This window comes from Sciurus vulgaris, assembly GCF_902686455.1.
Source record: "Sciurus vulgaris genome assembly, chromosome: 17".
In the NCBI taxonomy this organism is placed as follows: domain Eukaryota; kingdom Metazoa; phylum Chordata; class Mammalia; order Rodentia; family Sciuridae; genus Sciurus; species Sciurus vulgaris.
Window position 1 is genome coordinate 61543489 of NC_136478.1, and position 108015 is coordinate 61651503.

General features: G+C 47.0%; 3 protein-coding genes across 5 annotated transcripts; 1 reads left to right on the forward strand and 2 right to left on the reverse strand.

Moving 5' to 3' along the window:
• Positions 1-4202: 4202 nt before the first annotated feature.
• VRK3 (VRK serine/threonine kinase 3) lies at positions 4203-38487 on the reverse strand. 2 transcript variants are annotated; one of them, XM_079117044.1, is made up of 16 exons: positions 38342-38487; positions 34070-34132; positions 33148-33297; positions 30599-30738; positions 28527-28676; positions 27231-27425; positions 25081-25145; positions 22806-22872; positions 21429-21513; positions 21075-21180; positions 20319-20411; positions 17722-17854; positions 16403-16523; positions 10920-10978; positions 7716-7875; positions 4203-4555 (listed from the first exon to the last, which is right to left on the reverse strand). In XM_079117044.1, the coding sequence occupies exons 4-15, from the start codon at positions 30735-30737 to the stop codon at positions 7727-7729; spliced, it is 1362 nt and encodes a 453-aa protein (XP_078973170.1). In that variant the 5' UTR covers position 30738; positions 33148-33297; positions 34070-34132; positions 38342-38487; the 3' UTR covers positions 4203-4555; positions 7716-7726. The 2 variants fall into 2 exon arrangements, with proteins under 2 accessions (XP_078973170.1, XP_078973169.1); XM_079117043.1 differs by lacking the exon at positions 33148-33297 and having other exon boundaries at positions 38342-38480.
• Positions 38488-38583: 96 nt separating this feature from the next.
• Positions 38584-51814, forward strand: ZNF473 (zinc finger protein 473). Of its 2 annotated transcripts, none has more exons than XM_079117042.1 (6): positions 38584-38666; positions 39921-40004; positions 40734-40924; positions 44552-44678; positions 46342-46428; positions 48786-51814. In XM_079117042.1, exons 3-6 carry the CDS (start codon positions 40865-40867, stop codon positions 51176-51178), a joined length of 2667 nt encoding a protein of 888 aa, XP_078973168.1. In that variant the 5' UTR covers positions 38584-38666; positions 39921-40004; positions 40734-40864; the 3' UTR covers positions 51179-51814. The 2 variants fall into 2 exon arrangements, with proteins under 2 accessions (XP_078973168.1, XP_078973167.1); XM_079117041.1 differs by lacking the exon at positions 38584-38666 and adding an exon at positions 38939-39074.
• A 23242-nt stretch (positions 51815-75056) lies between these two features.
• IZUMO2 (IZUMO family member 2) lies at positions 75057-84599 on the reverse strand (the record flags this gene model as incomplete). The annotated part of the gene is made up of 6 exons (XM_079118711.1): positions 75057-75099; positions 76660-76786; positions 79343-79423; positions 80518-80604; positions 84117-84191; positions 84368-84599. The coding sequence occupies 6 exons, from the start codon at positions 84597-84599 to the stop codon at positions 75057-75059; spliced, it is 645 nt and encodes a 214-aa protein (XP_078974837.1).
• Positions 84600-108015: the final 23416 nt, after the last annotated feature.

A 108015-nucleotide genomic window follows, 5' to 3' on the forward strand; every position in this document is an offset into this window, starting at 1 on the left:
ATTAAAATTCGTGATGAAAAAGGAAATATCACACAGACACCATTGAAATCCATAACATAATGAGAAGTTACTTTGAAAATCTATATGCCAACAAAATAGAAAATACTGAAGACACTGAAAAATTTCTAGAGACATATGATCCTTCCAAACTGAGCCAGGAGGACATACACAATTTAAACAGATCAATATCAAGCAATGAAATAGAAGAAGCCATCAAAATCCTACCAACCAAGAAAAGCCCAGGACCAGATGGATTCTCAGCTGAGTTCTACAAGACCTTCAAAGAAGAACTCATTCCAATACTTCTCAAAGTATTCCAGGAAATAGAAATGGAGGGTACCCTACCAAACTCATTCTATGAAGCTAATATCACCCTCATACCCAAACCAGGAAAAGACACATCAAGGAAAGAAAATTTTAGACCAATATCCTTGATGAATATAGACACAAAGATCCTTAACAAAATACTGGCAAACTGTATCCAAAAACATTTTAAGAAGATAGTGCACCACGATCAAGTGGGGTTCATCCCGGGAATGCAAGGTTGGTTCAACATCTGTAAATCAATAAATGTAATCCATCATGTCAAGAGACTTAATCATATGGTTATTTCAATTGACGCAGAAAAAGCATTCGACAAAATACAATACCCCTTCATGTTCAAAACACTAGAAAAAATAGGGAGAGTAGGAACATACTTGAACATTGTAAAGGCTATTTATGCTAAGCCCACGGCCAACATCATTCTTAATGGAGAAAAATGGAAAGCATTCCCTTTAAAAACAGGAACAAGATACGGATGCCCTCTTTCACCACTTCTTTTCAACATCATCCTTGAAATACTAGCCAGAGAAATTAGACAGACTAAAGAAATTAAAGGGGTACAAATAGGAAAAGAAGAACTCAAGCTGTCACTATTTGCTGATGATATGATTCTCCATTTAGAGGATCCAAAAAACTCTTCCAAAAAACTTCTAGATCTCATCAATGAATTCAGCAAAATAGCAGGATATAAACTCAACACACATAAATCTAAAGCATTTTTATACATAAGTGGTGAAACATGTGAAATGAGGAGTACAACTCCATTTGCAATAGCCTCAAAAAACAAAAAACAAAACAAAACAAAACAAAACAAAAAACAAAAAACTTGGGAATCAATCTAACCAAAGAGGCGAAAGATCTCTACAATGAAAACTACAAAACATTGAAGAAAGAAATTAAGACCTTAGAAGATGGAAAGATCTCCCATGTTCTTGGATAGGCAGAATTAATATTATCAAAATGGCCATACTTCCAAAGGTGCTATACAGATTTAATGCAATCCCAATTAAAATCCCTATGACATTTCTCATAGAAACAGAAAAAGCAATCATGAAATTCATCTGGAAGAATAAAAGACCAAGAATTGCCAAAGCAATCCTGGGCAGGAAGAGTAACAAAAATGGCATGGTACTGGCACCAAAATAGACAGTAGATCAATGATACAGGATAGAAGACACAGAAACATGCCCACATAAGTACAGTACCCTCATACTAGACAAAGGTGCCAAAAACTTAAAATGGAGAAAAGACAGCCTGTTCAACAAATAGTACTGGGAAAACTGGAAATTCATATGCAGTAAAATGAAACTAAACCCCTATCTCTTACCCTGTACAAAATGCAACTTGAAATTGATCAAGGATCTAGGAATTAGACCTGAGACCCTTCACCAAATAGAAGAAAATGTAGGCTCGAATCTCCATCATGTTGGCTTAGGACCAGACTTCCTTAACAAGATCCCCATAGCGCAAGAAATAAAAGCAACAATCAATAAATGGGATAGATTAAAACTAAAAAGGTTTTTCTCAGCACAGGAGACAATTAATAATGTGAAGAGAGCCTACAGAGTGGGAGAAAATCTTTTCCACACACACTTCAGACAGAGCACTCATCTTCAAAGTTTATAAAGAACTTAAAAAACTTAACACCAAAAATACAAAGAACCCAATCAATAAATGGGCTAAGGAAATGGGCAGACACATCACAGAAGACATACAGGTGATCAACAAATTATGAAAAAGTGCTCATCATCCTTAGTAATTAGGGAAATGCAAATTAAAACCACCCTAAGATTTCATCTAACTCCAATTAGAATGGCTATTATCAGGAACACAAGCAATAAGTGTTGGTGTGGATGTGGGGAAAAATGCACTCATCCATTGCTGGTGGAGTTGCAAATTGGTGCAGCCTTTCTGGAAAGCAGTATGGAGATTCCTCAGAAAGCTTGGAATGGACTCATCATTTGACCCAGCTATCCCACTCCTTGGTTTATACCCAAAGGACTTAAAATCAGCATACCTCAGTGATGCAGCCACATCAATGTTCCTAACAGCTCAATTCACAATAGCTAGATTGTGGAACCAACCTAGATGCCCTTCAATTGATGAATGGATAAATGTGTGTGGTATATATACACAATGGAATATTACTCAGCCATAAAGAATAAAAAAATTATGGCATTTGCTGGTAAATGGATGAAGTTGGAAAATATGCTAACTGAAATAGGCCAAGCCCAAAAAACCAAAGGCCAAATATTTTCTCTGGTAAGTGCATGATAATATCTAACGAGGGGGGAGGTGATGGTGGAAAGAGAAGAATGAAGGAACTTTGGATGATGTAGAGGAAAAAGGGGTGGGAGGGGGTAGGGATGGAAAAATAGTAGAATGAAACAGATAGTATTACCCTATATATATATGTGTGTGTGATTACATGAATGGTGTGAATCTACGTTGTGTACAACCATAGATATGAAAAGTTGTACCCCCCCAAAAAAAGCCAAAAAACAAAAAACAAAACACCACTACTGGGTTGGGATCATGGCTCAGTGGTAGAGCGCTTACCTAGCATGTGAGGCACTGGGTTTGATTCTCAGCACCACATGTAAATAAATAAAACAAAGTCCATTGAGAACTAAAAAAAATATTAAAAAAACAACAGCAACAAGAACACCACCACCATCATTAACTTCTGATTAACTTGAAGCCTGGGGTCCATTCTGTGTTGGGGCTGGGGGAAGAGAACCAGCTGAGCTCTGTCCCGGCCATGGCAGCATGTGAAGTGTCTCCACTCCCCTGTGCTGTGAGTTAATTAAACATCTTTTCTTCATAAAGCAATCTTTGGCACTTTGTTACAGTAGTGAAAAACTGACTAACGCAAAATACCTGGTGACTATTTGTTGATTAAAAATAGGAAGGAGTATGGAAAAGAGGAAGGGAAAGAGAATGGAAGGATGAGTCACATATGAATTAATGGATGAATGGATGAAAGGGTAGGTGGCTGGATAAATGGAAGAATGGCTGGTCGGGTGTGTATATGAAAAGCCTGTATAGATAAATGAAAGGATGATGTGTTAGTCAGCTTTTCATTGCTGAGAAAAACCTGAGGAAAAACAACTTAGGGGAAGAAAGATTTATTTGGGGTTATAGTTTCAGAGGTTTCATCCATGGTTGGCTGGGTCCATTGCTTTGGATCTGAAGGAAGGCAGAACATCATGGCAGATGGGTTTCTTACCTCATAGCAGCTGGAAAGCACACAGAGGAAGGGACCAGGGACAAGAAAATCCCCAAGTGCATACCTCCAAGGATCCATCTGCTACAGTTTTCACCAACTACCCATTTAGTTATGAATCCCTGAATTAATTAGATGAGGTCAAGCCCTCCTCCTGATCCAATCACTTTCTACAACCCCTCACCTCTGAACACTGCTGTTTAGGGAAACAAGCCTTTGACACATGGCCTTCAGGGGGCAGTTCAGGTCCAAACTGTAACAGAGGATGACTGACAGGACCGAGGGAAGGGCCTGGGTTATGGGCAGTAGTACAACACTTGACTAGCATGCCTGAGGCGCTGGGTGTGACCCCCAGGACCCCCACCCCAACACACACACACAGTGAAGGGGTGGAAAGGTGCATGGAGGGCTGAAGGTCTGGAGTGTGGGATGGAGTCTGGCTATGTTGCCAGGCTGGCCTTGAACTCTTGGGCTCAGTGACCCCCTGCCTCAGCCTTTTGAGTGGCTGGGACCATGGGCATGTGCCACCACCCTCATAAAAGTTGGAATACATGAATGGAAGACTGAATGGGTAGATGAAGGGTTGAAGGGGTGAAAGAAAGGGAAATAAAAGAGCTAAACGTTTCCACAAAGAACTTTTGCAGACACTGCATTTCCCAAAGCTCCAATAAAACGATTTATTGCAAAACTCTAGTGGTGCCAATGGTAGAAGGGTCCTACTGAGGGGCCCAGCCTGCCTGGGAGCTGCGGTCTCCTTCAGCCACAATCCCAGTGACTGAGAGACGATGTTGACAAGGCAGGATGGTTGAGAGGGGGAACTTCACAGTATCTGGAGGGAAACTCTGGTTCTCTGACACTGATCAGAACTGACGTGTCAGGTCTAAGGAAGTGGCAGGAATGCACATTCAAGGGATTTTTCTAGAAGCTTATCTGTGATTAAACAGCAGTCCTTGATTCACATCACTTCAGTTCTTTTTTTCTGTTTTGAACTGCAAGTTGAAAGTTCTGGAAAACAATAAAAATGGTTATAAGTATTTTATTCATTCAGGGAACCCCTACTTCACCCAGGTCTCTACCAGGAACTGGGGACACAGTCATGAGCAACAGGGTCATGGAGCCCTTGAGGCCTTACAACCAGGAGGACAGGGGACCCCACTCCAAATGGGATGAGGGCTGTGCAGAAAGCAGGTGACAAGAAGTGGTGGGCAGACAGTGAAGAGGAGCCTCCCGGGACAATCCCTGAAGGCTTCAGAATCCTGAGGCAATGGCCATGTGAAGATGGGCGGGGGGGGGGGGGGGGGGTGGCCTCCTGACTACAGACATGGCAGGTGCAGAGGTCCTTGGCCTGGTCTGAAACAGGAGGGAAGATGGTGTGCTGGCACACGCAGACCAGGTGCCAGAGGGTAGGGAGGTGCAGTCAACCAAGCAGGCAAGGTGAGGAGCCACCATGAAGCAGAAGTCAGATGACTCTTTGGTTACTCAAGGATCACTGGACTCCTTGGATAACATCTCCTCGTTAAGGGCAGATGAGTGGGTGGCTGCCAAGGGCCAAGCAGATCTAAAATAGCCCTGATCTTGAAGGAGCTGTTAGGTTTCAAGGTTTACCATCTCCATTTGTAGTGAAGTCAGCAATTTTTTGTGGCCTTGGCATCCATGTTGAATATGTTGGACTTTCCGTGCCATAAGTAGGCTCGGCCCCCTGACCCAGATTCCAGGTCTCCATCCAGATATCTACCTCGTGCAACTTCCTCAACTGATAAATACAATTGGAGCTTCTGTCCAAGTCAGGCCAGAGCGTTGGGGATATAGCTCAGTCAGTAGAGTGCTTGCCTTGCAAGCACAAGGCCCTGGGTTCAATCCCCAGTGCTGCAAAAAAAAAAAAAAAAAAAAAAAAAAAAAACCAAAAACAAAAAAAAAACCAAAAAAAAAAAAAAAACCAAAAAAAAACAAAAAAACAAAAACGAAAACAAAAAAACCAAAAAAACCAAAACAACAACAACAACAAAAAAACTCCTCCAGCCAAGTCAGGCCAGGAAAACAGAGATGACAGACACAGATGTGACCCCATCATCACAGGGTTCACTGCTAGCAGGTGACTAAGACAAGTGACCATACGGCAACTGCTGGAGGGAGAAGGTGAGGGAGCCAGGGGTGTCAGGTGGACCATTCTGCTTGGACACTGTGTGGGAGGAGCTGTCTGCTGGGCTGCAGGCTGGGAAGGAGCACGTGTAGTGAAGGTCCTGGTTTTGCTTCTGCAGAGTATCTGGACTGACAGCCTGCCACCTAGTGCTGAATATAAGTGCCCAAACCAGCACTTTCAAGGGCCCAGTATGCAGGCACCATGTGCTCTGCTCATGTGCCATCTCACATTTGCAGCCTTGGACGTCAGAAAAGGTGGCAGGAAAGACAAAGCACTCGCAATCCAAGTGTCACCAGAAAATGATTGTGAAAGGAGACAGTGCCACCCAGGGAGGTTTTGTTCACAATGGGCCTGGACCAGGTTTTCTCGCCACAACAGTGACATCTGGGCAGGTCCTGGGGCAGCCGAGGTGGGGCTCTGCTGTGCACTGAGGATGCTGGGTGGCATCCTGGCCTCTATACTAGATGCCAGTTGCACTGTTCCTTGTTGTGACAGCCAAAAATGTCTCCAGACACTGCCACCCCCCCCCCCCCCCCCGCCCCCGGAGGGCCTGAGTCAGACATGAACTGAGCTTTGATTCCAGAAAACTACAGGGACAGAAAGGATAGCTCCATGAGAGGGAGGGGGTTGGAGAGGCTCCTCCTCAGGACACATCCTGTACTCTCTCACCATCAGTAGTGATGTTAACTGAGTTTTTGACCTTCTAACAACTCCTGCGCAGTCTCACAGGGTACAATGGGTGTCTAGACAGCACAGCCCTGACGGACGGCAATCTCATTATTGCTATCAGAATGATAACCCATCCGCTGATTCACACACACCAGTAGCAGGTCTGGGCATACAGGTGTTCAAGGCAATAATGAAAGAGCCAGGACACCGAGCAAATGTCCGACCACTGGTTGAAAAGCCCAGCCTTCATCTACACAACAGGATACAGTTGTCCCTCAGCATCCTCCAGGATTGGTTCCAGGACCCCAAGGATATCAAAATCCTAGGATGCTCAAGTCCCTTATAGGAAATGAAACAGTGTTTGCAGATAACCTATATACATCCTCCTGTCCACTCTAAGTCACTTCTGGATTCCTAATAATTTCTTGTGCAATGTAAATGCTAGGTAGGGTTGTACTGTACTGTTTAGGGAATAATGACAGAAGTCTGTTGATGCCCAGCAGAGACGTAATTTTTCAAGTATGTTTGATCCACACTGGTTAAGTCTGTCTGTGGGTAGAGAACCCTCTGTTACCAACAGCTGACAGCAGTGACACTATGAAGACCGTGGGCACACTGTGCTGATGAGGGGTGAGTGAGAGAAACATGGGAAAGTGAAGGGAATGTGAAGGGAGTGCGGCAGCGAGGCTGGGCACAGGGCTTGAGGCCGGCCAGCTCACAGGAAAGCAGAGTACAGGTGGGTGGGCAGAGGACACAAGAAGAGGGGTGCACGGATTCCAGAAGGGACAGAAAAGGTTGGAGAGAGACGGGAACACCCTGATGCTATTTTGGAGGCCCTTGAATCCAGTCATTCCTAAAGACCCCCCACCCCCACCCTGCCCGAATCTTCTACTTACATTACCCAACAATCCACCTTTTTCTTTTGGTACCAGGGATGGAACCCTGGGACACTCAACCACTGAGCTACATCCCCAGCCCTTTTTTGCATTTTCTTTAGAGACAGGGTCGCACTGAGTTGCTTAGGGTCTCTCCAACTTGCTGAGACTGGCTTTGAACATGTGATCCTCCTGCCTCAGCCTCCCGAGCTGCTGGGATTACAGGCTGCACCACCATGCCTGGCTCAATCCACCTTTTTCTTAGAACCAAGCTCAGTCAGGTTTTAGCTACTTGCCCTTCCTCCTTCTTGGGGACTGGAAGTATGAGAGCCCCATGGAGAAATCCAGCATCTGTTGGGGAGCTGGCCCTGGCAGAGACCTGGGCTATATCTGGAATTGTCCTTAGGAGCCCTGGGCAGGGGTGGATGGGAGCAGGGAGAAGGGAAGGGATGGGAAAGTGAAGATGCCAAGCTTTCCCCACCTGGATTTCACCTAGGGCACCAGCTGGAGGTCCAAGGGGTCGTAGGGTGACACCCGGAGATCCTGTAGTGGGGCTTCGAGACTGCTCCTCAGCATAGCGTAGGGTGGCTTCTCCTCATACTTGAGGGCCATCACCACCTTCAGGTACTCCTGCAGGGTCTCTGTGGTCAAAACACCCCCCGGCACAGAAGAGGCCTGAGAGGGGCCCCAACCCAGGGCCTCTGGGCTGTGCCCAGAGGCAGCAGGGCAGGGGCACCATAGGGCCCATGGGCTGTCACCAACATGCCCATCTGCTCAGTGCTTCCTTTGTGCTGTCCCATGTGGAGGTGCCAAGAGCACTTGCATTTTTTTCAGTGCTGGGACAATGTCCAAGGTAGGCACCAGTAGAAGGTACCATGGCCACTTGAGTACCCATCAACCAGCCCCATGTCACCAAAACCCCCACCCCTTCTCCATTCTGTGTTGTTCTAAAGAGAATCCTTGCTAACAATGTCATTTTACTTGAATATAAATATTTAGTATGTATTTCTAAACTGGGTGGCAACTCTTCTGCAAAACGCCAGGCAGTGAATGTCTCTGGTCCTGTGACTCTGCTGTGGCATAGAGCAGCCACAGGCCTGAGGGAAACACAAGCAGGGTCAGCTTGTTCATGGTGGCCACAGCTGGAACTATGGGGCCATGAAATGTTCTTCTTTCTGGGTTTTTCAAACATTTACAAATGCAAAGCAATTCTTAATTCACTGGCAGCACAAAAATAGGTAATACTATGAGCAACATGATTTACTAACACTTTAAGAGAGAAAGGCTCTCTTTATTTCAACAGAAAGCAGTGCAAAACCAGGATTGTACTTTTAAAAAGTGCCAATTAGCATGACAGTAATAGTGGTGACAACAGTCCCTACTGGGCAGCGTCTCCCTCTGGCCAGGGTCTATGCTGTACTAATGAGTGGCTGAGGCGACTGCTGGAGTCCAGCACTGCACAGGGTTCTGCATCGACCGTGCTGGGCCACCTACAGGTGGGAGCTACTGTTGGCCCTATTTTAAACCCAGGGAAGCTGAGGCTCAGAGAGGGCACAGTTTTCCACTGGAGGGCCTCAGGCTGGTGTGCCCAACTCCTGGAGGATGATCCTGACCTTGATGACCCCACCCAGATGACCCTGTCCCGACACTATCTTGATCAGAAAAAAATCTCCCAATGGCAATTAACTAACCATGGGCTCACCTTTTATGAAGGGAGAACCAGAGGGAAGCACAGTTTGAGAAGCCTGATCATTACATAGACTGGGGGATTTCAAAAAATCGAAAACTGAGCCCTTACAGCACCAGAGGAGACAAATTCTCCATCTGTTTCTGCCTCCACCTTGGCAACACAGAAGCTCGTCAGGAAGGGCATTGCAAATGACAGCCACAAACACCACCAAAACCAAGCACAGACAGCTTAGATGTGCAATAACAGCGCTGGCTTTACAAATCATGGTGTAGCTGAATTGACACAGCGAAGCCGTGGAGAGAAGCAGCAGGGCGACCAAGGAGCAAGGACATGGGAGAAGAGGCCCGAGGGAAATGCACAATGCAGAAAATGTACGTCAGGTGAGCCCAGTTTTGTTCACAAAACCCAAAATTGTTTAATAAAAACAAGTTTTGCAAAATAATCTCTGTGTGTATCTATCTATGTTTGGGAAGCAGGTAGGAAAAGAACTGGCTGCTGCTGTTTGTGCAGATGGTTTGCAGAGCCTTGGCCAGAGCTGTGCCACCTGCTGAGGAAGGGCCCCCTGCCAGCCCCTCTTCTTACCTGGTGGAGACCATTTCCCCATCTCTTGAGTTTGCACTGGCCTTGTCCCTTACTTTGGTCCAGAGAAGGTGACAGAGGTGGTGTTCTGGGCCACCCACGCTCTGTGGTGCTGGCTCTTGCCCTCATTGGAAGCTGCCCCGAGACCACCATCCCTCCTAGAAGGTGCGTGATCCCACGCGGCAGAGGCGAGCCAGCTCCACAGAGGCCCTCCAGCCCTGCCAGTGCTAAGACCACACGGATCCCCTTGAACCAGCCAGCTCATAGAGCTGTCACAAGCTGCACTACAAGAATGTCCCCTGGCAAGACAAGCAGAACCTTCCAGATGAACCCAGCCCAACTGCTGTCCTGCAGCATCCTAACACATGACATAGGGCCTGTTGGGGTGCCATGGAGCAATAGGTGTCTGGCATACACACTCACCATACTACTGACATTGATGGAGATTGGGGGTTTTGTTTTTGGCTTGCAGTGCTAGGGATGGAACCGGGCCCCCCACATGCTAGGCAAGGGCTCTACCACTGAGCTAGCCCCAGCCACGGGGCTTCTATTTTTTTGTTTTTGATTTTGGTCCTGGGGATTGAACCCAAGGGTGCTTTACCACTGAGCTACATACCCAGCCCTTTTTTATTTTGTATTTTGAGATACGGTCTTACTAAGTTGCTTAGGGCCTTGCTAAATTGCTGAACTGAACTTGCAATCCTCCTGCTTTAGCCTCTCAAGTTGCTGGGATTATAGGTGTGTGCCACTGCACCCAACCAGAACTTGCTTTTAAACACAGGACTGGGGAAGGACATAGAAAGGGGCAGAAACGTTCAAATGTTTTTGTTCTTTTGGTACTGGAGAGTGAACCCAGGGGTGCTTAGCCACTGGGCCATATCCCCAGATCTTTTTATTTTTTATTTTGAGACAGGGTCTTGCTAAGTTGCTTAGGGCCATGCCAAGTTGCTGAGGCTGGCTTTGAACTTGTGATCCGCCTGCCTCAACCTCCTGATCCACTGAGATTACAGGCATGCACCACCATGCCTAACATACAAACACATTTTAAAAAAATACTGATTTATGTGTATTTTATTACAATGAAAAATACTGACAACATTCTACAAGTGCTAACATAGGAAATCTCAAAGATATACTCATCTCAAATGGGGAAAAATAATCCTGATTGGAGACCAACATGTATAATATCATTCTGTTAAGAAAATTAGTTCTATGCATTTTCTTTTTTGGTTATTGTTCATGAGTTGTTTTGAAGAATTTTGTTCTTCTACAAGGGACACATACTACATGTGCAATCTGGAAAACTCAAAAAAACCAAGGAGTTAAAGGGATATAAAAAGAGACCCAATGCAAGATGGATCCAAGCTGCCTGGCCCTGTCTGGGGCTTGCCCGTTCCCTCCCACTTCAGGACATACCTGAGGGCTTGATCCAGGAGCGACGCAGTCCCACAAGGAGCTCTGGGTTGTCAAGATACCTGCAGGGACGGAAGCGCATGTGAAAAGTCTTTTAGGGAAAGGAGAGCAACTTTGCAAAGTGAAGTGTAATACATACAGTCAATTCTTGTTACTTATGGTGGTTGTGTTCTTGAGAGTCACTATGAAAGCTGAATTAGTGAATATGGAGCCCTGGGTCCCAGGGAAAAAACACTGCATTCCTGTGGGCCTCTGGTCACATTTCCATCAACCAAGGAACACGTAACCTTGATGCTTGTTGTTTGTTTTCTGGTGCTGGAACCCAGGGCCTTGTGCATGCTGAGCACACATTCTGCCACTGAGCTACATCCCTCCCCAAACCTTGTTTTACATGTTTACATGTGCTGATGCTGGAAGACACCTTGCTTAATAAAAGGTTGAGTGATTAACCTTGAACTCATGGCCATTGGTACTCTAACTCAGGTCTGGAGGAAGTTTCTCTAACACATATATGACAGTCTGTTTGTTCTTGGGGACATCAGCCAGCACTTCAGTACTAGGCTGGGTGACTGTTTTGACAGAAATCACTTAACAGCATAAAAATGTGAAAAACATATCATGAAAGAGACAGTAAAAAGGACACTTTATGTAGTATAAGAGCTGAAACCAGGAGGCAGAATGTTGCCTGGTACCACTGTCAGCTGGGCATGTGTGTGTTGAGTGACAAGTTTTTCTCTACTCTGCATGTGCCCACAAATGACCACTGTAAGAATTGATTTTGTGGCTACAATTACATTTAGTGAGTGGGGAAATCACAATATAGAATCTTTGGATAAATGAGGATTGACTGCACATGCATACACACGCAGAGCACAGATACACATACGAACACACACGTGACCTTTCGGATCACTAGGAATAACGGAAATTCATCCAGTGCCTTTGCTCCTTCCTCAGGGCCCCTGCCCCAGTGTTTCCTCTCTGGTCTACACTGCCAGGCTGCCTCCCCAGCACACACCTAGTCACTGGGCACTGTCCCTGTCTTTGCTGACCCATGTCCACAAGTCCCCAGGCCCCATCTTCCTGCTTCCCCGTTTTCTCTGCCCCATTGCCACCTGTCCTGTGGCACAGGGCCCAGTTCAGGCCTCCTCCCTGGGCTCCAGGCAACCCCCACAGGAGCCCAGAATCCTTCTATGACCAGTGCTAACCCTGCCCTTCCCTGCTCACAGCTCTCCTGTGGCTCCCCAGTGCACTGAATTACCCCCAATCCTTACCAGGGCAGCCACACATGGCTCCTGGCCTCTGCTGCCAGGGATGGCCTTTCTCAACCCTGGCTCCAAGCCCCAGGCAGATGGCTGTTCTCCCTTCAGGATGCAGCTCAAGAGCTCGGTCTCCTAAGCCTCCCCTGATCCTCCCAGGCAGAGGAAGGTGATCCCCTCCAGATGCCTGTGTACCATGCTTACGTCACTACCACTTTATGCAGCCTTCCACATGCCATTTTTAAGGGTGGGTTCCTGTCCCAGCAGCCTCAGGACACGTGGTGAATAATGAAGTAAGTGAGCAAGTTATGGCACAAAACAGCTGTGCCGTCAGCAGGAGGCTGTAAGCTGCAGGAGCAAGCCACTGTGCTTCTGCAGAGCTTCCTGACCCTGGGCAACCATAGGAATGGGGACCAATCTGATGCTCAGCAAGGGGCTCGCACAGCCTGTGGGAATCCAAATCTATATCCTCTTTTATTAATTCATTCCCTCATGTATTTTAAAAAATGAATAAATCTGTTGGACGAATGGAAAAAGGCCACACACCCCTATAAAACGTCCTAGAGGTCAGGGTGCCAGAAATCATGCTTGTTGCAACCCAGCCCCCAATGGTCCTTGAGGCTACCACACTAAGTCGCCAAGTGGATGAGCTGGGAGTGGCGGGCATTTGGACAGCATCAACATCAGCCCTGCTACCAGATGCCCTCTGGTTGGGGGTCACAGCTGGGCTCTGGGATTAGCTTCCTATGTTGATATCATTGACATTAAAGTGACCACAATGACCTATTTTATGTACTCTACACCTGTTGGTGAGGGCAAACCTCTTATGTGAAGCATGTCACATCCACCTCAAGTATCTGGTAGGGCTGGAGATGTAGCCCAGTGGTACGGTGCTTGCCTAGTACACATGAGGCCCTGGGAATCTAACCCAGCAAAACAAAAAATAACGAAGTCTGCGGTAAGGGGGAGGGTGGAAGGGTTGTGAAATAGTGGAAAGAGTGTCCTCAGAGGATGTGGAGGGAGGATTCAACCCAGGGGAGTCAGTGTGGTTTCACGGATGGGGAGGCACCCTGAGCTGCTTCATATCTGGGTCCCTCCAGCAGAGACTGGCATGTGCATGTCCCCAGGAAAAACTGAGTGAATAAATGAGTCACCGAGTGACCAGAAGTTCAAATATGTGCTCTGTCTGCCTAGAAACTGTGCCTGGGGCAGTGCCTGCTTTCTCTGCTTCCCACTGTGTGCTCCCTCCCAGTTCGTCCTACTGGGGCCACCAGGTCAGTCTGACCTGTGTCCACTCTGAGGTGGGGCTGGCTCACACAGTCACTCATTAGTCATTCACTCCATTACTACTTCTTGCACACCACAATGCACGCTCCATTGTTGAGAGGAAGGTGTGCGCCTGCTGAAGGGGGTTGGGGCCCTCCCCCACCCTCGAGGGGAAGCCGGTGTCCACTGTGCTTGTGTGGCAGGGCTCTGAGGCGCCCTTGTGAGCGCAGTGCAGCCTGGTCCTAACCCATGCAACAGAAGCCCACACAGGAGCACTCACAGGCTTCAGGCACGTGTGTCCACTCTGTGCTTTGAATCCCAAATCCCGAGACTCAAGGTTTCCCTGGCCCCATTTCAAGGAACCTTTGTCTCACTGCCTTGGGTGGAAAACCAGCACCATATGCTGGGACTAGAAACCAGCCATAAAAGTAAGTTGCAAAACAGGGCAAGGGATTCTCATTCCTGTGGCTTTAACACAGAGATGCCTTGTAACTTGGAGCTGAAGGCCTGTCTGTCCCCCATTTCTATAGAGATGTTCAGGGCAAGTGGGTGCCAAAGTGAGATGCCTTCCTTGCCACCATTTAAAGCCTTGCTGACCCTTAAGAGAGATTCACCTTTTGCCATTGCTGTTGAGATCCACCCTGGATGTTAAGCCACACCCCAACTGTCCTGGTGAACACTCAGGGGTCTGACCCCTGACATGACATGAGCTTCATTCTTCAGCTCTTTACTGTCTGACCCCCAAGTAAGATGTGAGCTCTCTGAGGGCAGGGACTTGTCTTTCCTCAGTAACCCCAGGGCCTGGAACAGAGGCAGGCACAGCAGAGGTGTCTGATATCTGCTGAGTAAAGGAAGCAACCAGACACCCCCAACAGTTGGGATAAGCCGCCAACATTTGGCACTGAAGTGAGAGGAACTATTTCTGGGGTTGAATGGCTTGTATTTGAGTCCAAGTGCCTTTACCTAGTCGCCATGTGACCTGGTCGATGACCTGGAGTACTAAGAACACTCACCTCAGCATTGTCCTGACAGAAGAGCTGAGTGCGGAGCCCAGCACAGACAATAAATGACAAATGTCAATCATGCCTAGGTCACAGCTATGAGCAAGTCAATGTGACAGGGACAAGTACTGAGCATGTGCAAGAAGGAAACACGATCCAGTGGGAAGGGGGAACAGAGCCTGGGGGAGGATGAAATTAAAGGCTTTGTACCATTTGTGCCAATCAAACACACATCCAGCAACTTCGCACAGTGTCAGGGACAGACACATTTAGGCAAACAAATTTAGAATTCAGAAGTAGTGAAGCAGCGACATAGTTAAAGTTTAAAAATAACACAGAGTGACAGAAAGCAGAAAACAGTGGAACTGAGAGTGTACAGTAGCTCCCCTTATCAGTGTTTTTGCCCTCTGTGGTTTAATTTGTGGTCAATAAGAAGAAAGATGATTAAGAATAATAAGATATTCAGCAGGGGCAGGCCACGTCCATGTAAGTTTTATTACAGTATTGTCACAACTTGTTACAAGTTAGTGTCACCAATCCCATACAGGTGCCTAATTTATAAATTAGACTATCATAGACAATATACACACATATGGTACAGGATGTACAGCATCTGGTACCACCTGCTCTTGTAGGCGCTTACTGTAAAATGGATAAGGGGAGGTTACCACAGTATCATTTACACAAACAAAACACACAGGACAACCGTGTATCATTCAAGGACACAGACACATCTATATAAAAACTGATTTAGAAGTAGGAGTCAAAAATAGTGAACTCAGTGAGGTGCAATGACGTGGCTGAAGTTGGAAAATACTGCACTAAGTGGAGAGTCAGAAACATGTGATTCAGAGCACAGCATCACTCACGCAAATAACAGCAGGGCCACCATGCAACTGTAAGGAGCAAATACATCTAAGCAAACATATCAACAGTTGTACATTAAGGGTGTTTGAATGGCTATCCATAGTTGAGAAAAAGGAGACAGGAAACATGGAGGGGTAAAGTAAAATGAGAGCGAGGCTCAACACACACCAGGGATGCTGCACTTAGAACCAGAAAGTGTGCTCATGGAGAGCTCATCCCCTTCTTGCGGAGCACACCTTCCCAGACAGCCTCATCCTCTCCTGGGGCTTCAGTGGACATTTCCCCAAGACAGCCCCAGGTCTGTGCCTTCACTTAGATGTCACTCCTGCACTTCAGATGGGAACAGCAACTGCCTCCTGGGCACAGGTCACCCTTCCAGTCTATACCAGGCCCCGAATCCACCTTTGGACCTCAGGGCTTCCCTGTAGCCAGTTCCCCACTGTCCTCGGTACTGAACCACATACTGCAGCAGTCCCCAAAGTCCACCTTCTCACTGCCCTTGGTGTGGATCCCCCATCCCCCAGTGCAGCTCTTCCCTGCGATCTGGCTGCACACCACAGCACTTCCCCCAAGTCCGACACTTCTGCTGTCCTTGGTGCTAAATGTCTAGGTTTTGTAAGCAGAGAGGAGGCAATGACACTGGTGGCATGGACACTGGATGGCTGGTGCTGGACGCTGAGCCAGGGCCTGGGCCCACTGGCTCAGGTTGCCTGTGTATATGTGAAATTGAAAGTCATGGGGTCCTGCACATGGTGAGCATGAGGTCCTATGCTAAGTGCTATGTGTGCCTGACTCCCTGAGTCGTTCCACAGTCCTGTGACGTAGGTGCTGAATGCACAGCCTCTCCTGGAAGCACCAAGGCCTGTGGAAGGCCAGCTGCTCATCCAACACCCCACAGGGGTGGGACCAGAATTCGACCACATGTTCTCTCACCTGCTGCAATGGACAGCACAGCACGTGCCTGAGAGAGCAGACACCTTGGTTCTATGAGACACTACTGCCCCTTCCTTCCTGCCCCATTGCAACCTAAGCTCCTCCTCCACTTGGGAGGGGTACCAGGCCAGTGCTGGGTTTTGTTGAGCCCCAGACTCACTTCTGTTTCTGCTTCATGATAGCCTCAGTGTTGGGAAGACAGTTTGTCCATGGCAGGAGTCCGTAGAGCCACTTCAGCATACAGTAGCCCAGGGTCTGGAGGTCGCTACGGCGGGAGGGCCCTGGGGAGGGAGGGGAAGAGGCAGCAGCTGAGTCTGGATGTTCCACTCTCTGATGTGTCTACTCTTTCCTTCTGTCTCTTCTACTCCACCTTGAACTCCTGCTCCCCATGCAGCCAGGCACTCTGTCTCACACATCTGCCTGCTCTGCCCCCGAGTGCTCTCTCATCCACCCACCCCTTTGTCCCTCACCAGCCCACACCCGCATCACTCATGCACTCACTCAGCGGGTCCCAACACCCATGTGCCTGGCCCCATCTCACAACCTCAACACCCTGCGCTCAACAGTCTCGTGGGAAAGCAGTACAGTGTGGAGCTGCCACAAAGGACACAGGATAGGGCAGAAAGGAGCCCAGGAGTGGGTACTGAACCCATCCTTAGTAGGAAAGAGTGAAGGAGACTGAGGTTTTATTTTCTGTACACCTTCCAAATCATATAATTAGACAATTTTTTGAGAAAGCACTGAGCAAATACCAAGTGCTGAATGTGCCAACTGTGTGCTGATGCTGGAGGCAGAGGGGCCACTCCTACCCTAGGGAGCTCAGTCTGGTGGGGGGATGTGAGCAGGCACTTGGATGGTTTTGAGAAAGAAGGGCTCAGGAATCTGCGCTGGGCCATCTTCCCACTGGATAATCTCATACTTTCTCAGGGCTTCTGCTGATGACCCCTGAAATACTACAGAAGTCTGGGCCTCTGCCAAGACACCACTCCCACGCATGGAGAGCCAACTGCCTACTCAACTGCCCCTCTGGGATGACTCTAAGGAAACTCTCATCTTCAAAGTCTACATTAGACATAAAACCCCTCTGAACTCAGGGATTCCCTGGCACTTGGGATTGAACCCAGAGGCACTTTACCTCCAAGCTATGTCCCCCTTAGTGAGACAGGGTCTCACTAAGTTGCTTAGGGCCTGCTAAGTTGCTGAGGCTGGCTTTGAACTTGCGATCCTCCTGTCTCAGCTTCCTGGAGTCACTGGGACTACAGGAGTGTGCCACTGTGCCCTCTTACCTGCTGTTCTTGGTGCTGAATTCTACAACTCTCCACTGCCCAGTGCCAGGTCTGCACAGGAGCCCACAGTTCCAAGTCCCCATCAAGGTGCCCTTAAACCTCTTCTGTCTGGTCATGTGCTACCGTGGTTGTGAACCCCTAGAACTGCCCTTCTGTGAGAGCATGTTTCACGGTCCTGAGTCTGCCCTCTTACCGCATCCCTTATGTAGGTCCATGCTGATGAACTCGAGGTCCCCATCATGTGGGCTCCTGCTGCCTTCTGAGTATGCCACGTGTCTGCCACTTGGGCAGTAGCGGAAGGTGAAGCCGTAGCCCACCAGAGTCACCTGTAGACATGGGGAGAAGTCATACAAAGTGAAGATTAAGAGCACCAACTCTGGAGTCAGAGACTCTACTTGTGGGTATAATGTGAAATAGCCTATTCATCATAGATGATAGGTTAACCTCTAAACTTCTAAAACTAGACCACGTTCATAGTAAAAATGCCAAACAATTTAGAAAGGTATGGAATGAAAAGAACACAAACCAATATCCATTTCCCTGGGTCCAAAAACCCACTGCCCAAAATGAACCACTAGTAAAGAGTTTCTTAGGCATTGTGCCAAATGGTTTCTTTAAATAACCAGGTAAAGAAAAATGGGCAGGGAGGGCTCTTGCCTCTACAAGGGTACCACCCTGTACCTCCTGTTGGGTGTCCAGGTTTCAGCACTTTAGCAGTGGTCAGGTCCCTGACTTAGAGCCTGATGGTCTGGGTTCTGTCAGTTCAGCCCTTTGGTACAATTAGAAGTTATGAAACTTCTCTATGTTTTGATCCCTGCACTTGCAAAATAATGACAAAGGAGTCCCTTCCTCAAAGGGCTGCTGTAAATTCAGCTTAACTGAATTTAAAATGAAAGTAAAGTGCTTATCTGTGAAATACACAAAGTTAAAATTAACCACATCTTATTTTAATGGCTGCTTCTTATTGTACCAAATGGATAGTGGGTAACTGCTACTTTGGTCTGCGTGGGACCTATTCCCCCCACTTCTTCTGGTTACAGTTTGTGATGATCCGTTTTCTTCTGTGGTAATCTGCCTGGCCCATGGGGGTAGCTGAACACTTGGCCAAACATTATTCTGGTGTGTCTCTGTGCGTGTTTCTGCATGAGAGTAACATTTGAACTGGCAGAGGGAGCACAGGAGATTGCCCTTCTAATGCAGGTGGGCCTCATCTCATCCACTGAAGATGGGGTCAGAACAGAAGAGCTGAGTAAGAGGAGATCCCCTCCTGACTGAGTGAGCAGGCACCAGGCATTTCCTGCCTTTGGACCTGGACTGAATGAAACAGGCTCTTTGGGTCTTGAGCCTACTGGCCTTTGGACTGGAACTTCTATCATCAGCTCTCCTGGCTTGTCCACCAAAGACCTTGGGATTGCTCAGCCTCCACAATCATACAAGCCAGTTCCCTATAATAAACCTGTGTATAATGCCTGCCCCTTGTTGGATCTGCGTCCCTGAAGAGTCCTACTAAGTAATATACAGTTCTGGATTTTCCTCTGGGACTGCCCTTTCCCAACTCTCACTCTATACAGTACAGGGATCCGGATTTACCTAACCCGTTTATGCTGGGGTTGCTAAGTGCCAGCTATTTAAGTGTAATTTGCTGGTATCAATTTTGTTACTATGAGGGATCAGTCTGCCTGATAGTGAGCAATGAGGAAGCAAGAAGGGCCCAGAGATGGAAGAGCCAGCTTCCCAATGAAGGGCTTGAGTGCCTAGATCCAGTCACACCTGAAGAAAGTAAAGCCCTGATTTTTCCATCCCATGGATCAATAAATTGCACATATACATTCTTATTAGTACTTTTTAAGTCATGTTAAATTTGTTTACTGAAAAAGTAAACAATTTACTTTAAAATACTATTTAATCAGCAATCCACTGGGAGTATTATGTTTATATGTACACATATATACATGAATACATACATACATGCACATACTTAAGACATTTCCCATTTATTATTATAACCATCTTGTGCATGTTCCTTTGTGCATATATTTTTGAAAAGCCCTATGGATAAATGGCTAGGATACATTCCTGCAAGAGAAACTGATGAATCAAAACACAGAGGCATTGAAAATTGTGATTGCTATCTCCAAATTACTTTCAAAAGGCTGCCTAATTCACATTTCTAACAATTTATCAAAAATTCTCATTTCCTTACATCCTTAACAGCATTATATTATCTTCTTCTTTTTTTTTTTTTTTTTTTTTTTGGTACTAGGAATTGAACCCAGGAGTGCCTAACCACTAAGCCACATCCCCAGCCCCCCTTTTTTCTAATATTTTATTTAGAGACAGGGTCTCGCTAAGTTGCTTAGGGTCTAAGTTGCTGAGGCTGGCTTTGGACTCGTGATCCTCCTGCCTCAGCCTCTGAAACTGCTGGGATTAGGTGTGCACCACTGTGCCTGGCTATAATATTATTTTTAATTTTGTCCACTCAAAGGGTGAAAAATAGTATCTTGTTTTAGTTTGCATATCTATGATGATTAGAGAGGTTGACTGTCTTTCTGTACATTTAACTAATGTGTGGATTTCTTCTTCTAAGAACTGTTTTTCCTACTCTTTGTCTGTTTTTCCAGTAAGCAGCTTATCTCTTATTATTCCAAGGAGTATTTTTTTAATAAATGATGGACAGCAAACCTTTGTTTGCAGTTAGCAGTGTGAAACAAATGGAGAGTTGGGGACTTATGGGAACTTGATTGAGCACAGAGAACTTCGAGAGTGGAGGGGAGGGGATGAGGCTCTTACCTGGCTCAGATCTTCTGGATTCACAAAGATATTCTCGGCAGTCAGATTTCCATGAACATACTCATTTTCATGGAGAAACTCCAGTGCATCCAGCTGGGAGAAGAAGAGAGCAAGTGTTTCTATGTGTGTCAAGACTCCTGCAAAGCAGCTGATTCAGAGCCAGGTGAAGGAATCCTTGGCCTGGGGGTGGTCCCACACTAGTTGTGGGGGGCGTTAAGCTTGCCTAGTTTGCCACTGTGATAGCACATTCCAATACCTCTCTCATTCGGCTGTTTAGAAAGTTCAGAAGTAGAGCTAATGTTTGGCTTTCCATTTATTCCTTTTTCTTAGTTGAGTGCATGCTCAGGAGGGAAGGAGGAGGTGACTAATGGCCCATCTGCAGAAATACCCTGCACTCATGTACATTGAGTTCTGCTCACTCCCACTGAGAATAGCTTAAACTTAGTTAAGCAATTTATATCTTTATCTCTAGCTCCAACTTTTGCACTGGGCAGAATGACTCTTGGCTTACAAACCACCTCCACCTGTTAGCCTGATCCAGCCCTAAACTTCAGCCGTGCAGGGCTCTCCCTGCTTCGGCAGTACTCATCACACCAGTTCTAACTGCCTCCTTTGCACCTGCCCTGCTGGGGCAGTAAGTGTGCCAGCCTCCACACTGGCAGACCGGAGCAGGGCTGGATGTGTCAAGGAGTCAAGTCTGAGAAATGAGGATCTGTTGGGCCCTCCCCACACCCTGAGCAGCTTTCAGCTACATACCAGCCGGCAGGCCACCTGGAGCACACACTTCTCTGAAATCACGTGCTTTGGGTTGTCATCCAGGGCTGACTGAAGGCTCCTCCCTAGTCTGGGGAATACCAAGAACCTGGAAGATAAGTGCATCCCAAGAGGTAGAGACATGGGAGTAGAGGACTGCAGGTCACCCAGTGAAGACTGGCTGGGGCACCACCAGGCGCCAGAAGTAGGTCGGCATAAGGTTTCTGGTTGCTGGGAACTACCCTGACTTGGAAGCAGGGAAAGAAAGTAACTGGTTGACCTGTGACTCCAGCTATGGCAGGCACAAGCAGGCAGAGAAGGAAAGGGTCCCAAGAGAGTGGCAGTGAGGTGACTCACCTGTACTTGTCCTGGTGAACACCAAAACCAATGCAGGTGGGGATGGCCAGGAGGGGCACTGAGTGCAGCTTCTTCCACCTGTTCACTGCCAGAGGCAGGGCTCAGTGTTAGCTCACCTGCTCTCAGACCAGAAGTAGAGAGCCAGAGCCAGACCAGACCCTGAGCCTCCATGTCAGAGACATCTTTGGGGTGGGGGTGGGGTGAGCATGGGTGACTGATGGACGTCTGTAATCTATGTCAGCAGGTGACAAGGGTGAACATGGGCCATTTCTGAGAAGGCATACATGCGTCTGGAGTGAGAGGAAGGGCAAAGAACAACAGAGCAACCTCTGCATTCCCACATCCACCTAAGACCAGTAAAGGTCTCCAGTGGCCATGCTCTAACTCATTAGCCAGGGTCTCCGTGGGGTGCCAAAGAACCAGTGGTGTGCTGACACAAGTTTAACACCTGGATGCCGAGGGAATGTCAGTCCACAATGGTAGTTTTGTTCTGTGGTGTAAATAGCTCCCACCATAGGTGAATGCAGTGGCGCATGCCTGTAATCCCAGCAGCTCCAGAGGCTGAGGCAGGAGGATTCCAAGTTCAAAGCCAGCCTCAGCAACATAGCGAGGCCCTAAGCAACTTAGTGAGACCCTCTCTCAAAAAGAAAAACAAAACAAAACAAAACAAAAAAGGTGTGGGGCTATAGCTCAGTGGTAAAGCTCCCCTGGGTTAAATCCCTATTACAGAAACAAAAACAAAACAAAACAAAACAACAACAAAAAACATTCCCATCACAGCCAACTTCAAGCCACCAAGAGGATGTGACTGTGACCGGGGCTGTGAGCGTAGCTCAGTGGTAGAATGCTTGCCCAGCATGTGTGAGGCACTGGGTTCAATCCTCAGCACTACAGAAAAATAAATAAATAAAAATGTATTGTGTCCACCTACAACTAAAAAATAAATAAATAAATAAATAAATGGACTATGACTGAACGTGGGATGAGGTGAGGCACAGTATTTTGTGCAGTATTTTCATGACACAGGTGCAATAGATCTAAGTAACCCCAAGAGCACAGATGGTAGAACATACAGAATAATTAGGAAATGATAAGTTTGCAAGTGTGTATTATCTTTGTTTTCAATATAATTTATTTGATTTTAAGTTTACACGATTTAATTGTTAACAGTGGCTATGTGTAACAGCCAGCCTGCAGCATCCTGAAAACTTACTAATTGACTCTTGAGAGTTGGAATCAGGCAATCCCCATTTGCCCTCTGAGGCCTGAGGCCTGAGGAGGGACAGGAGACTGGCTGCGGGCTTCACACCAGCAGATGGCTAGTTGTGACAGGCTGGCATCCCTTACTCTTTCCCTGACCCACTCCCCATGGAATACCTTGCAGAGGCTTGGCAGCCCGTTGGAAGAAGTTCTGCTCATTGAACAGGCGCCCATCCTTGGCATCCTGGTGGGGACAGGAGGGCAGAGGATGTCACACTGAACTCTCTGAGACAAGGGCCCCAAATCATCACTGATACCTCAGGGTAATGCCAGCAACGACCAGATTTATCAAGTCCCTGCATCAGAACCCACTTCCCCAAGGTGTGGCATGTGAGCACATATCAGAGACTGAACAATCTCCGAGTACTCACATCTCTTCATTCTTTTATGACAGGCTCCACAAGCTTTTCTTAAGACATATGGCCTTCAGCTAAAAACTATATTCCCCAGCCTCCTTTGTAGGGAAGAATGACCATATGACCAAGTCTGACCAATGAGTTTAAAAGCAAAAGAAATGTGGATAATTTGTAGGTGAAATACTTAAAAGGCTAGGAAGTCTCTCCTGCCCCAGATTTTTAAGTAAAAAAGTAAACAAATATTATTTTGCTGAAGCCATTATTGATATATAAATATATATATACATATATATATATATACATACACACACACACACATATATATATATTTGTGTATATATATATATATATTTTTTTTTTTAAACTGGAGATTGAATCCAGGGGCATTTAACCTCTTGAGCCACATCCCCAGTCCTTTTTAATATTTTATTTAGAGATAGGGTCTCACCAAGTTGCTTAGCTACTATGTTGCTGAGGCTGGCTTTGAACTTGCGGATCCTCCTGCCTCAGTCTCCCGAGCTGCTGGGATTACAGGTGTGTGCCACTGTGCCTGGCTGGGTTTTTTAAAACAGCAGTCTAACCAAATGTTTTAACTAAACACAACTAGTGCAGCTGAGTTCTTAAGAGCACAGGGTCAAATTCAAATCGCAGCCATTCCCTCCTCCTGTTTCTCTGGCTCCTCTCACTTCTCTTTCTCTAAAGACTCTAATGTGTCCTGAGCATTGTTATGGGCACTGGGGATATAGCAGTGAACCTAGCAACTTGCATGCTGGCTGTCTCTGGTTCAGCAACTGAGTCTCCATTTATTTCCTCATCAGTTAAATGGGAACATAGTAGCCTCTCAACAAGGTTGTTGAAAGAATTCAAGGTAGGCTCTGAGTGTGACCAGGCCCTGTGCTTCCTCTCCTGAGCATGTCCCCCTCCTTGATGGGACAGTGCCCTGAGACCAGGCACTCCTCCACAGCTGGGCCTGGGTCACACATAGTCCAGCACCACACACTTCTGGGCCTAAGGAAATGCTGATCGGATGGAACAGATGTACCAGGAGAGGCTTTGCTTCTGCCACCCTTGTGAAAGTGATGACAGGAATAGCTCACAAAGACAAAGTACTCACTGTGTGCCAGGTGCCATCTGAATTGTGCAGAAAACAGTTAAAGGGGGACTCTGTGGCAATCCCATAGACTTGGGACAAGCTGAGACGCTGAGACAATTCAACTCGAATTGTTAGACAACTGTGAAATTCTGGGGTCAGGCACAAAACCAACTCTCAGCAGCACATGCAACCTGTCATCAGTGAACGAGGCTCCAGAGCCATGCTCCAAACCACTAACACAGCCTGTGTCTAGAGCTGAGAGGGGGCACCCAACCCAGTTGTCCTTGGTTTTCTGGGGTACAAGACAAATTCAGGGAAAAAAATACAAGTCACCATGATGCCAGCTAGCCAGGGTTGAGGAGGAGGCTGAGCACCCTCTTAGTGAGCACTTGCGCCGTGAAGGCCACTCACCCATGAGCCTGCTCTTGCGTTCTCAAACCTTTACTCCTTCCTTTGGGCCACCCGTGAGCACACACTTCCTGTATGCTGAGCCTTGTACTAAGCACATACTGTGGGTGATTTCACTGAAGCTTCAGAGCAGGGACACCATCTGATGGCTTCCAGCTGGACTCTAACACCCAGAACAATGCTACACGATAAATATGTGCCAGGTATGAGGCTGGCAGTAGAGGGCAGGTGGGCCACAAGATGCAGGTGTTATGGATACTGATGAGGAAAGCCAGAGCTGATAAGGGGATGTACCTGCCTGGCTCCAGGGTCAGGAAACGTCAGATATGGGGCATGCCGGAGCACAGGTCTCCTAAAAGCCTGAGATGAGGAACTGGGAACCTGCCTGTCCAGGGTCCCACTACTACTGCACCCTGGCTCCAGGCCAAACTCTCCCAGGCACAGAGTGACTCAGAGGTCTTAGAAGTTGATGGTGCATTTGCAAAGCCCCAGGCCCTCCCCTATGAGCTGCTGCTCCCACCCAGGGGCCACTCACCAATTTGAGTGAGAATCTGTTTTTCCAGGGCTTTGACCCACAGGCAAGGGTAGAAGTGGGCTCAGCTGTGAAGAAACAATGAGCAAGGTCATACCTGAGGAGAAAGTCAAGGTCATGATCTGCAACCTTCCCAGTCATGGGAAGCACTTCTGGTTCTCCGGTTCCCATAGGCAAGAGCATCCTTGTGCTCCTCACCTGCTCCTTCCTATCTTTAAAGAGCTCCTTTCCTGCTTCCTCTCTCTCTGTGAATGTCCAGCTGTGCAGGAAAGGGTTAACACTGCAGGTCTGAGAACCGAATTTTGGGAGGATGCCTGGCTCTTCCTGACTGATGAGAGGGGCTCATTTGGCCCAAAAGGTTTGTGCTCTGCGTCAGTGTGTTTACGCTGAGCACCTGCTCTTCTTCTGGCAGAGGCCATGTGACCAGCCCCTAATCACCCTGGGTCCTGAGTCTCTGACAGACTTCCCTGATGGACAAAAATTTCTAAGTTTTGTTCCAGTGTGTGGCTGGGAGAATTCAGTGCATCTTCTGCAGTGGCCCCATCCCAGGCCACATCCTGGATCAACCCATATCTAATAACCGACCAAGGGACATAAAAAATCACATAAAAAAATCAGCCATTCTGCTAACATGGAACATGCTGGTGCACCAGTTTTGCTCTGGATCCTGTTAATTCATTAATCCATGAATGGTGTGATCCACTCATGAGAGCAGAGTCCTCCTGTGACCTAATCACCTCTTAAGGGTACCACCTTATCCCACTTCTTAATTATCACTCAATGGGAATTGAATTTCTTTATTTAAAAACTTTTTTGTTTGTAGTTGTAGTTGGAGAGCATGCCTTTATTTGACTTGTTCATTTTTATGTGGTGCTGAGGATCCAACCCAGTGCCTCACATGTGCTAAGTAAGCGCTCTGCCACTGAGCAACAGTCCAGCCAGGGGATTAAATTTCAATATCAATTTTGGCAGGAATATTCAAACCATAGCAAGTGACTGCTAAAAGATACTGGATTTCCCTCCCTCCCTTCTTTTCTTTTTTGTGATACTGGGGATTGAACCCAGTGCCTCACACATGCTGGGCAAGTGCTCTATCGCTAGGCTACATCTTAGTCTTTTAAAAAAAATTTTTTTTTTTTCTCATTTGAGACAGGGTCTTGATAAATTATCCAGACTGGACTGGAACATTCAATCCTTCTAATTCAGCCTCCTGAGTAGCTGGGCTTATAGGTGGGCAATACCATGCCCAGCTGGTACTGGATTTCTTTTGGGGCAAGGGAAATGTTCTGGAATTAGAAGGTGGGGGTGGCTGCATGACACTGTAAATGTACTAAAAGACACTAAATTTTGTACTTGATGTTACATAAGTTTTATCTTAATTAAAAAAATAACAACAACAACAAAAAAGGGCATATAAAGTGCTGAAACAGGGCCTGGCATTGCGTAAGCACTCGGTATCATTAACACCAACACTGCTGCCACACTTACTTTCTTCACTGTCATAGAATGACTCTAAGTTTGAGGTTTGACACAGACAGTTTTTAAGCCCTGTCCCTTCTGGCCCACATCTGGGTAAGCTGATAAGAAAGGCTTGGTGCTGTGTCTTTGGAGCTGGCAGAAGATTCAGACCATGCCAAGCACTGGTCTGTGTGGGAAGCCTCACCCCAGCCCTACCCCCAACTGCCTCCAAGGCATTTGGGAGCTGCATGGGTGGCCTGACCTGCTCTTCCCCAAGACACCAACTAAGTAAAAAATAAACCTATCCTCTCGGTCTCAACAGGGCGCCCAGGCTGTCTCTGCAGGCTGAGCGTGACAATGACCTTATCATGTGGTCACTGGGCCTGCACTCCTAATGACAGTAGTCAGAGTCGTGGGGTAGCACACTTTTCACAGAGGCGGATGCTCTCAAGGGGCCGCAGTCCTTGCCATTCTCTGCCCCCTTCCTCACAGACTAATGCATTCACTCACACTATCTGCCTGGCCCCTACAGGTGGGTAACTTTCAGTCCTGAGTCTGAGACAAAGTTGCCTGGATGCAGGTCTGCAGCTAGGGTCATGGTTCCTTTCCCATTCTCCAAAGGGACCCCCTCCCTGGTCTGCCTGGTGTTGAAGTGGCCCATTGTGAACCAGGCCCTGGTTGATTGGACAGAGTACCTTCATACAGAATGCCCTGGTCATTTCTGGTCTGGAGGATCCCTAGCTTCCAGTGCTGCCCATTCTTGTCTGTCAGCTTCGTCCCCATAGGCAAAGCCTCAAGTGAGGTGGTCACCCGGCTTCGCTTCAGTGTCTGAGGGCTTCGCCTGGTGGACTGTGGGCTGCTTTTGGAGGTTGGGGATCTCCTCCAGGCCCCTGCAAGAGGATGGTTTCAATAAAGTCAACACAGTATCCAGGAAAGAAAAGTCAATGGGGATGAAACAACACCCATGAAAGTGTTTGCTGACCTACTGGTTCACTGGGCAAATGCTTCCTGGGACTTCCATGGGTTGGGTCCTTTGTGATGACTCGGGGGGCTCAGACAGGAGTCAGACCTGGACCCTTCCCTCAGGAGCTCCCAGTGTGGTGGGGAAGGAACTCTAACCAAGAGACAGCCATTGAGTTGAGTCTGAGAAGGGGCAGTACCAAGGGATGTTAGGGCCAGAGGACAAAGAGGCTGACTGCTGAAGGAGTCCAGGGAGGCTTCCTGGAGGAGGGGAGGTTCGAGTTGAGCCCTGTCCTGAGTATGAAGGGGGCCCAGGAAACGTCTGACAAGTTCCTGCCCTTGAAGGGACTGAGAAAAGTGGGGTGGTGCGGCTGGAGAGAGGCACTGACCTAGGGAAAGATAACCTACCCTCCTCCTCCTCCCCACCACCCTTCAAGACACACAAGGGCAAGGGGCCTCTGGGGCCTGTAGGGAGGAGCCAGGAGGTGGCTGGGGGCCAGTGCTGAGGACACAGGCCCACAGTCTTCAAGCTTCCCATGTGCTGGCACTGCTAGGCAAGCACAGAGGAGTCATGCTTGGTCCCAGCCAGAAAATGAGGCTGAAAGGGACTACAGGCTGTGGACCTGGAGTGACACAAACATGCAAATGAGGGTAGCCTAGGCATTGGGAGCACTGGACAGAGGCTGGGACGCATGCAAGGGCTGCAGCAGGTGAGGGATCTGGGCCAAGAAAACAGACTCAGCAAAGACCCAAGGCTGAAAATTCCTCGAAATCAGTCTGTGCCTGGGGCTATGGTGAGAGCCAAGGCAGGAACCAGGCCAACTGGGCAACAGCAGGGAGAGTCCGGACAGCGCTGGGTGTGGTGAGGCACCTCTAGGGCCAGGTGGCAATGGACTAAGTGGGCGCTGGAGGCTGGGGAAGATGCTGGGCGAAGGCAGGTGATGTTCCAGCTGGGGCTAAGGCAGCTTTGTCCCAAATACTGTCAGACAACCCATCTTTCCCAGCTAAAATCAGATGGGCCCGAACCTTACCTTTGGGTCTCTCAGAGGAATTCAAGGTTTCTTCAGATTCAATATTGTCACCATCTGAGAGGTGTGGTGACTGGGGAGAGGTGACAGTGCTTGACCACTTCACTTTCTTGGGAGAGATTTCAGAACTGGATTTTGGTTCTCTCCTTGAGCCTAGAGAGGCGGACAAATGCACACTGAGTTACACAGGCCCTTAGAAGGACCATCGAACCTTTCCTTTCCCTCTTCTTTTGAAACAGGGTCTTGCAGGGCTGTGGAATAACTCATAGGTGGAGCACTTGACTAGCATCCACAAAACCCTGGGTTCAATCCCCAGCACTGAAAAGAAAAACAAGGAGTATTGAAATGGGGTCTCGTTGTGTCACCTAGACTGGTTTCAAACTCCTGGGCTCAAGTGATCCTCCTGCCTCAGCCTCCTGAGTAGCTGAGACTATAGGCATATGCCAGAAGAATCTTCTCCTTTCAGGTATCACTAAGTCGGCCAGCACAATTAGTTCCTGGACTACTGGAATGGCTCCCAGCTGGTTTCCACACCTTCAGTCCATTTCCACACATAGCAGCCAGATTAGTCTTTTCAAAATGCAGACCATACCATATTACCTGCTCTGCAGAAATTCTCTGCAGCTCTCCACTACCCCGACTATTAAGACTAAATTTCTTACCCAAATCAACACAGAATTGGACCACTTCCCAACACCCTCCCTTCCCACCCTGGCCATCCCACCCTCACGAGAAGCCAGGATGCATGTCTGCCCCCAGCCTATGCTATCCTGCATCCCTCCACTCTGCCCGGCTCCCCACACTCTCTCTCTCCCCATTCCAAGCCCTCCCCTCACTTGCTGTTCACCTAGCTAATTCTTCTTCATTCCTAGGTCTCAAGTAAAACATTACTCAATTGGGTCCCCAGAAAATGTCCCCAACTTCTGAGCAACCAATTCTGTGCCAGACACAATCCTGGGTGATGTGCAAAGGAAACAATAGGTTACAAAAATCACAATCTACACAGAAAGTGCCTGTCCTGTGGAGCTTACAGATAAGAAGCAACACAAATACGTAAAATCCTGTATCTGAAAGGGTTGATACAAGGACCAAAAGGAGATCTAAATCAGGAAGGGGGACAGAAATATGGGATCTTAATTAGGGGCATCAGGGATGGTGCCTCTGAGAAGGCAGCAGCTGAGTAAAGACCTGAAGGCAACACGGGGTACACAGGCAGAGGAAGGAAGGACCACCCACCCAGAGGGAACAGCAAGTGTGAGGGTTCAGAGGCCCAGGCCTGGAGGAAGGGAGGAATGGAGGAGAGGCGAGGGAACTGACACTGTCCAAGCAGCAGCAGGAGGGTAGGATGTGAGGTCTGGGGGGGATCAGGTCCCAATCACATGGAGCCTCACACAGAAGGTGGGGAGTGAAGGAGCGACAGGATCTGGCTGGCTTCATAGGGACCCTCGAGTGCCACATGAAGAGGACCACAGCAGGGACAAGGGAAGAAGCAGAGAGCTCAGAGAAGGCTTCTGAACAACGTTGGTGAGAGGCGAGGGCGGGCGGGCAGAGCAGGTGTGAGCAAGTGGCAGAGATTGCCGTTTGACAGGGAGCGCTAACAGGCTGATGGGGGGATGCATATGGGGAGGCTCCTGGGGGGCCCCAAGTTTCTGGCCTTGGAAACAGGATCAATGGAATTACTGTTTATTGCTTCTATGGAGGGGTAGATGGGGGTAGCAGTGACATCAGGACCTCAGTTCTGGGCATTCTCAGGCTGAGGTACACATGGGACCCTGACAGATGTCAAGCAGGCAGTCTGCTCTTGAGGCTGTGGACTTCAGGAGAGGAGTGCAGGCTGGAGACAGAAATGTACAAGCTGTCAAAAGACAGATGGGATTTAAGCTGGAGGAGGCCAAGACCCTGAGGGGCTGCTGAGGGACTGCCTATAGAAAGAGCTGTCCAGGCCTGAGGCCTGAGCTTCTGCAGGGTCCAGGCAGGGTTAGAAAGGCTGACAAGTGTCTGTCCCTCTTGAAAATGCACACACGCACATACACATCTTACCCTACTGCAGGAACATGCAGATTCCTGGTTCTTACCTCGGAAGGATGACCCGAGCGGCTTGGCCAAGGTCTGGGACCCTGCATGCTCCTCGGTAGGCAAAGGTTTTCCACAATAGGGGCAGAATTTGAAAGCTGCTTCAATATTTCTGCCACAGTTTGGACAGAAAGAGATCATGCTGCAAAACAGAAAGGGATGGGACAGGGAGCCGAAAGAAAAACCTAATCCATCTACAGCTGAGAGGTGGTCGTCAGAGTCCCCACGGTGATGGGAAGAGACGTTCTGAATGTAGTCCCGAAAAACGCCACTTCTGAAATCATTTGTTACCCATTGTGCTGAGGTTTTAGTTATCTGTCCCTCCCTAATGACCCAGGGACAAAGCAGACCAAATGCAACCAAGTAGCAGACTTCACAGGAGCTGTGGATGCCCTCAGGTCGAGCAGAGTTGTGCTGGAAAACTGTTCCCATCAGAGCAGGCACACCCAGGGTCTGCAACTGGGTTTGTGAGGCTCATTTTTAAAAATAACAATTTTTTTTTTTTGGTACTGGGGATTGAACTCAGGGGCACTCTACCACTGAGCTAATCCTTAGCTCTTTTTATTTTAAAACAGGGTCATACTAAATTGCTGAGAGTCTTGCTAAATTTCTGAGGTTGGCCTCAAACTTATGATCCTCCTGCCCCAGCCTCCCAAGTTGCTAGGATTACAGGTGTATGCTGCCAAAATTTGTGTGATGCTCATTCCTTAAACCACATGATGGGGCCAGGAGGGACTGTGGATACTCCCCAAATATTTCCCAGCCAACCTTACAGCTCTGTTGGGCACACATGACTACTTCTGGCCAAACAGATGTGGATAGAAGTCATCTCCTGGCTAAAAGCATCTTCTCCATCTACCCTGCACCTGTAAGTATGGCCTTGGAGGTCACATATCCCAGGTAACACAGCAACATGAAAAAGGAGGGCTGCCTGGTCCACACTGGGATCTCGGGATTAATAAAGACCATTATGTATGAAGTTACCAAGATTTCAGGTTTTATTTGTTACTACAGCACACCCTATCCTATTCTGACTAATTTAGTGGGACAATGGTTATTCATTACATTATTTTACTTGGTGTATCACTGAAATATTTCCTGTATTTCTTGAAAATTAAAAACAAAACCATACACAGGCCTATGACAAATGAGAATATAGCAGGGTTGGAGCAATTAATAAGTGAAAATCAATAAGAATGACAGTGCAGTGGGCATTTCATTTTTTGTCTTTTTGGTACTAGGGACTGAACCAAGGGGCACTTTACCACTGAATTACATCCTTAGTCCTTTTAATTTTTATTTTGAAACAGGGTCTCACTAAGTTGCTTAGGAACTTGTTTAGTTTCTGAGGCTGGCCTCAAACATGTGATCTTCTTGCTTCAGCCTCCCAACTTGCTGGGATTACAGGTGTGCACCACCATGACAGGTAAGCAAACGGCATTTCAAATGAACATCTTTTCTTTTTCTTCATATGTATGAACTTAGCTTTTATTTTTGAAGCAAAATTCAGAACCCATGTCTCCATAGGATGACTATAATTGAACATCTTTTAAATAGAGAAAGGGAGAAAGAGAGAGGGAGCGAGGTGGGGAGGGGTGGGGGAGGGAGAAGAAGAGAGAGATGCATTTTATTTGTTCTTGTAGTCTAAGATTTAGTGTACGGTAGCAATTAAAAGTTGGAATATCAAAAAAGAAGTAAAAATAAATGTGCGATCACGATTTCACTTTATCTTGTGCTGTGGTTAGGATAAGTGCCCTCCAAAGGTCCATACGTTCAAGGCTTGATCCCCAACGTGATGCTACTGGGAAGTAGTAAAACCATTAGGAGGTGGGCCTACGGGAGGTCTTTAGGTCACTGGGAGCATGCCCTCGAAGGAGACCGGGGGATCTCAGCCTCTTCCTTTTTCTCTTTACTTCCTAGTTGATAATGTAAGTGTTTTGCTCTGCCAGGCACACTCTGCCACTGCCATCTGACACAACCTCCAGAGGCCCAAAGCAATGGGCCATTTAGCCAAGGACTAGAAGCTCTGAAACTGTGAGCTAAATAAACCTTATTGTTTGTAAGCTAATAACCTCAGGTATTTCATTACAGCTGACTAACATATCTTACAATACAAAGTTCTAATCAAATGCTTTCCCTTTACTCATTGTCAATGTTGGTCTCTGTTGCAAACAGGGAGTCCTTGAAATCAGGACTTTGGTACCAGGCTCACTGGATGTGAATTCCAGACCTGCCCAAGCTGGGTAGGTTACTTAGGCTCTCTTTATTTCAGTCTGCTTGGCTATAAAATGTCTAGTGCCAGTACCTGTCTGGCAGAAAGGTTGTTGAGGTCTAGTGAATACTGATATCAAGTGCTCAGAACAGGGCCTAGTCACTGAAAAGCTTTTCTCCTCTTCCTCCTTTTTTTTTTTTTTTTTTTTCCAGTGCTGGGCATCAAACCCAGGGACTCACACATGCTAGGCAAGTGCTCTGCCACTAAGCCACACCCCTAGCCTGAAAGCTTTTATGTTGGGGATTGCTACCGCTGAATCACACTCAGCACCTCACTTACTATCTTATTATATTCCATTTGTTAACATTTCTATTCTTCCCTTCTTTCTTTCCATACTGTAGATTCAAAGCTTCTTGGGCCTGTTTCCTTTTAGTGTTGACATACAGAATTCCAGATCTTGCTCTTGAAAACCACAGGCCATCCTAATAGCTAGTGAAAGAAATCTCAGTCAGAGAATAAAAAAGTGTTTCTCTTTCTCCAGGCTCAGAAGAGTAGAAATCATGCTCTGGCATAAAAGTACCCTTCTGTTATTTCAAACAAAAGGGTTGTGTAAGACACCTGACCTGCAGAGACTGCCGTCAAGTACCCCTTCCCTTTACAGTAAGGAGGTGTGTAATTCTGAGTGGCTGTCTTAGTGATTGGTTGCTCTGGTAGTAACATCTAAATCACATCTGTATTCTCAAAGGCATAAACACTGGGGAGCATTTCTGTTCAGTCACGGGACTCTCTGCCTCTTTCCCCTTCTTCCTTTAGGCAGTGACAAGCCTGAAGGTCAGGTGTTGGAGCTGGAGCCTCAAGATCAAAACTGGATCTGGAGAATTGTCCAAACTTTGTATGAGTGAGGAAAAAACTTGTGTTTATGTTAAGCTACTGAGATTTTGAGGTAATTTGTTACTGTGGCAAATACTAGCCTAATCTGATTAATAATACACACAGATGCCACTGGATTTCTTATGTAAACAAAAAGCGGTTTGGAAATCTATGGTGGTGTTAAGTGGCTTCATGTTAAGTGCATTTTTCCCAGGGCACTGCCCTGGGATAAAGATGGCCTTCAGGAAGGAGCAAGTGGCTAACCAGGCAAGCCCTGCCACAGGACTAATGACATTCCCAGGAAGGATCTGCTGGCTGCAACAGAGGGGAGACAGCAGGAGTGGGGTGTTGGTGAACAGGCCTCAGGGTCATATGGTTGAGGGGATGGTACCTTTATAGGCTCACAGTCTGGCTCTTGGATTCACTGGCCTGGAAACTCCATCTTGACAGTAGCCTGGAACTGAACAAAGGTGGAAACAATGACTTGGACTCGGTTCAATCAAATAAGTGAAAGATAATGTTTACTAAGCACTGGCCAAGTACCCAGTATGCACCAAGTCCATTCATTCATTCATTCAGGCAATAATGACTTACTGAGGTCTTAGTTTGTGTCAGCCTTCAGAAAGGAAACAAACACAGTCCCTGACTTCAGCAAGTTCACATTCTGGTTGGGGAAGACAAGCTAATAAACAAATAATTGTTGAATAGGTTAGGAGGAGATAGCACTAAGAAGGACAATAAAGTACCTAAGGAGAAAAAGGGTGCCAAGGGGGTTGGCAGGTCACTATTTACACAGGGTAGTAAAGGAGGGCCTCACCAGGGGGAGACATCTGAGCAGAGACCTGAGGCAAGCCATGGAGTGGGTCATGGACATCTGGGGAAGGGCCCTGCAGGCAAAGAACTTTCTGTGTGTTATCTGATTTATTCCACATCACAGCCCAAGATGTAGATTCCCAGAATCATTACCCATTCTTTCTCTTCCTTCCTGAGCTGGGGATGGAGCACGGGACACTTATATCTACCCACTTATATGCCCCCAGTCCTTTCATAGGAGTGTGGCATCTATATTTTCCAAAAACAGCTATAGCAATATTTCTAGTTCTGTGTGCCCTTCGGAAATGGTAACCCTTTCCACCAAGAAGCAGGGTTCTGAACACTTTCCTTTGGATCTGGGTGGAGCCTGTAACTGCTCCTATCAATAAGGATGGGCATAATTATGTAATGACAAGTCACCTTCAAGGCCAGTTCATGCACGTGGCTGGCTCACTTGGGATGCTCCTCTGCAGAACTGGGTTTTCATACTATGAGGCAGCCTACAGTAGTCCAGAGACCTCTTGGAGAGGCCAGATGAAGAGGAACTGAGGCTCCCACACATCAGCCAGCATCAGCCACTAGACATGCAAGGGAGCAAGTCTTCTGGGTAACTGATATTCCAGCTTTGGAGTCTTCGTGCTGAGTTCCCAGATGTCATGGAGCCAGACAAGCCAGTCCCACCTGCTTGCTCTGAAACCCTGAGTCACAGAACCCGTGGTCATGACAAATGGTTCTTTTACATCACTGCATTTTGGGATAATTTATTCCATAACTTGAACAAAGAATAAACTGAAGCACAAAGAGGCTTAACTGTTTATTTAACAACTGCTCCCATCTCATGAGTTCAACATATGCAGATTGCAATCTTCACAAATACCTTTCACAGGAAAATTACTCCTTTAAGATGATGTGGAAGCAGAGGTTCAGAGAGGGACAGTGATTTGCCCAAGACTATACGGCTCTTCAAGTGGCAGATCCAGAAATATTATTTTGTTTAATCTTCCCCCAACTTTATAAGCCAGAGATAAACCTCTCATATTTGAGACCTACAAACATGCTCAAAGGCTGTGCACCTAGAAAATGGTAGGGACAGAACTCAAATCTGGAACTCTCAAGTTCATGTTCTCAATCTGGTACAAACTTGTAAAACAAAAACAAAAACTGCACTGGGTTCTTGGGTTGCAGGTCAGAGTATTCTTGCAGACTTTAACCTGAAAGCTGATGCTGTGTGGAAGTGAGCCAGGAGAAATACTGGGTTTTTCAACCATGGACCCCTGCCTGTCCCCCACTCTTACATCCTGTCACTGGCCTTCTCTCAGTTACCATCTCTCCCTTATGCATCAGTCAGCTCCTAACTGACCCTCATCCCTACAGTCTATTCTGAAACAGCAATTAGAGGGATCCATTTAAAATCTTAGACCCTGTCCTTCCTCTGCTCAAAACCTTCAGTGGCTTCCATTTCAGACAGTAAAATTCAACATTCTTACTTAGTCCATGAGGCCCTATGTGATTGTCCATCTCCCGTTTCCTCTCTGACCTCTCCAATCTTCCCTCACTCACTCTGAGCCAGCCACACTGGCTTCTGTGCTTTTCCCCAAATCATGACAAAATCTTTCTGCCCCAGAACGTTTGCATTTGCTCTCACACCTTCCTAGAATTTCTGCCCAATTCATGCTCATGCCTTCACGTTCCCTGGGGCTTTCTTCATATGTCACCTTTCTGGATAGATTTTTGACACTACTAATAATACACTCTATTCTCTTCCCCCGCTTTATTTGTCTTCGTAGTGCCTGTCACCACCTGACATACTCCACCTTACTTAGTGCTGACTCCTCTGAATAGACCATTAAGCTTTAAGATGGAAGGGACTTTTGTTCATCACAGTACATCCAAAGCCCAGAACAGGTTCAGCACAGAATGCTTGATTGTGTTTTCTGAGTAAATAAATGATTCTTCTGCAGAAAGAAACTTGTGAGGAATGCAGGAGTTGCACTAGCACATTTTCACTCTGAAGGCAAGTCTAGAAAGCAAGCCAGAGACTCAAAACTTAAGGCCAGAATCATTCTGCTGCACGCTCTTCCAAGGTCTTTTGCTTAGACACAAAACAGTGCAGTAGTTGAGAACATGGACCACAGCTTGGGTCTGAATCCTATTTCTGCCACTTACTGTGTGGCGCTGGGGATTTCATGCATGCTAGGCAAGTGCTCAACCACTGTGTTACATCCTCAGATTTTGGGCAAGAATTTTTTAAAACTTCTGTTCCTTCATCTATAAACTAAGAATGACAGAATTTTCCTCTTGGACTTTGAAGTTTATAGTACCAACATAATGTGTTTTGCTAAACATTACTTATTCTAATGATCCCATTCCATTAATTTCCATTACATTGGCCAGGGGAACCAGGCCAATTTTCTATCCTAGGACATTTGTACCAAGTTCACTCTTCCAGGAAGGCTCTTCTCACCAGTTTCCTCTGTGGCTAGTTTGCTTTTCATTCTTCAGGTTTTAGCTCAATAATTCTTCCCCTGACCTGAGACAAACTGTGCCACATTCCCAATCCTCTTGCACCCTCCCCTTTTCCTACTTTATTTTTCTTTAGCACTTAGTGCTATCTAGCATAGGTTTGCAAATCCCTTTTTTTTTTTTAAACTTTAACCTTTATTTACTTATTTATATGTGGTGTTGAGAACCAAACCCAGTACCTCACACATTCCAGGCAAGTGCTCTACCACTGAGCCACAACCCCAGGCCTGCAATTCTGTATTCTAATCACCTGGTACCAGGTGTGTTTTCAAGTCCAGAATTGTGAAGATTTTCAATTTTTATTTTTAAGTTTCAGTGTCAGAACAAACTGCATATTAATCACCAGCAGAGCTTAGGAGCAGGTCCTCATAATAAACTTCAGGATCTGATTTGTGTAGCAAAATCTTTGAAGATGATAAATAACCACATGTCAGCTCAAATGGGGTGTTGCCAGTAAAGAGTTTCAAAGCAGAGAAAGTCTTTAGGTTTTCACAACCTTTTGGATTTTAAGGTATTGTGGCCTGTAAATATTAATAGTTTACTTCTTTACTCTGTATCTGATACCCCCAAATACCAACAGAAAGTACACTAGTTAAGGATTTTTGCTTTAGGCACCTTTATAACTCCAAGTTATAACTGTCCCAATGGGAGCAGGCACTGCATACATATATATAAGTATCTGTTGCACAGAACCTTAAACACAGTAAGCACTCAATGACTGCGGATGGAAGAAAGGGAATCTGAGGGAAATCACTGGCTCAAGGTTACATGGACAGTTCAGGACTTAAACCAAGGATCCAATCCTCAGGCCGGTCAGTTATCCTTTTAGTTATTCAACAAAATTTATTAACATCTGCTATGCGTCAACTACTGTGTTCCTCCTAGGTTCCAAGACGGCAACAAAACAAGAGGGTTAAAGGATAGACTCCACCCTAATCACGGAGGGACAGTTGCAGACAGTTGACTCGGCATCCGCCCAGTCCGCCGCAGAAAACCAGGGCTGGCACAGCTGCCAAGGCGGGGGCGTCTGTCGACCCCCACAGAAGCTCCGCCCACCTTTGCCTTAGTCACGCCCCGCCAGTGTCGAAGGGGCTTGGGACGCACTTGGCTCGGTGAGGTCCCGCAGCCTCTCCAGTTCAATCCCCCCACCCGAGGTGGTTCGGCCTCCCCAGAATGGTTGTGCTGATGTCACAGGCGCCAGAGCCAAGCTGACTCCTAAGGAAACGCTAGGAACTTCCCCCTGCTCTGCCTTCCCTCATCTCTTTACTTGAGAACAGGGGTGGGCGCCTGAGTTTCTAAGGTCAGAGCCGCCGGGACTGGAACTCACCTTCTACGTTGTCTCGAGGAAACTTCCGCTGGGGCTGGAGACGCTGCGCACGCACCCTCTTCCTGGAGGCCGGACGCCCGCGCAGGCGCGGCTGACTTCCAGACTGCCCGGGACTGTTTACCTAGGAACTCCATTTCCCAGGCGCCTTCGAGGCAGGATAGTCCTCTAACCCGGCTGGGGAGAAATTTCCTCATCTTCACTTCCACCCTCTTCGAAACGCTTCCTGGTCCCACTGCGCATGTGCCCAAGTGAAGCCAATCAAGATGAACTATGGAGCACATCTCCTCACCAAAGGTTACCTTATTTAACTCCACGTGTCTTCTTGGTAATCTCAACGGCTTTCTCCGCGTCTCTTCATAGCAACCTCTGGTTGTTTCCTGTAGAAGTAGAAAAGTTCCGGAAAGGCAGGAGGCTAAGTGATCTTATAACGGGCTCTACAAAACCCTGGTACTACCTAGTCCAGATTCTCTATCTACTTTATTTCCCAGAGTGCTCTGCGGGGACCTCTAAGGTCAAAGAAGCGTGTGGGGAGGGGAAGGCAAGTGAGGGCGCGCGCACAGCCCTCTGGGAAATAGAGTCCTGGCGCTTGGCGCGGAGGAGTCTGGGTGGAGTAGCGGGGGAGAGTCGCTGGACTCCGGAAGTTCCTGTGAAGAGGCGCGTGTGTGAGGAGTTGGGTCTTTTGCTCCTTCGGACCTGGGGAAAGTCTGTTAAGCCCGAAGACTGCAATCTCCAGGTATGGAGGTTCGTGGCCGGGGTCGCTGAGAACCCTGGAGACTCGTGGGCTCGGTTCCTCCCGAGGAGTGAGGCTGTGCTAATGGCGAAATTTCGGCAAAAAGCACGTCGCCTTGGGCGGTGGAGGTCTTGGTGGAATCTTGAACCCATAGGTCAGGCTTTTCCTAAAGTGAGACGAGTGATTCCGTTTAGTTTTTCTTGAGGAAAGAGATCGAAGGAGAAGGACAGAGTTGCCTAAAGTCGGCAGATCTGGGCTGGATCTTGAGGACGAAAGGGAGTTCTTGAGGGTGTCCCGGCATTGAACACTGATTTGAGCGCATTTTGCGCGCCAGGAGCGGTGCAGTATTCGCGCCTTTTCTTCCAATCTCCACAGCAGCACCGAGACATAGTGCAGGTCCTCAGTGTCTTCAGTTGCCTTTGATATCAGAATCATCTCGGGAATCAGGGTTTTTCGGATTTTAGAAAGATAGTACGCTGCATATTTCACAACTAGGCAACCTACCAGCGGAATCTGGGGGCAGTGCTTGAGTCAGCAAACATTTTTTGTGGGCTGGATACGGTATTTCACTGACTGGAAAGAGGACTATATGTAGTCTGTGGTAGGTTAGGATTTCCTATCAATTTCTGAATGAAGTTCAGGTTTTCAGAACTTTTGGTTTTTGGAGTTGTAGAGAAGGGACTGTGGATCTGTTGTATTCGCCCCATTTGGTACATGTGGCAGCTGAGGCTCAGGGAGAGTAAATGATCTGACCAAAGACCCACATTAAGAAGGTGGCAGGACCCCCAGACTCAGGGTGGGTACCTTGAGCTTCATTCAGAGCTGTGCTACCCACTTCTTCCCTTTCAGATCTGAGAGTGTATAGAATGGGAACAGAACTGTGATTTGGAAATTATCTCAAACTTGGATGTTGGTGAAGGCGTGGCAGTTAAGGTAAGGGAGGGATCCTGCTGCTATGAGGGCTGCGGGGTACAGGGAGCACTTCCTTCATCTAAAGGGGGAGGTTTAAATGGACTCCAGTGAACTTGGTTTGTGGGAATGCAAAACCAAATCCTAGGGTGTTTCAGAAGCTGGAAATCTTATTTTTAGGTGAAATTCACCAGTTTTCAAGTTTTGTTAGACTATGTTAAGGAATATTGACAATAAAAGTGTCTGTGAGTGTTCAGTACAGATGCAAATTTTTTTCGACTATTTTCTACCTGAGGTTGATTGGATCAGAGAAGGCGGAACTCAGACATGGAGGGTTGACTGTATGTCATCTCTGTTACTGTGGGTCATGGTTAAAAAAAAAAAAAAAAAAAAGTTGCAAATATTTTTGTTGTAGAAATAGCAACAGTTTTGGAGCCAGCTTACCTGACTCAAGTCCTAGATTTGATAATCATAAATCCCGGAAGCACAGTCCCATGGGTTCAGTTAGACACATTTGTTGTCAACAATTATTAAAAGCCTCTGCTGCACACCAGGCACTGTGCTGGTGCTAAGACAGCAGTGAGCAAAATCAAAGGTCCAAACAAAGTGATAGATTCTCATTGCTAGATCTCTCAAACATCTATATAATAAGTATTAAGAATGGTTATGAAGTTGTTTTTCAGGTTCTGAAGTGCAGTGGAAATGTGGGGCTGGGGTAGTTTAATTAAATGGAATCTTTACTTATTCCTACAGGGAGAATCACTTCAGAAGCCCCCCCACTTCTGAACATTTTGGGGGCTCATCCAGCATGGACAGGGAGTCAGCTGTAGGAGGAAGGGAGAGTTTCTCACAGCTCCCTTCCTGCAGCTCTGCCAGCTGGGAACATGGAAGGGAAGGAGGAGGAGCTTGAAAGAGGCTATTGGGACAAGGCAGCTATGGCTGAGGTGAGTTGGGGGTTATTAAGGCCCTCTGTGATCTGGCTCCTGCAGAAAAAGCCTTTTCGACTGATTGCTCTCAGCAGTGGATAGACAGTACCAATTTGAACTACATGTATCAGAAACTCCAACTGGCTTAAACTTTCAGGAGACTGTATGTGTGGATCACATAACCAGAACTGAGGCTGGTTCCATCTGCCTCAGTGATCAGGACTGTTTATTGTCCCTGCTTTCTTCACCCTACTTAGTATTGGTTTCATCCTTGATGAACTCCTTCCTTTCAGACCCACAACAGCTGCCAGGACCATGTGCTTCCCTGCCTTACTCATCCAGTGTTTGATCTGTGTCTGCTGCTTGGGAACCTTGTTCTGGGTGCTGTGTCAGCCAACCGATATGGCCCCTGTCCTTGTGAAGCTCACACTAGTGGGAGTGTGGAGGACCGTGGATTAGTTTGCTAGGGCTGCTGTAACAAAGTACCACAAATTGAGTGTTTTGAATAATGGACATTTATTGTCTTAAAGTTCTGGAAGTTGGGAGTTGAAGATAAAGGTGTTGGCAGAGTTGGTTCCTTCAAGGACTGAGAGGGAGACTCTGTTCCATGCCTGTGTCCCAGCTTCTGGTGGTTTGCAGGCCATCTTTGCATTCCTGGGCCTGTAAAAGCATCACCCAGTCCCTGCCTTTGCCTTTGCCTGGCGTTCTCCCTGTATCTTCGTATAGTCTCTTCCCTCCACATATCTGTCTCTGTGTCCTCATTTTCTGGTTTTAGGACACTGGTCATTTTGGATTAGGGCCTACCCTGATGACCTCAGCATAGTCACCTATATAAAGTTTATATTTATATAGTTCATACCAAATAAGGTTTTATTCTGAGGTATTGGGATTAGAATTTCGACCTGTCTTTTTGGAGGATCACAATTCAACCCATGATGTAAATTATTTAAGTAAATCATGTAGAATGCAGGTGACTTTAAGAACTATGGAAAAGATGATGCGGGGAAGGGAATAAGAAGTCCAGATTAGGTTTGCTGTTTTATGCAGAGGGTTTGGAGAGGGCCTCCTAGAGAAGGGACTTTTGAGCAGAGAACTGAAATCTTTGGCTTTGAGTAGGAGTGGGCAGTGGTCCAGGAAACAGCAAGGAAGCTGGTGTGGCTGGGGCAGAGAAATGGCAGGAGATGGGAGCAGGTGAGATCTGAAGGGTCGCCGGGGCCATGCCTGTACAGCCTTGCAAACCATCTTACGGACTCTGAGTGAGATGGGGTTGTTGGAAAGTTTGGAACTGAGGAAAAGGAAGATCTGCCGTGGATAAAAACAGAATCCTCCTTGGCTTTGTTCCCAGCTTCTGTTTAGAATCAGCCTATGAATATCTGCCTTAGTGCCTTGTGGCTGCTATAACAAAGCGCCGCAAACTTGGTGGCTTAAGAACAACATAAATTTATTCTCTTAACAGCTCTCGAGGTTAAAGTCCAAAACCACTCTTCAGGGACCAAAGGCAAGTTATTATCAGGGCTGGTTCCTTCTGGAGGCTCCAGGGGAGAATGCCTTGACTGCCTCTTTCAGCTTCTGGAGACGTCCGCATGCACTGGCTCCTGGCTGCATCACCGCAGTCTCTGCTTTTGTCATTGCATCACCTTCTCCCTACTGTGACTCCTTGTTTTCTTTTTATAAGGCCTCTGTGGTGACATTTAGAGCCCCTCAGATGGTCCATCTCCCCATTTGAGATCCTTAACTTCACCATAGCTGCAGAGCCCTTTGTTGTCATATGAGGCAACATGCACGGGCTGCTGGGATCGGGGTGTAGAGATCTTGGAGGCGGGGCGGGGGGGCATCATTCAGCCTGCATGGTGTCGAGGGGAGCTCAGCCTCCAGGGGTCCCAAACCAGAGTCAGCATCTGCCCTGAGAACTGCCTCTCCCACATCTCTGTCCTTTGTCAGGTGCTCAGACTGAAAACTTAGAAACATCTCAAGCTCTTTTCTCTTTGAAACCTATGATTTATCTGTCAGGAGATCTTGCCTGTACCATCTTCAAAATATTTGTAATCTCATCACTTCTCACCTGGATTATCAGATTGGTCATGCGTCAGGTGGGTGGGTGCTGCTGTACCTCCACTATCTAGCTATGTGACTTGGAACCAGTGTCTTTGATTCTCTTTTCTTCTACAACTGGGATAAATCCTGCCTCAGAGAGGAGCTGAGCAGTCCAAGGATGCACTGCACCTTGAGACTGGTTCCATTCCCAGCACACAAGGCAAGTGAACAAAGAAAAGCCTTCAGGTTGGAGGCTGGAGAGTTGGGTTGGGAAGGGTAAGCTGCAGGTGGAGACCTTCTGACGTGCTACCTTTCCCACAGCTTCCCAGTCACTTCTCTTGGGTAACTCTGATAAGGTGGGACTAGGTGCCTTTCGCTAGTGGGCCAGGAACCAGTCTCAAAGGGCCGCCCACAGCAGAGTGTAGTGGGCCAAGCCTCAAACCTAAACTAAAGAGAGTCAGTTTTCATTATTAAAACATTCCTTTGTGTGTGCATACATGTGTGCCCTTGTACACGTGTGCCCATGAACACATTGATGACGATCTGAAAGGGACACTCCAAACAGCCATGGGTTTTCACCTTGTGATGGGGTGGTTATGGCAACTTTCACTTCTTTTATCTGTACTGAGCATTTTTATTTTTATTGCAGTGCTAGGGGTTGAACCCAGGACTTGCTCAGCAAGCGTTCTACCACTGAGTCACATCCCGAGCTCTTGAATTCTTGCTTTTAAATACCTATTAATTGGGGAGTTTTAAAGTGAAGAAATCCAGCATCACTAAATGTTGAACCAGAAGACATGCAGCTTAGGTAGTTGTGTGGCCTAAAGTGGATCTGGCACTACAGCGTGGGGGCTTCCTTCTAAGGCTGCACTGACTCTGATTAGACTTCTGCTGTCCTCATCAGTTTGTAGGGAATGCAGGGGCAGAAGGGCAGCTAGATGTAGGACCTTAAGTCAGGAGCGTGGAAGAGTAGAGGGTGCAGGGGTATGGCTGTGAATTAAAAGTCTGAGAGCCATACCAGCCAAGTGCACGCATGGGCCTCATGACCCAGACACCGTAACTGTAGAACTACCATTGAGCAGTAAGACAAATCCATATGCATACTTTGAATATGTCTAAATATTTAGGAATATTAAGTTGTTACTATTAATGCTAATGTTTTCATAGGGAAAATCAGATGTCCCCTGGGTGCTGAGTCCATCGGGTTAATTACCTGCCTTTCCATGCTTGTGTGTATGTTTGATAATTTCCACAATAATACAAATTAAAATCTTGAACTAACACCAAAAGAAAAAAAAAAAGAAGAAAAGCAAAAGAAGAAAATCAGTAGACTTTTTTTTTTTTTTTTTTTTTAAATAAGAAATCAATGGATTTTAAGGTCAGGCAGATCTGAGTTTAAGTTCTGCCTTTGTGAGTGACTTGATATCCAAGACCGTTTCTTGCCTATCGTAAACGGGGCTCTCAAGTCTTCTATCTCAAGGTTCTTGTGAGGCTGAGAACAAGATGCTTATTGCCACAGTCCTGGTAAACCGAGGTTTAGGATGCCCTGAGTAGGCTGCTGGGATCCTCCTTGGCCCAGCCTCTGAGTGACTAAGTGTATTTGCATTTTAGGAATTTGTGACCCTTAAGGACGTGGCCATGGATTTCACCTTGGAGGATTGGGAGCAGCTGGGGCTAGACCAGGGGGACCTGTTCTGGGACACAGCTCTCGACAACTACCAGAACCTCTTTCTTCTCAGTGAGTGTTGTTCTGATTCTGGGGTCCCAGTCAGTGCCCTACTTGAGAATCACCTGTGCTGTCACCCATAGGTAGGAGTCCCAGCTTCTGAGCGCCTCAGTGTCAGGATGGCCCAACTCAGTCATTCTTAACTGGCTGCCTCTGCCTGCCAGCAGACATTGGCAATGTCTGTGGATATTTTTAATCCTCATGTCTGGAGAAGGGGTGCTATAGTGGGTAGAGCCCAGGGATGCTGCCACGCCTCCCACAAAGCGCAGGACAGCACCCTACAACTGAGGGTTATCCAACCTCAAGTGTTAGTGGAGTGAAGCTGAAAAGCCCTGGTCTGGCCCCTGCCTGCCTCTGCAGCTTCGTCCCTGACTTTCCTACTTGTAACTGTGGAGTGAATCCTTGAGCACACACCTTAGGGCCTTTGTGGCTGCATTCCCTCAGCCCACAGCTCACAGGGCTTCCCTTTGTTAGGCCGAGCTGTGACCTATGAGAAGGCCCTGCTCCCTCCCCTCAACTTTTTCATAGCTCTTTTATGTCCTGACTTACTCTGTCATTTGGAATGGGAAGTTTGTGGGGCCAGGATTTATAACCTGCTTTGTTCACTGGTGTCTCCCCAGTACCTACCATAAGGCTTCAGTTGACTATTTCTGAGTGAATAAACGGTGGAGTAGCAGAAACTGCTGTGTCATGAACCCAGCCCTCTGCTGGATAAGCTTTCACCCAATCTCTGGCCACCCCACAAGAGGTTGGATTGTCTCACTTTCACTAATCATTCTGAAGCTGAGGTTCACAGAAGAGAAGTTGCCTTTCCAGCCAAGTTGGGTCCCCAAGAGCACCCCCAGGTTCAGCGATTCACCAGGAGGACTCCCAGGACTCAGCCCATGGTCAGACTCATGACTGTGGTTTACTACAGTGAAAAGATGCAGAGCACAGTCAGCCAGGGGGAAGGCAAACAGGCTCGAACTTCCAGAATCCTTTTATTGGTCACATGGGATGCACTTAATTCCCCAGCAACAAGATGTGAGATGTTAGCTACCAGGGAAGCTCATCAGAGATTCGGGACCCAGGGTATTTATTGGGTATTGGCCATATGCCCCGTTTGCCTAACCCAAACTCCAGACTCACGAGGAAATCAGGTGTTTGGTTTAAACCACATTGTTTGCACAAATCATTTAGGCCTAGCGAGCCCGTCTTACCAGTTTGGGGAATGTGGGGAGCCCTTTTGAAAGCCAACTGTGCCAGCAGGCCTTTCCCAGGGGGTAGTTGGGCCTGCCGTGTCCACCCACTTCTGCACAGCAGCCTCGCAGTTTGTGAACCACAGGCCCCAGCCCTGGTGCACATCTGGCCTCTCCCAGGTCCTGGCATCCCAGCTCCCCGTCACAGTCACCTCATCTACTTATTTCCCCTTCTTTAGTTCCTCAATTTTTTTAAGAGTAATTAATTCTAAAAGATAAAAAGGATTAAAAGATTACATGTTGTAGAAACTTCTTTGATAAAATTTTGTCGCACTGGGGTAGATTTTCTTCTAACTGTAGCCAGCGTGTGCTGCAGAAGCCGCGTAGAGGAGTTCCTGCTTCGTGTAAGATAAAATTGGAGAGCTGGAAGGTTCCCACTGGACAAATGGTTGACTTTCCATGTTGTGGTTGATGGCAGTGTTGATCTGTCTCTGCAGACCCCCCAAGACCCAGCCTGACCTATCCAGATGGTGGGGAAGAGCTGGAGGCCCTGGTGAGCGGAAGCCCAGAAGCAGCCTGTCCTGGTGAGTGGAGTGAGAGGGCCTCTGGTGTACCTTCCGTCCTCAACCTCTGCTTGAAGTGACCGGCCTCCAGGTGCCTGTCCAGACATTTTGACACCTGGCCTATGGGCTTCATTCATCCTTTGGCTTCCATCCCTTCATTCTAGGGGATATGGGGATCCTCAGACAGTGCCCACTGTGACACACCTGCTGTGTATCCTTCCTGGCCTTTAGCACAGGCTGTCCTGGCACCTCTCCTGTCCTCCTTTCTTTCCTTCAAGATTCAGCAAGGGGAGGCCCTCAACTCCCTGAGTCAATCTCTGCCCACTTCCTGCCTTGTGCCTGTGAGTGGGTAGACCCCGGGTCTGCCTCTTTTTCCTCCCTTTATATAGGCCCATCCTTTCTCTCTTGCCCTGGGCTTAGCAGACGACCACATTTGGCAGTAACTCAGGCCCAGGCCTAAATGCTGCCAAGAAGATCCACTCTGCCGTCTCCCAGCCCAGGGTTCCTGTGGTTGAGCAGGTCAGTGAGAATTCCTGTGGTGTTACCCCTGGTGGAAACATCCCCAGGTGGAGAGAACAGAGGCAGGCGCCTTGCCTGGGTGTGGGTGGCTTCTCCCATTGTTACTTTATCAATGTAAGGAGGAAGACCCTAAACCAGAGACCACAGGATTCTGGGGCTCTATGCCCATCAGTCTGCATCATTACTCGTGGTTCACTGCCTGGTAGTCCTCTGCAGCCTCCTGCTGAGCACCACTGTCACATGAAGGTGACCAGTCCAGGCACATGCTCCCCCAACCTCTTGTTTCTGTCTGTCACCTTAACAGAGGATGTTTCCAAGCAAAGGCAACCAAATATATAGGTGTGTGTGTATGTCTCCAATGATAGCGATTGTGCTGCATTGTTATCACTTAGGTCTTCTTCCTGCTATAATTGCAGATTCTGCTGGATTCATCCTAGTGTTCCCAGCTCTCCACACCATGCTCAGCATTGAGAGGGCCTGGTGCACAGCTGTTGACGTGCTGCAGGCAGGGGCAGCAGTGTGCCTAAAGGCATGTGAGGAGAACAAGCCAGAAAACTGTGGGAGCAGAAGCACCACATGACAATGCATAGCAAGAGGTGGCTTTGGAAAGTTCTTGTTTGAACATTTCACTTGACAGACTTAGAGATGCTGGGCTGTCTCTGAGATATTTAATGGATGGAGAGCCATGAAATAGCAGAAGGAACAGGCTTGGAAGAATGTGATGGTGCAAGATGGGCCAGGGTGGGGGTCAGGGGCCTGTAAGTGTGGAGAAAGCAGTGCATTTCATGTTTTGTGGAGGATCCCAGGGAATGTACTGCTTGGTAATTGAGTGTGGGCCAGATAAGGGAAAATCTTGCTCTGCTGCTTGCTCAGTTGAGGAAGGGCGGCCATGGGGAGCACCTGAGCTGCCCTGCCTTTTGTCCTTGAGAATTTTCTGTGGCTGCCTGTATGTCATCCACTCACAAGCCACAATAGGGGGTGCTAAGAACTCAGGTATTGCAGGGAGAACACAGGGAGGGGCACTCACAGCAGAAGGCAGTGTGGGGTTGTCAGCAAAGTCTCAGAGGAGGGCGATACTCAAGCTAGGACACAGAACAGTTAACCTGTGAAGGGTACTTGAACACAAGGGCCCTGTAATGGCACAGAAAGTATGGTTGATTCAGGGACATGCCAGAGTTCTTTGGGGCCAGCACAGAGAATGCTGAGCTCATGTACTTGGATTTCTCTTTAGAGGCTCTGGAAGTGTTTATTGGAGTGATGTAGCCAGATTTGGTTGTCACAGGAACCCTGATAGCTGGTGTGGAAACATGGACAGAGACAGGAGGCTGGTGAGGATCTGGGGCTGGATGGGAGTTATTTATAGAAACAGGAGAGGGAGGGAGTTGACATTCCCAAGGAGATCTGGTAGAACGGGATGCCTGAGGAGGGGGGAGGCTGACTCCCAGAGCTCTGATAGGGAGGACTGGATGGGTGATCTGGGACATTCTCCAGGAGTAAGGACCCAGGATATAAAGAGCAAGATTTTAATGACTGTGCAGGACAAAGTGGAAGGGAAGAAAGAGGTGAGCCAGGAGGCTCTGGGGAACAGCATCACTGGTGTAGGTATGCATGTTATGGTTGAGATTCTCCCTCTCTGTTGAACTCCTGAAGTTTCCAGGTTCCCCTCTTTACCCTTCTGAGAATGGATTCTATTTCTTAAGTTTCCGACGGGACACTGCCTTTACCCTCTTTTCCTTTTATCCCCTTGGACAGGCTGAACCTGAGACACCTCACCCCTATTGCCTCTTGTCCATATTCTCAGCCCACAGCTCTAGTCTTTCCCCCTGGGAACCAGGAGACATTTGTATTCTTTCTTTCAGATATGACTGAGACCAAGAACACTCCTCTGCAGCAGGATTTCTTGGAGGAAGGGCTCTCCCAAGAGATTTTGGAGGCATTTTCCAAGGATGGCCTCTGGAACTCCAGCTTTGAAGCCTGTATAGGTGAGAGCTGGTTAGATAGTTTGCTAGGAGATCCAGAAAGTCTTCTGAGGACTGATGTTGCCATCAATGAGGAAAGATCCACTGAATGCAATCTCGAATTCAAGAGTGGCCTCAGTCCTAGTTCCCTCCTTTCCATAGGAGAGGACTTTGTGATGCATGATATTCCTGAAAAAAGCCTCACACCAGCCAAGTCGAAAGAATATAGGAGTGACTTTGGCTACTACTCAGACCAGAACCAGCAGGATTCTGTGCAGGAAGAGGAGAAACAGTATAAATGTAGTGAGTGTGGGGAAAGCTTCAGTCGGAGTTACCACCTTATCCAGCACTGGATCATTCACACGAAGGAGAAGCCCGCTGTGTGTCAAGAGTACGAGAGAAATTTCAGCCAGAGTTCTTACCTACTTGTACGTCCACTGACTCACACGGGATACAAATCCTATGTGTGTAAGGAGTGTGGGAAAACCTTTAGTCAGCATGTGCACCTCCAGTGGCATCAGAAAATCCACACTGGGGAAAAGCTCTGTAAGAATCAAGGTCATGACTGTCCCCGTCCATCTAGTCATCGTGCACGACCCATTAAATGTCAGAAAACTACCATAAGTGCCAAGTCCTACAAATGCAATGAATGTGGCAAGACTTTCAGCCGGGCCCTTCTTCTTGCTGGGCACCAGAAGACCCACATTCAGAAACACTATGAATGTGCCACATGCCAGGCAGCCTTCAACTTGAAAAAGCATTTCATCCAACATCAAAAGACACATGCTACGAAAACTACCTCTGAGTGTCAGGAGTGTGGGAAGACCTTCAGGCGTAGTTCATCACTCATCGAACACCAGGCTGTCCATACTGGAGAGAAGCCTTACAAGTGCCATGAATGTGGGAAAACCTTCAGCCATACATCCACCCTGAAGATCCACCAGAGGGTTCACAGTGGAGAGAAGCCTTACAAATGCAGTGACTGTGGGAAAACCTTCTGCCGTAACACTCACCTTAATGAACACCAGCGAATTCATACGGGCTACAGACCCCACAAATGTCAGGAATGTGTCAAAAGTTTCAGCCGACCCTCACACCTGATGCGACATCAGTTCATTCATATCACAGAAAAGCTCTTCAGCTGTGCTGAATGCAAGGAGACCTTCAGCCATAAAGAACACCTGGTGCAGCACCAGAAAATCCACACCATCGAGGCCCCGTACGAATGTCAGGAGTGTGGAGAACGCTTCATTTGCATTTCAACCCTGAATTGCCACCTGAGTGTTCACATGAGAGAAAAACAAGGATTTGATACAAGCAAGAAAATTTTGGACCAGAACTCAGAACAGAGAGAGCATCAAAGGCTTGATGAGAAACGCTTTAAGTGTAGCAAATGTGAGAAAACCTTTAACCGCAGCAAATACCTTACTCAGCATGAGAAAATTCACACCAGAGTGAAGTCTTTTGACTGCCATCACTGTGGGAAAGTCTTTGGCCACAGTGCACAGCTCAATCGCCATCAGAGAATCCACTTTGGGGTGAGGTCTCGTGAACGAGGTGAGCACAGGAAAACTGATCATAGCCCCTCCCCCCCTGAGCATCAGTCCTCCCAAAACGAGCACCCCTTTAAATGTGATGAATGTGGCAAGACCTTCAGCCAAAGTGCTCACCTCTCAGAACATCAGCTGATTCACTCTGGAGAGAGGCTCTTTAAATGTAAAGAGTGTGACAAAGTCTTCACACAGAGTCAGTACCTTATTCAACATAACAGGACTCATGCTCCAAAGAAGCACTTCGAGTGCAGTGAGTGTGGGAAGTCATTCCATCAGAGTTCGTGCCTTTCTAAGCATCAGAGAATTCACTCGGGGGAGAAGCCCTATGAATGCAGGGACTGTGGGAAAGCCTTTGGCCTGAGCGCTCAGCTCATCCGACACCAGCGAGTTCACACCGGAGAAAAGCCTTATGTTTGTCAGGAATGTGGGAAATCCTTCAGCCAGAGCTCATGCCTTTCTATTCACCGGAGAACTCACACCGGGGAGAAACCGTACATGTGTAGCAAATGTGGGAAAACCTTTGCCCAGAGAGCAAATCTTACACAGCATGAGAGGATCCACACTGGGGAGAAGCCGTACGCCTGTGATATATGTGGCAAAGCCTTTGGCCTCAGTGCCCACCTCGCTCAGCACCAGAGAATTCACACCCAGGAGAAACCCTATCACTGTCAACGTTGTCAGAAAACCTTTCGGTGCTATTCCAGTCTCAACCGACACCAGCGACTTCACACTCAAGAGTAACTAGCAGCAATGCCATCTGCAGCCACTGGATGGCAGCAGAGTCCTGCACATCTGAACCGTCCATCTGCCTACAGAATTTGAAACCAACACATTTCTAGCTTCCTCCCCTCCCAATAAATAAATCTCTTTATTAATAAAAGATTGATTAGAAAGTTTGCACACATGGGTTTCATTAAAACAGTGAAAACACAAGTATTGAGAAGCTGTGTAACACTGGGATTCAGAAGTAGATCCTGGAGCCAGTCTGCTTGAGTTAGTTCCACCTCTGCTATTTACCACCCTAAGTGACCTTGGGAAAGTTATAAAATCTCTCAGGGCGTCGGTGTCCTCATCTCTAAAATAGGCACAGTAGTCATCTACCTCAGGGCTGTTGTGAGGGTTAAATAAAGTCAAGTACTTAGAATTGTTGGCTTGCACAAGATAAATGCCGACTGTGAGCTGTGCATGTGTGTCAAATGTAACACAAGTAGGTTCTTTTATATTAAAAGAAGAAAAGAACTTGTAACCTGTGTTTACAGAAGTTAATATTCCCCATAGTAAGCACGACCTCAAGTTTTCCTATTTTCAAGTTTTTGTTCATCTCCCTGCTCTTTTTAAATGTCTGTGCTCTGTCCTGGCTATTTCTTTCTGAATCCATAAAAAGCCAAGAGGAATATGTAAATTTCCACCTAAATGGCTAAAATTTTTTTTCTTTTTTTTTTTTGCAGTGCTGGGGATTGAACCCAGGGCCTTGTGCTTGCAAGGCAAGCACTCTACCAACTGAGCTATATCCCCAGCCCAAAATGGCTAAAACTTTCTACTAATAATCTCCCAAACTTCCCACTCCAAGAAGACACTTGTCCCTGTCCACATTTGCAAACCATCTCTTTCATGGTTCTTGCCTGTAATCCCAGCTGCTTGGGAGGCTGAGGCAGTAGGAGCAGAAGTTTGAGGCCAGCCTGAGCAAATTAGTGAGACCCTGTCTCAAAAAATGAAAAGGGTTGGGAATACAGCTGTAAAGCACCCCTGAGTTCAATCCCCAGTACCAATAAATGAATGAATACATAAATATTGCGTATATGATGTGAGACCCAAATTTGTCATGGGAGTTAATGATAATGGCAAACAGCTGGGTTCATGAACGGGTTATCCTAACAGTGGGGCCGTGTGGAGAGCTGCCTTGGATGCCACACAAAACAACCTGTGTGGAAGAGAAGCTGTGTGAAAGTTGTGTACAGAAATTATTTTAGAAATGTTCATTACTGACCATTTTTCCAAGCTGGCCACTCACTAGGCACTTAGTGAGGCCCTGGAGCAGGTAATGCAAATAAGATTGCCCTGACCCTGAAACTTCTGGAATCCAAAAGGGAAATGAATGATTCCATCTTCATAGAGGATCACTGTCAGTTGACTAGTGACATCTTAAAAATGACACTTGCCTCATATCACAGGAGGTTATGGGACCACCAGGGATTGGGATGAACCTGGTGAGGATCCTGCCTGCTGGAGCCGTCCACTCATCTTGGCAAACTTTCTCTGTCACCTGGTGGAACCACATGACCAACTTGAACACCTGTCAGCTCCTGACGTGGGCCTGGCTCACTAAGTGCTGAAGCACAACAGAATTTTATGAAGACGTTGGACGTGGACACAGTATCTTTCATACTTGAGGTGCCGAAGGTAGTCTGGGGGTGTGTGCTCTGTGTTCTCTGACTTTTTAAGCCTTAGACCACCTTGAGTTCTGCTGATTGATTTTTGGTTGAAATGGGGAACTTCCTGTCTGCCAGTTGGGCCCACACCAAAGGGTGAGCATTCTGATTTTCAGATGGCCTGTATGTTGTCCCTGCCCTCTGGAATGCTGGTCTAGAAGATGGGCATGTTATATTCAAAAGTGGGCAAAGTGTTGCAGGGCAGGGAAATACGTTGATTGAAAATGTGTTCAGTGACAGTTTTGACACCAATGGTAGATGCTAGAGGCCCTGTGGGAAGTTGGCAACCATTAGGGGACAGTCTGTTTAATTGCCTGTGTTAATGTGGGTCACTGTAGAAATACCCTCCATGTGTGCATGTTGACTGGTTCTCTGATTAAAGTTTTGAGTTTAAAAGTATTTCCTTCTCTGGTCCTAATGCCACACACCTGGCTAGTGGCTTGGCATGCGGAGTCCCTGGTACCAAGTGCTCATGTGCCAGTGGGGAGGGGCTTGTGAAGGTGAAAATTCCAGCTGGAGAAACAGACACTAAAGTGACATCAGCAGTATCCGAGTAGAGGAGAGTGGGCAATGGGTTCGGGCCTACGGAAGCCCAAGCCCATGCTGCTGGAACAGGTGACCATAGACTTGGTATCTTATGATCAACAGAAGTGTAACACTCCCATTCCGGAGATTGGGAAGTCTTAAGATCAAAGCTGTGGCAGATTTGGTGTCCCATGAGGGCCCATTTCCTGGCTCCTGCATGGCACCCTCCCAGCGTGTCCTCACATGGTGGAAAAGCCAAGGGAGCGCCTGTTACCTGTGATAGGTGCACTAACCCCATACATGAGGCCCAGAGGTCCTTCCAAATAGTCACACTGGGGATGAGGGTTCAGAACATGAATTTGGGGGCTGGGGGACAGCTATGTGAACTGAGTGCTGAGGAAGGGCCCCTGAGGAGTGACTAGCAGAGGTCCAAAAGCGGGGAGATGCTGTGAATGCCTGCGAGAAGAGTCCAGGAGGGAGCAACCCGGGAAAGTGGAAGGATGGCAGGGCTTGGTGTGTTCAGGAGAGGGCAGCCCGCCTGGGCTGGAGCAGAGGAGCCGCGCGTGCGTCGGATCTAGACTGGGAGGCCCAGGTGGCACACCAAGGCAGTGATGTGCCCAGCAGGGATGTGGGGTGCTGCTGAGGCCTGAGGGCAGAGTTCGCGTTTTAGCAGGATTTCTTCTGCTGTGTTGAGATGACATTGGGGCAAAGATGGAAGAAGAGGGAACAATGAGGAGGCGAAGGAGGCCAGTGGAGCCCTGGAGGGGTTGGAGGTGGGATTGGAAGGAATGGGGTGAGGTGCTTTCTATGTTTGGGTTGACAAGTTGATAAGAGAAACCTGAAGCTGCTGGTGGGCAGTTTGCCACCATGAAGAAAGACCCTGCCAGAACACGAACATGCCCAAAAAGGAAGCAGAACTGGAAGGAAAGAACAGATTACTGGCAGATCATTTAAGCATCTGGATCCATCTGTACCTGAAGGTGAAACTTATTTATTTATTTATTTTTGCAGTGCTGGGGATCCAACCCAGGGCCTTAGTGCTTGCAAGACAAGCACTCTACCAGCTGAGCTATCTCCCCAGCCCCAAGGTGAAACTTTTTAATCATCTTAGCCATTGAATTTCTTTTTTTCCCTAAGCATCAAAATACTCTTGACTGATAGCAGATCTCTACTTCATACCATAAACCATTTAAAAATCTGATTGGAATAAAATTTTAATTCTAAAAAAAACATTAGAAAAAACCCAGAACTTTTTTTTTTTTTTTTTTTTTTTTTTGTGGTGCTGGGGATTGAACCCAGGGCCTTGTGCTTGTGAGGCAGGCACTCTACCAACTGAGCTACATCCCCGGCCTGAACTTTTTTTTTTTCCCCTCATAATCTTGGGGGTTAGATGCCGGGGTCCAGCCCTAGCAGCCGTCGGGAGTCCTAGGTGGATGAGTGGTGTCAGTGCGGTGGAGAAACAGCAGAGACACCAAGTGTTCTGAGGCTGAATCTGAATCTTTATTATTCACAGAATCCTTTCGTATGTTTTTTCTTTGGTATTGATTACATCATTTCAAGAAACGTTTTTTCTGCATGATCGCTAAATCAAAACCAGTTTCCAGCAAGATAGAGGGCACCATGCTCTATTTAATCTTGATTTCCCAGAAAGAACACGCCATTAATTTTCTGTAGAAATTACCCTTTCCATGAACTCTGATGTTAGTTATTAACAGTGGAAAGTTTTTATTACTAACAGAATAGAGGAATCAGCTTATGGTTAATATTTATTCTATTTCATGTACTCAATGGCGGACTAAAACTATTTTGATCTTTAAAGAACTAGACAGAGAAGAATACAAATTGTACTTATGATTAGCCTATTCATTTTTTTATTAAGTGGGAAAAATATCCTTAAACTTAGTCATAATCACTAAGAAAGCAATGAAGACCAAACACCACATCAAAGCTCAGAGGAATACATTCTCATATACCTATATATAACTTCTAGGGAATTTATATACTAAAGAAATCACAGGCTTCTTACAAATTTGAGCAAATAATAATTGCTTATTTATGATTTCATCTAAGTATTAATATTAAACTTTATTGTATGTTATTTTGTGTCCCAACACCATGAAATCTCCGCAGTATTCTCTATAATCTGAATCTAAGGATATATTGATTAAAAGCAACTGCATATGGGCATATGCCATGCCCATGACCCCCAAGAGGGAGGATAGTTCAACAGATTCGTGTCAAATGTTGAGTCCTCTATTCCAACAGAACCGTGTCAAATGTCAGAGTGGTGGAAAATAGACATGGCACTGAGAAAGGTGTTTTTTAGCATGATAGTTGGTTCAAGAACTATAAAGGAAAGCAGATTTGAATGCCTAAAAGTTTAAAAATTCTGTGTAGCAAAATACACCATACACAAAATTGAAAGAGAAATAACAATATATTAGTAACTTCTATATCAAAGGGTAAATATACATAATATATAAAGACTTGCTGTTATACATCATACAAAGGCTGCCCAAGTAAAAATGAGAAAAATATATATAAATAGGCAATTCACAGAATGCAAAACATAAATACATAAAAGATCATTAATCTTTAGGATATTTTTATCTAAAATTTTTACCTTTTTTTTATTGTAAACAAATGGGATACATGTTGTTTCTCTGTTTGTACATGGCGTAAAGGCATACCATTTGTGTAATCATAAATTTACATAGAGTAATGTTGTTTGATTCATTCTGTTTTTTTCCCCTTCCCCCCACCCCTCCCACCCCTCTTTTCCCTCTATACAGTCCTTCCTTCCTTCATTCTTGCCCCCCTCCCTAACCCTAACTCTAACCCTAACACTAACCCCTCCCTTCCCCCATTATGTGTTGTCATCATCCACTTATTAGCGAAAATTTTTACCTTTTGAAAATGTTTTTAAAAAGCAACTGATACCAAGTATTTGTGAGGAAAGTAGAGGAACACAGGAATAGGTACTCATACACAATTGAAGGAATCACGTAAAGTGGTTCATCCTTTTGTGGAGGACTCTAGTAATAACGGGGGGAAAAGCCCACTTTTCCCAAAAAAATACCAATACAGGGCATTGAACCCAGGGCCTTACACCTGCTGGGCACGTGCTCTACCACTGAGTCATGTCCCCAGTCTCCCTCACACACTCTGTGAGACAGGGTTTTGCTATATTACTGAGGCTACCATTGAACTTGTGGTCCTTCTGCCTCAGCCTCCTGGGTTGCTGGATTACAGGTGTGCACCGCCATGACCAGCAATAACTGAAAAGTTTAAATGTCATTTTACGACCTCACTAGAGTGCTTGGCACTCTTCCTATGCTACACATGTCAAATGTAACTGTCCAACGATGCAAAAGAAAATGGAAACAACCTAAGTGTACATTAGTGGGGTTGGTTCCGTAAGTTAAAGGAACATGGCATGAAGGATGCAGTTGTTGAAAGTGAAGACACACAGGTACACACGTTCATCCCTTTGTGTGATGTGTACAAGGTGCATGAGTTTTGTACTTTCATGGGAAAAGTTCACTTTATGCCAAGTAAAGTAACGTCTAACATCAATATGTGCATGATTATGCCACCTAAAACACCATACATTTGAGTAATTATATAATGTTTCATAAAAACAAAAAGGAGATTCATATTTATGGAAAAAGTCTCATGTCTTTGGAATGAAGACTTACAAGGCATCATACATTTCTTCAGTTTTTGTATTATCTGAATTATGCCTGATGAATACTTCAATCATGAAAGGAGTCCCAGAAGAATAGAAGAAATACTGCACAAAGGCTTTAACCCATCCTATTAATCACCACAGGAGACGGCTGGTTAGATGCAGCGCCAGGCACTGCTGGCAGAGTGCCAGCTGACACAGGACTGGCGATGCACGTGGGGTTGCAGACCTGTTCTCCCTTGGAGTCCATGACCTCACTGCCAGGATTTCACCTGGCAAATGGTTAGGTGCTCATCCTTGCCGCAGAAAGGATGCTCCATGCCACACTTATAAAGGTCAAGAAAATGAGAAAGCTAGAATGTCCAAGGGAGGTGGAATAGGGTCAGCTGCATGAAGCTGCAGCGCGCTGGGTGTTCGGGATGACTTAAGGAGACACTGATTGACATTGGCTGCTATAGAAACGCAGCTGTGGTCCTTGTGCCAGCTGGTGTGAACTGCGTTGACTCCAGCTGCCCTTTGAAAAGCGGTTTGGCAACATGTTCGAGGAATCAGGAAAAATGCCCGAAGCCTTGGTGCCCATTGTTGCCATCCTGGAAATCTACCTTCAAGAATTAACCCTCCCAAAGAAGCTGGAGAGAGTGAGACGGACATGCTCACTGTAACGTGACACGCAACTGGAGAACAGGTTAGTAGCCTGCGTCTGTTAGGAGCTTAGAGGAAAAACTCCGTGGGGAGCGGATGCGAACTGCTCTACCTGCTCAGTGACTGGCCTTGGGGCTGACAGTGAACAGGACCCACAGGCCACAGGAAGAGGCTTGTGGTCTAACAAGGGCTGATCATTTCTACACTGGGACTACAACAAAATAAAGTCACATTTGTTTAAAAGATTTGGAAGAAAATAGGAAAAAACAAAACCACATGGCTTCTGTGAGCATCTGAATTGTAAGCACATGCCTTTTGTGTTTTCCATTCAAAATTCCTGACAGTTAAACATATGGGTATAGAATACAGACGGAAAGAAACCCAGAAAGAATCAGCCAGGAGCGACGCTGACTCTCTCTGCGCTGTGGGATCCAGGGATTGGGGTCTTATTTCCTACTTCTCTGCACTTTCCAAATTATCCTTTATAGTGAACGTGTATTATTTACCAAAATTGTTCCTGTTATAAATGTATAAATATTATTTTTAATATAAAATAATTATATGTCTAAAATATGTGAAAAGTCTCCCTTTGGACCTGAATACACTTGATGTTTAATGGAATGACAGCTTTTTAAAGCATAAATCCCAGGAACATTATAGGCAGGAACAATAGAGCACTAAAAATAGCCACGAGTGTGTGGAACATATTCACTGTTTAAACTGATTTCATGCTGTGAAATATGTTGCTTAAGGTTTTAAAAACTTACCTAGCATTTATTTAGCTACATATATTTAAGACTTTTACTCTCAAGGGTCAATCTTCACACCTGTATTCCTTTTTCTTGACTTTTTGGGCTCCAATTTAAGGGAAGATAAGTCAATTTAAAAAGCTCAGAGAGAGTTGTTCTTAATTAAAGATCCCAGATGAGGTGGTATCCCATTTAGACCACCCCTTAACCACAACACAATCTGGGAACACTGTAGGGTTCAGGAAATATCTGAAGAGAACCTCCTAAACAATGAGAAGTTCTCCTGGCTGGTGATAAAATGTGACATCCTCCCTCTAAGGATGATGTTAATATATGGTGTTAGTGTTCCTCTCTGGAACTGTCCTTGAAGAGGAACAAGATCCAGCTGTTCCTGAAGGTGAAATTTTCCCTTGGGTTCCTAATGTTGATGAAGTCTGGACTGAACCTGTTGATGGAGGATGAACACAGTGGTGACCAGTTTGTTGCACAATCTAGTCAACCTGAGTTCTAGGATGATCAGTCAGCTGATCATCAAAGGCTCTCTCAAAATCATCACAGACATAGGCGTCCTGCCTAGTTTGAAGTCTCTCATGTTTAGTAAGGTGTGAACTCCAGTTGAACCCCTCCGCATACTCTTGTTATGTATAGCGATTGTCGCCAACTCGCTGATGCTGGAGAAGGTGTGAGGCGTGGTGCAGGTTTTCTCACGGTCCTCACATTGGTGGGGCTTCTCCGGTGTGAATCCTTTGGTGCTGAGTCAGGTGATGCTCTGACTGAAGGCCTTCCCGCATTCCTACAGGCACAGGGCTTCTCCTGGGTGTGAGTCCTCTGATGTTTGTGAGGCACGAGCTGTGACTGAAGCTTTTTCCACACTCCTTACACGGACGAGGCTCCTCGCCCGTGTGGGTCTTCTGGTACTGGGTGGGGTGGAGATCTGGGTGTTGGCATTCCCACAGGCTTTACACCCAGAGGGTTTCTCCCAGGGTGGGTCCTCTGGAGGTGGAGAGAGAAGTCTGGCTGAAGGCTTTCCCACACTGGCACGTTTGCAGGGCTTCTTGTGGGTGTGGATGGTCTGGTGCTGCGTGAAGGAGGAAGTGCAGCTGAACGTCTGCCACACTTGCTGCAGGATGGGCTTCTCCCCGGCTGGACGCTCTGGTGCCGCACGAGGGGAGATCTTTGTGTCGGCCTTGCCATACTCACCCTCGCAGGGCCTCTCGCCGGTGTGGATTTTCCGGTGCCACATCAGGTTGAGCTGTGGCTGAAGGCCTTCCCACGCTCATCACACCCGCAGGCTTCTGCCCAGGGCGGGCTTTCTGGTGGCGGGCCAGGTGGGAGAGTAGAACTTCCTGCCCTGGTCACATGGGTAGGGCTTCTCCCCCGTGGGGCATCGCTGGTGCTGGAGCTCTGGGTGAAGGAGTGCCACACTCCTGGCTTCTCTCCCGTGTGAACAAGGTGGTGCTTTGCTGAGTGCCTTCCGCAGTCCTTACACTTGTAGGGTTTCTCTCCAGAGTGGACTCGCTGGTGGGGAGCAAAGTTCCCAGTGATAAACAAGGACTTTCCCACATTCCAGGCAGTTCAATGGCTGCTTCTCCACACAGGTCCTTTGGCATCTCAAGCTCTTTCCTGGCCCACTGCACTTCCAGAGTCTCTCTCCACCGGGCGCTATGTGCTTCCTGGGGAGGGCCAGCGCCTGCCTCAGCTTTGCCCAAGATTATGACACCTGAGACCTCCCTCCCCAGAGGCGTCTCCCTTGGGAGTGGTAAATAAATGCGTCAAAAGTCTCTGCTTCTTTCCTGGGTTCTCTGGTGGATGGCGACATGCCCTTACAGTCCCCCACACATGGAAGCTGACTCCTCAGAAATGTTCTCCTCTGGAGGCATCACAGAGCTATCTCCAAGTCTGAAAGAAATGGAAAATATGAGTTCCATCGGCCTCCGGTCAAAGGAAGCTGATTCTTCAGAACTGGTGGTGCAAATCTAAAATGAAGTGGGCTGGGGAGATAGCTCAGCTGGTAGAGTGCTTGCCTCGCAAGCACAAGGTCCTGAGTTCGATCCCCAGTACTGCAAAAAAAAAAAAAAAAAAAAAAAAAAAAAAAAAAACCTAAAAGAAAGGGCCAGAAAATTTAAAAGGTGTGAGGTAGAGAGATCCATGTTATGAGATGGAAAGATGACCTCAATGTATTCTAAAAACATGGAGAACAAGTTGCAAAACAGTTATGTGCACATGGGTTGATTAGCTATGATATGAGGAACATTTACAAATCAATAAGAAAATGATAGAAACAATATAATAAACTTATGAGGAAAGAAAATGAATAGACAATTCTTAGAAAAATTAAATGCCTGATAAATTCACGTAAAGATTGGGAGAGGGGTACAAGGCCCTGGTTTCATCCCAGCCCCTGGCATACACGTCAATATGCTTACCATCAACGATGTAAAACAATCGAATTGCTAAAACGCTCTTCTATCCTTTCTAGGTAGGAAATTGTTAAAAATAACCCTGCGCTGGCCAGCAACTCTGGTGCAGGCTTGCTCACCTGTGTTGTGGGAGTAGGCCAGGAGGTAGTTAATAGAAGAGGTCTGTTTTGCTCAGTTTTTGTTCATCTCTGCAGCTGTGGCAATGACCTCCAGCCAGTCTCTGAGAACTAAACTCCTGAGATGTTTACATCGTTACTAGTTACTGATGCTTTTCTGTGTGCTCAAAACCATGGGCATTCTGGCCAAAGGGAACCAATCAGAGTCTTCCTTGGGATTCATATGTGGGGTTGCTAGGCAGATACAAGTTTGAGATGGTGGTAGCCATGCTGACTGCCATTTGGGAAAAGGCTGTAGATTGGACGAAGAGAGAAAGAGGATTACCATGTGTAGTGGGCAGGGGAGGGAGGAGAGAAGAGGGGGAAAACAGGAGTGACCTGGCAATACCACTTGGGGCCTTAGATCCATCTGTGCCCAAACTTGCACATGCCAATGCCTCCCAGTTCCATTGAGTAGGAAAGAAATCTAATTTTTCTGAAGTTATTCTGACTCTTTACATGTCAAAGTGTCCTGAAAAATACACTGGATGATTACCATACTAATCATTATTACTATAACTGCAATCAGTAACACTTATTAGTGCAAGCTAGGTACAGTGGTACTCGCCTGTGATCTCAGCGACTTGAAGGCAGGAGGATGGCAGGCTTGAGGCCAGACTGGGCCATCTAATGAGACAGTCTCAGATGAAAAAGGGCTGGGATGTGGCTCGGTGGTGAGGTGCCCTTGTGGAAGCCCCTAATCCCCCTCCAGTCCTACTAAATGCTCGCCCTGTGCCAGACTTTGCCCTACGCCTGTTCTAGGATGACTTCCTGAGGTGGGTCCTGTAATTCTCCCCACTTTCCAGGCAGGAAGTCTCACACAGAAGGTTACGCCACTTGCTCAGTCACACCACCTGTCGGTGGCGGGGCCAGGACTTGAACTCGGAGCTTACACTCCTACCCATGTCCCACAGGACCAGCGACTCAAGCAGGGAGCTGAGAGAACATGGAGAAGTGGCAGCCTGGGGTCTGGAGGTGGAGAGAGGCCCACGCCGACAGGACCAGGCAGCCCACACTGACTGGACCAGGCAGCCCATGCCCATATCACTTGCCCACTAGCACCCTGCCTACCCTGCCCTGCTAGGCCTGCACAGAACTCATTGGGTAAAGTCTCAACAGTGGCTAGGCCCCACCATCTTCCAACGGGATGCCAAAGCCCACAGGATGCAAGACTTTTTCCACCCAGGTCTTACTTTAAACCTGAACCAGAAGTTGCAAGGGACAATTGTGGTTTCTTCTTACTCTCCCAAATGATCATGTCATTTCTCCCTTGTTAGTCAACTTTGTGTAACTGTAACAAAATACCTGAGGCAATTAACTTATAAAGGGAGAAGTTTTGTTCAGATCATGGTTTTGAGGATCCAGTCTGAGATCAGGTGACCCTGTTGCTCTGGGCCTCTGTCAGGTGCAATACCTCATGGGAGGATCACTGAGGGAGTAAACTGCTTATGCTGTGAGCCAGGAAGCAAGAAAAAGGAAGGGACAGTAGGGTCCCATGATCCCTTTCAAGGGAACGCCCCCAGTGACCTAGGACCTCCCACAAAGCCCCAACTCCAAAGGTTCCACCGTTTCCCACTGGTTCCACCCTGGAGACCATGGCTGTAACACATGGACTTGACTTGGGGGGACACTCGATCCACCACAGCACTGCCTCTCCTCACGTGCTACACCTCACCCCTAACTGCAGCTGTGGCTTCCCCTTGCCATTCAAAGACACCATCAGATGGGAGCACCTGCCCTTCCCTGTCCTGATTCCCAGAGGCCAACCTGCGGCCCTACCCCACACCCACCTTTGTCCTGGTTACCCTGGAAACTGTCCCTGCTCCAGGCTCAGACTGTGCCCTCCACTCCTGCCCTGGCTCCCTCACCCCATAGCCTAGTGACTGGTGCCCTTATAAGAAGAGAGGAGAGGACACAGGGAAGGAGGCTGTGAGAAGAGGGGACAGGGACTAGAGTGGGCAGCCACAGGCCAAGGAGCACCAAGAGCCACCGGGAGCTGGGAGAGGCAAGGAAGGATTCCTGCCTAGACCTTCAGAGACTTTGGACTTCTGGCTTTCAGAACTGTGGGAGAACCGATTACCATTGTTGTGAGCCACCGACTCTGAGGTCGCTTGTTATGGCAGCCACAGGAAACTGATAGACCCAGGAGCTGGCAAACATGCCGTGTTAGTCTCTCTTCTGTTGCTATAACAAAATCCCCAAGACTGGGAAAGCTGCCAAGAAGTTTGGCCTCAGTTCTGAGGTCAAGAGCATGATGTTGGCGTCTGCTTGGTTCTGTGAGGACCCCCTTGGTGCATCACACAGCGATGGCTTCGTGGCAGGAACACACCACAAGGGGTGTCTCAGGAAGCCAGGGGGTGAGAGGGCCAATCTTGCTCTTCTCTAAAAACCTCTGTTGCCAGAACTGGCTGGGGTCCCCAGAAGAGAACTATGCTAGTCCCTTCCAGGTGACCCTGTCACCCCACACTGGGCTCCATCTCTTACATGTCCTAGTGCTGGGGGCCAGGTGTGCAACGTGACTCTTGGGGGGCAGAACACATCCAAACTTCAGTGTGGGCTGACACCCTGCTCCACGGCAGGACCACAGGTGGTGACGTCAAGGGTCAGCAGGGCCCAGGTCACCCTGGGTGTGAGGGGGAGAGGCAAACAGCTCTCCAGTCTGGCCTGGCACTTGGGTGGGCAGAGAACTGTCCTTAAGAGGCCCTGGAGGTGGATTTTAGGGACATGATGAGCTCAGTGGGGACAGGGAGGTGTTCTGGAGGAGGCAGGGGAGAGAGGTAGCCAGGGTGGGGCTGGGCTGGGGGACAGAGCCCAAGGGGCAGGAGGGCTGGGACTGCAGTGGGCCTCTGGTGGGGTCTTAGATGGCAACTGGTGCTTTTATAAAGGACCCCCTAGAGCTCATCACCCTCCCACCTCATGAGGTCGCAGCAGGAAGATGGCATGTCAATCAGGAGGCAGGTCCTCAGCAGACGCTGCATCTGACAGCACCTATACCTTGGCCATCCAGCTTCCAGACTGGAGCAGTACATGCCTGCTGCTCATAAATCCCCAGCCTGTGGGGCTGTGTTAACGCAGCCCGAATGGACCAGAATGGCAGGTGGCTGGCGGAACCAGCCCCTGGAATTGGGAAATATCCAGGGAGCCACTCTGGGTCCACTGTCCAGGGCAGGCAGCTGGAGGTGCCCTGGGGTCTGGTCTGGGGACTAGAGGACATGGGGCTCTCCAGAGACAGGAAGAGGAGCTGGTTAGAGCAGCTGGGCAGGGAAGGAACAGAGGGGAGGTCAGGGCTGAACCTGAGGAGTGTGGTCAAGGTCCCCATGCAGGACACGCATTTCAAGAACAGCGTTGATGTTTCTGGAGGACAGTGCAGAGGGGTCGGCTGCAACTGGTTGACTCCAAGGCCACCCGGGAAGCCCCTGGAGGCTGGGGCTCTGGAACTGCCACCTCCTGACTTCTGTGTGGTGCCTGAAGTCCCAGGATGGGGGAGGTCACCAGGCCTGGAGAAGAGGTCGGGGGCACAGGCGGAGATCTGTGGGGCCCGCGTTTCACAGGACAAACCGAGGACTCAGAGCACCTGGGACATGGGGACTCCAGGCCCAAAAGAGGTGAGAGGAAGAGAGAGGCCAGGGAAGAGGGACACAGGGGGCCCTAATGGTCCCACAAACACCCATGTTAAGCAGGGCGTGGCCCAATAGGAAGAGGGTGGAGCTGAGAGGCTGGTCAGGGCCTCACCCAGTGCAGAAGGTTCTGCTCATTCCCAGCATCATATCCCGGGCCCCAGCTGGCCCCACTCCTCCAGGGTAAAGTCCACATCCTTGGCGGTCACTGATTCCTGCAAAGGCAAGTTTTACACGGTGGAGGGGCATGTCCTCTGGAAGCTGGGGCAGGAGAGGTCATGGGTCAAGAGCTTACTCCTGCCCCCCTGGTCTGGAATATTGTGCCTGCAGATTTGGGAGGAATGAGGAGTCAAACAAGCCCATGGGAATGTGAAACTTCCAGGGACTGCCAGCTCAGTCACCTTGGCAGACAGAACGCAGTCTTTCCACCAGGCTTTTTACTGCCACCCACTGGGGAATCATTGTTATGTACCAATTTATTTTTGGTATATGACAGTTTAGGGCCATCAGTCTGAAAATTGCTATAATAAATATATCAATGTATGAAGAATAAGATGTAAATCCTGCCTCCGGGATGAGGCACCCTTGTGCAGTGCATAACCTGCACACCTGTACACAACAGCTCTAAGAAACACTTGTAAGCAGGAGACATTCCTAAGCCCCATGCTATCTCAGACCCGGTCCCTGATCTTGACCCCTACTCCTGATTCCAGAGATAAGGTACAGGGGTAAAGCAAAACCATAGACTACCAATTTCACCTGGTTACTGGAAGTCTGCTGAGGTTGATTGATTTTTTTTTTTTTTTTGATTGAACTGGGAGAGAGACCTTCAGATCATGAATGGAGCCAACGAGGGCCTGGTGGAGTTCACAAAGTCACCTTGGGGACAAGGGATCCCAGACGCACCTGGCCCTGGGTCATTAGCATCCTGATGGCCATTGCTGGGTCCCAGACATGCACCTGTGGAGAAAGGTCCAGGAAAGAGTTGGGGTGATGGCTGAGGAAACTAGGTTGGGCTCAGAGAGACAGATGACTCTCCAAAGACATCAGGTAACAGAGGGGACCCTCGTCTGTAAAGAGCCGAAGCAAAGGCTCAGGACAGGCAGCCTGAGGCCTCCATCCTGTGCTGTCAGGACAGCAGCTGGCAGCCTGCCGGCGCAGTTCACCACACCCATGAGGCAGCTCTTGGAGACAGTGACCAGTCAATCCAGGGGAGGAAATCGAGACACACTCATCCAAGGCCTTGCTCGAGGGCATAGCAGTAACATTGTAAGAAGGGATTTGAACCCAGAAGTCCAGTCACAGAGTCAACCCCCCTTTTTATTTATTTTTTATTGGGGTAAAACACATAATTTGTCACTTAAACCATTTTAAAGTGTACAAACCAGGGGCATTTAGTACACTCACAATCTTGTGCTCCATTTAGTTTCAGAATATTTTCATCGCCACATAAGGAAACCCTGCACCTGATAAGCAGTCACCCCTCAGCTCTTGGCACCACGAATCCTCCCGTGTTCCTGGGTATTTTGTCCACTCTGGGTATTTGCTGGATCATGCACTGGGGGGCCCTTGTGTCTGCCTCTTTCATTCAGCATCGTGTTCTCAGCCCGGTCCACACTGAGCAAGCTCCACTCTTTGTGCTCCATTGTCTGGATCGAGCACATCTGCAGAGGTCCTTCTACCTGCCTTTAAAATCTTGCCTAAGGATGCTGGACTCCTGCTCAGGATGTTACTTGAAGAAATGTTCCAGTTACTAAAATAAAGTTTAAGATTGCTACCAAAGAGGTTGGCATTCCACCTGTGGGGAACTATTCTTCCATCAGACCAGCTCTGAGCCCCATGGGAGTGGCAGGTTCCACCATGGGTTCTGAGGAAGATAGAGACAAATGACTCTCGGTTCTGCCCTCAAGGGGCTCCCTGCCTGGTGGGGAAGATGGGCCTGGACACAGAGCAGCTGGCCAACTGCATAGTAGTCCCAAAATATATCCCCAGAACTGGTGACTTTTACCTTGTATAGATAAGGTACTTTGCAGCTGAGATGAAGTTAAGGCTCTTAGATGCAGAGATAATCACGGATTATCTGGGTGGGCCCTAAATGCCATCACAAGTGTCCTATAAGAGGGACACAGAGGGTGATGTGACAGTTGAGAGGGCCTTGTGACAGAAGTAGAGAGAGGCAGAGAAAAGGCCCCGTGCTGCTGGTTTTGAAACAGGGAGAATTCTGCTGAGGAAATGAGGAGCAGAGTCCTAACTATCCCCTCAAAGTGACTTACTATAAAACGAGGGTCACCGGAGGGGAGAAATCTGGTGGACACCATCTTAAACAAGTGATCGAGGTTCATGTGACCTGTGATGGGACAGACCAACATCAGGGACCCTCGTCAGAGAGAGGCGGACTGAGATCCAAGGAGAAGGGGAGAGAGACAGAGAACAAAGACTGGGAGGTGGGGTGCAGACAGGGACCCCAAAGCGTGTGTGTGTGTGTGTGTGTGTGACACGGAACCCACTGGGCGGTGAGGGGGAGATCAGAGAGTTGAGACCCAAAGAAAGGAGAACAGAAGCTCGGGTTAAGAGGGACAGAGTCCCAGGGTGCAAACAGCTCTTGGTTTGGGTCAGAATCCCTGGCTATGATTCGGGGTCTACCACTCAATGGCTCTGTGACCTGGGAGACCTTGGAGAGTCTCCTGGAGTCTGTTTCTTCACCTTAAAAGTGAGGAAAGAGACTTTCCCATTTCTAGGAGTTCGCAGCAGTCCGGTGCTTCGGGCAAACAGCAGGCGCCAAACCCTGCGTGGTCTGAGCTGCGCGGATGCTGAGGCGCAGGGGCTGGCGGGCGAGTGACAGGAGGGGCGGGGCGCCACGCACAGCGCCCTTCCCCTCCCGCCCCGGCGGGATTCGGCCCGCAGGCTGAGTACCTGCCTGCCTACCTAGCCCGGCCCACGCCCTCCCGCCCTGGGTGCGGCCCGCAGGGTGCGGACTCACCCGGGCGCCCGGGCGGATTCCGCGGGGCAACCAGGCCTTCCCTTCTCTCCCGCGACCCGCGAAGGCGCCATTGCAGCCGCTGTCCCTGCACTGGAACGTCGGCCTCGGGGCTGGACTACATTTCCCAGAAATCTTTGCGACCCACGTTCCTCCTGGCTCAGTGTCTCTGAGTGCGAGGAAAGCTGGGAAATAGAGTCCGAGAGCTGGGCATACTTCGGGCGAAAAAATTTTTAGGTAAGTAACTGCTTTGCGGTCGGAGGAAATCTTGTATTTGGGAAATGTCTGGCTGTACTGTCATCGTGAACGTCTCCATTTTAGTCAGTCTTTTTATTGTCCCTCACACCAAGCAATGACAGTCCATTTAACACAAATTTCTATCATAACTGAAGTCCTCCGAACCGGTAACTGTTGGCCCCAACTAAATTGATGATGAATGAATGGAGCGTCACTTGTTTACTCAATTTTCCCTGGTAGTCCACCTTCCTGTCTGCCTCAGTGTCAACCATCTTAAAGGGCAGTTTAGGAAAGGAAACAGTGCCTTATGCCGGGATTTGGGAGCTGTACGTTCAGGATTGCAAGGATGGTTTGAAATTAGGGTATAACTAATCTACTGTCAAAACAAAACCATTCAGAGATATCCATAGATACGATATGATTGATATGATAGGCTTTTGATAATGTTCAGTAACGAGTCATTTCTAGGTAAATTTAATAAACTAATAGGCCCATATTGAACAATAAAGAGATCTCTTCTTCTGTCTAATGATGTACATATAATCAAAACCATATCAGGCTTAATAGTAAAACACTAAAATGATAATGCAGAAACAAAATGTCCACTGTCAACCACATTGGAAGAACTAGCACTATAAACATGAGAAAGTAACAAAATTACTGAATTAAGAAAGTCCAGGTTCTCATTCTTCTTTGCCTGTGATACGACTGAGGTCTTGAAAATCAGAGAATCAACTGAAACACTAAGATAAACAAGAAGATTATTCTGTAATATGATTTGGTACAAAATCAGGTAATTAAATTCATAGGATTTCTCCCTTCAAACAAGAACCATGAGGAATCTAATGAAAATAAGGCTTACTTGGATTGTTGCAACTGGTTTGCCTGATAGATTTAAATCTCCCTGTGATCTCAGAATTATTTTCCACTCGGGTTTCCCTTTTATAAATTTTTAAAATAGTTTTATATGGACAGAATGCCTTTATTTTATTTGTTCATTTTTATGTGGTACAAAGGATTGAACCCAGTGTCACACATGTGCTAGGCAAATGCTCTGCCACTGAGCTATAGCCCCAGCCCATGGGTTTCCCTTTTAATGCAGTGTTAAATCCTCATTGTGAACCGTGTGGCAGAAACTGGATAGCTGTTCTCCAAATTCCTTTCCTTCAAGGACACACAGGTGGACTACATTTCCCAGCCTTCCTGGGCAATTTGGGGGTGACCATGTGAGTAGATTCTGGCCCATAAAATGTGTGCGGAAGTGGCATGCAGCCCACACTCAGACCTTGCCCACTGAAACCTCTCCTTGCCTCCTCTCTCAGTCTTTCCCCTTCTTATTATGAATACTGTGACCCTGGAAGGCACAAGCTGAGATGGAAGTAGCCTATGACCCTAAACTGTCACTTAAAGGAAAGCGACATTCACTCAGAAGTACCAATTATAGACCTTACATAAGAAATCAGGATTGCAAGGATGGTTTTATCAACTCTGGTCTAGTATATATTTTGGAAGTTTGTTATAGTAGCTAGTGCCATCTTGGCTAATATATATGGTCACGAGCCAAACCATGTGTGAATAAGGGTGAATTTCTATCCCCCAAATTTCTTTAAAATTTTTTTTTTGTTTTTAGTTGTAGATGGACACAACACCTTTATTTTATCTATTTATGTGGTGCTGAGGATCAAACCCAGTGCCTCAGGCATGCAAGGCAAGTGCTCTACCACTGAGCTACAACCTCAACCCTGCCCCCCAAATTTCATGCACAAATAATAAAACTTTTTTTCCCTGTTTAAATCTCAATCTCATTTTCATTTGGAGTCATCTAATCCAGTGTGTCAGGGGGTGTGAGGTGTTATGCAGAAACTGTATCTCAATTATTTGCTCAAAAATTTTTACTGGAAATCACTGGAATCCAGGCATGCCCATCCATCAATTGATTGTCTGCAGCTGCTTTCAGGTGCTTTAATGATAGAGTTGAATCAATGAACTGGAAAGCCTAAAACATCTATCTGGTCATTCACAGAAAAATTTGCTGATTACTGGCTGAAACCACCACTAACTAGAAGTAATGTTATAGCTGAAAAGATTTAAAAAAAAAATCCTGGTACCTTTTCTTTTCTCTCTCTCTTTTTTTTAATAAGATGAGAAAACTTCAAAACTCAGAGAGGTAATGTATTCAGCATTAACAGAAACCTGAGTTTGTCTAATTTCACTGCCCAAGTTCTTAATCTATTGCCTCCCAGAAAACCTTGTGCAATGCAGGTGGAGGACCATTAAAGAAGGTAGAGAAGCAGCTGCACAAGGTGGTTTGTGCCTGTGTGAAGCTGAGGCAGGAGGATGGTTTGAGCCCAGGAGTCTGGGGCCAGTCTGGGCAAAACAGCAAGACTGTATCTAAAATAAAATGGTAGAGAAGAAGGGATGCCCTGGTCCCTGCTGTATGTCCGCCTGCTGCTGCAGAGGACTTTTTTTCCTTCTCTGAGAAGAGTAAATGTTATCCTTTCGGAGCCCAAGTCCCTGACTGGGGCACATGAAGAGGGGTCAGGGTCGCTGCATTAACAGAGACTCATTCCTGGCCCCTGCTGTCTGATAGAGGGGTTGAGGCAGGGCTCCTACAGGCTGAGCCAAGAGGACTTCACCAAAATCCCTGAGGACTTGCTGATTAATTATAAAATTATATTTTGTTTTCCAATGTGACCAGTAGGGCAGGATTTGAAAATCCTTAGGTCTTGGTTGTGACGACTTGGAAACCTAGCTAACAAAAACAATCCCAAAGAAGTCGAAAAGCCATAGCCCACATATGTTCATCACAGCATTATCCAACCTTAATAAAAGCTGAGAATTACATTGATATGGTAATAAAACTAAATAGGACATATTGTTGAAAATAACTTTCCATTCCAACATCAGGGAGTCTATTAAACAGCAATACATCCTGCCCATGGAATGCTATTAAACTATGAAAACAGTTATGATGACCCCCCAATGACATAGTGCTTATAAAAGAATGTTTAAAATCCTAGTCGTGTACCTTTTATGCCTGTAAGGACGCAAACCATATGTATGCGCATGAGCAAGAGCTAGGTGGACCACTGCCAGAACGGGAACAGCAGCCACCACCTACAGACCACATGCTGTCAGCTTTATTAGCTCATTTACCTGGCACGGGCACACTATGAAGGGGCTCATGCTCTCTCCATGTCACACACAGACCCAGACACAGGATCCGCGCGTAAGCTGTCCTAGAGCTGTGGAGGATAGAGGCAGGATTGAAGTTCAAGTCTAGTTCATATGGGCAACTGCTGCATTTACCAACACCGAGTTCACGCTCTCTTCCCTGTCTCATGGCAACCAGAAAGCTCCAAACACAGGCTGCTCTGTCAGCTGGTGCTCCGGAGGGAGTCAAAGAGGCATGGAGCTAGCCTGAGACAGATGCACCTCATGCTGTAAGCTACAGAGCTATGGGATTTTGAGGTGTTTGTCACTGTAGTATTAACTAACCTATCCTGGCTGACACAACCATCTTCTCAGGCTTAAGTCTGATATTGAATACAAGTCAATTATCCGTGTTTGGTAGATACAGCACACAATAACTCCTGGACCCTCTAATAAGGGCAGCACAGCATAATGGTGAATTCGGCTTCTTGTGGGAACACCAGAAAGTCATTGACTTCTCTGTCATTTCTGACATTCTCTGTCTTCTTCTTCATTTATACATGGGGAGGTAATAAATACCCTCATCAGCTTATGAAATTCGAATATAAAGCCATCTGAACGGTGTGTGGCAGAAAGAAGTGTTTGGTATTATTATAAACGCAGGTTTTTAATAGTTCCCAGGGTGTGACTTTGTCCTTCTTCCTCTACTTCTTGTCGTGGAACACACCCACCTTGCTTGCAAGAACAAGTTCTTAAAGCCTCTCCTGTAGTGAGCTCATTGTCATTCCCGCCCAGTCCTGCTGGAGTCGGCGACTCCCTCCCGGGGTTCCCACAGGGAACCCCAGTATCCCAGCGCTGACATGGTAATAATTGCTGTGCTGTCATTCTTTAATAACTGCCTCCCCCATCCCAGACTGCGCTCACCATGGGCTCTCATCACACTATAATTTATGCACAATTTAATTATCCCTTTATGCTGCACTTCTAGGAAATTCCCACGAAGTTAAGGGAGCCTCTGGACCTGTAGCGGGAAGATATAAATAATAAAAACAAAACAAAACAAAACAAAAAACAAAAAACCCTCAACAACACTGCTGGCTGTCACCCAAAGAAAAAGCACTAGCTTGCGACCTCCAAGTTTGGGCTTTTCCCAAACGGGATGCTGTCTGCTGCTCGATTAAGAAGCTCGGATGAAGTCAACATTTCCAAAGTCGGCAGTGGCCACGCCCCGACGATGACGTCACACGCACTCGGTGGCGGGGCGCCGTCGCCATGGCGACCAGAGTGCGTTGCCTAGTCCTACCCAGCTGACTGTAGCCGCTGCTCTGTGGAGTCTTGGAGTTGAGGGTAGTACCCAATTAGAGATGAAAAAGCTCAGACGTTGGGGCCCGATCCCTCGGGACATTTTTGGTACCACGGGAAGGAAGGGGTTGCAGGGGGTGAGTTGCGCCAGCGCTGACCAATGCCGCAGGGAAGTGCGCCTGCGCAGGCCGAGGCAGGAAACTACCCCAGGATCCTTTGCGTTGGACCAACTGTTTCTCAGAAGTTGGCGAGTTGACCCTTGTGCGCGGGCTCTGTAAAACTTCCCATTCTGTTTGGGCCTACCTTTTCTTCTTTTAGGCGCAGGGTCTCTGGTCTCCTGCCTAATTTCTTTGGTCCACTTTGAGTTGAATTTCCTGCAGCTGGAGAGGGGTTTGATATTTTGTTACATGTGGATTTCCAATTTTCCCAGCACACTTTATTAAATAGGCTATCTTTTCTCTAGTGAATGTTTTTGGCGCCCTTGTCTAATATGAGACAACAGTATTTATGTGAGTTTGTCTCTGTGTCCTCTGTTTTGTACCATTGTTCTTCATTTGTGTTTTGGTGCCAATACCATGCCCTTTTTGTTACTATGGCTTTGTAGTATAGTTTGAGGTATGGTATTATGATGTCTCCTGCTTCACTCTTCATGCTAAGGACTGCTTTGGCTATTCTGGGTCTCTTATTTTTCGAAATGAATTTCATGATTGCTTTTTCTAATTCTATGAAGAATGTCATCAGGATTTTAATTGGAATTGCATTAAATCTGTATAATGCTTTTGCTAGTATGACCATTTTGACAATATTAATTCTGCCTATCCAGGAGCATGGGAGGTCTTTCCATCTTCTAAGGACTTTTTCAATTTCTTTAACATTATCTAATTTTCATTAGATAATGAAAATTAATTTAATTTATTAATTTCTTAATTAATTAATTAATTAATTTCTTTTACCTCTTTTGTTAGATTGATTTCTGAGTTTTTTTTTTTAAAGCTATTGTGATTGGGGTACTTTTCCTAATTTCTCTTTCAGATTTGTCACTGAAGTATAGGAATGCATTTGATTTATGGGTGTTGATTTTATAACCTGCTGCTTTGCTGAATTCATTTATGAGTTTTAGAAGTTTTCTGGTGGAATTTTTTTGACTCTTCTAAATATAGAATCATGACATTGGCAAATGATAGCGAAAGCACTCAACTGTGCGTGTGGAAAAATTGGCATCTTGGTAACAGGTGGACTGGAAGAAGGAAGTCAAGGTTTCAGCCAATGGGAAATTGTGCCTTTCACATAGTCCCCCAGCCTTCTGCGTTTAGCCTTACTAGGTGACAGTATCTTTGGTGACAGAGGCTTGTGCAGGATCTATAGCCCCAAAAGTTTTCCAGTCATCTCACAGAGGTGGCAAGACATGTTTGGGTTTAACTGCAGTATTTGAAATAGAGTGCCAACACGAGTTTATAGAGAAATTTCACATACAACAATAATGTCTGTGTTCTCTTGAAAATCTTAAGGTCTAAAAATGGTTGGGCTGTTTCTCCATGATCACAGTAGGATGGAGCTAAGTAGAAAATTCTATCACTGTGAATTTGGACTTGCAGTTACTTTACCTATCTGGATCCATAAGGTATTTAAGGTCTCAATCCCAGATCCTGAGAAGAACTAGGCCCTTTTCCTGGCATTTAAAGTCTTAGTTTATGGATCAAAATGTCTTTGGGGACTTGCACACACACACACACACACACACACACACACACACACACACACACTCATTCATTCTCTCTCTATTTCTCTTATTCTCTCATTTATTCAATACATATTTACTTAGGCCAAACCCAAAAAACCAAAGGCTGAATATTTTCTTTGATAAGTGCATGACAATATATAACGAGGGAGGGTGGTGGGGGAAGAGAAGAATGAAGGAACTTTGGGTGGTGTAGAGGAAAATGGGGTGGAAGGGGATAGAGGACAGAAAGAGAGTAGAATGAGACAGACAGTATTACCCTATGTATATGTATGATTACATGAATGGTGTGAATCTACATTGTGTACAACCATGGAAATCAAAAGTTGTACCCCATTTGTGTACAATGAATCAAAATGCAGTCTGTAAAAATAAGATTTTAATTTAAAAAATACCTATTTACTGGGTGCTTGCTCTGAGCCAGGCACTGTGTTAGGCACTAAATCTTCAGCCAAATTCAGCTTTTCTTGTCTATCCCTGCCCATCTCCTCATACACCCCTCATCTGAATCCTGAATTAGATAGTGATAGTTCTGATGGCAGGTTAAGAAACAGAAGCATGAGTTCCACTTACATGAAAATATGTTAGAATCTATTCGGGTACACAGAGGGTTAAAAACTAGGGTTCAGATAGAGGGAAACCCGGACTCTTCCCTTGACCACTGCTCTTTAGTTTAACCATACTTGAGGGTCCGAGTACATCATCTTCTTTAGGTTGCTTTTTCTTCCCCAAAGAAGAGGGCTGTCCCTCACACAAGGTTGTCCATCCCTTTTGAAGGCCCAAATCACTTTGGCCTTGATAAAGGATAATTGGTGTCTATCAGTGAAGAAGATTTGATCTCAACCTCGAGGAACACAGAATTGTTATAAAAACAGTTGGACACCAATTAGTGGGAGGGTCTCCAGGAAACTGTCAAAGACATGAGGAATGTGTCATAGGTTTTATTAAATTTCTTTCCTTTCCCTTTATGAACCCCAAAGCATTGTCCTAGTGCAAGAGGAGTTTTCGGTTTTTCCTGTACGTACAAGCCCTGGTTAAGAGAGAGAAATTCTGAAGGTTAGAAAGAAAATTTCAGGGCCCCTCCAAGGCAAATTACCTCCCCCAAGATTTCCCCCCAATCACTGGTCTGATTTGACCAAGCCAGTGACATCATGGGTTTCTGTGCAGATTTCCAGGTTTTTCAGTCAATTCATGCGGGTAGTTGAGGAAGGAGAAAAAATTTGGAACTGAAGAGTTGGAGTGATGGCAGAATGTGGGAACATAGGGGGATACATCAAGAGAAAGACAAGACAGAAATGGAGAGACATTATGAAAGGAGAAACTCAGAATGTAATAGGTTAAACTGTGTCCTACTTCTAAAAAGAGATATCCAAGACTGAAATCCCAGTGCCTGTGAATGTGACTTTATTTGGAAATAGGATAATTAAATTGAAATGAGATCATCTTGGACTTAGGCTGGGCCCTAGATTCAGAGACTGGTGTCCTTATATGAAAGGAGAGGGAGACCTTGAGACACAGACACAGAGGAAAAGGCCACGTGAATGCAGAGAGTGGGGGGAGGCCATGGGCTAAGGAATGCCACCAGCAGCCACCAGCAGCTACAAGATAGGCATCAAATGTTCCTCCCTTGGAACCTCCGGGAGGAACCACCCCTGTCAACCCCTGGACTTCAGATTTCTGGCCTCCAGAACTCAGAGAACAAATTTCTGTTGCTTTAAGACCCTCAGGTATGGTCGCTGGTTGCAGCAGTCCTAGGAAACGAGTACATAGGGAAAAAGAGAAATGGAAGGAGAGTCAGAGATGAAGGAGAGATGAAAGATAAGACAGAGCATTGTAAGAGCTGAAACCCATCAGGCCAAGTGTACTAAGAGCAGTACCCTGAGTCATTGCTCATCCCCACCCCTGAGAAGGGCAAGACCAATGATTCCCGTTTTGAATATGGAGAAACTGATGTGTTTGGGAAGGAGGCTCATGGGGCAGTAGGAGAAGACACAGAGGGAGAGAGATGGACAGAAATCCAGATGGAGAGAAGGGGAGAGAGGCTGGGAAAGGGGCTGCGGGGGCACAGGCAGACAGAGGCGGAGGGAAACCCTTGTTGGAGGAGAGGAAGAGGGTGAGGGCCTCTTCTCTCCTAGGCGCCATGCCTGTGGCCCATGGGAATGTTTTCATTTTCATTTATTTGCAAGTCAGAAGGAAATAAATAAATATAACAACAGCAATGATGGTGAAGAATATATAAGAATGAAGCCAACTTGGATGATATTAGTTTTTATACCAACACATTTACCAAATATAATTTTAAGTATTTTTTAATACTTAAACAAGGGGCCCACAAATGGAAAGTTTCTGAGGACCCTGGGAAGTACTAATGTGACTCAGGGGGAAAGAAGAGGTAAGAGAGAAAAGGAGACAGACATACAGATGCAAACGGAAGAGAGGAGGGAAGGAGAGAAGGAAAGAAATAGCAAAGACACATAAGACAGAAAGTCCTGAAGTGACCAGGGAAGAGACTCCCAAAACCCACAGTGAGGGTCTGTTGAGGGGCCCAGTGAGGCCCTCGGGGACTTAGGAGGGCACAGGGGTGACTCACGTGATCAGGATGACCAGGAAGACAAAGACAGCCAGAGCCACGGACACGATGATGCCCAGCAGAGCCTGGTGCTCTGAGTACTCCCTGTCCGTCTTGTACTGCAGGGCCATGCGGGGCTGCCCGTCGACTGGGACGGTGGCCAGACAGCCCCGAGCTCAAGTCACCACCCTCCTTGAGCCTGGCACCTGCCCCCACGCGCGTTCCCTCAGCCACCTCGGAGGGCAGGGTGGAGCCTGCCTGTTCTCCCCACTTGGTCCCTGCCCTCTCCTGGGGTCTGACCCTCCACAGTGTCAGGCACCTTTTGGGCACTCGGGATCCATCCTGGAACCAAGCGGGCGAGCGTCCCCACCCACCCGGAGCTGAAGGTCTACCAGCGTGGCAGCTGAGAGCCCGTGCTAAACACGCCTCCTTTGACGGGATGAGTTGGAAGGCAGCAAGTAGGACTTGGGAAGTTCCATTCAAATTCAAGCGACAGAAACCCCGTGCGCATGGGAAGGGGCGCGAAGCACCCACAATCTCCCAAGGGGAGTCCGCCTGCGTCTTAGCTGTGAATCCGAAGGTGGCCTTGGGAGGCCCATTCTGCATCTTCCACTCTCCTTCCGTCCCAAGGCTCTTCTATTAGCAAAGGCTCTTTTCTTGGCCTCCAAAGAGTAACTAGAATCCAATAGACCTCTACAGCTACCAACCTGGTCCAGCCGGGACCGGTGCCTTTCTGCACAAGGGATACCTGTCCCTTCCCACAGTTCCTCACATGGCCTCCAGAGGGCGCAGTTAATACGCCGCCTCAGGTCCCTCCTGAGCTCAGAGCCTTGAGGGCGCCCATCAGAATAGAAGTCTAAGTCCTCCCCAAGGCCACCAGGAACTGCAGGACCTGCGCCCACGTGACTTAGCCCCCATTCTGGCTGGCGCACTCCTCTCCTTAACCCTCTTGCTCTGTCTTCATGCGCTCAGCGCTGGCCACACCGGCTCCCCTTCCTTGTTTAATCATGCCGGATCTTTGCACACGTTGTTCCCTTCGTCATTCTTACTGTTCCCATCACTCACTCACTTTCTTAGATCTCAAAGCTCGGACCTCTTCATAGAGGCCCCTGAATCTGCACTTTTAGTGACTATACTCCCTCTTCCAGACTTTTGCATCAAGTCGTTCAGTTCTGTTTTCATTAGAGAGCCTTTTGCTGTTTGCAAATTAGTTCATTTATTTGTTCATGTAATTGTCATATAACTCAGTGGTTCTCAACCAGGAACAATTTTGAAATGTTCAGAGAGATTTCTGACCATCATGGCTGGTGTCTGGTGGACCGAGGGGAGGGACAGGAGTAAACATCCTCCGACACACGGGGAAGCCCTCATAACAAAGACTGCAGCTCCAAAGGTCAGCAGTGTGGGGGCTGAGAACGCTAGCGTCAGTTCTACCCCATTAGGACGTGAGCTATGGGGGGGGGGGGGGGACTACACCTCCCATCTCCCTGATCCACACTTCAGGGCGTGATGGGGTGCTCAAAATATGTGTTGTTAAACTTCATTGAGAGAAAGCAGACACATCAGAGAATAGGACACTCATAGAATATGCCTCTTCCTTTCAACTAGCCATGTCACAGAGGAAAAAACTACAAGGAGAAACTTCTAGATTAAAAGAAAAGTGAAACAACAATAGAATGTTAAGGGAAGTCCTTTCACTGAATCCTGATTTGAACATCAGGATTTAGAAATTATTTGCTATTGAGGGATCACTGTTAGGTTTGCTGGGTGTGGGAACGGCATTGTGATTATGTAAGGAAATGTCCTGGAGTCAAGCACGGTGGTACACTCCTGTAATCCCAGCTACTCAGGAGGCCAAGGGCAGGAGGATCACAAGTTCAAGGCCAGCCTCAGCCACTTAGTGAGGCCACCTCAAAACAAAATAAAGGGCTGGGGATATAGCTCAGTTGGTAGAGTGCTTGCTTTGCAAGTAGAAGGCCTTGGGTTCAAATCCCCAGTACCACAAAAAAAAAAAAAAAAAAAAAAAAGAAAAGGACTGGTGATGTAGTTCAGTGGTTGAGTGCCCCTGAGCTTATTCCCTACTACTGCAAAACAAGAAAATCCTTATTTTTTAGAGGTTGACACCATGCATGGGTGTGATTTCTTTTAAAGTACAATGGCAAAGAATAAAATAGGTGAAGCAAGTGTGGAATAATAATAATAATCGTGAACATAACTTCATGGAAAGTGCCACTTTAGAGAGTGTGATCCGAGGGGCTCCTAGTGAGACCTCTATGAAGTGAGGAAGGGAGGGGAGCAGTGTGACAGAGGGAAGGGCCAGCAATGGTCCAGCATGGCTCTTCTGTCTGGAAGGGGGTGTGGATTCATCGTGCTATTCCCTCTGCTATAAGGAGATATATATTTTTTGAATGAATGAGTGAATTTAGCACATCTTTTTGGACTTCTACAAAATGGCAAAGGTAAGAATAGGCTATTTTTCTAGCACCTGCCACTCTGGTGTTGGGACACTGCAAAGTTCCAGAGGATTGTTCACATGGAACAGAAGGGATGAAGTGAATTTCAGAATGTGGAAGCAATTCCTAGGCCACACTCTATGCAAATGGTAAGGGAAGAACTCAAGGCTGCATGGGTGGACTCTCAAACCCACATTCACTGTCTTAATCTCCTTCACTGTCCCATGTCTCCTGAAACCCCAGAATCTTACCAAAGCAGTACTTTTCATTGATACATTTGGGATTGATTTTCTGGCATTGTAAACAGTCCCAGACCTCGTCTTTGAGTAAGCCTAGACAAGGAGAGAGGGCGAAGTAGGATGAGGCTGTGTCCAGAGAACTGGCAAGGGGTGGGAAGGAAGAAAGGAAGAGGAAATAGGGTCTCTAGACCCTCCTGAATTTTGGAGGACCCCCAGCAAGGCATAATAAGTTGAGCAAAACGCACTGACAGTTCACATAAAAAAATAACCTTTGTGTAATTACTGAAGAGTTAAATTGAGTTGCATTACCCCAGTTGCTCCAACATTCCATTCGTAAAAAAATCAATTAAACATTAGTTAACTGAAATTTTTTTTTTCTATTTTAAAGCCCCAGTGGCAGAGATGGAGTGATGAGCGCTCATCTGTCTCCTCCTCTTTCTGTGGACACAGGAAAACTACATCTCCCAAACCCCCTTGTAGCAGTTTGCCACCGTGTGACCTTATTCTGGCAATGGGAAATGAACAGAGTGCTGTACGTCACTTCCGGTCCTGACAAGATCACCATTGTCTTCCGAATCAAGTTTGGAAGGTACAGTATGGGGAAGGTACATTGACTTCCCGCTTGGAAGTGCTACCTCGCAGGGGGTAGGTCAGAGAGAAACAGATCCTTATTATACAACCGCTTAGATTTGGGGGCTTACTTGTTGGTACAGTACACCCTATTCCTATCCTGACATGACTTCCAAGATACTTTTTTGCCGGTTGCAACCACTTTACAAGTCCTCAAAAACCAAGTGTTCCTAAGTACTGTGCTTGGGGTAGGGGAATTGCCCCATGGAGTGCGTGTGGTCGCAGGGTTTGATCTGTAGGGGAGAACAGTGTAAAAAGTGTGGGAGGGTAGAGAAGGGAGGAATAGACAATGAACCCAGGACTCACGGCAGGCTTTATGATCACAGGCTGCAAGAGAAAAGAATTGAAGTGAGTTAAGTTGGGACAGCAGCTTGGGGATTTAATTGGGAAGGACTGAGGAGAGGTAGGGAAAGGTGAATCTACGGAAGGAGAGAAAAGACGTTTGGGGAGAGAGGAAGGTTGAGTTGCAGGGGAGGGGAAGAAATTTGGAAAAAAAATAGGAGAAGGGATTCAGGGGGGAAGGGGAGGAGGGGACTTGGTGGAGAGCTATATTGCACCTTTTGATTCATAGGATTTCAAAACTTTCTTGAGTTCCTTGATCACTCTCTCCCTGAAGTCCACCAGTTCCTCCAGCAGAGGCTCATCTGAGGAGAGAGAGAGAGAGACACCCTTGTGGGGTGGAGTATCCAGCAAACCCACTGCAGCAGCTCCCAAGAGAAGGATAAGGAAGTTCCTCTCCATTTACCAAGAGTAACCAAGACCAGCTACTACTCAGGATCTCTTGGGAAGGTACAGGTTGGGCCCCCCAATCTGAAAATCTGAAAATCTGAAATGTCCCAAATCCAAAAATTGGGGGTGCATTCTGGATTTCAGATTTTCAGACTGGGGATGCTCAATTGGTAGTCTATGAAGATAATCCAAATCTGATAAATTCTGAAGTCTGAAATACCTCTGTCCTCTGGAAGCTTGGATAAGGCCTCAACCTGTAAAAGGCCTGGCAGATACTGCATCTAGCTTCTGATCCACTGCAGGGTCCTGGACCAAAGCACTCTATCTTGGCCTCAGTTTCCTCATCTTGTAAGTGGACATGATATTCTCTACTCTAATCTTCTTTTCTGTGTCTATGCCAATTCCCTTCTGATTTCAGTCCAGCCTGTGGCTTTATGTATGCCCTGGACCAGGATTGTCCAGTATGATAACCGCTGGCCACACACTTGAGATGGACTCATCTGGACTGAAATGTGTTCTGGGTATAAAACTGGACTTCGAAGACACATTGATTGCAAGTTGAAATGGTAATATTTTTGATATTTGGTCAAACAATATTTTAAAATTAATTTCACCTACTTCGGTTTGCTTTTTATTAAAACATGACAAAATTTTCAGATTATTTATGTAACTCCGACTGTGACTCACATCCCATTTCCACTGGGCAGAGCTGTTCTGTACACTAACAACTTCCATATGTACACCAGCAATCTAGAACTCTCACTGAAGTCCTGATTCACATATGCAACTGTCTCCTCAAGGATATCTAAGGAATCTCAAACTCCTATGTCTAAAACTGAACCCTCGATCTTCTTGTTCAGTTCTATCCCAAGCCCCTGGTCCCTTAGTAGATAGAGGTGCCATGATTCTGGTAACATTTTGAACCTTTGTTTTTCCTTCTGAGCAGCAGTTCTCAACGGGGGCTTAAGAGAGTCGATAAACCATGTGGTAATGGATGTACTCTCATTCAGGCTTCGCCGTCCCCATACAGCATAGGCAGAAATTTAGCGGAATTCTGAAGGACCCAAAGATTTTTGGATATGGTAAATGAACATTGGTTCCAACTTGGATTCATCAGCTGCACTACCCCCTAAGCAGAGCCAGCCTGTCCTTTGAAGATTTGAAGGCAGGCATTGACTTCTCTCTAGCTGTGACAGTCCTAGATGCATCTGCTTCTGACATGGGGCTGTTTCGTCTGCATTAGAAATCCTGATGAGTGCAGTCACCCTCCAGGACCACCCTAGCTGGACCTTCAGGATGACTTGCTGCAGCTTCTCCACCAGCCCTTGCTGCTTCACCTGGCACTTTGTGGAGATGGAGATGGCTGCTATCCTTGAACCTCATGAACCAGCCTCTGCTAGCCTCAAACTTTTCTTCTGCTGTGCTCTTACCACGGCGAGGCTTCACAGAAGAGAATTAGGCTTTCTCTCTGGCTTAGTCTTTGGTGTCAGGGAACGTTGTGGCTGGCTTGACCTACGATCCAGACCACCAAGACTCCCTCCATATCTGCAGTGTGGCTCTGGCGCTTTCTTATCATTCATGTGCTCACTGGATTAGCACTTTTTTGTACCAGGGATTGAACCCAGAGGCACTTAACCACTGAGCCACATGTCAAGCCCCTTTTTTATATTTTACTTTGAGACAAGTTCTCACTAAGTTGCTTAGGGCCTTGCTAAGTTGCTGAGGCTAGCTTTGAACTCCCGGTCCTCCTGCCTCAGCCTCCTGAGCTGCAGGGATTGCAGGCGTGTGCCACCACGCCCAGCTGGAGTAACATGTTTGATTTCCTTCAAGAACTTTTCCTTTGCATTTGCACCTTGGCTAACTGGTGCAAGAGGCCTAGCTTTCAACTGCTGTGTTGGCTTTGTTTGCCTTCCTCACTAATCTTAATCATTTTTAGCTTTTGATTAATGTGAGGTCAGCTCTTCCTTTCACTTGAACACTATGAGGGCATTGTAGGGTTATTAACTGGCATAATTTTCCTGTTGTGTCACAGGGAACCGGGAGGCCTGAGGAGAGGGAGAGAGACAGGGGGACAGCTGGTCAGCAGAGCAGCACTTTGCCAATTACAAGCACTATCTTTCATGGGTACAGCTCCTGGTGCCCCAATTAAGTGTAATAATAACTTCAAAGATCACTGATTACAGGTCACTATAAAAGCCAGAACAATTAGAAGCTTTGAGCCACAAGAATTACCAAAATGTGACCCACAGACAGGAAGTGAACATGTGCTATTGGGAAAATGGCTCCGACAGACTCCCTGCTTGCAGGGTCCCCACGAATCTTCAGTTTGTCAAAAACTCAGTACCTGGGAAGTGCCATAAAGTGAAGCAAAGAAACTGCGGTTTGTCTACCAACCCTGCGAAGTTCCTTCCCTAGTTGTTGCTGGCGATCCCAGGGGTGGTGGTTAGTGATAGGGGACAGACAGATATGAGTGGTGGGAACATGAGGTTAAGGGAATAATTGTGTAAATGGGGCCCCCTTCACTGACCCCATATGCTTTCACTCTTTAAAAACAATTTACCCGCAACCTTGCCTGATTTAGGTGCAGGGGACATGGTACGTTTCTCAGAAAACTACCTGCTATCTGCTGGAGAAATGCAGGCCGGAAGTGCCAATAAGAAGCAGAACACAAGCTACCCTGAAGGGAGGGACTTTTGTGACCACGACACAGACCAGATCCCAGAACTCAGGGAGATAAGGATAATTCCCCCAACCATAAAACCTGTAAGAACAGGTTCCAGTTAGAACTGGTAAGTATGGTCCAAAGTGACCTGGAGTTGTCATGGCAGTGGGGAGTTGAAAGTCTGATGTCAGCCTGCTGTCAGCCAAAAGTCAAGAGGTTGACCTGGGAGAGACTCTCTGGAAACTTCCCTGAGACTTCCGTTAAAACTGGAGACCAGGAGACGCATACTTCTCTCTCCTTTCTGAGAGGACCCACTTTCTCCCTTGAGAGTGAACCCTTTTGGCATTTCCTGTCCCTTCTAAGAAACTCATGCCTGCTACTCTGAGTGACATGTCTAAAATCTTTTTGGCTTGATGGAAAGAATGGGGATTTTAAGGGGGACAGTGGGGACTGCCCCAGCTTCGCTGCAGACCTGGTGCCCGGTAACAGGAGCACAGTATCTGCGCAGGAGGTCTCCAGCACGAACTACAGGCGTGTTGTTTCCTAGCTGAGTGACAGCGGGCAGCCGCGGAGAGCCTCAGCTTTTCTTCCTCTGTAAAGTGCAGATCCCACCTGCAGGGACGGTTCTACGACTGTCTAAGTTAGGCACCAAAACCAAACCCCCGGTGGGGACTAGGCTCGGGTTTGCTTTTATTTTTCTATCAACTGGTGGAAAGGGAGGAGGGGCGAGGGAGGAGCTGGGGAAAGGCTTTTCCAGGCTCCTACCTGACAGAGAATTAACCTTTATGTGCTCTGTTTGGTTCTTGACAAAGGTCGCCACGCCTTCCAGTTGATTTACCTCTGTCAGGAGAGGAGAGACAATCCAGAGGGTCCCTTACAGAGCCTAGTGACCTCCCACCCGCCCTGCTCCCGGCTGGCCCGTCCTCCGGTCCTCGCGCTTTGGGAGCGATCGCCCGGGCTTCCATCGCCCATCCCGCCGAGGGCCGAGTGCCTTCTTCCTCGCAGCTCCCACGCACCCACTTTCCCCACAAACGCGTTCAGCGAGTAGTCCCTGAAGAAAGGCCCCTCCATGCCCAGCAGCAGGGCCTGCGCGCGCGCCTGCAGTCGCTCCTGGTGGAAGCGCCCGGGGATGAGCGCCGAGCGCAGCTGGCTCAGGGCGTCCTGCACCGAGTGGTCGCACTGCAGGCAGCCCCAGCCCCTGCGGGCGCTCAGGCCGCAGAGCAGCACCAGGGCCAGCGCCAGAGGCATGGCGGGGCCTTTGTGACGTCGCAGGGAGGGGCGGGGCCGGAGAGGCCGGGGAGGGGCGGAAGCTGGCTGGGCACCTACTGTGTGCGGCGTGGTTCTAGGAGCCAGGGGGAGAGTCAAAACAACTGAGGGAAAGTCTCTGTTCGGCTCTCTCTCTTCCTCTGGAATGCATTCATTCCACACATATTTATTGAACACCTACTATGTGCCAGCCCCTGTTCTAGGAACCAGATGCAGAGCTGAGACAGAGTGTTTCCATACACATGGAGGTCACAGTCACTCAGGTGTCAACAGCACACCTACTATGTGCCAGGTGCCTGAGACACACTGACCTAAGATGCGTCTTGGGATTCAGCCTAGCAGGGGAGGGAAGGGTTGGGAGAGGAGAAGCGTGTAGCCCGGTAAACATCTAAAAATGAAAGAATGACAAACTGCACTCCGGGCTGGAAGCCAATAGCTGTGTGATGAGCTCCTGGAGCGAGGCAGGAGAGGAGCCTGGGGGCTACTGGCTCCAGCCCGGTGGCTGGCACCTTCTAGATGTAAGGCTCCCTGGAGGGACGGGTGAGGGAAGGTTAGCCTGAAGTTTTTATCTAAAAAATTTTCAAATCAAGAGAAAAGTTGCAAGGATGCGACAATAAACACTCCAGTATGCCTGTCAATACTCTGCATTTGCTGGTTCTCTCTCCCCCTCTGTATAGAGACTATTAATTTAATGATAGAGATCATCTTAAAGACGTTAGATGTCCGTGTAAATAGACTTTCTGCAAAGGCAAAATTAATCCCTATTGCTATGCTGATTAAACCTTAGTTTAATTAATAAAGATTAAATTAATAAAAACTAAATATTAGTGTATATATAAGTATAAATATATATAGAGAGGGAGAGAAATGGGGAGGAGAGGGAGGGAAGGAGGAGAGGGGAAGGCATCCTCTGAGCCCAGGCTGCTATGACGAAGCCCCATAGACTGGGTCTCATAGAATTCACATCTCATAGTGCCCCCCTCCTCGGGCGTCCCTGTGGTAAGGCCAAGGTCCTGTTTCCATGTAATCATCACGTGGCAGGAGTCCCTGGGTCCCTCTCATACAGAGGGACAGCATCCTATTCACCAAGGCGCGGCCCTGGTGACCTAATCCCTTCTCAGAGTCCCCGCCTCCTCAGGCCACCAAATGCCCAGTCGAGTTTGTGGGGGACTTAAACGCTCAGTCTACTGAAGGAGGGCAGAGGAGAGGAGCGGTGCAGAGAAGGAGAAATATAATTACATACATGAAGGCTTTATTTTCCTGTGTCATATTTTTCCGGTTTCCTTCACAGCACCATCAACGTTTTGATCTATTTGAAAATAACTGCAGACATCAGGACACTTCCTTCAGCGTATACCTCCTAGAGACTGAAATGAAGAGACTTTAAATATTAAAGTATATGTAGACATTCAGCAAATGCAAAATGAATCTACATGACATAGATTCATTAAATACCAATGTAATTACTAAAGGTGAAACTAATAAAGACTAAATATATGTGTGTATACATATGAATATGTGTAAGAGAGAGAGGGAAAGGGTGGGGGAGAGAGGGAGAGAGGGAGGGGGAGAGAGGGAGAGAGGGAGGGAGGGAGAGAGGGAGAGAGGGAGGGGGAGAGAGGAAGAGAGGGAGGGAGGGAGAGAGGGAGAGAGGGAAAGGGAGGGGGAGGGAGGGAGAGAGGGGAGAGAGGGAGAGAGGGAGGGGGAGAGAGGGAGGGAGGGAGAGAGGGAGAGAGGGAGGGGGAGAGAGGGAGGGAGGGGAGGGGGAGAGAGGAGAGAGGGAGGGGGAGAGAGGGAGGGAGGGAGAGAGGGAGAGAGGGAGGGGGAGAGAGGGAGAGAGGGAGGGGGGAGAGAGGGAGGGAGGGAGAGAGGGAGAGAGGGAGGGGGAGAGAGGAAGAGAGGGAGGGAGGGAGAGAGGGAGAGAGGGAAAGGGAGGGGGAGAGAGGGAAAGGGAGGGGGAGAGGGAAAGGGAGGGGGAGAGAGGGAGAGAGGGAGGGGGAGAGAGGGAGGGAGGGAGAGAGGGAGAGAGGGAGGGGGAGAGAGGGAGGGGGGAGAGAGGGAGGGAGGGAGGGGGAGAGAGGGAAAGGGATGGGGAGAGAGAAAGGGAGGGGGAGGGAGGGAAAGGGAGGGGGAGAGAGGGAGAGAGGGAGGGGGAGAGAGGGAGAGAGGGAGGGGGAGAGAGGGAGGGGGAGAGAGGGAGGGAGGGAGAGACGGAGAGAGGGAGGGAGGGAGGGAGGGAGAGAGGGAGAGAGGGAGAGAGGGAAAGGGAGGGGGAGAGAGAAAGGGAGGGGGAGGGAGGGAAAGGGAGGGGGAGAGAGGGAGAGAGGGAGAGAGGGAGGGGGAGAGAGGGAGGGGGAGAGAGGGAGGGGGGGAGAGAGGGAGGGAGGGAGAGAGGGAGAGAGGGAGGGCAGGAGGAGGAGAGGGGAGGAACTTGTCTTAGTTGGGCCCGCCATAACAAAGTGCCAGAGACTGGGTCTTACAAATAGGATTTGTAAGAAGAAGGACCAAGGCCCTTCTAGAAGGATCACAGTGGTAATTACCACACCCAGGAAACGCAACACCAGCACTAATCCATCCATATTCAGACTTCCCCTGATGACTTCTAACCCTCCTGTCAAGGTCACCTCTTCCCAGAAGCCCTGGGATTCCCCTCTGTGGAGCGGGTCTCTCGTCTGTGTTCTGTTAAGGCGGGGTGCAGTTTTTCTCTGAGGAGCTGGGCTGTAAATATTTTCGACTGTGGTTCCTCTGCTCTCTGCCACAACTGTAGCAGGCAAGCGGCCACAGACAGTGGGCCTGGCTGGGTTTCTAGAACACTTCATTTGTGAACGCTGAAGTTAGAATTTCATATAATTTTCACATGTCACAAAATGTTATTCTCCTTTGACTTTTTCCAACCGTTTAGGAAGGTAAAAACCTTTCTGAGTTCACCAGCCCTGGCTGGCCAACTCCTGCTGTAGTGCGTCATGCCGTTGGGCTCCTTCACAGCACAGAGTAGAATCTGTAAGTCTCCACGCCCAAACTGGCTCAGCAAACCCCTTGTGGCCAGGAATTATGTCTATCTTTCTTACCAGTATGTTCCAACCCCCAGGAGGAAACCTGACCTATAGTAGGTGTTCAATAAATATTTATGGAATGAGAAAGAAGAGGAAAAGTCAGTTTCCCTTTCTGAGCCTGTTTCCCCTTTGAAAAGTAGTGACCAGGACATCCCACCTCGTCCCCAGGGTGAGATGGTATGAGCCCATGGTTGTACTGTTCAACATTGTAGCCACTAGTCACTTGTGCCGACTGAGCACTGGAGAGGTGGGGTGACTGGCAAGCTGAACTCTTTTTAATTTTGTTTTTCAGTTGTAGATGGATATGAAAGAATGGACATTTTTTTAAGCTGTCTGTTTTATCTCAACTCCCTAAGGTTTCCCTCCCAGTAATGGGAACAAAGCCCTTAAAGCTGTTCCAGGAAACAGCCCCAAACAGAGAGTAAAAGAGTAAATTGAGCCTGATAGCCAGGTAGTGCTCAAACAGTAGGATTACCAGAAACTATTGACCAGAATCTACAGCCTGTTGTAAAACATTGTGAAACATGTTGTCAGCAAACCCAGACCCCCTTTGAAATTTCCTGGCAGCTTTGTTCCCCCTTTTCCCCCTTTCATGTATGACCCCTCCCGATGTGTGGTTTCTGCCTTTATAAACCTACAAGATTTTCTGCTAGGGACTTGACTCCTGGAGTTGGGTCCCAGCGCGCTGGAATAAACACCTCTTGCGGTTTGCATCAAGTGACGCCTCCTGCGGTTGATTGGGGTTGCCGTCCATCCATGGGACAGAGTTGGGGTTTCCTTTTTGGGGGGCCTTACATTTGGGGGCTCGTCCGGGATAAGATGGCCCCCCCTCATCCGCGGAGTCGACCTTGGAGGTAAGAAGTGGTACCCCGAAGTTGTCTGTCTTTGTCTTGTGTTTTGTTAGTTGGTCTGGTTCTGTGAGCGCGCTTTTGGTTTCGGTGGCAGCCGTTCGGTGACTCGTGAGAGTGGCCGAACAGTGGCCGGCAGACGTGCCTGGGGGGCCACAGGTTGCAGCCCTGGGGGACGCCCTAAGGGTGGAAGGAGAGCCAGGGACGCCTGGTAGTCTCCGTCGGTAAGAGCGCTGATGGGGTTCAATTGGTGGATCAGAGATTGGCGCCCGTCTGTATCTGGTTCTGTTGTGTGTTTGTGGCGGACAAGGTGGAGGAAGGGTTGGAACAACTGGGGGGTTCTCGGCCCGGGCTACTCTCGGGTGGACCCCAAAGGTTCCTTCTCTGGACTCCCCCTCCCGACAGCCCTAAAGGGTAACTTAGCAAAGTAGCTTCAGTCTCAAAAGTAATGAAAAATAAGGTCTCATAATTTTAACATCCAACCTGTCCGGATGAGATGGCTAAAATGCCTTAGACACAGAGTTTCTGTTAAAACCTGTTAGATCCTTCCAGATCTCAGTCAAGGCTTACACTGAATTATAAGGCTCAGTAGGAGACCGGTCTCAAACCCAGGGAAAGAAAAGGTAAAAAGAGTCTTTAAAACTCCAGCAAAGTAAATTTTATGGTACTTTACTAAAGTAATTAACGGCCGTATGATTTTTTTCCAGGACTCTTGGTTTTTTTTAATTATATGTTTTTTTGAGCTCATGATTTTTTTGACCAGTTCTATTTTTTATTCAACTAGAGTTTTTGAACATCTGTTACACTGCAATGGAGATTCACCTATAAAGTTACAAGGGCTTGATTTTGTGTTATTTGTATGTTGTGCTGTCTGATGTCATGTTTTGTCTGTATCAAAGCTGAGTGCTCCTAAAATTAAAATTTAAAAATGGATCCAGATACTTTTAATTCACGTGATTTAAAGAGGTTCAAATTGGGTAAACTAATAAGAGTAAAATGTCTTTGAAAATAACTTGCAAGTCTCTAGGTGGTCAAGCTAATAAAATATTGATGTTAATAAAATGTCTAATATCAATTGTTTCTAGGACTTTTCTTCAACAGGGAAGAGACAGCAAATACTGTTCAGGACACTTGTCTGATATCTTGGTTTTTTACAGAATAAGCGAATTAGAGTTAACATGTATGGGATTACTCTAATGTGTTTGTAGAGATATCTGATTAATTTACAAAGTTAAAATGCTAATCGTCAAATAACATCGAGTACTTTTAACTCCTTAAATTCCATGGGGTATCATACTTAAACATTATTGGTGTTTTCATAGGTTGGTAAATAAAAGGGTTTAAACTTGCTTTGTGTCATCACTAAACTAAAAACAAGGTTACTAAGAGTTATGTCCTAACAAGTGCAATTCTATATACAAAGGGTCCCAAAAGTTTCAACTGTGTTTCAATTAGAGTACTATAAACAACAGAATATTTAATCTTATTAAAATAGAGTAATTTATGTAAATTCAGAAATTTCATAAGAGTTGTTTCAGAATGTGAACAAAAAGGGGTCAACAAATAGGAAAGAGAAAATAAAAGGTTCTGGGTATGGAAATATATTTAGTAAAAGGAAAAAGGAAATGTTTCTGGGTAAGAAAGTGCTTGTGTGATGAAATACATGAGGGTCTAAGTAAGTGCTAAGAAAGTCTGTGTAAGTAAAGGGCAAGTTTCAACAAGTTTGTGTGTAACTAAGTTGGTTATATGTATGTGAGACAGCTAAAACTATTGAAGGTTTTTCCTAAGGTGAAATACTAATGTTCTGATATAAACCAAAGTTTAATCTATATGGTAGAATGACATGGTAAAATGACAAGGATTTGAAACACTAATTTACTCTTTGTGTCTATTAAGTTTTATTCTTTAGAACAATTAGTCTTAAAAATTGGGGTGTATACAATTATGGTTAAACAACTATTATAGAGTATTGTACTTTGTTACAGAGTATACGTTTCTCTTTAAAAACTCAATTTGGTAAGATAAAAGTGTCAAGGTATTTGTGAAATGGTCACTAGTTGTATATTAAATGTGTTCATATTTTTCAGGACCACAAGTTTTTAAAGCAAGGAATTTATTAAGCTCTGCTATCCTCCAGATTAAACTTGTCTGTAATGGTAATCTTAAACTTATAAAGGGTAAATTTTATTGGGGATTTATTTCTATCATTTAATGTTCTATTATAGGACCTGCTATCAATAGGGTATGTGTAAAATTTGTTACTTTTTACACTGAGATAAAGAATTTCAAGTATAAATGTATTTCTAAACATTAGAGTCTGATTTGTTTAAAGGTTAATATTGTGAAATATGAAAGAAACATGAAAACATTTTGCCACTTAATCACACAAAAGGAAAGTTAAAAGCTCTCTCAGCCTTTCTTTGATTCATGTTTTAGATACTATGTTAAATTGTGTTAATTATAAAGTTTATATAGACTCAGGAAACAGTATATGTAAACTACTTAATGGTATTTAAGGAAAAGAAGCAAAGATCAACATCAGAATTAGAACACTTAAGATCTGTAAAGAGCCCTGCCTTACCTGAGATAAGGCTCTGCCTCCCACCTCACTGTGTGTAGAATAGCTCCAAAATAAGCCAGACTTCAGCTTAATTAAAGTTATAGTCAAAAGATTGGTTCTTGTTGTAAAAGTACTGTGATCTCAAATAGGGGATAGAATGTAGTTCTCAATCAAAATTCAAGATAGCTATTATACAAGCTGAATATATTTTTACTCTTGCTAATTTCATTTTGTAAAACTGTTACCTGTTAATGTTTTGCAGAAGTAGCTGCTCCAAGAACAAACAACCTAGGTAACTTGTGATAATAAGCCATCACCTATAGAATAGATAGTGGTAACTTCCAGTACTAATGCAGACTCCAGTTAGATAAAAGGGTAAATAACTGTAAAGTTATGGACATTAAAGTTAAAGCCCATTACTCTTAATTTATGACTGGTGAGACTGGCTTGCTGGATAATTAAGATCAAACTTAGAAATTGGAGTTAAATACAGAGGTCAAGAAACGTCCATATTTGGGTCTTGCCCTCAACATTAGCCTGAACCCAGGGAGTAAGAGAACTTCTCTAAGGAGCGTTGCAACTCTGGGTCACACAACCTCCTGATCAAGGAGATTGTTGAGACTAGAGGATGAAAAATTATCCAGTGCATCTGCTGCAGAGGAGGGTCATGGAAAAGGGGAAACATCCCTTGATGTTTCTAAAGGAAGTCACCTCATCAAGAGACCCTGCCTAATCAAAGTCACTGGTGGAGCTAAGGAGCCGCTCTTAAGTTCTGTACGAGTGACCCCTGTGGGAACTCAGCTGACTCTTTAACAAGACAGGAACCAGGTCAATTTGACCAACTTGATCATAGATACCCAGCAAAACAGTTAAAACCAAAATATAGCCATTCTTGGGCAATTAAAGGAAATAATAATTAAATGTAACTTAAGATGTACACTTGTATTAGCCCACTAGAATAAAGGCTGGAAGCTACAAATGAAAGAAAGATTCTTCAGCAAATGTGCCTGATAACTATCAAGAGAAACTGCCAGAGTCAGAAGTTTTTAGTCAGTTTAAGACCTTCCTAAGCTACACAGGTAGACTTAATCTATGTTTGCCAGTATGATTATCTATTCCTAAGTAACAGAAGTATAGAGATCTCTACTAAACACAGGTTATACCAATAAAGGGATATTTTACAAAATCAGATGACATTAAGTAGCTTAACTATATTTTCTGGGGACATCTATGACAATGTTAAAGTCCCCAAATAAAGGCCTTGTTCTCTCTAGCCTTTGCTAGGCCTAGTTATGGGAACAATTTCTCAGTTCTTCCACCTCCTGGTGAGAGATTAACTTCTGTCATTTTCATGATACTCAGTGGCATGTTTCAGATGCTGCAACATTTACTTTGTGCTAATCTCATTTCAGTACTCATGTCTTTTTGTTCTTCTATCATAGAAGCAGCCGCCCCCAGATGACTTTACAACCTGCTCTTCCCCAACCAGGCTTCTTCCTGGGACCCCTTGATTGACCCGATTTTTAGAAAAGGAACTCCAAGCTGCTTGCCCCACGCCACCCACTTCCAGCTCGAAGAAGCTAGAGCGGTCATCGACCTCCTTCCCCAGCAGCATGGAGTTCCTGAGATTAGAGGGGGGAATGAAGCCAGAATTGGGAACAGGTAGTTAGTGTAGAAATAGGGGATCGGGTCAAATCGAGGAAATGGCCATAAAATCATCTGCCTCTGGAAGTTGGAGACTGCCCCTGGAAGAATGGAATGTCAAGGATCTCCGGAGCCCATTGATTACCAAATTTACCTGCCTTTATCAAGGACTGTTTATCAAGGACTGCAAACAAGGGGCTGCTAATTGGTGCCCCCCCCCCCCCTTGCCTGCCTGAAATCGCCTAGTCACCTTCATCAGGGAAAGAGTCAGTGCTGTACAGGTACTAATGCTCAGGCAACAATACCAGTCCCTCCGCCAAGGAAACAGCTTTGGAGAAGAGTATATAGAGACAGAAGTTCCATGATTAGAACTTCCAGAAAAGAAAATGGGGAAATGAAAGAATGGACATTTTTTTAAGCTGTCTGTTTTATCTCAACTCCCTAAGGTTTCCCTCCCAGTAATGGGAACAAAGCCCTTAAAGCTGTTCCAGGAAACAGCCCCAAACAGAGAGTAAAAGAGTAAATTGAGCCTGATAGCCAGATAGTGCTCAAACAGTAGGATTACCAGAAACTATTGACCAGAATCTACAGCCTGTTGTAAAACATTGTGAAACATGTTGTCAGCAAACCCAGACCCCCTTTGAAATTTCCTGGCAGCTTTGTTCCCCCTTTTCCCCCTTTCATGTATGACCCCTCCCGATGTGTGGTTTCTGCCTTTATAAACCTACAAGATTTTCTGCTAGGGACTTGACTCCTGGAGTTGGGTCCCAGCGCGCTGGAATAAACACCTCTTGCGGTTTGCATCAAGTGACGCCTCCTGCGGTTGATTGGGGTTGCCGTCCATCCATGGGACAGAGTTGGGGTTTCCTTTTTGGGGGGCCTTACAGATACAATACCTTTATTTTATTTATTCATTTTCACGTGGTGCTGAGAATGGAACCCAGTGCCTCACACATGCCAGGCAAGCACTGTAGCTCTGTAGCTGAGCCACATTCCCAAGTCTGCAAACTGAACTCTTAATTTTACATAATTTTAATTTAAACTTAAAATTGAAAAAATTACCTTCTAGTCAGTTATTGGGAAACTTTTCAAATATGATGGAACAACTTGTGTATGTGTATCTTACTTCAACTTGCATGAATTAGGAAATCTAAACATAGATGAAATATTTTCATGAAACTATAGTGTCCAAATTGACACGTGTTGTCCTGAGAACATTTAAATTTCTCTCTTTTTTCATTTACATTTCTTGATGCAAGGGAAGTAAAATAGTTTTTCCATCATTTTTACATTGGTTAAGGGTTAAAAAGATAATGTTTTGGATTTACTGGTTTAAATAGAATACTTTCTCACAATGTCACGTCTTTCATTTCATTTTCTTAATGTGGCTAATGGATTAAATTAAAATAAATAGAATAAATTATGTATGGAGCTCCCATTACATTTTGACTGGACATTGCTGGCCTGGCATGCAGAGGGTACACAATGCCACTTGAATTAGATGTGATTAAATTAGCTGGGGGTTAATGGAGGACATCCTCAGGGTGTATTGGGGTCCTTACACCACAAGGGGGCGCTCACACCAAGTGAAATGCTCTCCTCTCCCCACTTGAGGGAGCTGACTGTGGTGGCTTGCAGCTGGGGACACCTGCCCTTCCCAGGATTGACCAGTGACGATACTAGCTAAGTCCGTGGGGACAGTAATTTGAGACTGACATGCACCTTCTTTCCCTCTTCCCCGCTTACCAGCGCCTTCCAGGCAGCGGGTCAAAAGGTTGTTATTTGCCTTAAGAAGAAGCTATGGGAATGGAAGGGGGGACCAAGCTCACCGCCAAGCCCTGCTCTTTTAGGTCCCAGTCTGAGGTGGGGAAGAATTAGGGCTGCAGAACTGGTTGGGTTTCTCCGATGCAGCCACGCTAACGAGCAATTTGGTGAGGTGTAGTTAAATTAAGTACCATCCAGTTTCACGCCCCAGCAATTCTGTCCTTTGGTAAAAGCACCTGAAGGTGTTTCCATGATTTCGCACCAGGTGCAAAGATGTTCACAGTGTTGCTTATGGTAGTGGGAATTCAAACGCCAACCGGTGTCAAGCACTGAGGGGGGAGGGGCCTGTGGCAGAGGGAAGGAAAAGACCAGACCGTCCACCTGGCGGCAGGAACAGATCTGAACAAAAACCAGCACATAACCAGAGGGAGACCTGTAGCTTCATACCATTGTCATAAATTCAAGAGGAAATAAATCCGTCCATTCAAAATGAAAATAAAGAATGCGTAAAGAACACCCACAAACAAAAAGTCACACTATGAACCTGATACAAGGGTGGCTTCTGGCAGGGAGGAAGACAGAGAGCAGTGAGGTGGTGAACGAGGAAGTAAGAAATGAATCCAGTTTGGGACTGCGTGTGAGCCAGTGGTGGCTACAGTTCAGCTGGGGTCAGACAGTTTGCGTTTGAGTCCCAGCTCTTTGTAGCTGGGTAACCTCAGGCACACTAGCTAACCTCTCTGTGCATCAGTTGCCTCACTCATGAAAGGAAGAGTAATCATCCCTACATTTCAAGGTTGTCCTGAGGATTAAATAATATAAAGTGTGTAGTTGAGAATAGTCAGCACCATCTAGGTTACTGGCTATTTTAAAAATAAGTTTTACAAACTGAATATTATAGTTTACTTAATCTTCCCCACTTGCTGTTATTAAATATGGAAGGGAAAAAGGATACCCTTGGAGCTTTGGGAGTGGGACCAGGCAGGGAAGAAAGCAAGAAAGAAAACCATCTCTTTGAATGAGAACATGGGGCTTCCTGAGTCTGGCAGGGGTGAGGGGATGAGAAATATGTCTTATTAGTCAGTATGGAATGGGTTGTGCTGCTGTAATAGGCAGCCCAATTATCTCAGCAACTTTATTTATTTATTTATTTTTGCAGTGCTGGGGATTTGAACCCAGGGTCTTGTGTTTGCAAGGCAAACACTCTACCAACTGAGCTATATCCCCAGCCCTCAGCAACTTAAAACAATATTCTTTCTCACTTATATCCTGATAGTTGACTGATCTGGAGGCCACCAGAGAGAAAAAGGTGAATCCCACAGTCATCTTCAATACTTTCACCCACAAGTGGTAGTTGCTTATTGACTCAGCTGAGTCACATGGCCACACCTACCCTCACAAGAGTGAGCAGGAACAATCCTTCAGGTGCCCAGAAGGAGACAAAATTGGAATGTTTGTGAATAGCTCAAATGACTACCATAAAACTCTCTGTGAATTTAGGGATCTGAGAACTGAGACAATTTGTGCCTTACATCTGGGAGTGGCTCACAGAGGAGATGAACTGTCAGAGAAGTTCCCTCATGCCTCATGGTTGGAGAGTGCAATAGTCTCCCATTGTGCATAAGGAATCACCCCAAAACAGAGTGGCTAGAAACAAGAAACATATAAGGTTGCAGTTAAAATGTCAGCCAGGGCTGCATTTCATGTAGCGGCAAGACTGGTGCTGGGGAATCTGCTTCCTGATGGTGCACTGGCAGGTGAGCTTTCAAGGGAAGGGAGTTAGGCTCCACCTTTTAAAGGGAGCGGAGTCAAAGTTGGGGGGTTTATTTTAAAGCCACCCAGGCTGCCATGTGGTGGAATGATGGTGTGTGAGTTTGGTCTCAGGCTGGAGAAAGCTCCATTAATGTTCTACAGGCTCAGGTGCCTTAAGCAGGTACTAAGTGTCAGGCACTGTTCTAGGTATGTATTTTGTGTTAATTCAGGTAATTCTTCCAACAGTCACGCGTGGCACCAACCATCCCTAACTTATTGAATGCTTATTATGTGTCAGTCACTGTCCTGAGCACTTCACACTTATTAATTCATTTAATCCTCATGATTGGGTGAGGGTAGGTACTGTCTAGTGATAAAGGAGGAAACCAACGCTCAGAGAGGGTGAGTAACTATTCTAAAATAGCACAGCTGGCTAGAGAACTAGAATTGGAATCCAGGAAGTGTGCCTGCGGCTCTAATATTTATAATTCCAGAGAGTTTTCTGGACTCCATGAACCTCATGTAGTAATTTCGTAAAAGCCCGTGTATTGCTCTCATGGAGGTCTGGCTTATCACATTTAATTCACACTCCACTTTTTTTAAATTTATTTTTATTTGTTTATTAAAATCATAAATTTACATAGGGCAATGTTGTTTGATTCATTCTGTTATTTTTTCCCCTTCTCCCGCACCCCTCCCACCCCTCTTTTCCCTCTATACAGTCCTTCCTTCCTCCATTCTTACCACCCTCCTTATCCCTAACCCTAAACCTAACCCTAAACCTCACACTAACCCCTCCTACCCCCCATTATATGTCCTCATCTGCTTATCAGCGAGATCATTCGTCCTTTAGTTTTTTGAGATTGGCTTATTTCACTTAGCATGATATTCTCCAATTTCATCCATTTGCCTGCGAATGCCATAATTTTGTCATTCCTCATGGCGGAGTAATATCCTATTGTATATATATATATATGCCACAGTTTCGTTATCCATTCATCAACTGAAGGGCATCTAGGTTGGTTCCACAATCTGGCTATTGTGAATTGAGCAGCTATGAACATTGATGTGGCTGTATCTCTGTAGTGTGCTGATTTTAAGTCCTTTGGGTATAGGCCAAGGAGTGGGATAGCTGGGTCAAATGGTGGTTCCATTCCAAGCTTTCTGAGGAATCTCCATACTGCTTTCCAGAGTGGCTGCACTAATTTGCAACCCCACCAGCAATGATTGAGTGTACCTTTTCCCCCACATCCTTGCCAACACCTATTGTTGCTTGTCACACACCACTTTTTAATTTTTTGATTTCCACTTGACTGAGGCTTGGAGGGGCCCAAAACGCGCAGGTAGGGGCAGAGGCAGGCGTGGGACCGTGCTGCAAAGCCCTGTTGAGCGACATTGATGACCCGGCAGGCAGGCCTGGCGCTGACGGGAGGCAGGCAGGAAGGAATGCGGGGAAACGGTTAGAGGGCCTTGGCCTCCCGCCCGGCGGAGGAGAGGGAGGTAGAGCCGGCGGCTCCAGTGCCAGCAGGGCACTGTCCGCTGCCCGCCCAGCCCTCCCCCACTCCACACCGCACTGTCGCAAAACAGTGGCCCATTCTCGTGCGCGGCTGCAGGGGGCCGCACCCGGACAGCCGCGCTGGAAACCTGCTGGGCAGCCCGGAAAGCGCGCCGTGTGCGCCCCGCGCAGGAGCCCTCGCGAGGAACCAGCCAGCAGGACACCCACCCTCGGGGCTCCCTAGACAGACCCCCGGTGCTCACCCGGAACTGCCCAGGGCCGGGGGATGAGGTTTCCGCACAGCGACCTGGGGACAGCGCACAGCTCAAACGCGACGCTGAGCGGAGCCACCCAGGGCGGATCTGCAACTCCGACCCCCGAAGCCCGGGGCAGGTGAGGGCGCGCGAGGGGCTGCGCAGACCGAGCTGCGGGCCGCGCGGAGGGACGTGGTCTGCGGCGGGACCGGGGGCTCTGACCCCGGGCTGCGGTCCAGCCTCGAGCTCACCTGGGCGGGGACCGCGAGGGTTTGGTTTTGTAGGCATTAGTGGAACTGCACGTCACGGTTCTGTGATGGCTTTCTTCTAAGAGGACGGACGACACGGTCTAGTGCACATGCTGAAAACTGCGGTAGAACAGGCATTCACACAGACGTCACCGGCCTAACCGCCGCTCGGCCCAGATCGGTGACATTAGCAGATCCAGCGTCCTACGGTCGTCATCTCCCGAACTTCTCCGCCTTGCCAAACTGCGGCTGTCCCACTGAGCGCAGGCTCCTCCCCCACCGCCCGCACCCACCTTCTTTCCGAGTACGGATTCGCTCCCTCCAGGTCCCAGGTAAGCCGCATCCCGCAGGCTCTGTCCTTCCGCGGGGGCTCGTTTCATTTTGAGCAACATCTGCTGTTGGCACCTTAGTTTTTAAGCCCGAATCCTACCCCGTGGTGTGGATGGGCCACAGGCGCCTCACCCACCCGTCCCTCCAGGCGTCTCTTGGGTTGCTTGCACATTATGTTTTATATCCTTTTTCACAATAAAAAAATTTCAAAAATAAAATAATGGGTTCTGTTATTTGCTGAGTAAAGAGTGTGTGCCCGTGCCTGTGCGCGCGCGCGCGCGCACACACACACACACACACACACACACACACACAGCGGGCCTGGGTGTTGCCCCAGGCAAAGGTGGGGCCGTGACCTGTCTCCTGGGTCACTTCTCCCCCAGTTCAGTGACGCCCACGCCCACCGCGCAGGACTGTCAGGACCCCACCCAGCAGCCTCTCTCATCTCCTGCCCAAGGGCGGCTCTACCAGTCTCTGCTCAGTCACTAGGGGGCTGGGAGGCTGCCCCTGGGGTCAAAGTGCCCGGGTGTGAGAGGGAACAGGCTGTCCACCTGTCTCAGCTGTCCCTCTGGTTCCTCTCACTCTGCAGCTCCTTCTGTGTTTTTCTCTTTGTGCCTGTCCCCTCTCCCTGGGATCTGTCCCTTTCTTCTGGGCCTCTGTCCTCTCACTGAGTCTCAGGATTTCCGCCTCTCTTTTGCCCAGCTTACTCTTCCTCTCTCCCTCTCACCTGTCCTTTGACCTCTGTCTGAAAGCCCTGGCCTGGGACAGAGGCTTCGTCTCTCTGTGCTCAGTGTCCTTGCCTGTACTGTGGCTCCCACAAGGCTGGCCTGAGGCTGAGGGAGTCATGTCCGTCCCAGGGGGTGTCTGCCAGGCTGTGTGCTGGGAGGAGTGGCTGCTTGAACCCTCAGCAGCCTGCGGCTTGGAGATGAGGACAGGGGTACAGGTAGGGGCTTCGGGCGCTCAGAGTCAAGTGGGGAGTCAGGAGTGGGACCTGGATTTGAACCCAGGCTACCTGGCCCCAGATCTGGACTCCCAACACTGTGTCCGAGGCCTCCCTGGATCTCCCAGCCTCTGCACGTCCCCTCCTTGGGGCTGTGCAGTGCACCCAAGGTGCTGAGCAGCGACCTTGGCCTCTGCCCACGAGGCACCAGGAGCATCCCCTGCAGACTCCCCAGCACTCGGGGTCCTGCTTCACACCTCCACGCCCCTTCTACTCAGGTCCCTCTGCCCAGGACACCCTCCCCATCAGCCTTGCCCCACCCGGAGGTCCTGGGTAGCATATGCCCTTTGACCTAGCCCATTTTAGGAATTTGCCTCCAATAACACTCAGCTGCAAGCTCAGAGAACTAAGCAACCGGGTTTTCAGATACTCCTTGCGGCACTGCCAATCTCAGCAATGGGGGAAAACACTCTGTTCACCAGGCCTGCCGGGGCTGTTACATAACTCCCAGGAAGAGGCCGTTAAAACACAATTGTGCCGGTCTTGGTGGCACAATTAATCCTATCTAATCCCAGCGGCTAGGGAGGCTGAAGCAGGAGGATCTCAAGTTCAAAGCCAGTCTCAGCAAAAGTGAGGCTGTAAGCAACTCAGTGAGACCCTGTCTCTAAATAAAATACAAAAGAGGGCTGGGGATGTGGCTCAGTAGTTGGGTGCCCCTGAGTTCAATCCCTGGTACCACCCCCCCAAAATAATAAACACAAATGTGAGAGATGAACACAGTTACAGGTGGGACCCACCTTAAGACATAGTTCTAAGGGAAGATGCAGGGGACAAAGCCAAGGGTATTCTGTGCTCTGCTCCTCCCTCACTTGCTGTGTGACCTCCAGAATATTGCCTCCCCTCTCTGAGGCTCCATTTCCCCACCTGTAAAATGGGATACTCCCAACTTCAAAGGTGTTGGTGAACATTAAATAATAAAACATGTAAAGAACCACATATAGCATACAGTAAGCACTCAAAAAGTGTTTTGCTTTCAATGTTAATATAGGGGTTGGCAAAGGTTTCCCGTGAAGGGCCAGATAGTAAATACTTTGGGCTTTCTAGGCCACAGGTCTCTTGCAATAACTCAACCCTGTTCTTGTAGTGCAGGAGCAGTCGCTGACAACGTGTTCTTGAATGGGTGCAACTGTATTGCAACAGCATTTTCTTTGATAAACAGACATCTGGCCCATGGGTCATAGTTTGCCAGCACTTTATTGGAGCTGAAAAATGGTAACAATATATTTTTACAGGCTTTGAATGCCTAAAAGCATCATGGAAGTATTTGTGGGAAATTTTGTGTACCAGTAGAAAGAGCCTCTGGGTGTTTAGATGGGAGGGAACTTTTGCACATATCCTACATTTTTGCAGTACGTGCATATACTATTTTGGTCCAAAATTTGGGGCTTGATTTATGGCACAGCACTTCATAAGAAATACAAGTATTAAAGATGGTAAGGCATCATGCAATTATCAAAAGCTAATTATTATCTGTTCCTCTGAGACAGAAGGTCATAATCTCAACCCAAAAGAGGAATCCATAAAATGCACATTAGCTATGTGACATAATGAGTGCTTAGGTACGGTTTTGAGTTGCAGAGTTTGGCTGTTAGAAGTGACATTTAAATCATCCTCGCCAGAAGTGCTCTCAGGAATGGTGCTGGGTTTAACAATGGGCAGGATATGAGTTCAAATGCTCACATTGCTTTTATGGAATTGGTAAATGATCGTTCATTACACATTCACCAAAAGGGCTAAAATGAGAGACACTGACAATTCCAAGTGTTGACAGGGATGCAGAGCAACTAGAACTCACACACTGCTGCAAGAGGTGCCAAATAGTGCAGCCACTTCACGACATCATTTGGCAATTTTGTGTAAAAAGAAGCTTGTACTTTCCTTTTGACTTGCAATGTCACTCTTGGGAATTCATCCTGAAGAAAAGAAAGCTTATATTCATAAAAAAAAAAAAACTTATGCAAGAATGTTCACAGTAGCTTTATTCACAGTAACGTAACTGGAAATGATGCAAGGGTCCATCAGTAGGTGAATGACTGCAAAGACCGTGGTGGATCCACAGAGCAGAATGCTGCTCAGCTCTAAGCAGGAGGAACCACTGAGACACACACATGGACAGATCTCAAATGCATTATACAGAGTGAAAGCCATCAGTCACAAAAGATGATAGACTGCACCACCTCGTGCAAAAGAATCAGCAAAGCAGGTCTGTAGTGACGGAGCAGGTTAGCATTGCTTCTGGAAGGTGAGCAGGAGTATTGACCAGGACAGTGCAATCCTCTGAGGGGCTGGAGATGCCCCAAGGGTCTGTTCAAATTGTGCAAATTCATTGATTTGCACCCTTAAGACTTATAGACTTTAATGAGTAATGATTACACCACAATTTCAAAGTAAGACCAAAAAATAAGAAATTCCCTTAAAAAGAAAGCATCTTTATGAAATTTGACCTGTCTTGACATTCAGTTCGCACTGATCCTTGACAGTTGATACAGTGCTTAACCTCTGGACTCTGTTTCACACACCTAATATTTCTCGCTCAGTTTGAGTTCACGTTAATAGTTCCAGGGGTGCAGCTGTTGTGTAAATTAAGAGAAGGTTGTACCCCATCACGTTGAGACCGTCATCATGAGTTGGCTACCACTTGGGGAAAAACATCCCACATCTGACGGCAAAGCTGCCTTGTGATATTTCAGTTGGTGATACAACTCCCCATGTCGGGCTGGATTTGAAGCTCTCGCTTTCAGGACAATGGTATTATCCATGGATAATGATCATTGTATTATCCCTCTGGCTGCTTCATTATTTCACACAAGTCAGTGACTCTTGGGCTTTAATGTGCACACAACTTCCCTGGGCATGTGGATGAAAGGCACATTATGATTTACTGGTTCTGGGATGGGGCCTGGGATTCTATGTTTTTACCAAGCTTCTAGAAGCTGCTGATGCTTCTGGTCCTTGGGTCTGGAGTAAGGCTCTGGGGCAGTTTCTCATCCTTGGCATTAGTGACCTTTGGGGCTACATGATACTTTGTTGTCGACACTGTCCTGTGCATTGTGGGATGTTGACAGCATCCTGGCCCCTACCCACCCGATATCAGCAGTCCTCTGCAATAGTCATGACAATTAGAATTATCTGCAGACATTGCAAAGTATCCTCTGAGGGACACGGGTTGAGAATCACTGATTTAATATGATCATGGCAATAGCGTCAAATAGTCAGAATAAAGGGGGCTGTGCTGCAGTAACAAGCAGACCCCAAATCTCAGGACAACACACTGCAAATACATTTCCTACTCATGCTCATGCTTTCACAGTTGACTGAGGGCTCCGCTTTCACAGCCTCAGTCTTGCCTGTGGTACTCAGGCTGGTGAAACATCTACTCTTGAGAAGCTGCTGCCAGTTACTGAGTAGAGGAAGAAAGCTACCTCTTAGTTACCCCTAGAAATGGCACCTATTCCCATTCTCATTTCATTGGCACAAGTGAGTCACATGACTGGAAGTACAATCTTATTGCTAGGAGGAGAAAAACACCAAAATATCTGTGAACAGTCTACCACCGTGCCTCCACATGTGCACGATGAATTTCATATTATTTTATTAAAAATTAACCTCACTTTATCCTTTGTTTCGTGGTTAATTGAACTTTTAAAATTATGTGTAAAGATGAAGTTACATTCTCCACAAATCTCATTTCTGCAGAGTTAAGGGGAATGACCAAACATTTGGTTATAAAAAGAGGACGTTGGGGGCTGGGGTTGTAGCTCACTGGAAGAACGCCTGCCTAGCATGTGTGAGGCACTGAGTTGGATTCTCAGCACCACATATAAATAAGTAAATAAAATAAAGGTTCATCAACAACTAATAAAAAATAAAAAATAAAAAATAAATAAAAAAAACCCCAGGACATTGGCATACCGAGGAAAAAAAATGTGTGTGTGTGTGTGCGCGTGTGTGTGTTCACCAAAACTCATGCACTAATGCAGAGACTGACAAACTGCAGCTTGAGGGCCAAAACCACCTTGTAGCCTGTTCTTATATTGCCCAGAGACAAGAACAGCTTTCATGCTTTTGAAGGGTTGTTAAAAAAAGGAAAAGGAAAAGAAAGAAAAGAACATGTAGGAGAGATTGTATGTGACTCCAGAATTTTTAAAAAATGTACTACCTGGTTCTTTACAGAAAAAATGAGACGACCATATACTAGAACATTCTCAGGGGTTGTATGATAACCATGCCAAACTGGAAACTAGAAAAACCCCCCCCCCCCCCCCTTAAATGGATAGACTGTGTTTTTATTTGCACGATGGAACGCCACACAGCAGGCATGAGCAAACTTCTTCTGGCCCGATAGTAACTATTTTCAGCTTTCTGGCACACGGCTTCTTGGCTTCTTCTGCGGCCTCTGTAGTGCCTAGTGTGCTGAAGGCAGCCGCAAAGGGAGGGCGTGGCTCGTCCTAGTAAAGCTTCACTTGCACAAGTAGGGAAGGGGCCAGGTCTGGCTCCCAGGCTGCAGTCTGCTGACCCCCGCGTGACAAACAGAGTGCACGACAGGGTGGAAACTAGTCAAGTGAAGACAGGCAGACTCAAGAGCGCAGACCGCACGGCCCTCCCGTGGAGATTCCAGAGCGGGAAGACCGCGGTGCCGGAGGCGGGAGGTGGTGACCGTGGGGGAGGGGCGGCACCAGCAGGCCTGGGGGCTGGAGCGGCTCTGCTTTCCGGGTCTGGGTGCTGGTCTCCCCGGAGTGTTTGTGCGTGGCAACCCCCCGATCTGTGCATTTAGGACGTGTCCTCTCTTTGGCGTGCGTGTTGTTCTAAATGAAGGCGGCAGGGGCGGTGGCCGTGACAGCGTGAGACCTGGTGGAGCAGCTGGTGCGCAGCAGGGGCCTCAAACTCTCCCTGGAATCGGGATCTGATGGCGTCTCGCCTCGCAGCTGTCAGGGCTGCTCAGAGCGGCTGATTTAGTGAATCTGACACGGCGGAAACATTACCAGGTTCTTAGAGGACCCCGCCTCAGTGACTCTCCTCCTGACGAATCTCACCAGGAAATGAGCGGGAACAAAAAACACAAAAACAATTTAAATACCTCTGAGACGCCAAGGGAAGTGTCCTAAATGCCTGGCAATGAAATCCACACTCTTTATTCCCTAGGAAAGCATCTTTACCATCCGTGTCTCTCTTGGGCCTGTGACTCATGTGTCCCTTACACCCAGAGGTCTCTCCAAGCCACTCAATCTAGGGGAGCAGCCTCTCACCCCACCACTTGCTGTCCTTCTTTTCCGCTTCTTATTTTACATTCATGTGTGTTAGTGGTTAAACTGTGTGTCTTCCAAAACAAAACAATACAAGGCAAACGTCCTAACCTGCAGGACCTCTCAGAATGTGACCTGTTAACTGGAAAGAAATGAGATTACCGCACAGGTAAAAGGAAATAGCCTTTATTTTGGAAACAAAGAATTGCAATGAAGCCCCCCACCCCCCCCACCCCACCCCCAAAATCAGGGCAGACCTGAAGAGAGTCCAGAAGGCAAGCTCAGGAGAGGGTTTCTATAGGATTTCCACAGAAAAGTTGTCTTTGAAAAATCTGTTTTGATTTAGTTGGTTAGGGTACTCCCAGCTGAGAGATGAGGAAGGCCATGGACACTGATTTCTGTTGTTTATCCATCTGTTGGAATATTCTGGGATTGCCTTTAGCAGGCATGAGTGAAATCCTCTCATCTCGAGGCTCTTTAGAAAGCACAGGCTTTGTCACTTCTTTTTCTTATACACCTTATTCAGAAATAGTCACTGAAGATGTCATTAGTTAAGATGAGGCCATGCCAGAGAGGGGTAGGCCCCAAATCCAATACAATTGGAGCCCATTTAAAAAAAAAAAAAAAAAAAAAAAAAAAAAAAAAAACTACATGAAGACAGACACGTAGGAAGGAGACCATGCAATGAGAAAAGTAGAGATAGGGGTGACATGGTCACAAGACAAAGAGGTACAATGGTTCCCAGCAACCACAGAAGCTGAAAGAGGCCACAAAGTTTTCAGAGGTAGTATGACCATAATGACCCCTGGATTTTCAGACTTCAGTCTCTAGAATTATGAGACAATAAATTTCTGTTCTAAATCAGATGGTTCATGGTATTTTTTTTTAGATGGGTAGCCCTAGGAAATCAATATAGTGTGTGTCACCATCTGACTTATCTTGCTTATTCTCTTTCTCTCCTGGCTGGGGTATAAAATCTGTCTTGATTACTGCTGTGCCCCTGAGAAGTAGCACAGGGCTTGGTCTTAGTAGGTGTTCAATAAATACCAAATCAATTCGCTGGTTCATTCCAAAACTGTAGACTGAGCACTTTCTACCAATGCACTGTGGGGACAGAGGTTGTCTAAGACATCAGGAGCTGTCTTCAGCAAGCTCATATTCTAAGAAAACAATTACAAAACACAGATGAAAATATCTAGACAAGTCTGCATTTAATCCAGACTGGAAAAGGAAGCTTTGGAGATTCTGCAAGCAGATAAGTGAATGCTGGGTGATTAGAGAATATTTTAAGGAGGAATCAGGAGCTGAGCCTTTACAGCTGGTATTATAGGCCAAATGATGTTGTCCCCCTCTCAAAAAAAAGATGTTGAAGATGTTGAAGTCCTAATCCTTAGTACCTGTCAATGTAATCTTATTTGGAAATAGGGCCTTTTCAGATGATCAAGTTAAGATGAGGTAGTTAGAGGGGCCCAAATCCAACATGACCAGTGTCCTTATAAGAAAGGGAAATTTGGACACAGACACATCCAGAAGGAAGATGATAGAATGCAGGGAGAAATCATATCCAATTCAAGAAATGCCTGAGGCCATAAGGAGATAAGAGAGAGGCCTGGAACTGGCCCTTCTCATAGCCCTAGGTGGGCACCAGCCCAAATGACACTTTTATTTCAAATAGCTAGCCTCCAGACTGTGAGACAAGTGATTTCTCTTGTTTAAGGCACCCAGCTTGAGTTATTTGGTTATGTCAGTCCTAGAAAACTAAAACCAATGGGTAAAATTCAGATGTGTTGGGAGGTGGGCATGGGCGTTCAAAGTGAAGGTACAACCTGTACAGTGGCACATAGTTGGGAAACCCTGAGGGCTTCTACAAAGAATGCATAGTTTAGTTTCACGGGGTTTCATGCAGTGCCATGGGGGACTGCATCCTGAGGGCTCAACCTGTGCCCACTCACACCTTCTCAGTTCTGATTCGTCTCCATTTGGATTTGGCTAAGTGACCTGAAACCATGCTAAGGCTCATAGTAGGAGGTTATTGAATGTAGGGGATTGATCACCTCGGGGAGCCAAGCTCTGCACAGAGAGGCTTCCAAGAGAGGTGGAGAGTGCAACACAGCACTCTATAGTTTTGTCAAGTTCCCCTAGGTGATTTCCATGCCTGCTCAAGTTCAAGCTCTGGACTTGCTGTTCAAAATATGGTCCGTGGAGAGGCAGCAACCCTACCCCAGACCTGCCGAATTGGAATCTGCTGATTGGTGAGGGACTGAAGGTTTCACCACATGTGACTCATTTTCTTTTTAAACTATGAAAAAGTTGCAAAAATAGTTCAAAGAATTCCCATGTACCCTTCATCCAAGATTCCTTGAATGTCCACACCTTAAAAATGAACAAAACTTTGAAATTAACATTGTAACATCTGTATGAACTAATCTGTAGACCTTTGTAAAATTCCACAGAGATTCCCTCTCATGTCCTTTCTCTGGTCTGTGGTCTCACCATGCCTTTTGGAGTCAGGTCTTCTTAATCTCCTCCAATGTGTGGCAGCTCAGCCTTGGTCTTTCTTTGACAGTCATGATCTTGACACTTTTGAGGCACACTGGCCATCTAGTTTGTAGACTTGTCCCTCTGCTCGGGTTTGTCTGGTGTTTTCTTTATGATTGGATTCAGGCCATGTGCTTTGGGCAGTAATGCCATGGAAGTGATGCTGTGTCCTTCTCCATGCATGACATCAGAGCCCCAACACTGGAAGGTCACATCACTGGTGATACCAATGATCACTTGTTTATGATGCTGTCTTCCTCATTTTCCCCCTGGAGAGTTATCCTTCTGTACACAGATGATGTTGATGTCAACAGTCATCAACTTCCCCCATCCGGAACATACTGAGTACCTGTTACATGCTAGGCCCCATCTAAAATGTGGTGGCCAAGAAGAGTAAGAGTTTCCCGATCTGGGAGGTCAACCCTCCAAATGAAGGTGTATGAGAGGTAGTCAGAGACTTGTAACAGACCAGGTCTGACAGTGCAGAGGCTCAGAGGAGGTGCTAACTGTCCTGTCTGAAGGAATCAGGAAAGGCTTCTGGGAAGAGGGGATGTTGAAGGTTGAGTCAGAGTTCAACAGAGATGGAGAAAAGAAAGTTCTCGGTAAAGGGAAATGTGCTTTTGCAGAGATAGAACAGAACATTTCCAATGCCAAACTCAAAGACTGGGATAT

What these genes read in the sequence shown, in the direction of transcription:
- VRK3 (XM_079117044.1), bottom strand. Translation starts at nt 30,737, where the DNA reads ATGATCTCTTTCTGTCCAAACTGTGGCAGAAATATTGAAGCAGCTTTC. An exon ending in GTTCACCAGGACAAGTACAG is followed by an intron (nt 21,181 to 21,428) that starts GTGAGTCACCTC and finishes CTTATCTTCCAG; the next exon opens with GTTCTTGGTATTCCCCAGAC. An exon ending in TCCAGGTGGCCTGCCGGCTG is followed by an intron (nt 20,412 to 21,074) that starts GTATGTAGCTGA and finishes TTCTTCTCCCAG; the next exon opens with CTGGATGCACTGGAGTTTCT.
- ZNF473 (XM_079117042.1), top strand. Translation starts at nt 40,865, where the DNA reads ATGGAAGGGAAGGAGGAGGAGCTTGAAAGAGGCTATTGGGACAAGGCA. An exon ending in ACAAGGCAGCTATGGCTGAG is followed by an intron (nt 40,925 to 44,551) that starts GTGAGTTGGGGG and finishes TTTGCATTTTAG; the next exon opens with GAATTTGTGACCCTTAAGGA. An exon ending in CCAGAACCTCTTTCTTCTCA is followed by an intron (nt 44,679 to 46,341) that starts GTGAGTGTTGTT and finishes CTGTCTCTGCAG; the next exon opens with ACCCCCCAAGACCCAGCCTG.